General features: G+C 38.0%; 1 protein-coding gene across 2 annotated transcripts; it reads right to left on the reverse strand.

The window, feature by feature from the left end:
- Positions 1 to 32,911: 32,911 nt before the first annotated feature.
- ripor3 (RIPOR family member 3) lies at positions 32,912 to 121,298 on the reverse strand. Of its 2 annotated transcripts, XR_003935498.1 has the most exons (26): positions 120,453 to 121,298; positions 84,855 to 84,953; positions 81,933 to 82,088; positions 80,077 to 80,155; positions 79,971 to 79,994; positions 79,085 to 79,138; positions 76,201 to 76,350; positions 67,380 to 67,443; positions 67,255 to 67,298; positions 62,668 to 62,793; positions 61,855 to 62,000; positions 58,906 to 59,032; positions 57,477 to 57,625; positions 53,790 to 54,014; positions 53,434 to 53,533; positions 49,769 to 50,026; positions 46,356 to 46,501; positions 46,094 to 46,259; positions 44,822 to 44,951; positions 44,533 to 44,697; positions 43,619 to 43,783; positions 40,901 to 41,103; positions 39,330 to 39,413; positions 39,159 to 39,249; positions 37,106 to 37,573; positions 32,912 to 33,796 (listed from the first exon to the last, which is right to left on the reverse strand). XR_003935498.1 is itself a non-coding variant. In XM_030135314.1 (25 exons), the coding sequence occupies exons 2-25, from the start codon at positions 84,950 to 84,952 to the stop codon at positions 37,473 to 37,475; spliced, it is 3,051 nt and encodes a 1,016-aa protein (XP_029991174.1). In that variant the 5' UTR covers position 84,953; positions 120,453 to 121,298; the 3' UTR covers positions 35,915 to 37,472. The 2 variants fall into 2 exon arrangements, 1 of the variants encoding a protein (XP_029991174.1); XM_030135314.1 differs by lacking the exon at positions 32,912 to 33,796 and having other exon boundaries at positions 35,915 to 37,573.
- Positions 121,299 to 139,822: the final 18,524 nt, after the last annotated feature.

Consider the following 139,822-nt stretch of genomic DNA (forward strand, 5'->3'; position numbering starts at 1 on the left):
CTTCACAAGACTTGACTGGAGAAAGAAACAGGCAAAATGGCATCTCTAACACTTCATTACATGATGTCTTCAGTCCCCGGACATCTTTAGAAAATCTGGCTTTTTAATTTACATACAGTAGATTACTTTATGTCAGTATCAATTCATGTCAGATTATTTGGGCCTGCACCAGTGGCGATTTCTCATAGACTGCAAGGGAAGCCCGGCTTCCCCTAAAATTACGAAAATTAAATGGTTAAATCTGTACAGTTGTGTTGACATTTTATTGACTACAAATGTGTTAGAACATGTTCATCTCACAGACGAGTTCGTTCAGAATCAGCTTTATCACAAATCAACGGACTAGATGTTGTTCACTTCTCATACATTCCCATTGCACTGTTTTCTCATTCGATCTCTGCTCAGTGCATTTTTTCCGTAGACTGCGGGCGTCCATGCACTTCAATGGGACTGAGTGGAACAGTTTTTTTCATTGCCTCAAAACTGGACGGTAATTGGATAATTGCCACGATGTTGTCCCGCCCCCAGACGCCGGGCGTCTCTGGGGGTGAATGGAGCTGTGGGCGGAGCTCGGCCGGGCTGGATGCCAGGATCCTACGTGCTGACTGGAGGATCAGTCAAAAGGCTGAATCCCGTTTGATTGACAGCTATTTTGAGATCTGCTCCTTCACTGACACAGTTCAGTTTAATACCGTCTAGCATTCCGCTGTGAAATCAGAGAAACCACTATGAAATTACTCGTTCATTTCTTGCACTGTAAATAAAACACACTCATTGTACTTCCTTGTTTCAATTTATCATAATTTCAGTGTTTTCTTGTTTCAGTTTACATAATTTAATCATTTCTTGTTCGAGTTTAATACCATTTTGTAGATAGTTTAAAATCAATCAAACTGTCGGCTAGGTCGGAGTGAAAGGAGCATCTCTAGTTTAAAAAGGCTGAAGTCTTACACCCACAACACAATGGGCCAAGGCAATCTAAGCAGCCTAGCTCTGCTGGACATTCAGAGGACACTGGTCCAGTCCCTGGAAAAGACGCCTACTTGGTATGATAAGGTCACTGACTATTTTCTTAAAAAGGAAAGGGGGGCCGAATGTATGTTTAAATAACTTGACAATTTTTTTTATTTTATTTTTATTTTTTATGTAAGCCCACAATGAGCTTCCCCTGTCTGAAAGACGAGCAGCCGCCACTGGCCTGCACCAAGTGCTAATTTGCAAATTTGGTACAAATTAACAATGCTTATACTGTACATTACTCAAAGATGAATTGTTCAAAAACTGAATATGTTCACATTTATTAAGTAACTCTCATTTAGGATGACTGTGTCCATCAATATGTGGATGGTGTTTTCAAAGAGTTAGCATTAGCTTGATTAGTTTCACTCCACATTCTTCCCCAGATCCACTCTTATATGAGCAAATATAAGCATTGGTTTCCAAAAAAAAAAAAAAAAAACAGGATGGCAACCATCTCAAGACTTCAAAACAGCAGCCCACAAACCACTGGCTGAAGTCACATAGGCTGTGTCCCCCATTCATACACAGTCTATGATTTTCTCTATCCTGATCTTTGTAATTTACTTTCCTCTCATTCAGCATTTGTTTCTTTTTCAATTCAGTTAAATTTGACATGCAAGACAGAGAGAACGCAAAACAGTAGCATAAACATTAACAGTTTTCTGTCCCTGAGTGTTTATGCCTCTTGGCCCAGGTGAATGGTAGTCTGTGGCTAATGCTTGTATTCGGGGTAATATCCGTCAGAGTTTTAGGCGGTGGCCAATCCCATTGCAGGTGGGATTAAACAGGGATTAAGCATGTTTCTCCGTGAAAGCAGTCAGACAGACTAGCACTAATCTGACTTTAGCCCGGTACCAAAAAATGCCAGGCTTGAGCAATCCCACTCTTCCATGACTGCCTTGTGTGTGTTTGTGGGGGTGTGTGCGTCTACATTTATGGGAAATAAATGCCTTTCAAAGAACAAAAAGATGATGGGCACAAAGACACAACTCTTTTCAGCGTCCTAACATCAACACAGGGTTAGTTTAGGATTAGATTTTAAACCAACTGTCGGGACTTGAACAATCATGGCTAAAATGCTTACTAGTGCTCGTCTCCACCAGATGTTCAACACACCAATGGATAGCATTGGACAGCTCCATAACCAGTGACACGTTTGGCAAGGAAATAGTCCTTCACATGTTTAATTGTAGTAGTTGGATGTTTCACAAAATTTTTGCAGTGGCCAGATGGTTTACAACAAGAATAGAAAAGCAACAGAATTGAAAAAGCTACAACATGAACGCAAAAGCTACACTATGAATGAAAAATCAACAAAACAAATGGAGAAGCTACAGCCCAAGTGAAACAGAAAACCTACAAACAAAAATTCTAGGTACATCATGGAAGGAAACATCTTTCTTTTCCATGTGGCTAAACTACACAGCTAAAGTGCAGCCCTGCCCCTACCCATAATTCATGTATGGCATGTGTAAAGCGGTTATGTGCACTGAATTATGTTAATGTGGTCTTACAAGATGAATGTACGAACAAGTGTGAAAGATTTACACAGTAGTGCTACCAAAACTGGACAGTTGCTATAGTGATATAACCTGAGTATATGAACAATATACATATGCATGTAAGTATATACATTTGTATACAAGTACTGCATATGTAAACACAAAAGCAGGATGATGTTTAGACTGGTGAAAAAGAGGAGGAGCCAGTGTTTTTCAAAGCCTATAAATAAGGACAAAAAACGCCCAGTGAAATGAAATACTGCTGCAGTCAGCTACTATGGCTAGGTGAGTGACTTGAAAGTTATACAATCTGACCAGATAGCATTAAACTTTAGCCATAAAGCAGTAGTTTCACAGTTTAATAATGTTGCAGTATTCTTTACAGTTCTATGAATGTCACATTATTCCTGAATTTCCAGTACACCAATACATTTCTGCCTGGCTGTGTTAACCAATTCTATGTGTTGTATGTGAACAGGGTACACCACAGTGGAACCTCGCAGTGCAAGTACACCGTAGTATCAGACATTTTTGTCTGGAAATACAAATGTAAATTTGCAGTAAGAGCAGGTGTTCCTCCAACAGGTGCAGCCTCCACAGGCTCACTTCATGTTCAGAAATAACCCCACCTCCTCCTTCCTCACACACAGGTCATCTCATGTTAAAGGTAAAAAAAAAAAAGTTTAACAAATCCACTTTATTTGTTTTTCAAATAATTTCTGTTTTTATAACACTTTAAAAAAGGATTTTTTGGTGGTTTTTTGGGGAAACTGAATCATAAAACGAATAAATCACAAAAGTAATTTGTACTGTAAGGTTCTACTGTATATACAAGTACGATTTTGCACTCTGCTTCAAATCAAGGGCATATGTGACTTGTATCAGCGCAATGTGTTCATTTTAAATATTTAACTTTTTTTCTGATCACTACCTATTTCATCTAACAGTAACTAAACACCTTTACTTATATTTTGCATTTTACATTCACAATATCATTACATGCACTCCTTTACTCCCCAACAGTAGCTGTACAAGGTCTTGTGATGCACCAGATAAATACTTCCACAGTTCAGTGACATTAGTTAAGGTGCAGTAGGGTCAATGTAACCAGTGAAATAGAGCAAAAAACTGAAACAGAGCCAGAACTCAACTGAGCCCCCTTTGGGAAGAACTGAAGAGTCTGATAGCTTGTGGGACATAAAAGATCTCCTGAGTCTGTCCACTGAGTAGCAATCTGTCACTGAATAAACTCTACTTCAAACTCTCATAACTGGGCTGATGACTTCATGGGCTCTGATTTTAAATAACTCTAATGTAGGTTAAAACATGCAACACCTGTGCTGAACAATGTACTGTAAAATAGCTGCAGGAGCCAAAGTCAGCAGATGACTTGGCATCATTTCATGCTGCTGTAGAAAAGATAGATAAGTGACCTTTCCAACATCGTGTGTTGAACCATGGAGTGGAGCAGCTGAATCAGTGGAATGTCTGGTAATTACAGCTGTCAATCATGTATTGACCCCATTACATATCTGACAACACCTTTGAGGGGCAAACCCCCCCCCCATCATGGCGTACACTTTCCACAGCCACAGAATAGGACAGACTTTCTGTCTTCTCAGATCACTTGAATCATGGAGGAATGTAATTACTCAATTCTCAAAACACAACTTTAATAGATATAGTCATACATACAATTGTATGCATGGCTATTCAGACCCCTTAAATTGTTCTGTTATATTGCAGCCATTTTCTAAAATTATTTATGTTTGTTTTTTCCTCAATGTACTCACAACACCCCATTTTGACAGAAAAAAAAAAAAACAGAATTATAGACATTTTTGGAGATTTATTAAAAAAGAAAAACTGAAATATCACATGGTCACAAGTTTTCAGACCCTTTGGTCAGTATTGAGTAGATGCACCCTTTTGTGCTAATACAGCCATGAGTCTTCTTGGGAATGATGCAACAAGTTTTTCACACCTGGATTTGGGGATCCTCTGCCATTCCTCCTTGCAGATCCATCAGGTTTAATCAGGACTCTGGCTGAGCCATTCCAGAACATTCACTGAGTTGTTCCGAAGCCACTCCTTGGTTATTTTAGCTGTGTGCTTAGGTTCATTGTGTTGTTGGAAGGTGAACCTTCAGCCCAGTCTGAGGTCCAGAGCACTCTGGAAAGTTTTCATCCAGGATATCTCTGCACTTGGCCACATTCGTCTTTCCCTCAATTGCAACCAGTCGTCCTGTCCCTGCAGCTGAAAAACACCCCCACAGCATGATGCTGCCCCCACCATGCTTCACTGTTGGGATTGTACTGGGCAGACAATGAGCAGTGCCTGGTTTTCTCCACACATACCACTTAGATTTAAGACCGAAAAGTTCAGTCTTGGCCTCATCAGAACAGAGAATCTTCTTCCTCATAGTCTGGGAGTCCTTCGTGTGTGTTTTGGCCAACTCTATGTGGGCTTTAATGTGTCTTTCACTGAGGAGAGGCTTCCATTGAGCTACTCTTCCATAAAGAACCAATTGGTGGAGGGCTGCAGTGATGGTTGACTTTCTACAACTGTTTCCCATCTTCCCGCTCATCTCTGGGGCCCAGCCACAGTGATCTTTGAGCTCTTCTTAACCTCTCTCACCAAGGCTCTTCTCCACTGATTGCTCAGTTTGGCCAGATGGCCAGCTTTAGGAAGCGTTCTGGTCGTCCCAAACGTCTTCCTTTTAAGGATTCTGGAGGCCACTGTGCTGTTAGGAACCTGAAGTGCAACAAATTCTTTTGCAGCCTTGTCCAGATCTGTGCCTCGCCACACTTTGACCTCATGATTCTCATTTGCTCTGACATGCACTGTGAGCTGGAAGGTCTTCTATAGACAGATGTGTGCCTTTCCTAATCAAGTCCAATCAATTTAATTAAACACGGCTGGACTCGAATGAAGGTGTAGAACCATTTCAAGAATGATCAGAACAAATGGAACACACCTGAGTTAAATATACCAGTGTCACAGCAAAGGGTCTGAATATTTCTGACCATGATATTTCAGTTTTTCTTCTTTTTTTTTTTTTTTTTTTTTTTAATAAATTGGCAAAATGTTTACAATTCAGTTTTTTCTGTCAAAATGAGGTGCTGTGTGTACACTAATGAGGAAAAAAAATGACGTTAAATGATTTTAGCAAATGGCTGCAATATAACCTTCACAACTAAAGGTGCTGTTTAAACCCTCAGCTTCATAAAAACTGCCAACTGATGTTTGTATGACATTGATAAAGGACGTACACTGATGCTTCTGTACTCATTGACACTGGCAGTCTTCTGCTGGGGGAAACCTTTAAGGTCAAAAAATAATGCTGATGTTCTTGGGTCGCACAAAGATCACAGTAAGATGGTTTAGTTAATAAAATGAAGTTAATGAAATTAGCAGTCTGAAGCATACAGTATATACACCCATTACAAATACGGGACACTTCATATCCAGAAATGCAAAATGAGAAATGAGTCAAGTGATTGGTTTCATTTGAAGCAGAATTTATAACAAATCACAGAAATGATGTCAACTAAATATCAGCTAATGCATAAGGTAATTGCAGCTGTGAAAGACATGTCTGAAATTGACAAACAACCTGTCCTTTATTCCAGAAACAGCTGAAACAACAACCATAAAAAATATAAAAGTAAAAGAACATATAAAAAATACATCTATAGAAACAACAACAACAATAATAACAGTCTAAAAATATATATAAAAATATCTATATATTTGACAAAAAACAAATCAAATGACATCTACAAACGATATGTGACCTGTCTTCAACACATTTGGATCCAAATTATCAACGACTTAAGATGGAACTAATATACAACTGAAAAAAATAAAGACAAATATTTGCAATGTTTGTGTGAAAACTTCAAAGTTTAAAAGAGTAAGTGATGATTCCAATACAGGGTGTATCAGAACAAAGTAGACTCATAAACATAAACATCATAAAACCGAAATGCAAAGACATTTTGAAAATCTGGTCATATGTGTTTATTGACCATGTAATTCTCCCTTGATTAACACCAGTGTCCTGGGTCAGTTTTCATGCTTCAGTGAACAACGCTAATTTGAATTGTGCAAAATAAATCTTTTGCGCACGGAAGTGTAAGGGTTAATATGAGATCTGTCGCCATGGATGACAAGTTCCATTGGTCTTTTACTTGCATACATAAAACAGGAAAAAAATAATAACATGTTAACCCCCTACCATCGAATCAGATATTTCAGACATCGGTTAGAAACTGAAAATTAATTGCAATATTTGCTCAGTGAGTGAGCCACGATTTGGGTTTTCACTTCAGGATTTTATTTGAAGGCACACACTTCTGTTAGTCGAAGGATTCCAGTATGTTTAGTCTTCCAGATGGGCCCGTTCCTTGCCACGCAAATTTGTGCCCTCCTCAACATATCTGTGACGGCACGCCTAATCATGCCCCTGTCCTGCCTCAGAAGTTCCATTTCAGCTGTGATGATGCAATGAATTACGTATTCTGACTGAAATGTTTCAAATTTCAAATGGTCAGCTCAAAACAAGTTTAAAGAATTCTCACTAACAGCATTAACCCCTTGCATTTGTCATGACAGACTCAAACCGCTGTTAATGTGAAATCTTTGTATCGATGGTAGGAGGTTAACATGTTTTTTCTTTTTTCCTGTTTTATGTATGTAAGTAAAAGACCAATGGAACTTGTCATCCATGGTGACAGATCTCATATTAACCCTTACACTTCCCATGCACAAAAAAACTTTTATTTTGCACAATTCAAATAGCGTTGTTCACTGAAGCATGAAAACTGACCCAGGACACTGGTGTCAATCAAGGGAGAATTACATGGTTAATAAACATATATGACCAGATTTTCAAAATGTCATCGCATTTTGGTTTTATGTTGTTTTTTCTGAGAGTCTACTATTTTTTGACACACCCTGTATAGAAAGTGAATATAGACATTTTCTGCCTTTTTGTTACACTCTATGTTGTTTGTGTTGATCGACAGAGAAATTAACGAAATGAAGCTTTTGTTTAGGAAAATTGTAATCAAATGATTTTCTAATCAGTTTGAGACAATTAATCGATTAATTCTTTCATCTCCACTGTGACACTGGTCTGGGCATTGCTAGTATTGGATCTGAAGGGACGTCATTGGTATCACTAAGAAAAAAGAAGAGCAGCAATGTAAACTGAAATTTCCTAGTGGTTTTAAGCTCTGTAAAGGAACTCTCTCCGATAAAGGCCTGGCGTTTGACTAAAATTTGCGCTTCAGGATATTACAAACAAGGATCACGCTTGGCTGCACACACACACATACACACACACACACACGCACACTGTCACCCTCTCCTCACTGCAGCAGCTGTGTGAGGTAATGTCTGTCTGCGTCTGTGTCTGTGCAACACCCTGCAAGAATAACAAATCCACCTCTCTCTCTCAGCCTCTCATCCCTCCTCTATCTCATTATCTCACCCTGTGTCTGTCTATCTGTCTGCCACCTCCCACCTTTACCTCCCTCTACCCCCCCCCCGTCTGTCTACACTCATACTTCCCCCACTTGCCCCCTCCCAGCCCATGCTTCTGTTTGAGACTAGACGCAGTAGACTATTAAAAATGTCCTCTGTCGAGAAGAGATTGTGTTGTAAACAAAGGGAGAAGGAGACGATGGGAGGAAACGAATGTGGGGTTGGGAGGATACACAGGATGAAAAAGTAACAGAAAAAGCAAACACAACAAAGGACAAGACAAAGAGGAATCACAGATTTTACATTTTGCATCATGAATGTTTTCCACTGAACACTGAACTCTCCACTCCTGCTGCTTGGATGTGCACAGGTGGCATTCAAAGTTTTTGGAGAGACCAGAATTCAGTTCATCATACAAATGGTGTTGTGTCTGCGCCTGTAAGCTGCTTTATCTTATCTGTGCTGTATCTGAATAAACACAACACTGAACCTCCTCAATGCACTGGGTGACATGTTTCTTCTTTGTGAAAAAAGGAGAAACTAGCTTTTATCAAAACTCGGAAGTGTAATCACAAAAGTCACTTTTTTTCAGGGGACAGAAATTCCACCAGTTTGCATGTTCTACTTGTGTTTGTGTGGGTTCTCTCCGGGTTCTCTGGCTTCCTCCCACCATCCAAAGACATGCACTGACAGGTTAATTGGTCAACCTAAAATTGCCCATAGGTGTGAATGTGACAGAGATTGGTTGTTCATTTCTATATGTCAGCCCTGTGATGAACTGGTGACTCGTTCAGTGTGGACCCCACCTTTACCCACAGGTAGCTGGGATAGGCTCCACTCCCATGACCCTCTCAAGGATAAAGCAGTTCAGAAGACTGACTGACAAATTCTACCGGTGGAACTGTTGTTATTAGAAATGACAATGGATCTTTGAACAGGACAACAATCCTCAAACCAACATGGCTTAACATTGGGTTCAGACAACATTATACTTACTCTGCCCCTGCTTGTGTGTGTGTAATGATTAGCTTGGCAGATAGACAACAGGTTTCCCAAGAAAAGGGTTAGGGTTTGAGGGTTAGGGGTTAGGGGTTAGGGGTTAGGGATAGAGGGTTAGGGTTAGGGGTTAGGGTTAGGGTTAGGGGTTAGGGTTAGGGGTTAGGGGTTAGGGTTAGAGGGTTAGGGGTTAGGGTTAGGGTTAGAGGGTTAGGGTTAGGGTTAGAGGGTTAGGGTTAGGCGATGCCGCAAACTTTGTTCCAAAGCTTTACTTGAGTCTCCTGTAAAACTGCAAACATACAGACAGAATATGTCTCAGTTATGTGAATTGCCTTTGTACATTTACATGGCATTATACTAGGGCATTAGTGACTCCAGATTTTTTCAGATCGACTTATTTGTCAATAAAGTCGAAGTCAAGTCGACTTGTCGTGTGATGACATCATCACATTGACAGCAGAGGAACAACAGACACACAGCTGTTCAACAATAAGCAACTTGTACTAACGTTCACTGTAATATTAACAATGTCCAGTAAAGAACAGAATAAAAAACTGGAAAGACACAAGCATCAACAGTCCTTCTCAGACATTTAACCAAAACAAAACATAGGTTAACACCTTGAATTCTTTTAAATTTAAGTGAACAACATAAAGTGGGAAAAGGTTAAGACAGCAGCAGAAAAGATGTACAGCATGTTAGAGAAAAGAGTGCATTGTCTTCATGAAATAAATGAACAGAATAATCCAAACACACTGGCTGTCCAAATTATTATTCAATGTTGGTGGTGCTTCCATGGTTCACAGAACATTACTGAGACCAGAGTTTTTCTAGATCACAGTCAGTTTAATAATCCTACTCTGATTCCTCTTCTTCCTTCAGTCTTGGCTTTGTGCTAGTGATGTGCGGGTGTGTTTTTTTTTTTTTTTAACCCGCTTTGTGGAATTTTTTGACCCGCCCCGCAAATAAAGTGACATTTTTTGGACCCGCACCGACCCGACCTGGGTCCGCTGATCCACGCATCACTACTGCTCACTGCGCTCCATGTTTTCATGTATAAAGATGAGAGTGTCAACATGCGCTGAATGATGGCTCGCACGCTGTTGGGTGATGGAAGGGAGAAAGAGAATAACACACAACTAGTCGACTCCTCCAAAGTAACATCGACTTGTGCCGCAGACGTCGACGCGTCGACAAGCTGACTTTTCAGTTAATGCCCTACATTATACCTTTAAATGAATAGGAAATAGATCATTAGCTCGATGCTAACTTGAATGGGAAAATCCACAGACACGTTAACGATTAGCATTTACTGATTAATTCAAGATTTATAACGTCTTTTTATCCAGCAACAAAGGTTCACATCCAAGATATTTTTTACTGTTCATTACTACAACAAATGAACATAAAATACTCACAGGCAAATGTTTTCCTGGCCATACAACGAGAGTGAGACACGTGTCTTTTATGTCTGAACTGGCTACGGGAACACCGAAAGTACAAAATATATGTTACTGCGATTTATTCTGACAACCAGAGGGCCCCCTTTGCTTGCTTTTAACAACAGAACATCACAATACTCTATTCATTTTAAGCCCGTAATGTTGAATGGCAGTCTGAAGAAGTCATAGACACTCTGATGCTAACAAAAATCACAAGTTCACTCAAATGCCTCAGCTGTCCATAATCTATCCAAACAGTATTATCAATTACTTGCAGTTTGAAAATAACTGCTATTGTTAGCAGTGTTTCCAACTCCTCTGTAGTGAAAGGATCTATTTTCTGTCCTAAAAGTTGCTAGAAGTTGCTAGATGACATCATCTTCTGATGTGCATGTAATTGTGATAAACAATGTTGGAGAGAGAGATAACATTGTGTTAGAGACAAAAAGTGAGTGTAAAAACACAAATGCAAATGAACTTGTTTTTTCAATGTCCCAATGCCAACCCTCCTCCTTTATCTGGTCTTATGGACCAGGGGCAGACTGGGGCAACCAAGTATCCCGGGAATTTGTACCTGACCGGCCCACTCACCAGGGGGGCGTGGATGGAGTGGTAGCAGTCAATGTCAAGTCCCATAAAACACTGATATTATTTAAGTTTATGTAAGACAAATCAGCCCACAACAAAATAATTACAGTGTATGTTTGACACACAAACCCTATTTAGCCTATACGCATGAGTAATTCTAACAGATGTGAACAGAACACCAAGTTACACCAAAGGCAATAATATTTGACCAAAACACATATGTATGTCTCTGGAAAACCCTTGTATGCATGCATGTACACATTATTGAAGGGATAATAACACATCCTTTCACCCTAGGTCTTAATTATAACAAATGTTTAATATTTTTAATGTGGTAGTATTTACAAGATGAATAAGTCACACAATAATAAATATTACACATAATAATACTAATAATAATAATAACAATTCTGAGAATGGTGGGACCTATGGTCAGTGTCCCAGTGGGGATTTAAGGGGGCAAAGAGAAGCAAAATTAACATTATAAATGCTCAAAATTAAATAAAACTTGGTTTTTTTTTATTTTTTTTATCATACACTAATAAAATTAATAAAATTTAATCTCACTAATGCGAACACTTCTGGAACCAGAGCAAAGAGTTCACTTTAATAAGGCTGTCCTCAGTTATGGCATTGAATTCCATTGCATTCCCAATGATCTAAAATTAGAACCAACAGGATACAGTAGAAGTATAGGCCTATGTTTGACAGCTTTGTGTGATTCACTCAATCACTGTCTGTGTTGAAACATATTTAATATTCAGTCCATGCAGTTCTATAGTTCCACTGTATAATCATACATTCCAGACCTTCTGTGGCTGCCCGTGTGTTTTTCTTGCAGACCCAAATACTGCTTGAATAGACAGTTGTCTCTTCATGATTAGACTTCAGTCCAGTTTAGACTGAACTCCCTTTACCATATAGACTCTGGTCATAAATGGCATGTGCACAGTAGAACCCCCCTCCAATACAACAGATAGAAGAGCCTTGGGCTGCATATATTGGCAAGTTTCAGCAATGTGAACAGATAGCTCAGTAAGTAACGTAGCAGTCTACAATGGAGGATACCGGGGTTCAAGTTGCAGCAGAAGTACTTATATCATTTTCAACATTTTACAAATGGGGGCACAGCGTTGAGGGCACTGGTACGTAAGTCTGCCATTACAGTGCATGTAGAAAGTATACACAGCACTGCATTACATGTAGCGCTTTTTACATTTACTTGTGCTACAGTGATTGAAGAAAATGGCTGTGCACTGACACTCCCTACCCAACCTGTGGGAGCTTCAGAGGTTCTGCAAGAAGAAATAGAAGAAACTGCCCATAAATACGTGTGTCAAGCTTATAGCATCATACTCAAACAGACTTGAGGGTGTAAGTGCTGCCAAAGGTGAGTCAACACCATTATACTGTATTTTTGATATATTTGCAAAAGTTTCAATCAAACTTTTTTCACTTTGACATTATGAGGTAGAATTTTGAGTTTAAAAAAGTAATCCTTTTTGGTATAAGGTTGTAACACAAGAAAATGTAAAAAAAAAAAAAAAACAAAACCCAAAAAAACAGTGTAGCGTTGTGAATGCTTTACGGGTGCACTGTATGAGGATTTGAGCTACTGTTAAATTCTGTATAAACAATCTAATTTTGATATAAATGTAAGCAAAATATCAAGACACATTTTTGTTTTTGGATAGCTGTTAATGTATCTAACATAATATAAATAATAATGTAAATAAGATGCTACAGATCAGTATTATCATAGCATTTGGCAAGTTTGCAAATGTGTCGCATAAAGCATGTGTGGGTGTTAACATGTGAATGTATCAGTGGGTGGCAGGACTTAAAAGTATTATTACCCAGAAAACACCCCTGCCTCATACAATGTAGACATGGACTCAATCCAGTTTGGACAGAGTTAAAGCAGTATTTTCCCCCTTGTACATCATAATGATAGTTTGTAGTGGATTTAAGGTTTTATAGCAGAAAAGCAAAGTGAGCAGAGACAGAGTGAGTGAGCAGGCGAGACAAATTAGAAAGATGAAAAGAGGCAGTGAGGCTGCACACAAACACCTACACACACATTATGTATGCTTTATTGCATTCCAGAAAATTAAAAAACAGCAGGCAAGTGAATAAAACACACTCACATTTAGATTCATGCACTTGCAGATCAAATTTTGGAGACAAAATGACACACACACACAGTCTGGCAGGTTATTTTCACTTCAGTGCAGCTCTAACGTCAGTGTGTCTGTGTGTGTAGTCGATTTAATGAGGTCATTGTATAATCAGACTAATCTGATTACAGTGTGACAGATTTGATGCCTTTCAATTTCCTGTCTGTCTGCCTGTCTGTCTTGACTGCCTGTTTCACATATTAAGACTTTGTGCCTTACAGTTTCACTAAATCACTGCCTCGGTATGACCTGACGTATTGCTTGCATCTTAATTAACAACCTGCTTATCTGCTAGTCCTTCTGTCTGTCCGTCCGTCCGTCCGGCTGTCTGTCTGTCTGCCTCTTGAAATAACTAATCTCCTGACATCCTGCCTGTCGTGCTTGCATCACCACTCTCTTCCCATCATTTCATCCCATCATCAGTGTTATAAATGTTAAATTTAACAGTCATGAGCAAAATTATTGGCTATGCTAAGCTAGCCATTTATCCATTTGGAAGCTAATTGATCTTTACTCCACATCTACCAGAAATGACCACCATTTTGGACTCAAAGCCGTTCTAAAAAAGCAAGGCAGTTGTGCTTTTTTCCTCCAGCGTCTTTATCTAGACCACAGGTGTCAAACATGCGACCTGGGGGCCAAATCCAGCCCGCTAAAGGGTCCAATTTGTGAAATGAATTTGTGAAATGCAAAAATTAAAAAAAGCTGAAGATATTAACAACCAATGATTTCAAAATGGGTTTAATTCAGGTTCCACATACAGACATATACAGACCAATTAGATCTCAAATGGGTCAGACAAGTAAAATATGATCATAATAACTTAGAAATAATGTTTTTTGGGTTTTTTTTTTTGGTGTAAAAAAGTAAAATTACATGAAAAGTTTACATTAACAAACTATCCTTTTACAAAAAATATGAACAACCTGAAATGTCTTAAGGGAAGTAAATGCGATTTTACCAATATGCTGCCTGTTACTAAATGTTTTGTGTATTTGCAATTGTAATGTAAGTTGTAATGCACATGTGTAAATCATAAACTGAAAAACTGAGGCATAATATTGTTAAAATGGCACTAGTTTTTCTTAAGACATTTCAAGCTGTTCATGTTATTCATATTTAAAGGAAACTTTGTCGATATAAACATTATCATGATATAATTTTACTTTTTTTGTTATTATTTTACTGGTCTGGTCCGCTTCAGATCATATTGGGGTGAATGTGGCCCCTGAACTAAAATGAGTTCGACACCCCTGATCTTAACCTTCTTAAATATGCACGAGGGGGCTTTCAAAAAGTTTATGAAAAAAGAACATCAGTTTTGACATGGTTTAAATCACATGGCCTTCAGTTCTACACAGATAAACTTAAAGGCTGGTGTCAGCACTTGCAGAAATGTATTTACCAAGATGGACCATATGTTGAAAAATAAGCATCATGACTTCAGCCCTTTTTTTAACTGTCCTTGTTCCACAAACTTTTTGAAGCCCCTTCGTATATTGATAAAAAGTGAAACTACACTTTTTGTTCCATGGGAGTGTGTAGCAGCAGAGATACACCTGTGCTATGTCAGGTCATAGCAACAACCAGAATTTTGCATCTGTGGTTTTATACACATATATTAATTATGTTACATGACATTATGTGAAAAGCGCATGTCACAAAGCATGACCTTTTTAGTCTTCTTTTGTTTAATGGTGGGTTGCAAACTAGTGCCGTTAGTGTGTTAGCCAGTAAAACCTTTGGTTTGAAAACTGTAATGAAATAAAACTATAAATGTCAGTAGGTGCAACTACTTTCACTATTTATTTGCATTTTTCTATTTCTATATTTTATAATTCCCACTCTTTGTCTGTCCAGGACACTGGAGGCTGTTGTAACAAGTACAATGAAATTAAAAAAGTGCCTACTTTAAAAATACAAACGCATATTAACCCCCCTACCCTATTTGTATTTGCATTTTTATTGTACATTTTATATGATGGACAGATTTGGCACATACTTAATTTCATTGTACTTCTTTTTACAATGGCAATAAAGATATTCTATTCTATTCTATTCTATTCTATTCTATTCTATTCTATTCTATTCTATTCTATTCTTCATTCATTCATTTTCTGAACACGCTTTATCCTCCCTAGGGTCATGGGGGTCACTTGGAGCCTGTCATAGCTACTTAAGGGCAAAGGCGGGGTACACCCTGGACATGTCACCAGTTCATCGCAGGGCATTGTATTCCATTTATTACTTGTGTCTTAGAAATTGTTAAGTCACCATGTTTGTGTTGTTTACATTATGAAGCGCTTGTGTTTTGAACTTAAATATTGAATATAATATAACATACAGTCGCGGAAAAAAATATTACACCATCAAAAGTTATCAAAAACAATGGTTATGCAATCAAGTACTAACTCCTGTGTGTATCATGTGACTGAAACAGACAGAAAAGAAAACATGGAATGCCTAAAATTGTTTTTGGCAGAACAATGCCATAGCTATTGATGTAAGAACTGAAGTGATTTTGGTTATTATTAAAAAAACATGGAAAATGTCTAGATATCAGCTGTTAAATTAAACTCTTATGAGCTATTTTTGTTGTTATTATTATAGTTGTCCAAACAAATGCACCTTTAGTTGTACCAGGCATTAAAATGAACAAGAAATTGAAGAGGGTGGTCGAATAATTTTTTCCGTAACTATATATAAGTAGTTATGGAGTAGAAATATGGCAGATGAAGCATGCACTTGCTGTCTCAGTCATTAGATCAGTTGGAATGTAATCTACTTTCATTTAAAAAGGGTATTTATTATTGTCTTGTTATCTTTTGTACAGTTCTCAGTTTATTCACAGTCAGATGTAAAAGTATTTTGACATAATTTTGAAATGTTTCCTCTGTACACCACCACCACAGTGGACGTGAAATTAAACAATCAAGATGTGACTGAAGTATGGATTTTCATTTTTAATTCAAGGAGTTTAACAAAAATATTGCATCAACCAATGTCAGAGGCTGAAATGGAAATGGACAAGTGACTGAGTAACAGTTCCATGTCCAGATGTGACCTGTCCCCTGGTTTTTCTGTGACAAATGAAGCAGATAAATGGTCTGGAGTTGATTCCAAGTCATCAGCCACAATCCAGAACCATGTCCTGATGCCAGGCCTGAAGTGGGTAATTGGCAGATTGGGGAGGATTCCCGATGGGGCGGCTCATGTCAATCTGGAGTTTGGACCGGTATTTGGACACTTATCTGTCACTTATCTAATCTTCTTCCATTCCTTCTCCATTCATCTGACAGTGCAGCCCCTACATCTCAGTAGATTAGATGGGTTCCACCATCTGAGGGAGTTCTTCCCTCTCAAATGTTCAACTTGGTTGGGCCCATGAGTCGTCTTTTCTGGAGCAGTAAAACTAAAAATAGCAACAGAATAGTGTGAAGCCTCAGTGGGTGGTGATGGAGGGCAGGAAGAGGCCAGGTGGAGCCCAAAAGGCCAGGTTAAAGAAAAGAGAGGCATTGGAAGAAGATGCTGCCAAATGTGTGAAATGGATAGACTTGTTTTCCAGAGGACAAACCCCAGCTGCAGCCGCTTAAGACAGATATGGAAATAATTTGGTATTGTCAGTGTATAAGACTATTGCACAACGTTTGCATTGTCATGTTAGCGTAGTTTATTTTATAGAGCCCAATACACACCATTATTCACAAATATCCAGTTTCAAGCTGAGAATAATAAACATAATTTAGAAGTGTAATATATTAAATGAGTGTAAACCTAACTCTGTTGGGAAGAAAATGCTGTTTTTATTTCAAATTATTTTAATTTCAACTTATTGCTCCTGTACAAAGGTAAATATGTTTTCATCTTTATCATATTGTTTACTTTATAAATCTCTGATTTAAATTTGAATTAAACATATTGTTAAAGTCAAGTGTTTTCTGTTAACTTACCGACATGTACCTGAACTTATACCCAATAAAAAGGCACTGGAAGAGCTAGCTGATGTTTCATTTATTCAAATTCCTTCTCCATGGAAAACATGGGCCGGTTTGGGCATGAAACTCCTGGGCTGAAAAAGGGGCCCACTCCAGCCCTGCCAGACACCCTCTCCTTGTGTTTGTGTTGAAGCTAATGAGCAAACTAACACCAGGTAGCAACCAACACTAGCAATTAATGAAGTTGAAACAAGCAATAACAAAGAGTTTTCTTTGTAAAAATACTACATAACATAACCTTGTGCAAATGTCTGCCAAATGCTGCCAGGTATACTAATCCATAGTGATTTATCCTGGTGGTTCTATGACCACTATCGCCAGTTTTCACATGGCGGCATCATATCTCTAATATGTGTGCAGTATGTATCATCCAGCATGTGATCCCTGTGTGCAGCCTTTGTCTCCTGCAGGGACCCCTGCTGCTTCAGTTTCACATTTCTACTGAGGCTGTGGTTGTTTTATTCTTTGGATTAGGCAGACAAGTTGTTTCTTGGCTCTGATTTTTGTCTTTTTTTTTGATCTTCTTGCTGATGATAATCCAATCTCCACCCCCATGTTATGCAGACCATAACCAGTGAAGTGCTGGTGCTGCTCTGGAACCATCCTCCAGTTTTAGGTCTTTAACTATCAAAACAAAATGGCCAGGTTTGAGAACACGTGCCGGTATTTCATACGACCAAACCACAAACATTCAGCAGGACGGTAATGAAAGTGTTTCAAGAAAGGAATGTAGCTATATTGTTTTGGGCTGTTCTTTGATTAAAACATTTAATTCATAATTTTTTTTCATTCAGTTATGTGTTGATACGTGAAAATGTCATGTGTATGTTTTTATGTTTAAAATAATTTCAATTTCAATTTTTTTTTTTTAATTTAGATGTTTCATGCTTATTTTTCTTTGTGGAGTGCTTGGTGTTAGGGTTAAAGAAAATGAGAAATTAAAGAATAAATTGTATGGTTTTTTTTTTTTTTTTTCGGAAGTGATGAATTGCAGCAGAATGTGATGGCAGATATTGGATAAAGTGGCAGATTTCACAATTCTGTTTGGAATTACTACTGTACACACATAAATATTTTGTTAAATAGGCAGAAAATTTAAGATTGCTCTTCTTTCTGCTCCCTTTCATTCATGATGACAGTTTGCACATTTTCTTTCATGTTATCTTATCTTATCTTATCTTATCTTATCTTATCTTATCTTATCTTATCTTATCTTATCTTATCTATATTATAAAAGCCAAGTGGCCTCTAATAATAATAATAATAATAATAATAATAATGGATTAGATTTCTATAGCACTTTTCAAGGCATGTAATTGATCCATTATTCATTCACTCTCACTCTGGTGGTGGTAAACTACATTTGTAGCCGGAAGTGTGGCTGCCAATTAGCACCAAACGGCCCCTCCAACCACCGCTGAGCATTCCTATGCTTTCATACACACTGAAGGTAAAGTGGATGATACAGACCTGATCAAAATCTTAAGACCAGTTGAAAAATAGCTAGAATTTACCTTTTGCACATTTGGATCTTAATGAGGTTTTAATTAGAGCTACAATATACAAAAGCAAGAAGGGGGAGTGAGACAAAAAGCACTTTGAAAAAGCAATTTATTGAAAACAACAAGTAAACTGAAATAGGCTGTTTATCAGCTGATCAGAAGTTTAAGACCATCGCTCAAAAAATTACAAAAAACTCTCCAAACCAGAACAAAAAATTTTCTCAGTAGGACTCAGTAATGAGTAGCTCCACCGTTCTTGTTAATCACTTCAAAAATTCGTTTGAGCATGCTTGATGCGAGTGTTTCCAGGAGGCTGGTGGGAACATTGCTCCAAGTGGTGAAGATGGCTTCACGAAGGACATCAACTGTCTGGAACTGATGGCCATTTTTATAAACTTCCCTTGCCATCCATCCCCAGATGTTCTCTATGGGATTTAAATCAGGGGAACATGTGGGATGGTCCAAAAGAGTGATGTTATTCTCCCTGAAGAAGTCCTTTGTCAAGCGAGCATTGTGAACTGCAGCGTTGTCCTGTTTTTAAACCCAGCTGTTACCACACAGACGAGGGCCCTCAGTCATGAGGGATGCCCGCTGCAACATCTGCACGTAACCAGCCGCCGTTTGACGACCCTGCACCACCTGAAGCTGCAGTGTTCCACTGAATGAAAAAGCACCCCAGATCATGATGGACCCCCCTCCACTGTGCCGGGTAGAAAACATCTCAGGTGGGATCTCCTTGTCATGCCAGTAACGTTGGAAGCCATCTGGACCGTCAAGGTTAAATTTTTTCTCATCAGAGAATAAAACTTTTTTCCACCTTTCAGTGTCCCATGTTTGATGCTCCCTGGCAAAGTCTAAACGGGCAGTTTTGTGGCGTTGTAGGAGACGAGGTCTTTGAATTCGTTTTTTGTTTTTGAAACCCTTTTCCCGCAGATGCCGTCTGATGGTTATTGCGCTGCAGTCGGCACCAGTAAGGGCCTTAATTTGGGTCGAGGACCGCCCTGTGTCTTGCCGGACAGTCAATCGGATCCTCCGGCTCAGCGCAGGTGTAATTTTTTTGGGTCTACCACTTGACTTTTTTGTTCCATAATGCTCAGGATCTGTCAAAAAAATTTCGAATGACTGTCTTACTGCGTCCAACCTCAGCAGCAATGGCACGCTGTGAGAGGCCTTGCTTATGCAGCTCGACGATCCGACTACGTTCAAGAAGAGAAAGCTTCTTAGCTTTAGCCATCAGGAGGGCATGACCGTGTGAATGCCCGACAGAAAATGAGAATTTTGAGCAGATTTTGGCATTTATAGCCTGCGGTCTTAACCTTTGATCAGCTGATAAACAGCCTATTTCAGTTTACTTGTTGTTTTCAATAAATTACTTTTTCAAAGTGCTTTTTGTCTCACTCCCCCTTCTTGCTTTTGTATATTGTAGCTCAACTTAAAACCTCATTAAGATCCAAATGTGCAAAAGGTAAATTCTAGCTATTTTTCAACTGGTCTTAAGATTTTGATCGGGTCTGTACGTCTTGCTTTGCAACAGCACATGACTAGGACAGAGCAGGATTCAAACTGCCAACCCTACAGTTATTGGATGTCCCGCTCTACCTCCTGAGCCGTGGCCTCAGTCTCAGGCATCACACAAAATCTGGAAAGAGCTGACTGCTGCAGTTTGGCATACTTTTGTATTTGTTGTCAAGGAAGACAGTAGTGAAAACAGCAGGTTGAAAGGGCCAATATTTTGGGAGATATTAGTGATTTTGGAATACAATAGCCTTACAATCACGTTGCTATGCCCAGAACGCTTTGGTGGGGACTGCTGGACAAACGCAGTACAGCATGCGCGAATACACAGCATAAAAACTACGACATCTAGAAGCTGTGGATCCCCACGGGTCAACATGCAAGTGAATAGCATAAACTAAATAAACTATACATGTGCACATTTCCTGGATGAAAATATTCTAACTATAGTAAACATTGATCTTTAGGCAGGGTTTTTTTTAAGCGGTCAAACCAAAACAAAACCTCTAATCCTTCCAGAGCCTCATATGTTTCTGCAGATGTATCTTGTGATTCTCTGTCTGAACTACTCCTGTCGAACATCCCACCTGGACTGGATCAGGTACTGATTACCTCCATCACAGCCTCTGAAAGACTGTGGAATCATTTTCAGAATCACTCAGTGGGTGGAGTGAAGTTACGTTCTAATGTGTTGAATGCATAATTCATATGCATAACAGAGTATTTTCTCTGTGTGTGATTACTAGCAGGAACTAAATCTTCTTCCACTAATGTTTTGTTTGGTTTTGATAAAGTATCTGAGCCAGTCCTCCAGTATCTGCTGGCATCGTTATGTGCAGCCTGGCAGTGCCTCCTGGTCACGAACCCCTGCACACATACATGGATGGTGAATGGATGTCCTGGCTCCACATCTCTGCTGCACAGATTTGCAAAATGTGTCAAAAGATGGCAACTCTGCTTGGTGTGATATTTTGGCTTTTTTTGGTTCCAGTCTATGGCTTCTCTTAGGGTAATTGTAAGTCTGTCCTTCTAAGGTTGGAATAATGTCTGTGTGTCTGTCTGCATGTCTCACTGCCTGACTGCGTGGGAAGGTTTCTTTAGAAGTCAGTGTTGTTTTAGCTGATAGAAAATATTCTTTCATTCTCAACCGAAAAGAAAAAAGTCCCGGTTTAAAGACTAAAAACTGCAGTGCTGGATAAGCCTATTACTCTGTGTGTGTGTGTGTGTGTGTGTGTGTGTGTGTGTGTGTTAGCATGGTGATGAGTAATCAACGTGTCCAAAAACCTCCCAGACACACACATCCACACAGTGAGTAAAGCCTGTGTGACTGATAGGGTTTCCTAACACAGCGTCTGTGTTCTGGCTCAGTGCTGTTCCGTCTGTGTGTGTCTGTTTCCATTCATCCTATCTGCGCATTCAGTCATGTCTCTTTCCAAAATTTTATTTCCTTTTATCCTTTTTTCACCCTCTGCTTCCTTGTTTCTCTGTAGTTTAACCTTTTATTTTTCATGTTCCCTCTCCTTGTATAAGTGCTTCTCTGTCTCATTTGTCTTTTCCTTTTCACTTTTCAAACAACTTCTTCATTCCTTTTGTTTATTTTCTTTTCTTGTTTTTTTTTTTTCAAAGTGGCTATTGTCACAGTACTGTGGAACTACCTTTCTCATTTGTCTATTACCTCAGAGCCAATCAGTGCCCTCGTTCTATCCCGTATAGACTGGTAACCCGTCACCCTGCTGCCACAGTACTGTGGCAATAAGCATCACACACGTCATGTGTCTATCTGCTTACAGGAAAATGCTAGGGTACCAGTTACCGAGGCTACGTCCACATGAAAATGCTCGTGGTATTTTTGTTTGCAGATTCTAAAAGTATCGCATTCATACACGGATAGTTTAAAAAATATCTATTTTCAGGTGGAAAGTGGAAAACTGGATTAAAACAGTGTAATACATATGTCACACCTATATGTGGCGCTGTACATGAACACAGACAGAGCCACAGGACACTCTAAAATCACAGAAGAATGCTGTGAGCATGTACATGATGTTATGTTTAGGTTTAGGTTTTCTTCCTCTGGTCATGTGGTTCTATGGTATCATCGTTTCCAAAAAGTGGTGTTTTGCCTATCCATACAGCAACAAGAGGGCAGTGTTGAGAGATTTTTCCACTCTGGGACCCATTCTCCAAAAATACCATTACAGGGCACCGACAACACCAGTGTCAGGTGGACGAAAGGCTGAAATGATATTGAACTTTTGCAGATTGACATGATTTGGGTGTGGTGTGTACAGCATAAATCACCACAGTACTGTGGCAACAAGAGGCTAATGAGTTCATGGAACAGGGTCCATGACTGGTCCTGTGGCAACAAAATGTCCTTACTGCTTATTGTCACAGTACAAATGCTAACATTTGATTGGCTCTGTGGCAGTAAACAAACCTATATTTCATGCCACAGCACTGTGGCAGTGGCTGTTGTCTATTTTTCCCCCTTCAAACCAAAACTACTGCCATTACATATTTATGGAAACCAGTATATGTATCATGTCAGTGTAAGCATTTCTAATCTTTTTTTGTGCCTTATCTGCTCTGCCATGACCCTTTGGCCTTTTCTGAACTGGTCAGAGGTGGTAGATGGTGGATAAGCAAAACAACTTTGGAATCAGAGACTGGATTTTCCCTGACTCCTGCAGGTTTTAGACGTTAAGCTGTAAAAGTACCGAGGCCGGTGGTAGGCATGGGCAGGGGTGGGCTCAGCCCATCCTATTGTCTGTCTTGCCCACCCGATCAAAAGTTAAGGTAAAACACTTATCCAATAGACTACACTACTATTAGGTCTTGTTTGCAATTGGGTGGGCAGCCTACAGCCCATCCTATTCCATCAGTGATTGGTTGTCATCGTTGTTTTGCATTCCCTGAGTGCTTCATTCGCTCATACAGCAGCTGACTGTCTGTCGTCCGTTTCTGAGCTGCAGGGAAATAAATGACTCTCCTCGGTCACTGCCACACCTGTCGAGGTCACTGCTGCACCTGTGGGGGGTTTCTGTTTAATACCACGATTCTCTCTATCAGAATTTCACTGTATCTGTGACTTTTTGACGTGGTCTTGGGTTGAGCACCGTCTCTGGGTTCCTGCAGAGCAGCCGGCCCAGTGCACACACACTGACTAAAGCAACACTAATGAAACACACACACTGGGCAACACAATGCCAGTAAAACAAAAAAACATACACTCACCAGTAAAACAAAAAAACATACCAGTAAAACAAAAAAACACACACTTGCCAGTAAAACAAAAAAATATACACACACCAGTAAAACACACACAGGGTCTGTCAATCGTTGCCCAGGGATGGGACAAAAACCAAGTGAGGGGCAAATGATCTCTGTCACTGAATTATATTAATTATTTTAATAACTTTGTCCTGTTGGTTTATATTTATATAGTTCAACTGACATTTGAGTCCAAAGTTCTGGGTTTTAGAAAGAAAAGAAAGATTTGTTGTTTTCTTTGTCATTTGTCACTTTTCAGATTGAATTTGAATAAGACTTTTTTTGTTTGTGAAATATGAAAAAATATAATTTAGTTTTTTTTATTTTTACTATAGTCAAGTTTCAGTTGTTTGTGTTTTATTGTGCCACCTTTCAGTTGGAGTTTGAACAAGAGTAGACAACCTTCTTTTTGTATAAATTCTGGCCACAATGAGAATAATCTATTTTTTTAGTATTTAGTATTCATTCTTTTATTTTTCAACATCATGCAATGAAAAGAAATATGCATGAAGAACTTTTAAAATCATTTGTATTTTATATTAAAGAGTAAATGAACACAGATGAGCTGCCTGACAATTGAATTTCTCTTTGGGGATCAATACAGGGATTCTTATTCTTAAATAAACCCCCACACCACTTCTTTTCAGTGCCGTCAGGACTGCAATTCTACTTATCAGCCTTCAGACCACTATTCGACTTTACTGTCTTACTGTACATACTAACCAAGTAGCCCACCTGTTATTTCAACCAGCCCACCCTAATATGACCAGCTAGAACCAGCCCTGAAAAGTACAAGGACTCAGGTTAGAAAATGATTGTGGTTTGGTTTAAAAAATTAATGAATTTGTGTACCAGTTTTGCATTTTTACCACCTTTAGCTTTGATTTGCTGTGGTTTTGCTTCTATGAGTTTATGCAATGTCCTAACTTTTATTTGTCTTTACTGAACACTAACTTTACTGAACCTAGACCTGAGAAAATAAAGCAACCCCAGATCATAACACTGGCACTATGCCTGATGGGTACTCACTTCATCTACCTCTAAAAAAAGAAAAAAAGAAAGTATAAGAAAAAGATCTGATCAGTGACTTAAACTTAAGGTACGTCATGTGTTTCCATTCTCTCTATATGTATTTACTCTTATGTAGAGGAAAGAAAGTGAATAAAAACACTTCACCATGAAATTTCGGGGAATTTTTATTTATTATTATTTCCCATTTCCATGAACATTTTCCCAACTTCCAAATGGAACACTGAATACTTTTATGGAAATGTACATATGGAGTCTTCATTCAAACAATACAGCTTTGGCGAGATAGTTTGCAGAACCAAATCATAATTATTTCAGTTTAGTGGAGCTGAAAGGGTTGATTGATTAATCATCTTGAATCGATTCAAAAAAATTATTTGATTAAAATTTTCCTGAATCGAAGCTTTGTTTCCTTACATTTTTTGCAGCTACATAATGGTTCCGCTGTTGTGTTTTACACGGACACTTATTGTGACGTGAACACCAGGATCAACACACAGTTGGATGTTAGTTCCATGTTCCACTGGTATAAGTTAGTGAGGTGGACACGAATGTGTTGAAGACTGCAGAGCACATATTGTCTGTAGATGTCATTTGTTGTTGTTTTTATGTGTAGATATTTTTTATACTGTTGTTATTGATATAGATTTTTTTCTGTACAGGGTGGGGAAGCAAAATTTACAATATTTTGAGGCAGGGATTGAAAGACAGTGTATGACCATTTAGTTTATTGAAAGTCATGAGAATTTATTTGCCACAAGAAAATTTACATAATAGAAAATGTTTTTATTCTATGTGTCCTCCTTCTTTCTCAATAACTGCCTTCACATGCTTCCTGAAACTTGCGCAAGTGTTCCTCAAATATTCGGGTGACAACTTCTCCCATTCTTCTTTAATATTATCTTTAAGAAAGTCGACATTGCTGTGTGATGTTCTATTGGTAGCATGTTCTAAAACACCCCAAATAGCAGAATCCAGAGGGTTTAGATCTGGGCTAGAAGGCGGCCATAAACATGATTCCCAAAAATTGCTAAAGTTGGATTTGTTGCTGTTGTCAACAAGTGTTTTGGTGTTCGTGTGTAAGATTTTAATTTCAAATCATATTTTACTGCATTTCTAACGGTCTTGTTGTCTACCTCAAGTTCAATTGCCATTTTTCTCATGGATTTGGTTGGATCCTTTAGGATTTTGGATTTGAGAGCTTTAATAAAAGCTTTGGTACGTTTTTTGTTGCTTCCTCCACTTTCAGACTTTCTCGTAATAGTTTTGCTCATAGTCATTCTCTTCTTTCCATTATAAACAGTCTTTATGGACACTCCAACTATTTTTGAAATCTCCTTTGGTATGACGAGTGCATTCAGCAAATCACACACTCTTTGACGTTTGCTTTCCTGATTACTCATATGGGCAAAAGTTTCTGAAAAGGTATGGATAATAGTGTTAGGTATGATTATGACATCAATATATGTTTAGTTTCAAAACAACTGACGTAGTGCCTGCTGAGAAAAAACAACTAAATGTTCATTGTAAATTTTGCTTCCCCACCCTGTATATTCTTTTATTTTTATACATTTTGTGGATGTTGTTTCAGCTGGTTCTGGAATAAAGGACAAGATGTTTGTCATTTTCAGACATGTCTGTTTCACATTTTTAAATTTTTCTCTCACCTATTCAAATAATCACTTAATGAAACTGAATCAAAGAAAATAATCAATAAATAAATCGATTACAAAATAAATGGTAGCTGCAGTTCTTATCATGTGCTTTTTGCCTTGTCATTTCCCTTCTTCCTGTATGTCTCCTTCATTGCTGTACTCATCTCATCCCTAATCCCTTTACCTCCTTCTCTTCCTTTACACCATTTTCTCCCCTCTGTCTGACACTATCCACTCACATCCTCCTCCTCCTCCTCTCCTTTCCTTTTTCATACTCCACCCCCACCCCACCCCGCCCCCATCCTCTGCCTCATTATTCGGTATAATCGGTTGTCTAGACATAGACTCCCCACACAGATCACACCTGAGAGGCGAAAGAGGATGGAGGGATGGAAGAGAGAGAAAGATGAGAGGAAAATATAAATTACAGAGAGGGAGGAGAAAGCGATCTGTTTTTTTTCCCCCCCTCTGAAACACTGGGGTGATTTCAAAGCTGAGAGCTGTCTGAGATATAAAAAACTCTGAGTGAGACAGAGAGGGAGGTGAGGAGGCAAGAAAAGTGGGAGGAGAACGAAGAGAAAGATGAAAGAAAAAGACAGACCAAAGTGTCTGATACTCACAGGTCGGTGAACAAAGTGCAGCTTGACAATATGAAACACATTGATTAGCTTGGAAAGTCTAGACTGGTTGATTTTCTGGAAATGAGTGTAAATGTGCAGTTCTATTTCTGCAAAGACTAATTTGCTTTATGTCAAGATCAGACCATATAATTTGTCTTAGGCTGATTTCTAGGCTGATGTCAGATCACAAGTAGCAGGAAAGGCTATCGTTTTAAGGCTATGTTCATATTTTACAAATCTCTCCAACCTGAATGATCAAATATCTTCATCTTCACATATGACCTATATCAGCAGGTGAAGATTTAACCCTTAGGAGTCTGTAACATAAAGGTCTGGTTTTGCCATACCTGTTTATAATCACCTTTTTAACCTGAACCCCCTTGTGCTGCATATCAAAATGTGCAGAACATTCTCAGCTATCAGTAGAATAAAGATGAATCTGTACTGTAACATTATGATGAAAATTTTGAGCCCTGAACCTGAAAAATTAGAATTCCAATTTTGAAAAAAGTAAAATAACTTGTGAAAATACAACTTTCCTATGTGTAAATGGAAATTTGCAGAATACAGATTGATTTAGAAATGTATTCCCTTCACTAAAGTAGTGTAACATATGAAAAACACCCAAATGAATAGATAAACAATGCCTAAAATAAAATAAAAACATCTTTTAAGTAAATCTGTCAAGCCAAAAACATGGCTCAGAATTAATTCAATTATTTGTCATTGTGCATGTGTTTGAGAGTGAGGCTCAGAGTAAGGTTATTATCGTCGACGAAAACTAACGAAATGACGAAAACTAGAATTGTAAAAACATTTTCATTAACTGAAAAAAATAGAAACTATAATTAAAAGAAAAAAACAATAACTAACTGAAACTGTATTGTATGTTTACAAAACTAACGAAAATATATAAAAATTATTGATAAAATTCCCTTCGTTTTTGTCTTTGTCAATGTCAGATTGATATGCAATCGATTTATTTCGCTTGAGCAATTTTAGCTAGTGGCACCATATGATGTTTAACAGTCCGTCACTTGTCGTCACTTACGGTTTAGAGTCGTCTTCTGGTCCCCACTCTACCTGGAAACATGGAGACTAAAGTTGGGAAAAAGCAGCAGAGTCCTGTCTGGGATTTATTTGAATATGACGGAGAAGAAGAGAAAAGATATAAAAAAAAAACAACAACCTAAAACTAAACTAAAACTAAGCATTTAGAAAATAACAAAAACTAATAAAAACTAGCAAACCTGCTCTAAAAACAAATTAAAACTAACTGAATTAGAGGGAAAAAAAAAGTCAAAACTAAATGAAACTAAACTATGATGAAAAATCCAAAACTATTAGAACCTTGGCTCAGAGTGGAGCACATTTAATTTTAACACCAGGGGGGCAGCGGGACTACAGAGTAAAGTTTAGTTTCAGGCGGTCTTCTGGGTATGTATTCATTTAAGCAGAAAGCAGGTCGGTTAGTCTTTTGTTAGAAGAGCTGTAGTGTTTGTTCCCTCGTTTGTGAGAAGACCAGAAAACACCATTGGTATGTAAAGCACAATTTGTTTAATTATTTTATTATTTTACAAGTGAGGGGCAGGTGAAGCCTCATGAGGCACTGAAGCTTTCCTCACAAATGTGCCTAAAAAGATCCAAAACTTCAGGGCTGCAGTGACAGTGACATCTGGTGGGCAACTGAAGTCATGGCAACCTCTGAAGAGCACAACTGAAGCACTGACATGGTTTCAATCCCATGTCAGCAATAAAAGCTCAGAAAAGACTTTGTGGTCATTCATGTGTTTTGTTCATTTACACTAAATAATGATTACATCATCAGTACACATTACAATAAATTATGCTCGTTAGATATTTAGAGGTACAACTAAGTTTTTTGTTAAAAGGCGTAAAATATTCACTCAAAAAAGTGAATCAGGGCAGTGGTTGACTTTCTGTTTTTTATTTATTTTTATTTTATATATGTATTTATTAGGGACAGTGCATATTAATGAGCATCTATAACAACTGCAGCTGTAAATAGGACAGACTGTAGCAGCAGAGCTAATTTCCATCTGTAGTCCCCATGTTCACAATTCATTTTCTGTTAACACATAAAAAATGTGTTTGTTGGGTTAAATTAATATTTTTTTTTTATAGTTAACTATATGTAATTATGTCTGATGTTATCCCTGCTGAATATTTGTGTTTTGTTTGAACACAAACCATTTTATTTCAGTGGTTTAGCACTGGGATACCACTCCTGTCCAGTAGGAGGCAGAATGAGCAAGGCCACACTGACTCATGATGTTCCAAAATGGCCGCTTCACGAACAGGTGTTGTGGCTGATTCCACCTCCAACCTTATGGAAGAGCTTAAACACACCTGTGGAGCCTGATGGATCTGGGAAACTAAAAGTAACGAACTGCAAAAAAAATAAAAAATAAAAAATAAAGTAAAGAAAGAAAAAGTAAAGAACCGAGACAGAAGGAAAGGGTTGAGAATGTTTAAGAATCTAAGAACAAAACAAGACATCAGCAGTAAATATGTCCTGGAGACTGTACAGGAGTGTAAAACACAGGCTCACATAGCTGATAGAAGAGTTTGGAATAGTCTAAAAGGCAGTGGGAGTGCACGGAGCTCTTGTGCAGAATTCTACTCCCTGCTGAAAACTGCATCCCTAGCTGTGGGTGGTGTAGTATTTGGCAGTATCTGTTTTTATTGTTATGAAATTAGTGTATCTAAGATTTAACATTTGAAAGTTTTGTATACCTTACAGTTTGCACATTCTTTAATATTAAACAGTTAAAAAATATAACTGCAGTATCTTACAATATTATTACTGAATTGCTACGCAGCTATGATGGTGTTAAGAGGTTGAATAATTCACAATGAATTTCATAAACCCTACAGTCAGAGAGGAGAAAAATGACTGAGCCAGGGTGAGCAGGGAGCATTTCTCAGCAAATCGTGACAGGGTGAATTTGGTGCACACTGTCCTCTTCATGGCTGACTTATGAAGGGGGAGCAGTTTTCGGCAGGGAGTAGAATTCAGCACGACAGCTCAGACCGTACACAGCCCAAAGGGGCATGGAAGGCTGATCCCATTTACCTTAATGGGTGACTCTTTGGGCTGGGGGTGGGAGCATAGGGTCTGTAAATGTTAAACAGACCAGGGAGTCTGGGAATGTCAGAGAGACAGTGGGGAGTTGAATGAACAAACTTAATCAATCGACTAAATGACTATTTTAGTTGTTGCAGTAACATCATTTGTTTATGCTGAGTGAAAAAATAAGTAAGCTGAACATATTTTGATTTTGTCAAACTAACATAAATAAGTAAAGTTACTTAAGCTAATATCCCTTTTGTCCACCAGAAGTGATTTGAAGTAGCTGAATCTGAAGTAGCACTAATTATATGTTAGTTAAGTATAAGGTCATAGAGTAAGGTTACCATACATTTTTTTGCTTTCAACTTACAAAATACAATAATGTGGAACCTGTTGAAAAGAAACAAATATGTTAAGTCAATTATGAGTGTTGTTTGTTTAAAAAAACAAACAAATGAAGACACACACACACTCAACCACACTCTAAAAGATATTCCAGAACAAACCAAAGAATAAATCTAAATGAAAGACTATGAAGGGTTAAAATTTGATTCAGGTTCATTCAGAATTTTAAGCTTTATTTAACACTCCCTCAGTCCTCATATGTCAAATTTTGTAGGGTACACTGAAAAAAAAAGAATATATTTACAAAATAAATATTCAGAATATATGAGCATATACTTAAAAAAAAGACTGAGTACAGATTGGTATATTGTTGATTGAATCAAATATCAATTATTTATTGTTTGGATTTTACTCAGTTTAGTTTGAATAATGTAATCTCAAAATCAGTGAGTAGAATTTAATTATACATTATTAGTAAAGTCAACAATGTTGAAAAATTTGTAAATTCAGTTCATTGGTTTTATTCTCTGTACACTTCTGCCCGAGGCATTTGTGCCAAACAGACGTTAATGTCTGCCACCCTCCTCGAACCACCATTTTCTGTCAAGGTAAAATGTTTCAATAACCAACAAACCGAACAAGTTTACCGGGCGGGCAGTATATTAACTTTAATCTCTTGATTCCTGGTGCCACATTTTTGCATCCACGTCATTCAAACGACCATAACTCCTGAACTGTTTATGCTGTTAACGTCCCCCCATTGCAAATTTGTTTTCACACATTTTTTTTTTTTAGCTGCAGATGTTTTCAAGTCTAGTCTGTCGCGAGTTAAAGAACTTCATTGGATCTCATTAAATGAATACTTAACATCAGATCACATATGTGGTAAAATTCATGGGTTACGTAGGTGCGTTGTGCTGAAAACAATGGTATTCCATCCTTTAATATGATCACCATAGTAGAAAAACCCAGTTCATGCTCCAAAGGTAGCCTACCACAGGACCGGTTTTGTTCGTGATGAGACCTGAATACAATCAACTATGATTTTACATGGTTAGAGAGGTGAGGGAGGGGGCCCCGGTTACTTTATGGGGCCCTACGAAACGTGTGTAGTGTGCATATTGGGAGAACCAGTGCTGTATTTAGTGTTTAAACCTGAACTCATCTGAATTTAAGAAACAATCGTCAAGTCAGTTTCCTGAGGCTGAGCGATCACACAATCACATAGCATGACTCCATACAGTGCATTTGTAACTGTGCTGTCCAAACTTTCCTACTCAATTCAACAATTCATTCTAAGTGAACGAAGGTGGTGGCCATGAAGGATGTATGCAGAGTGATGGATTGTGTCATTTTGCTGCTGCTGAAGAAATGACACCAGTAACTCTGCGATCTGCTGCTCCAGGTTCACAACTGCAACATGCACTAAATCGGATTTATGCAGATGTTTGGCCAAAGCAGTAATGGGAAACATGTTGAAGAATAACAAGATTTTTGGTAAAGTTACAACTTTGTTGAGACAAAGTTTATTTCATAAATAAATTGATTTACTTCGCATTATTTATGCTCATTATTGTCAAAATATTATAATAATGTTCATTCAAAATGATGTAAAATCCATGACATATAGCACCAGCCTTCTGAAACCAGAGAAAACTAGAAGAAAACTGGTTATAGTTTGGGTTTGAAGACAAAATATTTAGAGATAAAATGTGATTTGCATTGTGGTTGTACCTCAGAAAATCACCATATACAGGGTGGGGAAGCAAAATTTACAATATTTTGAGGCAGGGATTGAAAGACAGTGTATGACCAATTAGTTTATTGAAAGTCATGAGAATTTATTTGCCACAAGAAAACTGACATAATAGAAAATGTTTTTATTCTATGTGTCCTCCTTCTTTCTCAATAACTGCCTTCACATGCTTCCTGAAACTTGCGCAAGTGTTCCTCAAATATTCGGGTGACAACTTCTCCCATTCTTCTTTAATAGTATCTTCCAGACTTTCTCCTAATAGTTTTGCTCATAGTCATTCTCTTCTTTACATTATAAACAGTCTTTATGGACACTCCAACTATTTTTGAAATCTCCTTTGGTGTGACGAGTGCATTCAGCAAATCACACACTCTTTGACGTTTGCTTTCCTGATTACTCATATGGGCAAAAGTTTCTGAAAAGGTATGGATAATAGTGTTAGGTATGATTATGACATCAATATATGTTTGGTTTCAAAACAATTGACGTAGTGCCTGCTGAGAAAAAACAATTAAATGTTCACTGTAAATTCTGCTTCCCCACCCTGTATTTGTTTGATCCAAAGATGATTTTTTTTCCCATTTCCTATTGTGATCAGATGACCCTGCGCTACAATAGTTTATTATGTAGTCCACAATGTTTCATGTCAAATGGAAAAACAAACAACTGTCTGAATCTGAGCCTGCTGATTACACATATCCTGCTTTTGGAACAGCAATAATTTACCATAGAGTCCACACAAGACTTTAAACATCTACTTCACAACACTGCAGAGGAATATATCTTCATCCCTCTCTGCTGCACCATTATACCTGTTTTTTACGCAGCGTCATTCAGACATGAACAGTCCAATCCAAGTTTCAAGGTGGGATGTGATGGACTAATGGAAAGTGAGACCACAAAGACACATGGTCTGTAGAGAAGGTAAAGGCTTTAATCTCTTTTCCCACAATGATCATTGATTAGTACATCCATGAACATCTCAAGAACAATTCAAATATTCCCTTTCAGTTGCGATGTAAGGTTACTAACACCAAAATGATGTCATACTGAAAATACTCAACTACAGATAAAGGTTCTGTATTTGAAACTTTACTTAAGTAAAAATACTGGACTGTTTGAAAACTCTCTTGGATTAAACTGAAAACCCATAGCTGAAAACACAAGATACTACAGATAGATAGATAGATAGATAGATAGATAGATAGATAGATAGATAGATAGATAGATAGATAGATAGATAGATAGATAGATAGATAGATAGATAGATAGATAGATAGATAGATAGATAGATAGATAGATAGATAGATAGATAGTCAATGCTTGCTCATTCTTAAACACGTACAGCAGCAAAATGTATCATACACATGAATGCAGCAGCAAAATGCATCCAGATCATCACATCTAATTGAAACAGGGACCTTTTTCCTGCACATTGAACACATTGATTATTCATACTTAAAGTGTGTTTTGTTGATAAAACTTATTTCTGTCAGGTTTTGAATGCATACATTTTACTTGTATTATTTTTTACAGTGTGCAGATGACCATTTTATTGAGGTAAAGGATCTGAAGACTTCTTTCACCACTTATTTATCTTTTCTAAAAATATGCAGAATCGACCTCCTGCTCTTCATTATCTTCTCTCGTTTAAGATGGAAAATCTGCCAGATGTGTTCTTCTCATGACGGTTACTGACCTGAACAGCCTTTACATATCATGGTCATGAATGTAATGGGTGTCATGGGTCCCAGCAGGGGGAAGCATTTCCCTGTTTCAGCAGAGACATTTTCAACACTGCCCAAATACATGGAGGGGAAAAAAAAATCTATTGTCAACATTATGTAGCCAGTTTTCTAATAATACTAATAGTTAACATGACATATCTGTGTAGCTGCAGGATTGACTTTCCATAAAGCTGATATGTAAGTCATATGACAGGAACATATTTAGGACAGAAGGATGAAACCTGCGGACTGTTCTCCAGCTGTTTGTCACAGCGGTGTGTATTGTAATCCTTTGGTGAGCCTGAATGGCACAGACTTGCTACTGCTTACATTAAAAATAAAACAAAAAAGTCAAAAGAAAGTAGCATTCATTTTACATTCCTTCAACTGAGAATGAAGGCATGTGAAAGTAACTCAGAGGACAAAGTAACCTGACACAGGTTGTATGACTCCAACACCTGCCTTTGATAAAAAACAAACCAGGAAAAATTGTGACCATATGGAAATGCAACAAGAACAGAAAGCAGTGACTTGGAAATGCACTTGGATTCATACTTGATTGTAGACAATATGAAGACCATATAGTAAGATTATATAATGTAATAGTTAATTTATAAATACACAACAAAAATATAAACACACCACTTTTGTTTTTGCTCCCATTTGTCATGAGCTGAACTCAAAGATCTAAAACTTTTTCTGTGTACACACAAGGTTTATTTCTCTCAAATATTGTTCACAAATCTGTCTAAATTTGTGTTAGTGAACACTTCTTCTTGGCTGAGATAATCCATCCACCTCACAGGTGTGGCATATCAAGATGCTGATTAGACAGCATGATTTTTGCACAGGTGTGCCTTAGGCTGGCCACAATAAAAGGCCACTCCAAAATGTGCAGTTTTATCACACAGCACAATACCACAGATGTCACAAGTTTTGAGGGAATATGCAATTGGCATGCTGACTTCAGGAATCTCCACCAGAGCTTTTGCCTGTGAATTGAATGTTCATTTCTCTACCATAAGCCATCTCCAAAGCTGTTTCACAGAATTCATGAAGAAGACTGTGCGAGGAAAATGGTGGTCACACCAAATACTGACTGGTTTTCTGACCCCCCTGGACCACCCAATACAGTAAAAGTGCACATTTTAGAGTGGCCTTTTATTGTGGCCAGCCTAAGTCACACCTGTGCAATAATCCTGCTGTCTAATCAGCATCTTGATATGCCACACCTGTGAGGTGGATGGATTATCTCAGCAAAGGACAAAGGAGAAGTGCTCACTAACACAGATTTAGACAAATTTATGAACAATATTTGAGAGGAATAGGCCTTTTGTGTACATAGAAAAAGTTTTAGATCTTTGAGTTCAGCTCATGAAAAATGGGAGCAAAAACAAAAGTGGTGCGTTTATATTTTTGTTGAGTGTATATAGCCATTAGTGGTAGTCAGGCTACAACCAGAATTGAGAAAAAAAATCACTAAATTTGACTTTAATAAACAATTTTTTTCTTTTGTTATTATTTCAGTTAATTAAGCGTAGAAGTTTTTTTTTGATAACTTTAATTTCTTCTAAGTTTTCCATGGTGTTATGAGGAAAGGCTTGAATTGTAGAAGCTGGAACAGGTCTAATAGTAGAAAGCACATCAAATGGTTACGAAAGGCATTTCGGGGTGCTTTCACATTGGCATCATTTTGTGTGTTTTGTACTTTATTAAGTAATACTTCAACTCAGAACCTTTCTGTGAAACCTGCCTTGACCACCACTTGGACCATCATCCAACAGCGTACTCCTTCATATGCGTCTGTCTTGCTTTTCCTAAAACATAGGCTATGTTCACACAGCAGGTCTAATGCTTAAGTCAGATTTTTGGGTGAAATCTGATTCTTTGTGTGTTCGTTCATATTATGCATTAAGTGCGACTTCTATCACTATTGAGTATGAACCGAATGCGACCCTGAAGCATGCGCAAAAGAGGTCCTGATGTAATATGTGACCAATGAGGCATGCACTGTGTTTACGGAAGTAAGGATGCTTTTCCCCAATGCTCCTCCTCCTGGGATGCAGAGTTGTGACGTTTGTCGCATTTCAATAACGTAAAGGTCAGATAAATGCGACCTGAAGTTGCATTGCAAAATATCAGATACGTATCAGATTTAGGACCACATATGAAAGTGGTCTGGGTCGGATTTTTAAAATCGGATTTGTGCTGTTCAAACTGTAACAGATCAGATACAGGTCACATATGGGCAAAAAATCGAATTTGGGCCACATTTACCTGCAGTGTGAACGTAGCCTAAGTCTGTGATCCAACTGCCACCAAGCACTGGGTTTTCATGAGCCGACTCCTGCACATTCATTTCTCCACTGGTGTGGCACATACGTATGTAAGCGATCACAGCAGCTGGAAGTCAGTCACAGTCAGAGGTGCTGAACTTTCTGGTCTAATCTGTATTTGTAATGTGGTAAAGCTGTACCTTTATGAGTTGTATTCTCACAGAGAAAATAGATATATAATCTATGCATGATTTGACTTGGATGAAAGTTTACAAAATTTGTGTTTATGTTAAAATATAGATTAACATGCACACATTTTAATGCGTGTGTGATTTTTTTTTGTGTACAGACACAAATCTGTTGAAAGTAACCTCATCTCACATGTACAGGTCTTTAATGCTGTCGTCTTGTCCATCTTCTTTACAACCTACAGAATGTAACACTCCCATGATTCCATTTCCAGTCATTTCAATGATTTCAATCATTTGTCACATTTTTGCTTTCAGATTAAACAGCACATATTTACACACAGACATCCAGATTCTTTGGCACTTCTCTTCATCCCTGAGCCTGTTTACATGCACAACAACACTGCGATCATTATCTGATTTCTTTAGTTGTCAGATTAGTCAGTGACCATGTATACAGGTTAATGTGATTTATTTAGATCTTTTATGTCTACAATTCAAATTGTAGAGAACAGAAGTTACGTAAGACAACAACAGGAAGTTTGAGTCTACCATCACTATGTGTGTACAAACTGAAAGAATTCCAAAAATAGACCGGAGCGTCCAAACCAGGGTTTCGGATTATCACATTTCTTAAGTGCATGTAAACACATTAGATCTGATTATTACAATTATGTAAACAGGCTCATTGAGGGTGAATACTTGTTATAACATTTCTTGTGTTGCCACCGTGTCTTCACTCTGTCTACAATGACATACAAGTTGATTCCCTTCTGTTCTCAGGTGCATTTTCCATACTGTCCCATTTCTTTCTGATTTTTGATAGTATAATGTCCTTCGGGGTTAATATATTCCTTAGCTTTTCACATGAAATTCTTTGAAATGGCACATTTGTCTTAAATATGCATAACTGACCTCCTTCTTGTATTTAGTTGCAGCACCGGGAATGCCAGACTTTAAAGCTTCAAAATTCCTCTCGATGACGCTGCATGGTGTAACAGCCTGTAGACAGACCGTACATATTTGCACTTTGTAAGTTCCCATTCGCTGAGTCAGTGCTCCATCCACAGAAAGCTTCACTCCTCCCTTTGGTCTCATTTGTTCAGGTTTCTTCATCTAAAAGTCCAAACTGAGCCATCTGATCATCAGACGGGTCCTCTTCAGTGCATGTTCAGGGTTATAAACTCACACACTTCCTCAGTTTAAATGGAGTCTCTCACCCGAAGGATCATTGAAACATGCTGTAAAGACCCCATCCCTGTCAAAAGTCCACATTTGATTCCTATAAAATGGTAATCTCAGTCTCTAGGTTCCGGTAGGCTTCCTCCTGCAACTCACTGTCTATTTGGTCCATCTTCTGGAAGGCCAGGTATCCTTTTTTACCTGTAAAGGGACAGAAGTGATGTGGAATAGGTTTGAGTGAATAAGTACTGTCCTGTAATTCTAAGTGAACAGATGTTTCTATAAACATATGTGATGCACATGTTGAAGTTCATGGAAATGGCAACGTTACAAAAACGTTTTGCAAGGTTCTTTACCTATATATAGAATTCTCACAAGATTGACCCCCAGAATACATTGATATACACTGATATAGATGTACACTGATATATACCGATACTGATATATATTGATATATACTGATATACACACATATACTGATATGCGCTGACATTGACATAAAATGCCAAAACATTGCAAACATGCAACAGGTAGCATGCACTGATGAAGAGACCAAATTATTCTTCTGTCTCACCCATATAATCTACATTTCATTTTCTTTGGAAAACAAAAACAGAATGCTCTGCTAATTACTTTGTTTATTGTGGGTATGTGTAATGTAGCCTACAGTGCCACCTTATGACAACTTTATTCATTTAATTGCAGAAACACATCCAATTTGCATTTTTTGTGACTTTTCAGAAGTTAGCTTCAAATTTGCTTGACATTTTATGGAGACCTGGCTAATGTGTCTGACTCCTGCCACCTCCTTTATTTAACCAATCAGCAGCCAGACTGACATATGAATGAGCTGTGGATGGACAGACTTATTAACCAATCACTGATGCCAGAGAGCTCATTCTTCTTTGCTTTTCTTCTAAATTATTTAAGATGTTTTAGTGAGACGGTGGCATTCTCGACATGGAAATGAGTGCATGATGTAATCTACCTACTTTTCGAGCAAATGCTTGTCATGCTCCACTGAAGAAAGTTAGTGATGCTGAGAGGAGACTGAGGAATCAATTCACTACAGTGATCCAGCTGCTTTCACCTGTGCACTTATCTTGGTCTAATCTGATATTGTGCATTTAAGAAAATGTGCAAATAGTGTTTACTTTTTCATACTGTGACACAGTGCGGGGTAGTATAGATGAACTGGTATACCAGTATTAACTTCCTGTAGCATATGAGTATTTCATATACCATCAACCTGTAGAAGACACAACTGAACTGTGTGTAGCCGCCTTACCACGTTCATTTAGCAGCACAACATTATTACATTTTACCGTCTAGTTTGGCCTCTAAAATCATTTCTGTTCATTCATTCATAGTGAGTACTTATACTGTTGGGGGGGCGTTTGGAAGGGGAAAGCTGAGAGGGGGGCGCTGAGATTGTAATATCAAGCAGCATCGTCACGGCACTTTTTAAGTCTTTGGTGATAACATCCGTCGTGTCCACAACTCCCCCCCCCCAGTTATGAAGGGGAACCTAGTGACAAGGAGGGTAATGATGAGGTAAGGGGGCCGTTACCTATGGAGCACTGTAACCCCTCTTGGAGGGGGGGGCTCATGATGACGTAAAGGAGTGTTCGTGCAAAAAAAGGTTGAGAGCCACTGTTACAGAGAGTCTCCGTAGATCTAAAATCCAAAATATACCACTTAATCCCTGCAGAAAACCAGAGCAAAACACTTGATAAAGTTTGTTAATTCTAAAAAGATCATCTTGTGAACTGGTGGAAAATGTTACCAAATGAGAGAACAGTTTCTCTGGCTGCGCTGCGAAGATCGTCATCTGCAGATCTCCACAAATCTGCGATGTGGTCCACGCTCTCTGTTGCCTGGCAAACACACAAACACTGCTGCGTCAAAACTCACTGAAAAGTGTTTGTTCTGCAGTTGTGTTCCGTACGATGCTCACCCTTAGGCATTTGAGAGCCAGACAGGAGCCCTGCTGGATGTGAACGTCAGTGCTTTTCAGACTCTCTGTGTAGTAAACTATCGCCTGAAGAAAAAGAAGAGAACACAAAGGCAGATATTACTCGTACTGCTGCAATGATTGCATCATTGTGAGGTAACACCTGATGGAAACATATTTTTTCTGAAAGTGTTTTGTTTTTAAACAACAATGACAAAAATATAGAAAAAAAATGCTGTTTCACTAGTGATATTTAATAGGTGGACAAATGACAAATGACATGTACAGCTTTGGAAAAAATAGAAGACAAACAGATCCAAAGTCTCTGACAGGGCCATATTTACCACTAACATCCCCTCACAAAAACGCAAGAGCAAGATCATATAAATTGGGGTACAGTAATTTTTGTCCCTCCCAGTACCCCAGATAAGCAAACCTTATGCGTCTTAAGTAATGTTAGATTTAGCTGACCTTATTAGGAGTTATCAAATCCAAATGTTCTCACACAAGGCAAATCCTCCTCTTCCTAGCTGGCTCCATCCTCTTACCTATCCTTCCCTCCTCACTCTCATAAATCTTCAAATGATGTCTCTCTCTCTCTCTTTCTAAACTCTCTAAACTATATAAAAGCTATCCAAACTCTAGTATCCAAACTATCAAAGCTATCTGAACTCTGCACTGACCACAACTCTCCATCAAAAACCCACATTTCGAATGGAACCTGAGGAGTTTATATTGCTGTTAAACCTCGCGGCAAAATCTGAACCACTTCCCGAAGCAGTCACATGGTACAGTAGGGCAGCGAGGCTTCGGACGTCATCATTTTTCGGCTCCTCCCTTAAATGAAGCAAGCCTTGATACGCGCTTCGTGGCAACACCCCCCTCCATTACTTGACACACGCTACGTACCCTCGGCACATCTCATAACACCACCAATAAAAAGTATTTAAATGTCCTGTTCCCTTTACTTCCTTTTCTACCTCTGTTCTTGACTAACTGCATAAAATTACCCATGTACTGCTTACATGTATGTGTTGCTGTTATAAAATTCTGTTTGAATAAAAAATAACCAAGCTAACTAATCATTCTTCGTTGTGCTTTCTTCAGTTGTTTAAGTTGCTTACACTTAGAAAGATCAATTTCATTATACTTGATATTTTTAAGTAAATTAAATAAACTTAACTCGCAGATATAAAGTAAAGTAAACTTAGGACTAATGATCATGTTTACTTGCATTTTTTGAGTGCAACTGGTTTTCTAGATTTGATTAAGATCAACTTGTCATATTTTTCAGTGTAGTTTGATGTTTTCTTTGTCCTTGTATCTTAATTTATTTTTTTAATATATTTTTATCTGAGTCCAGATCAGTGCACCTCTATGAGTACTTGCCCATGCTTATTTGTATTGTCCTCTGTGTCTGTGTTTTGCTCTGTTTTAACACTGTATAATGCAGATGCCCTCTCCTGTTACTGCAGACCAATCTACCCATGGGTGTAAATAAAGTTACCTTGACCTTATTTAAAAGCCTTTGGCATACACGTCTCCTGCTCTTGCTTTACTTGGACATACAGTACCTTGCTCCTGAAGGTCTTGCAGCCTGCAGCTCTGCACAGGCAGTTGGTGGCAGCTTTGCAGACTTTGTGGTGGGAGTCGATCTGCAGAGCGGCCAGAGTCTGCAGCGTGCAGCCCAGTGGGAGGAGCTCTGTGATGTGCCGCGGCCTCAGCTTATTCAAAGCCCTCCTGCGTTTGGGGGTTTTTAGAGATGATAGGATGTACTCTGAAACACAGCAAGACAGCAGGCTTCCATTTAGCTTTCACTCTAATCACAAGATTGTGACAGGACTGTACTATACTGAAGATAACGTTTTAATCAGACATTTAGACTTTTCATACATATGTAGTTGAAGGTGAAACACAATTTTTTTGCTCCACAATATTAGCAAGAAAGTGAAATTCAATGAATGGTACAAATTGATTTCAGGCTGTCGGGGGTACAATGTACATTTTAACTCAAAAAACATAAGGTCAAGATGACTAGAGTCAACATTACAGACCCTTATAATGTCCCTGAGGAGCTTTTAACTACTACTGGAACCTGCAGTGTAATTGTTGTAAATCTTATTTACTCTGGAGAAATTTAAAACAAGTTTTGAGATGAATATTCAGTTTTGGAGTCTGGACATCTGAATTTCTTTCAACATTCACCTGGATCAAATCCTTCCTCTCCAACTGACAACAATTCATCCACATAAATAACCACTCCTCCTCCATTGCTCCCCTGTCACAAGGTGTCCCCCAAGGTTCGGTGCTTGGCCCCCTGCTTTTCATCCTCTACATCCTCACCCTTGGCATTATCATCCATCGTCAAAGTCTCCAATTTCATTGTTATACCAATGACGTTCAGCTTTACATATCGTCAGCTTCCTGATAAAACCTGCTATGTGACTTTTGGCAAATTTTACAGGAGAAACAAAAAACTGTTTATATAACAGGAAACTGTAAAATATGACGAAAAAATATCTGCTCCTTTAATGTTTGCACTTATGATGAAATGTAAACAACTTTCACAGGAGACTGAAATTTGAAGCTATAGTAAGGGAGATAGCAGGTTTTTATTCCCAACCAAAAATGTCACTTAGCAGATTTTATCAGGAAGTCGACAGTATCCTCTGAATCCATCACCTCCTTCACCCTCTCAAACTGCCTCTCTGAAATAAAAACCTGGATGCAAACCAACAACCTTAAACTCAACTGTGATAAATCTGACCTCCTAATCATCAGCCCCAGATCCATTACCCAATCCGTCCCCCACTTATGTCTCACTGTTGACAGTTCATCCCTGACTCCCTCTTCCCACACCCACAACCTCGGAATCATCTTCGACACCAGCCTCACTTTTGAACAGCACATCAAACAGGTCACAAAAACGTCCTTCTTTCACCTTAAAAGCACAGCCCGTCTCTGTGCATCTCTCTCCCTCCCTGCAGCTGAAACACTTATTCACGCTTTTATCACCTCCAGACTCGACTATTGCAACAGCCTCCTCTATGGTCTACCCTCTAAACTCCTCAATAAATTCCAGCTCATTCAGAACTCTGCCGCTCGTCTCCTCACCCACACCCGATCACGTGATCACATCACCCCCATCCTCCAACACCTCCACTGGCACCCCGTCAAACACCGAATAACATTCAAGATCCTCCTCCTCACCTGCTTCAGCCCTCCATCACCAGGCCCCCCCCTACCTCATTGACCTACTTCAGCCCCATTCCCCCTCCCACACCCTCCAATCCTCCTCTGCTCACCTCCTCACCCCACCATTAAAAACCAAGTACCGAACCTGGGGGGGACAGAGCTTTTTCTATTGCTGCTCCAACCCTGTGGAACTCCCTTCCAGTTACCATCTGACACTGCTCCAACCTCAACACCTTCAAATCCCTTTTAAAAACTCACTTATTTAAGATTGCTTTCAATGTTTAATTGTTTTATATTCACATACCTCAGTCAATCTAAATTGCTCATAGGTGTGAATGTGAGAGTGAATATCTCTGTTTTTAATGTGTTTGGTTTCTATCTGCTTTATGTAAAGTGTCTTTGAGTTTCATGGAAAGCGCTATACAAATAAAATGTATTATTATTATTATTATTATTATTATTATTATTATTATTATTATTATTATTATTATTATTATATTATTATTATTATTATTATTATTTTGTCATCACAAATGTCATGTTTAGCCTCTTAAATTCCACTCCTTCATGGCGTTACCTACCTAACCCTTACCCTACAAGGGGTTCCCAGCGACCCAGAGGATGTTAAGAGGTTTGAACACTCAAAGCTTGTCTCATTTTCCAAGTAGGTGTTTTATAGGAATATAATATCCATCTTCACAATGAAAAGAGACCATAAAGGCTTAAATGTGAGTGTGAATTGATCATGTAGACATATCTTACTGTAGAGCTAAAAGTTTTGTATCCCATAAAGTGCAAGCATATGCATTTGGAATCACTGATAACAAAGTCTTAGCCAAGATTCAGTCAGAAAATCTGAACAAAAATTGAATGTTGGACGACATGGAGAAGCATTTGGACTATATTTGATAGCACTGACATGTCACTGATGAAAGTATTACTATATACTAAGGATGAGTAGGATACAGTGTTTTGTAGGAAAATTGTGTTGTTGGGTGTGCATGAGTTATGCTGAGAAATCTGCAAATGTTGAGGATAAACAAAAACAGTTACTGTGGAAGAATACTGAGTTAGAGTTCAGTTAACTATCACCATACCCTCTTTGGAGAGCTGTGAGATGTGTTCACCCACATCCTGGATGCCCCACCGTTTCAGATACACCGACAGCTGGAACAGAGTGACCCTCTCTGGACTGCACAGTAGCCGAGGGCTGGGCACCATCCGACAGGACGCCTGGACCTGCTGCAGGAGCTGTGAAAACACTGTAGAGCACAGGAAGAGCAGTCTGAGCTGTCAGCCAGTCAGGAGGGATTTACATACACAGACTGGGTTTGTGTGGAAGAGTCACAGCTATCAGCCAAAACAACTCAGATCAAATTAATGAACTCATTCATTCATTCATTCATTCATTCATTTATTCATAATCTGAACCTGCTTTACCCTCACTAGGGTTGCTGGAGCCTATCCCAGCTACTTATGGGCGAAAGTGGGGTACACTCTGGACATATCGCCAAGTCATCACAGCTGAAGGATCAAATTCAATCTAGGTTTATTCATTTCCTCTTAGTGGTTCTCAGTTCAACTGGACTTGTTTAGCTCTTTTGAAAATGTTTCATTTCTCATCCAAGAGACTTCTTCACTTCCAATAGCAGGTGGGAGTGGTCTGTGTACATTTCAAAAAAGGGAAATTGACTTATTTTGGGGATATTAATCTGTTTGTTTTGTTTTTTTGGTTTTAAGTGCCGATAGAAAAAATATCTTGGCAATGCAGAATGTCAACCTTGTTTTTTTTTTTTGTTTATTTAAGCATTTTTAGTATTTTAGTATTTTATTTATTTAGTATTTTTTAGTATTAAAGTCTTGTTAAATCCCCAAATAACACACTAAGGTTGAAATTTGGAATTTCAGAGTATTTCTATGAGTGCCCTATAAAGGGTTAAACCAAAAAATACATTTCTCGACATGACTCTTCCATCCATAATATCTGTGATAAATAGATATGCTGCTGTACCTTTTTCTGATTGGCCGGGCTCCTTGGCTTTCACTTTATGTGTATAGCGCTTCTTTAGCGTCCTGGAAAAGCTGTCGGCATGGCAACAGAAAGGAGCGCCACTGTCATTCACGCATTCCTGCCAGAACAGCAGCAGGTCCCTTGTTCTCTGTGTCTTAGGGAGGACTGAGGAGAAGAAGAGGAGGAGCGTACAGCCCTTAGCTTCACCTTTTCTCAAACCGCCAGTGCATGACTAACTTACTTGTAATGTGTTTTCATTTGCAGAGGACATGGTCGCCCTTCTACTCACTGTCATTAACAGAGATGTTGTCGTTCTTCTCCAGCAGCAGACAGCTGACTCTTTCCAGGACTTCAGATTGTAGAATAATTTCCTCCAGAAGATCACGCCGAGATGGACTAAAGTCTGTCGTTCCCAGCACCTAATCAAACACAAAATTCAGCTTCCTTTTTCTTCTGATCACCAACAGCTCTGTCACATTGACTGCGAGATTTGGATATTATTATTTTTAAAGACATTGCTGATCCTGGAGCAGTTACTATAATTTGAAGTCTTTTAATCACTGCATCCACCTTCTGCTGTGCACATGAGTCTGATGGATGCCGAGGTGTTCCCCAACCCAGCTGAGGATTATAGACATTGTTTTTAATTCTGTTGCTTTGGTTTTTTTATCCCAGTATATTTCGAGTTAGTTTTACATGAGTACTTTCATGGGGAATTGACTAGTTTTAGTCAAGTTTTTCTTTAGTTAGTTATGATTACCTAGCGTGTTGACCTGTGGGGATCAAGGGTTCTAAATGTGGTAGTTTTTATGCTGGGGAGAACTGACTTCTGGGAAAAGATGTTAGTCTATATTTTACAAGTACAGACATAAAAATTGTTTGGTAAATCATTCTTTAAAATTTGAATGACAATTAATATATTAATATCAATATCTATGGACTGAAGTTAGTGAACATGTTCCTGTTTTTAACTTCATTTCCCATCATGCAGTGTGGTATTGCGCTTCCCATCAACCATCATGGACATAGCAATGTGACTGTAAGGCTATTGTATTCCAAAATTACCAATATTTCCCAATATATTGGTCCTATCAATTTGTTGTTTCGACTAGCCTCTTCCTTGACCAAAAATACATAAGTATGCCAAACTGCAGCAGTCAGCTCTTTTCAGAGTTTGTGTGATGAAGTCTGGACTTCATCATTGTCAATACCAAGGGTGGGATGTGAAAAGGGGGAGTGTTTTTAAAATCCACATCCCGACTCTGAGGGGCAACATCCTGGTCCCCCAGTGCAGATATGTGTTGTGTATTTGTGCATGCTGCACCACATTTGTCCATACCACATACCTATAATGTGTCTGTATAATGCATCTACAGTGCTGGCTCATCGTAGTTATGAGCACTAAAGACCCTTAAGAGTTGTGCGTATGAATATTTACCAATTCTATAAACAACTTTATGCACACCATAAGTATGATCATAATGTGTTAAGATATTTCTATTCTAGGAAACAGGCTTAAATGTCAGGAAAACTTCCGGCCCGCTGCAGTAACACACTATACCTGTAGCAGGATACAACAGATGTCCAGGTGAGTCTCCAGAGCCTGGTCAAGACCCCAGTTCCCAGAAGTCAGAGGGGAAATTGTCAGCTCTTCCTCAGAAGCTGATTGGCTCTCCTGGGAGACCAGACCGAGACTCCTCAGTGTACTCTGCTGAAATGAACTGATGCTGAAGGATGAAAATGAAGAAGTGGTGAGTCATTTTACATTTGACCATAGATGAAATGTTAAAGGAGAATTTATTCTAGTTTATTTGTGAACTCGCCCGCTGTCTTTAAGTCTCAGGCTACCCAAACAGGAGGCGTCATCATCCACATTGAGGTCATGTGATAAAAAGTCGAAGCTTCCCAGGACTTCCTCGACAGCCAGAGTCTCCTCTGATGGCGAACTTCTCATAAGGGAGAGGTCATTCTGAGAAACAAGTGAGACAGGTCAGACACACAAGAACACACACATGCAAGATCTTAACCTATGTAAGGTACTGTATATGTTACACCAATAGATGGCGCTATTACACCACGGTTTCATGTTGAACTCCCGTTTCGGTAGTGCTTTTTTGGTCTTTCTGTTGCCCCGTAGAGTTGGTACCAGTAGTTTAGGGCGCCATGTTGTCTTTAGTGCACTGTATCACCTGCAGGTAAGCCATGTTATTTTTGCACTGACTGTTTCGAACATAACATTGTCAAAGGTTTAGCTTTTACTTGTACCTGTGTTTTTTATGTAAAAACACTGAAGTAGTGCACTGTATCACCCTGCAGATGACTATTGGGCAAAATAAACGGTCCCGCCACAATTCTGAACTCCTCTCAGTCTCGTTTCCTACAGACTACCCCCGCTAGCATCCCTGAAACACACACAACGCAGAGCCACGAAGCTGCAGAGGTGTTTGAAACCCAGGCCGTGGGACAGGGAGAGAGATAGGGCTACACCTACACTATAAAAAGTGTTTCAGAAGCATTGTCCATACAACTTAAAATTTTACAGAAATTTAAAGAAAAATTTCCCAATAACTTAAATTTGATTTTATTACTTATTTGAATTTTAAGTAATTAAAAATTGCAATTGTTTACGTAACTTAATATTTTTCCCCAAGAAACTAAGTTGATAAAACTTCACAATAAAATAGATTTCATAGTTGGCCTGTTAATTACTTTTATGGAAAGTAAAAGGTCATAACTAGCCCACAGAGGTCAGCCATCTTGTTTATTCTCCTGCAGCCGCATGTAAGATACACATGGAGGAAAAACTGGATCATCATTGAGCAGACTTGCACACGACACAGTAACACAAGTAATGATTTTCATTTGTTAAAGTTTGTTTTTACCTAAATTACCATGATTTTGCTGTAATACCCAAGGCACAAGTTGTTTGTTTTCTACCACTCCTATCCAGAAGCAGGCAGAATGAGCAAGGTCACATGGACTGTTTCTCAATACCAAGAACTCAGAGTAGAGTCGTGCGAACTCGGTGAGTACGGTCTTGGAAAGAACGGTCCCAGAGAACGTACTCCCCAAGAACCCAAGTCTATCTGGAACTGGAACGGCTGTGTAATTGTGAACTTTCCTCCCTGTCTCTGCTGTGTTTACACCATCTGCTCCATAATGTATTTCCCTCAAATCACCACAATGTCACTCAATTTGATTTCAATACATTTGTACTAGTATTTACATGTCATTTACACATTTTGTTTATTTTCAAAACTGTAACATATGTCATTGGTTTAGCCGGGCACAGCCACCTGGGTCCCACTCAAGCCGGCACGAACTGCATCTTGGGAATTATTTTCCAGCCAAGTCTACATAAGTCACCAACCAGTGCATTCTTGGTTTAAGCTAGCTGACAAGAACAACATCCAGGTATTCCATGCGTTCTTGGTTTATGCGAACTTGCAATTGGAACAGTACTTGGGGCGCAACTGATGACGTTTCACGAGAAAGTGAGAACGGAACAGACAAGAACACATGTTGACAAACAGCATTGAGTCATGATGTTTCAAAATGGCTGCTTGAAGGACAGGTGTTCTGACTGATTACACTTCAGCACACCTGTGGAGCCTGAGTGCTCTGGGAAACTTAAAGTAAGGAATCATGACAGAACGGAAGGGTTGAGATTCTGTAAGGATCTAAGAACAGAGTTTTAGATTATCATTAAATACTTTCTGGTATGGTGCGGGTGTATGTACACAGGAAGAGTAAGCAGGCATAACTATGATAATGTGAAACATGTTAAAAAAAAACAAAAAAAATCATTAAATCAATGATCCATTTTTTTGAGTGTTTATAAAAATGTATTAAATTTATTTAAGTTTAATTAACGTTAAATTTGCCGGAACACAATTTTTAAAGTAATGTATTGTAGGTGCTGCATATTTTTTACTTACAATTGAAATTAAATTAAATTGTCTCAGCTTGAAATTTCAAGAAACTGGTTGAACTTCAAAAAAGTAGTTGGCAAATGTTGGCAAAAGCAAAAACAATGCGTCAGTTTTTACGGTGTACACAGTATCATTTACCTTGGAAACTAATGGTTGATTGTACATCTACATGTACACTGAACAAAAATATAAACACACCACTTTTGTTTTTGCTCCCATTTTTCATGAGCTGAAATCAAAGATCTAAAACTTTTTCTATGTACACAAAAGGCCTATTTCTCTCAAATATTGTTCATAAATTTGTCTAAATCTGTGTTAGTGAGCACTTCTCCTTTGTCCTTTGCTGAGATAATCCATCCACCTCACAGGTGTGGCTTATCAAGATGCTGATTAGACAGCAGGATTCTTGCACAGGTGTGACTTAGGCTGGCCACAATAAAAGGCCACTCTAAAATGTGCACTTTTACTGTATTGGGTGGTCCAGGGGGGTCAGAAAACCAGTCAGTATTTGGTGTGACCACCATTTTCCTCGCACAGTCTTCTTCATGAATTCTGTGAAACAGCTTTGGAGATGGCTTATGGTAGAGAAATGAACATTCAATTCACAGGCAAAAGCTCTGGTGGAGATTCCTGAAGTCAGCATGCCAATTGCATATTCCCTCAAAACTTGTGACATCTGTGGTATTGTGCTGTGTGATAAAACTGCACATTTTGGAGTGGCCTTTTATTGTGGCCAGCCTAAGGCACACTTGTGCAAAAATCCTGCTGTCTAATCAGCATCTTGATATGCCACACCTGTGAGGTGGATGGATTATCTCAGCAAAGAAGAAGTGTTCACTAACACAAATTTAGACAGATTTGTGAACAATATTTGAGAGAAATAAACCTTGTGTGTACACAGAAAAAGTTTTAGATCTTTAAGTTCAGCTCATGACAAATGGGAGCAAAAACAAAAGTGGTACGTTTATATTTTTGTTCAGTGTATACATTTGGCAGACGCTATTTTCCAAAGTGACTTACAGAGGAAGATTAACAATTAAGCTCTCTCTCTCTACTTCTTTTGTAAAGCACCTTAAAACAACCACAGTGGACCAAAGTGCTGTACAGAAGAACAAATAGAAACCAAAATAAAAAGTATAAAATACAAGAATAGATTGAAGACATAAAGACATATTTGATATGATATAATATTTGATAAATTTTGTCCCCTGCACTTTTTAGAAGAGACTAGGTTTTATTTATTTGGTGTGTCCCCTTTTCTACACAAAGGGACCACCTTATGTGTGTGTTCAGATCACAGGTACCTTCAGGATGGTGGACAGGTGGTGGACCTGGTGCTCCAGGCCTCTCAGCTCCTTCTCAGAGTAGCTCTGGCTCTGTAATGTTTTCTCCAGCTCTGCTACCAGAGCTCCCAGTCTGAGGGCCAGAGCCCTGCGTTGGGCTCCACTCACTGCGAGTGTCCCCAGGGGTGGAGCAGTGGGGACGGACAAGGACGGAGCTATCGGTGGAGACGGAGAAGGAGGCAGGGCAGTGGGGGAATCTGACTGACAGGCTGAGGTGTCCTGGAAGAAATGGGACAATGGCAGAGGTAATAAAGACAGAGTAGATCAACATTTGCATATTGTTAGCCTCGTAGCATAATTGCCTAAGTTATACACTATATGGACAAAAGTATTGGGACACGTTAAATTCCGTTTTTTCTTTTCTAACAGGGGTCTGGGATACAAAACAATAACAAATTTCATAATATAGTTTTATATTGGGATAAATATCATATTGATTATTAATAGCCATGATGTGTTTCAATATTTTTGTCTATATAGTTTATAAACATCAATATTTATAAAATCTTAATGGGAGATTTTTCTTGAGTGAGATGCAAAGAAAGTAGTGAGTTGTGATAGAAAATTATTAGTTACATTCAGAACACTAAAAATATTTTACAAACTTAGAGGGAGAACATTTAAAATCATAGTCATGGATAAAAAAATAATAAAATAATAATAAAAAAAATATATAAAGAAAACAATGAAATCAGTGTTGAGAGAAATTAAATCAAAACCATCTCTGTGGCATTTTGGAAGCAAAGATAACAATTAAACCCAAACTCACCAACACAATGATATTTATCCCAATATAACACTATATTATGATATTTGTCATCATTGTCAGAAAAGAAACACCTGAACACCTAAACGAAAAGGCTCCGAAGAGACTCGGGATGGGTAACGAGTGGATCAGGGAACAATGAGAATTTGGTCAGAAGTACGAAAGAAGCTGAAACTGTCAAATCATGTAGGCAGGGCTGCTACAATAGCAAAGAACCCAGACTTTCTACCATCTATCATGGATTCAGGATTTAAGAAATGAGCTAAAGGGTGGTAATATATATATATTGATCAAATGTTTAAGGGACAAACCATGGCGTCATTCACACAACTTCAAAAAGAATTTAACTTACCAGCTCATGACTTGACAGCTAAGAGATTGTCGACAGAAACACCAACGGAATGGGACAATATTTGTAAGACACCATCTAAACTAGAGGGAGTGTTATTGTTACTCTCAGAGGACGAGTCAAAAAAGGGGTTATATCATAAATCTACAGTATAAAGAACTACAACATGAATCCAATGATAACAGTATGGATATTAAAAAAATGGGAGTGGGACATAAACTAATAGTCCAGTGTGGAGGGAATTTGTTGGAAGGTGAAAATGTGTTATTTCAACACTCCATTTATTACGGTGAAGCACAGTACTACATCTGAACTATGCTGGAGGGACTGTGGAACGGTGGGTGACTTCACTCATATATTCTGGGACTGCCCAAAAATACAGGATTTCTGGAAGAACGTGCAAAGGGAGATTAAACAGATTTTGGGTATTATTTTCCTTTGGAACCAGCATGTTACATTCTGGGTATAATTGCAGATAATACAACAGATAAATATTCAAAATCTTTACTGAGAATCCTGCTTCTGATAGCGAAAAAGATAACAGCTTCCTGGTTAAAACCACAGCCTCCCAACATAAAACCATGGAGAGACCAAGGTTATTATCGTTAACGAGAACTAACGAAATGACGAAAACTAGAATTGGAAAAACATTTTCGTTAACTGAAATAAATAAAAACTATCATTAAAAGAAAAAAATGATAACTAACTGAAACTGTACTGTGCGCTTACAAAACTAACTAAAACGGATAAAATTACAGATAAAATTCCCTTCGTTTTAATCTTTGTCAATGTCGGATTGATACGAAATCGATTTATTTCGCTCTAGCAATTTTAGCTAACAGCACCATATGGTCTGTCACTTCTCGTCACTTGTCATTTAGAGTCATCTTCTTGTCCCCATTTTACCTGGAAACATGGAGACTAAAGTTGGGAGAAAGCAGAGTCCTGTCTGGGATTTATATGACTATGACGGCAAAGAAGATAAAAGATACGACAAAACTAAAATTAATACTAGAACTAAACAAAAACTAAGCATTTACAAAAAAAATTAAAACTAATAAAAACTAGCAAACCTGCTCTAAAAATGAATTAAAACTAACTGAATTAGAGAGAAAAAAAGTCAAAACTAAATAAAACTAAACTATAATGAAAAATCCAAAACTATTATAACCTTGGGAGAGACAGGGTAAAAAATGTGTTTATCATGGAGAAAATCACAGTAAGGCTAAAGCTGAAAACAGACTGGTTTGTTAAAAGACAGTCATTATTAATACAGGTAATGCCAAAGCTCTAGTCACTCCCCCTCTTTTTTTTTTTTGTTTTTCACTTGTAAAGTACTTTTGCTAATGTTGAATGCAGGTTGAAGTTTAACTCTATAAAACCTGACGTGTCATTGCTGACACAGCCTGCGCATATGCAGTTGGATGGCTGTAACTCTTTCACTGTTTGTGCAATTGGGAAAAATTCCAACAGTTTCTGAAACCTGAGATGCTGTGCTTTATAGGCCTTTTTGGGTCATTACGGTAATTTCAATGTACGCCTGTACTAGATGGTAGAGAAGAAGGTGTTTTAGCAGAATTATAACATGCAGTAAATTGTGAATGACTGTTAGATTTTGAAAGTTGTAAGTGCTTTGGAAAAATGGGCAAAAGGACTCACTCACAGCATATTTTCAAAAGATTTTACTTTAATGAAGAAAAGGTGATTAATGAAGAAAAGGTGAGGAATGGACTATGAGAAATATGTTGTACAAATATAAGACACTGACTGATATTTACAAAGAAAAGAAAAGACTTTAAAATAACATGAAACAAATGTAACTGTATATATTATAAATCTCCTTGGTGTTTCTTGGGTTTGTGTTTATGTCAAATAACAAGGTACTGGACAATAGAAAGACAGACATGCTGTGTAGCCAATCAGAGAGCAGGAATCAAAAAGGACCTGGAAAAAGGTTGTATGACTGTACACTGTAAACAAGACTGTTCACCTGCAAGTTCATAAAAAGTGTTGGTACAAATAAGCTGAATTGGCCACAGTTTATTTCACATCACATAAAAAATCAGTTCCAAAAAAGAAAGAAACACCTGAATTCAACAGGTCCCACTACTTTTGTCCATACAGTGTATGACTTACTCAATTATGCTATGAGGCTAACAGTATACAACTATACAGCCTGTTGAATTTGCTGGAAAAGCCTCTGTTCCAAAGCTGAAAACAGGCTTGTTTTCCTGAACTCATGATAAGTGAACTTTTGACAGATTCATGGTTCTCACAGGACAATGATGCGACAAACAAATGACAATTATTGTATCAGTACTTTCACTTTAGTAAAGAATTTGAATCTTCAAACAATGAGAAAATATTGTATATTTAGCATCAGATACAAAAGTTTGATGAAATCTCACGTTGTTCAACCACAAAACAGAGACAGCTCATAGTTATCACTGCGAATGGGTTGTTCCGAATGCTAAGCTCTGAAGGGCACTAAGGGGGTGCGGTCCCTCCTACCTGTACAGTGACAGAGTTGTCCTCTTCCAGGACCAGACTGTGCATCTCTGGATCTGAATCTCCAGTTGTGTTCTTCCTCAGGATGTCTGGGGTACTGGATCTGATGCAGGAGCAAATATTTGATCTTTTTTAATACAAAATAAAAAAAAAAATCTCAATGCAAACAAAATAAATTATGTAAATATATTTCAAGCTCTACTACAAATGTGATTTTTCTAAACCTGCATTCAGGAGCAGGTTTGGTATTTTATATCTGTCATTAACTGAGGGTCTGTTTCTGAATTCTGTATTTAACACATGCTTTTAGTAACTCTGTATGAATACTGAAACCAGAGAAATGACATCAAAGGGCTCACCTCTCTAACAGCAACAAGGAGCCTGTCTTACTCCCTGCCGGTGTCACCAACATCCCTCCCCACTCCTCCTCTTCTTCATCCTTCTCATCCATCATCTTCTTCCTCTCTGTCTCAGAGCTGACCTTCAATGACTCGTCCTCCTCCTCCAAGGACAGCTGAGTTTGGCTTCCTCCCACACTGGTGCCTGGACTGGGACTGGAGGGATAGCTATGCATCCGTGTGAGGCTGAAAAAAAAAAAAGATAATCGCTACTTTTATATGGGATTGATGGGAAATTCAGTTCTTTTAAGTGTTAATTATTTACTTGCTCAAATCTGTTTGCTCGCAGTTTCAGCTGTTCAAACTTTAAACTGAGTGCTTGGCCGAAATTATCTTTTATAGTTTTTAAGATACTAGGCATATTATAACTGTAAAATTCAGTAGAAAAGCCTAATCCAGGGGTGTCGAACTCATTTTCTTTCAGGGGCCATATTCAGCCCAGTTTGATCTCCAGTGGGCTGGACCCGTCAAATAATAGCATAACAGCCTATAAATAATGACAACTCCAAATTTTTTAGTGCAAAAAATAACATTAAATGATGAAACTATTTCTATCCAAAAAAAAAAAAAAAAGATGTGAATAACTGGAAAAAACTGACATTTCTGAAGAAAAAGAAGTACAATTTGATCAATATTCTGCCTCAATTTATCATTTCTACATGTGCATTACAGATCAGACCTACAAAGACACAAAACAGGCAGAATATTGTTAAAATTGCATTTATTTTTCTTTAAACATTTCAGGTTGTTCATATTTGTTCAGGTTATTGACATTTTATTGTTAAAGGATATCACAATTTAATGTTCTTTGCAATAAATCAAAGAGAAAAAAATGGTGTTGCCAGTATTTGCAGGCATGATTTCATATTATTTTTCTCACATTAAACCAAGAAGAAAATTTGGCGTCACTATTTTTAGGTTATTATGCTGTTATTTTTGAGTTTGATGCCCTTGACTGTTAATATCCTCTGGGTGATTTTTGCATTTTGCACTTTGTAAATTCATCTCGTGGGCCGGATTGAAACCTTTGGCGGGCTGGTTTTGTCCCCCGGGCCGCATGTTTGACTCCTATAGCCTAATCAGTATAGTAGCTTTTTTTTTTTTTTTTTTTTAAACTTTATTTATAGAACTTTTCAACATTTATAAAACTTTTCATTTCACAAGTATGACATTTATAATTTCAAGCAATGTATTTATAATACATAAAGACAGTCAAGACAGTGCATTCTGGTACCATTAAAGGAGGAGAGAAAATAAATAAACAAAACAGGTCAATAATAATATAAACACCTAAAATGTTTTTAAAGTTCCAGGCCAGGCAACAAATTCACGCAGTGTAAAAGAGGCTCCCATATTTTGTAAAATTTATTGATAGAGTTATTTTGCACCTAATTTTTTCTAACTTTATATTAAGCATGACGTCTCTAATCCAGTGATCGTGTGTTGGAGGTGATGAGTCCTTCCATTTGAAGAGAATGGTACGTCTAGCTAGTAAAGATGCAAAGGCCACAACTTTTTGTAGGTTAACTGAAGGAACTGAGTCGTCCGTGCATGAAATGAGACCGAAAATAGCAGTAAGAGGAGATGGCTGAATACGGCACCCATATGCCTTAGAAATAAAATCAAAAAAAGAGTTCCAGAAAGGGGTCAGTTTGGAGCAGGACCATAGCATGTGGTATACTGTTGCTGGGGCTTACTTGCATCTGTCGCAGATAGGGTTAATGTCAGGGAATGTTTTTGCAAGTTTGACTTTAGAGAAGCGCAATCTATGTAAAATCTTGAATTGAATTAATGAATGTCGTGAACAAATGGAGGAGGAATGGACCCTAAGAAGTGCCATGTCCCACTCCTTGTCTGAGAGTGGCATCCCTATGTCACTTTCCCACTGTTCACGGAGGTGAGATACGGACGGACTCAGAGTCTCCAAAATCCGAGCATAAATCACTGACACTCTGCCCTTGTCCATTGTATTGACCTCTAGGACATTATCCAAACTGGAAAGAGGGGGTAGATTTGGAAAATTTCTTTCGTACAAAGTCCCTGATTTGTAAATAGCGATAAAAATGAGAATTACTTAAACAATATTTTTTAGAAAGCTGTTCAAAACTAGCAAATGTATGATCTATGTACAGGTCTTTGATTCTGTGAATGCCCTTATCATGCCAGGTCTGGAAGCCTTTATCCACCCAGGATGGTTGAAAAAGGTGGTTATTCATAATAGGGGAATGAATAGACGCGGTCTGGATACCAAGATCTTTTTTAAATTGTTTTAAAATACGTAGTGACTGGGTTAGTATAGTAGCTTTTAATGCAGTCTTTCTCAAATAGGGGTATGCATTCCCCCAGGGGTACTTGGAAGAAGCCTGGGTGGTACTTGACATTTTTGGGGAAAAATACATTAAACTAGCGCGTTGACCCATGGGGACCCACAGGTTCTAGATGTGGTAGTTTTTATGCTGTTGTGTATTTGTGCATGCTGTACCATATTTATCCAGCAGTCACCGCCAAAGTGTTCTGGTGATTATAAGGCTATTGTATTCCAAAATTACTAATATCTCCCAAAATATTGGTCCTATCAATTTGCCATTTTTGCTAGTGTCTTTCTTAACCAAAAATACATAAGTATGCCAAACTACAGCACTCAGCTCTTTCTGGACTTTGTGTGAATCCCCAGACACACACACACACAAACACAGAGGCCACTTGGCTTTTATAACATGGATAAGTCATCATGTACTGAACACAAAATAAATAATGAGAATTAATGCTGAAATATAAAAGACAATAAATACATTCCTATAATAAAATTGACACTACTGACCTTATTCCATTTCAGCATTTTTACAAACTCTGAGGCCCCCTTACCCCCGAGGTCAGAATAGTTTGACTCAATGTGACTTGTCAAGCGAGTGTCCGGTAAAACTATGGATTTGTTGTTAAAGTGAGGCAGCGATAATGCGAACAACACACATTTTAAGAACATTTCTATTTCATATTATTCAAGATTAGTTTGTCTGAGAAATTCAATAATTATTTTTTGTTGATAAAATGTTCCTTTATTCATTAATGACCAATTTATTTATTTTTCTCATCAGTAAAAGAGGGCACATTCCAGTTTATATTTTGCACACAAAATTTACTAAGAAAGATTTGTTATTTTTAATATATTAAGTTAAATATATGTTGTTTAAAAAGTTTTGAAAATTAAAAACAGACACCTTTGGCACAGGAACAAATTTTGCTTCATTTTTTCAAAAATGCCGAAGCAAGAGTTGGGGGTACTTGGTTAAAAAATATGTATTTCAGGGGGTACTCCACTGTAAAAAGTTTGAGAACCACTGTTTTAATGTCTAGGGCAGGCCTAGAGCTTGGCATTTTGGGTGTTAACATGTTGTTAAATTACAGCTTTCAAAAACCCATTATTTGTTCCTAATCCATATCTACGCACAATTTAGACTTGTCACACTTAACTTTTTGCAGTGTTTTCTGGCCTGAACTCATTGTTTTACTTTAACACATGTAGCCCTTGTTTAGGACAACTCAGCAGCATTTCATCTCTCAGCACTCAAAGTTTTTAAGCTCATAGTTTTCATTATAAACCTATTGTCATTCATTTTCTTTCTTGAATGTCCAGCTGTAACTACACACATGGGAGTATTGATGCTCTGCTGGCTGACGGAGGTGTGTGAAGGGTCAGACAGGTAGCTGAGGAGAGATACACCTCCTCTGTTGGGACGACTCTTAGACACTAGTGATGGGAGGGAGCCCTCTCGATCCTGCAGCTCATGCACCATGGACTGAAAGTAGAGAGGACAATAGATAACATGAAACACAGAGGAAAAAGAAAAGGAGACTATTATTATATACTACATAATCTAGAGCAGGGGTGTCGAACTCATTTTGGTTCAGGGGCCATATTTAGCCCAATTTGATCTCAAGCAGGCCAGACCAGTCAAATAATGACTTAATAACCTATAAATAATGACAAATCCAAGTTGTTTCTTTTTGTTTTAGTGCAAAAAAAACCAAAACAATTAAATTATGAAAATATTTACATTTTACAAAAAAGACGTGAATAACCTGAAAAAACAGAAATTTAATTTGAAAAATTGTGCAATTTTAACAATATTATGCCTTGACTTATTATTTCTACATGTACATTTACACAGAGTGTTACATAAACATTTGGTAAAAGGCAGAATATTGTTAAAATTTTGGAGTTTGGAACTAAAATTTGAACAATTTCTACAATATTACATCTCTTATTATTAACAACTACAGATCACAGTGGATCCATAAATGCACAAAACATTTAGTAACAGGCAGAATATTATTAAAATTGCACATTTTGTGTTGTTCACCTTTGTTTTTATTTATTTGCATTTTATTGTGAAAGAATAGTTTTGTAAATGTAAATATTTTCACAGTGGAATGTTATTTCTTTCACTTAAATTTTTTCCACATAATTTTTCACAAAGAAAATTTGTCGTTGTCATTATTTATGGGTTATTGTGTGGTTATTTTTTACTGTAGATCACATTGGTCTGTATGTGGAACCAGAACCAAAATGATTTGGACAACCTTGACTGTTCAGGTTAATTTTTGCACTTTCATCCCATGGGCCAGAATGGACCCTTTGACGGGTCATTTTTGGCCCCCGGGCCGCATGTTTGACACCTGTGATCTAAAGGTAGGCAGTAAATATAGGTATACAAATAAATGTTCCATAGACTAATAAAAGGGGGTTTAGCAAAATATGACCCCTTTAAATACTGCACATAGTTGCTGTATTTTCTTGTTGTATCTGAAGAAAGACTAATAAATGAATACTATGCTGCTCATTGCAGCCCTGGAAAAACAGCAAAGATAAAGGTGTCCTAAGACTCTTGAACAGTCACTGACAACCATGAAAAATGTACCAGTAAAGCTGAAAAACTATAACTATGTGTGTTTCAAATATTGATATTATGAAGCATCATTTACAAAGATATCGAAACATTGTGATGATTGTGTTTTTTACAGTCAAGGTACACAGAGCTAGTTCATTAAAAAAAAAAAAAAAGTCAAGTCTACTCACTATAAAGTATTTTTCAGTGAAGGAGGGGCTGCTGGTGGCTGTCCAGCTGTAGACTGAACCCTTTCTGCTCGACACCGACTGTTTGCTGACGGACAGGGGCTTCATCTTCTCAGTGCTGTCAAACGGACTACAGGACAAAAATACACATTCACATTAGATACGACTTACATTACATAGAAGTAAACTAGCTGATAAACTCAAACACTAACTCAGGTATGTTAATATATGAAATACTACATCTAACTGACACATTTTAAACCATAAAGACCCATAAAGAATTTTTCTCTATATTTAACCTTTCTTAAGTGATGTATCATCATTGATTGTAATATTATCCTCCTTATTTTGTGTTTTTTTCAGTGTAAATCATGTACTTTCCTATATTTAATTTACTAACCATGTAGGTGATCATAAAAGCTCAGATTAAAGTTGAGGGTTATTATATCAGAAACAGAGAAAACTGAACAAAAAGTAACTTTTTCAACAAAATATAGCATTAATTGAGCATAAACCAAGCTTCTCCATCCACTGTCATTGCTCCAACTCCATGGGTTTTATTGGTGAATCAATAAGATGACTGTGTTTCCATGGTAACTTTGGAGCCTCTGAATGTCCAAATGGGTCAGATCTGATAACCATAGAAAGACAATAAACTGTATTTTACACCAGTTATTTAGATGGATTGATAGGATTAGCGGATCAACAGGTATTAAACAGTTTAGATCAGTCGATGCTTTTAGTCTCCAGTGGCTGTTTGGGTCTTTATGGGTTAAACCATGAAAATTATGATGAACCAGGTCAAAATATTTATGAAGGGAACTGGGTAAAACATTTTTCTCCTAAATAATTTGCCTCATTAAGGTCTAGTATTGAAATGTTGCAATAATATATCATTGCAAGTAAGTTCGACAGTTCAGGGGAGTCTTTCTGGTTAATGACTGAAAGAAATGATCCGTGATTCCATTGAATCAAATGTATTTTATTGCTTTTTAACGTGCATCCGTGCTGGGGTTACAGTACTGTTATTCCCATTTTCTACCTTCAGAGTGAGCTTCCAGCCAACACACATCAGATTGTAGGTATACCTGAAGTTCAAATGAGGCAGCACAGCAGTGGCACGTGTTTCCACTGTTCCACATGTGACTCACTGCCTGTCAGTGTGGGATTCTCAGGGAGAACAGTTTTTTGTTGTGTGCTTTTCATCTCTCCAGAGAACATCCATGAAATGTCCTCCACCTGGCTTGTCTAAACTCTGAAATGGGATCTGTCATGGTGTAAGGGCACAGCAGAGAGTGTGTGTTTGTGTTTGAGTTCAGTCAGCTGCTTCACAACAGCTGGTTAGGATGGAAATACAGCAGGGCCAACACAGAGGAGGCAGGATGTGTGAACAGTAGAGGTTTTACAAGAAAAGTAAGTTAAAGAGTAACTTGGAAAGATAAAATATCTCATAGAACTTTGTTAAAGGAATTTTTCAACTTTTACATTAATGTGGTGTCCACTTATGATGTGGATGAAACCTATGAAATTGTTGATATTGTTTTTGTTGGTTACTCACAGGTGGGGTCATATCTTCATTCTACCTTCTCTTGAAATGATGGCAGTATTTTAGAACCACTGCAGTGGGTTAATGGAGCAGCTGCACATGTCATTCATGTGAAACATCACATTCTAGTGTTTCCACAGGCAGGTGGAGGGGCTACATGTCATCAGGGCCTCTGCTTTTCAACACCTAATGTCACGTGGAAGTACTCATATTTCACAATAAAGTACATTCATTCATCCTTTTCATTCCCATGCCATGGAAATGAAATGACATGAAATTTAATTAAGTTATCCACACCTGTTCTCTCATTAGATCTTTGTTTCTTTCTTTTAAAGAAATATTACTATTTTCTATCCTGTCATGAACAAAATGTGAATTATTTTAAAACCCTTTCATGCATGAATTATGAAAACAAGCATTTAAATTTCATTGAGATTGATTTTATTACTCAAAATTAGGCTAAAGTTGAATTGCATTTTGATTTTTTTTTTTTAAAGTATGGTTTTATTAAGAAGATATTTAAGTGTCCACATATGTGGACACCATGCAACAAAGGGGTAAAAACGTTAAAAATCAATAAATAGCCTTGGACAAAAAAAAATGCAACATTACGAGATTTTAATGTTTTTATGGGATGTACAAACACATAAAGGAGATAAAAAACTGATTTGACATGTTTAGAGGGAGAATCCTCCTGGTGGTCTGAATACTTGATGCATCAGAGGAGTCCAACAGCATAAAGCTGTGCTGATATGACACCTGCTAGTTTGAGTTGAGCTGTTGAAGGATTATTGCTTTATACCCAAAGATATTAACAGTTATGTGACATATAAAGATGCCTGAAACTTATCAATGAGTCATTTAGTATATCATTCCATTTAATTGTTGGGTTAAGGTTAATTGTTGGGTTATTTGTTATATATTTATAGTAGTCCTTTGATGCATGGCATACACGTGTGGACAGTTGGTTTCAGGGTGTACAAGCTATATTTTACATCATATTGCATTTTTTAAAGCAGATATTTGTTCAACACACTTTCCTCTACACACTAATATTTTTTTCACCTGGCTCAGCCTTCTTGAGTAGAAGTTTTTTACAGATATTCCTGAAGCATTTAGGACATGACCATCACCGGCAACCATATTGACTTTATGAGATCCCAGACCAGTCCAGATTCTAAAACTAAGATGATACTGTCTTCACTGTTTTGCTTAGGGTTTAATGAGACTGCCCCCATGTGGTTTGGAGAATATTGCCTTTATAATCCTTTGGAGAGTGAGTTTAAACTGTGTCACAAATGTGGACGTCATGCATGAACTCATGACTTCTGTGTAAGGAGTCATTCAGTGGGTGTTTCAGCTGTGTTGTACACTATATATGTTTATTAGTGTTGTGTTGCTCTTACTTCCAGGTGACTTCGAGTTGCAGTTTGATGGTTCCCAGTTCAGTGATGTCCACCAACATCAGCTGAGGCCTTGCTACAAAGAAGTCTGCACTTGCACATGTTACCATACCAACCAGCAGCCAGCCCAAGCCCTTTGCCTCCGTTACCTGAGAGAAGGTAGTCAGTGTTGAAATGTGTGTGTTTTGGTGTAATGGGGTAATCTCAGGTGGTCCATCTGCTTCTTGGTGTGTGTGTGTGTGTGTGTGTGTGCGCGTGTGTGTGTATCACTATGGTTAACATTACAAGAGAACATCTGTTGGTGTTAAAGGGTAACTTTATACCTCAGTGTGTAACGACTCACTGACTACACTGTCAATTTACATTTTTGCCTGCAAAATATGAGCTGTTTTTTTTTTTCAAAGTTTTACAAAGCTGAACTTCTCCAGATGTCTCTCAAGGGCCAATTTCCTAATCTCCCACTCATTTGTAGTTTGTACAGATATGCTTTCAGAGTTTCCCTTACACTGCTTAACACTAATAAAGACCCACCTGCCTGTTGTTACTCATAGTTTTGTTTATTTTAACAATAATATAAAACATAAATAGACATGTAGACATGTAAAAAAAAGGTACCTGTCAGCATTTTATTATGATGTTTTTGGATATTTAGTGCAGCATTAATGAGTATGATGCATTTTACTGATTTACATGTTAAAGATCATTCGTCCAGAAATATAAATGAAAGATCATTGGTATGATGGTACATTTCCACATCTGTAATAAGATTCACACATAACACACACATTCTGTTGGTATTTAAATGTTTTTTCTAACCTTGATCTCAAAGTTGTGGTGTATATGGGGGAGGAAGACCATGTCCTCTACATCCCAGGACTGTGTGTCATCTGATTCAATCTTCCCTCTGATCCTCCAACGCTGGCGGCCCAAACGCACCACCACCTGGCCGCATCATAATCCAGACATCACCAACAACACAGTCAATAATTACCCCAGAAGTTTGAAAACATTGTGGTACAAAGTCTAATAAAAGATTTATAAAAACATGTTCACACTGTATGTAACTAAAATTCATATATGATTCTGAAAATGCAGAATTTAAAAAATACAGCTTTGGAAATAATAATATATAATAATAATAGACTGGAATCCTTTCCAATCTATTCTATCTCTGACCACTACCAAACATTCACACACATTCATACACCAGTGTGAGTGACACTGGTGAAATGTCTTGCCCAAGGACACAACAGCACATGACTTAGACTACATTCAGACAGCAGGTCTCAATGCACAGTTCAGATTTTTTGGTGAAATCCCATTTTTTTGTGTGCTCGTTCATATTACACATCAAATGCGACTTCTATCAGTTTTGAGAATGAAATGAATGCAACCCTAAAGTGACCCGCATGCACAAAAGAAGTCCTGATGGAATACATGAACATGCAGGCATGCACTGTTTTTTTTTTTTTTTGTTTTTTTTTAGATTTTTATTTAGAAATATTGAGAGGATTTCAGCATACATTGAAATTAAATTGTGGTCACGCAACAAGTATGTGAGCAATGACCAAGCTTTCCATTCTCAACATTTCAGTTTTTCTTTTTTTTTGTTAATAATAAACAAAACAATTGAACAGTGAACAATGGATGCATTGTTACATAAAGAAAACACACACGAAAGACCAAGAGACTTTGACCTCCTCTCTCAAAAGAAAAACAAAAAACAAGACGATTCCAGATACATTGTCATTATTTTGTCATTTCTTGTACATTTAGGGTTCCAACAGATTGTGTTTGGTAAGTGTAAACAAAAAATATCCACTTTGACCATAGATTTGAAAATTTGTTCATTTGTAACCGAAGGGAGAAGGTTAGTCTTTCCATCTGGTAAATTTCATTCACAATATCTACCCGTTTTTCCAGATTAGGCGGTTCAGGTTGGAGCCAGTGCCTGGTCACAGCCTTTTTGCTTGCAGTTATTAAAATTTTACATAAGTAGGCATTGTTCACTAAAATTTCAGTTTTTCCCATAATAAAGGTGGCAAATTCAAAAGGTAAAGTGACATTAAGTATATATTCTATATTTTGGTGTATATCCTTCCAAAATTGTTTTATTAGGCATGCACTGTTTTTATGGAGGGAAATACAGTGGAACACAGAATTGTGACATTTGTCACATTTCAATGATGTAAAGGTCAGATAAATGCGACCTGGCCGTTCAGACTGAAGTCGCATTACAAAATATTAGATATGTAGCAGATTTAGGACCACATATGAAAGTGGCCTGGTCGGATTTGTACTGTTCAAACTGTCTTTAACGGATTGGATACAGGTCACATATGGGCAGAAAAATTGGATTTGGGCCACATCTGCACGAAGCCTTTGATGGAGCAACATTCGAACCACTAACCCTCTGGTTACTGGACGACCCAAACACACAGCTGCCCTGTGATGTACGTTAATAAGTGTTTTCTGGGTTTTGGTGAAGCTAGTCTGTGTTTTCTCCTGGTAGACTGGCTGATTCCAAGTGTCTTTGACTCTTCATCACCAAAATGTCCATAAGTCTTTTCTCTTGCTTGAATTATAAATGACTCTGCATTTTTAAAATCTTATATATATATATATCATGTAGCTGATGTGCACTATAAAAGAGCTTGAAAAAATGTTGATGATGATTTGTAAAATTAGCAAAAAGTTTCCCTTCATCATTTCCATTCGTACCCCTTGGCCAACTTCTGGCCGAAGGGGTATTGTAATCGCTTTGTCGTCTGTCTGTCTGTCCATCTGTCTGTCCATTCAACAACATAATCACATTATCTGAAGAACACATTGAGATATCTGCACCAAATTTATACTGAGGATGCATCTTGGCATTAAGCAGAAGCCTACTGAAAATAGGTGACCTTGACCTACTTTTTCAAAGTCAAATGACCTTGTGCAGTTATAATATCGGAGTACTTTCAAACATAAACATGTATGTAATACATTTTACACAAAGACAATCTAATCTAAATTATAGGGCAGTAACTCTCAACAGAATTTTACACTATATTTAACATTTACATTATGTTTATATGTACAGTTGAGTCCATGTCTTCTGCTGTTACCAGACAGATCATACCTGTTCTAAATTGCTGTAACCATTAAACCACAAATTCCAATGAAAATGATTAATGCTAGATCAGGAGTGTCAAACTCATTTTAGTTCAGGGGCCACATTAAGCCAAATTTGATGTGAAGTGGGCCGTACTAGCCTCTGGCTTCAGCTTCTTCCTTTTCCAGTTACAAATTGTGTTAATTTTATGTTTGTTTGTTTTTTTTAAATATGTATGTGTTTTGTATTTAACTGAAATAAACATTCATTCATTCATTAACTGAAATAAACTAGTGAAATAATAGCATAATAATATATAAAAAATGCCAACTCCAAACTTTCCTCTATGTTTTAGAGCAAAAAAAGTAAAATTATGCGATGAAAAGGTTTACATTTACCAACTATCCTTTAAAACAATGTGAATTACATGAAAAAACTGAAATTTCTTAAGAAAACTAAGTGCAATTTTAACAATATTCTGTCTCAGTTTATCATTTACACATGTACATTAGAACATACAGATCACAGTGGATTTACAAATACACTAAACATTTAATAACAGGCACAATATTGTTAAAATTACACTTTAGACATTTCAAAATGTTCATATTTGTTGAGGTTATTCATGTTTTTGTGAAATGTTAGTTTGTTTTAGTGTAAATACAGTAAAATGGCATGAAAATGTTTACATTTACAAAGGGGAAAAATTTGGAGTTATGAGTATTTATATGTTGTTATGATCGTATTTGACTGATCCGACCCATTGGAGATTAAATTGGTCTGAATGTGGAACCTGAACTAAAATAATTAATATCTTCAGTGTAATTTTTGCATTTCACAAATTCATCCCAGGGGCCAGACTGGACCCTTTGGCGGGCTGGATTTGGCCCCTGGGCCGCATGTTTGACACCTGTGCGCTAGATAAGTACTGGAGTAATAAGTCTCAGAGGACCGGCAAAAAGTCTCTGAAGACATGGTTCACTGGGTGGAAGTTAAAGAACTGGTAACGGCACATGGACCAAAACAGCCTGGCAACAGACTCATTCATGTACAAATGAAGTGGAAGTGCATTTATAATGATCAATCCACGTAAAGTCTTCATTTGAGGAGTGTCCCATGGTCTGCCCCCTATGGAAGGATGTCCTCAAGTGTATGAGTAGATGGTTGAAATGTGAACTACCCAGGTCTCCAAGATTATGTCTACTGGGGGACAGAAGTGCCACATGTAGATACATTTTTATTTAGAATTATTCAAACCGGCATGATGACCTGTGCCAGAAGGATTTTGAGGTGATGGAAGGAATGTGACACTCCCACACTGAATATGTGAAAGATTCAAATGACAGAAACAGCTGCATACGAGAAGATCCTGGGGAAACTGAGCGGACAAGTGACACAGTTAACAAACACTGGGATGGTTTCAGGACATGTATATCTGGGGAATTTGACCCAACCCTGTCAAGATTAAGGATGGTACTGCAATATACATAGATGCCTGCTTTTCTCATGTAAAGGTCTATTAATATCTGCCAAATAGCCTGTCCCTATATTTGGGTTTGTTTTGTCTTGTTCTGTTTTGTCTATCAGTTGGATGAGCATTGCTGTAGTAATGTTAAAAATGTAAAGAAAAATGCAATAAAAATTTTGAATTATAAAAAAAAGTGTTCATTTTAAAACTTTACATATCCAAGCCTGATGCTGCTATGAAACAATGTTCTTCAAATGAAAAATTGCAGAAATATAATTGCACCAACAAAACTGCTCTCATGAAGTAGGGGATGCTCTGTAATGATGGGATGGAAATAAATAAATAATGGGATGGAAAGAAAGTCAGATCAGAGAGGACAGTTTGACACTTTCCACAGGATTCCTTTTCAAAGATTAAAAAAAAAAAAAAAAAAACACTGTGTCTGTGAGTTACGTAGGTCTAAATACAAAGACTGTCCCACTTTTAATATCAAACTGGAGATACTGTGAATTTCCTCATACAACATGTATGTAGCAACATAACAATGTACTAAAATATCTCTAACAACCTCCACTAGAGCCTCCTTGTAAACATGTGAGTTGTCTGTGCCCACACATTCTGTAGTTTTTCTGGAAGAGGGAAACATCTAAACATGTAGGATAGTGGCTCTCCAGGACCAGGGCTGGCCACCCCTGTTGTCGACAAAAACCTCAGACTGACGGACAACATTCCTGGTATACACTTATAGCCCCCCCCCCCATAGGGTTTATAAAGGATGACATCACACAGAAGCAATGGCATAATAAAAGAGGTTTTCATAAGTGATTTAAAGAAGACTCACCTCATACTGGTCTCCTGGGCAGAGACGAGCGAAGCCGATCAGTCCTGCAAGGGAAAACACATGTTAAACATGAGGGGAGAGTTGTGGGCTGAGAAGCACTGTGGGACAGTTTTATATGTGTGAACCTTTCATTTTGATGTGTAGCTCTCCAAGGAGGATTTCCAGCTCTCCTTCCATAACGGCCATGTCCTGCAGAGAGTAGAAGTTTGGTTTGAGTGAAAGTTCAGACAGATTACACAAATCTGTTGTGAGTGCTCCGCTGGTTCTAATTTTCCTTAACCAGTTGTGATACTGACTGATAGAAGCCTATTTTCTGGCCAGAGAAAGGTTCATTATCACATTGGTATTAAAGCTGTTGGGCATTTAATGTAAGAAAAGCAAATACTGTACACTTGTCACAAAATAAACTTGTGATGTATTCAACAGAATGAAACAGGTGGCCTTAATTATTGGCATTTCTCATTCAAAGCAGCTCTCACAATGAGCCACACATCATGAAGGAGTGCCAGCAGTATTTTCCCTGCAGTGATTTGGGCTTCAGTCTCTGGCAGCTCAGGTGGCACCAGGAGAGAAGACTTGGAATTTCTGAAAGTTTGTGGCCCATCATTTGAGCCATTTATTAAATATGAATTCTCTGAGTCACTCGCTGTACATATTTCCAATATCCTATAGGTTTAAAGGTGAAAGATTGGGAAAGACAGTTTAACCCTTTATTTGGGCAAGTGACCATTTTTGGTAATTTCCACAAACATTAAATATGAGTCCAATCCCATGCCTCAGTGAGGTCCAGAGGCATGTTGGTTTTTATAACATTATACAGTGATTCAGACAGATTTTATAGACATTTGAAACTGTAAATAGTGAATATGAGTCCTTTTTGTCAGTTTATGACCTTATAACAGGTGTTTTATTGCATGTTTACTTTTTGGGAAGTGCTGCTGGGATGTTTTGTGGCAAGAGGAGGGAGACTGTTGTCACAGCAACCAACGAAGAGGTAGATGATGATGTCCAATAACACATGAAGGTTAAAATATTTAATTTTGGAGTATTTCAGTGAGTGTCCTACAAAGGGTTAAAGCTGAATTCTGACATTATGATACTGACCAGTCCTCCAACCGAAAACCACATTTCCACCCAAAGTACCTGGAATGTTTAGTCTCAGAACTCTAGTACCAGCTTCCTTTAGATAGTTGCATGTCTGCTTTTCCTACAGTCCATCTACAGTTCTTGCCCCGCATGTGCATCCTATCACTAAGCTCCTTAGTGCAGTGAGTGTGTGTTGGAGGAAGTGAGTGTCAGTGTTGACATCAGTGGTTCCCAACCTTTTTTGGCTCGTGACCCCATTTTAACATCACAAATTTCTGGCAACCCCAGACATTCAAAACGAAGATTTTTTTTGCTAAAAGTAATTTGTTTTTGATCATGTAATAGTTTGCTGTACTATGTTGCAAATAAACATTAATTTTAGACGACATTTAGTCTATGTAATGTATATTATTATGGACGGAGGCAGAAAAGCCAGGTGTAGATTACTGCACAAAGTGAGAATTTGATTTTCCTTGGTCAGGATATGTACAGTCAGTCCAGCTTGGATTTACAAGGCTGACAATGAATACTGAACCAACAATAACTCAAACTATGAATTATGAAAGAGCTGCAGCATCTGAAACCGACCAGAATGAACATTTGACAGAAACAGTACCACAGTGCTGCAGTTTCAGCTTCAGAGATTGTCATGTCTTTTATGGATGGGGATTGTCTCTCTCAACTCATCATATATTTTTTATTAGTAAGTTGTTTGGTTTTTTTTATCGATTACTCGAAATTTCAGGCGACCCCATTTGAATTCCAGGCGACCCCACATGAGGTCCCGACCCCAAGGTTGAAAAACACAGGTTTACATAGTTCCCAAGTGCTCATTTTTATTGACCGGATTATCCCTATTGAAAGGTTTCTCAACCTGATCAATCAGTTAATTGAAGTGGTATTTTTTTCTGTGACTGGACAACTATTTGCATTATTAATGAATAATAAGGTCCATGGGAACACACGTAATGTTGAGGCCAGATGTGCTGACTCTTGTGTGAGCATGTGTTGGAACACAATCTGCTGGGTTTGAGAAGACGAGTGTAAATGTTGTAGTTCAGCAGACAGACAGGAGACAGAAGGAAAGACAGTATGAAAGAGTCCTCTGTTGGCCTTTAATGACCCTTATCCAGTGGCTACAGACACTAAAACTCCTCAGAAAACATCACTCACTGCAGATTCCAGCCCTCCTACTGATTTACATTCTGATAATTTACAACCAAAAGTCTAGTTTTAATATGTTGATAACAGCCAGGCATTTGAGAACATTTGACATTCTCTGTAATACCATCAACTGGGTTTTCTGTGACCACAGACACTTTCAATCCAGAGTCTGAGTTAAGTGTTTTGTTGGATTTTCTTCTGCCAAAACTGTATCTGCTAATGATACATGTATCTTTTTGTGACTAGTTTTGAACACATCGGGAATTTTAATGCTGCTGTAACAGTTTGACTGGCCAGGGATAACATGCACACTGTGAACTGCAGCCAAATCCCAATTACACACAATTACAATTTAACTTACCCAAAACACCAAAAATTCTAGAAACATTATCACCATGAAGTTTAATTAACCCATAAAAACCCAGTACTATTTTTGCGGCAGTTCCCAAATGAATTTTTCTCTAGGTTGAACCATTCTTAAGGGATTTATCACCATTTATCACAATATTATCCTCTCTATTTTGCATTTTTTCCAGTGGAAATCAGGTATTTTCTGACATTTCATTCATTGATCATGTACTTTAATCATCATGCTGAGATTACATTTGAGGGCTATTAAATTAAAAACAGAGACAACTTAAAGTGGCGTTTTCAGTAAAATATATCATTAACTGAAACATAAACAAAATGTCTCCATCTACTGCCATTGATCCAACTCCATAGGTTTTACTGGTGAATCAATGTTGTAGAAGATGACGGTGTTTCCAAGTTTACTACGGAGCCTCTGAACATCCAAATGGATCATATCTGATGACCATGACAAGATGAAAAACTGTTTTTTACATTGATTATTTACATGTATTGATAGGATTAATGGATCAACAGGTATTAAACAGTTTAGATAGGTAGATGCTTTTGGATGCTGGTGGATATTTGGGTCCTTATGGGTTAAACATACTATGTATTCTAACCTCAAAACTAAATGTTACTTCATCAGAGGCAGTAAAAGTCCTCACATTATTGGTTTCGGTAGAGGTACACATACTTGTGTAATAACAGTTGCAGTAGTGATTCAGCTTCTTTACTGCAGTAAGTGCAGGCTCTGAAATATCCTCCAGGTCTGCCTTTGAAGGACAGTCTAGTGAGTGTTTGTGTTCAAAGGGAACTGAGGTGAGAGAGAGACAGACAGACAGACAGACAGACAGATAGACAGATAGACAGACAGACAGACAGACAGACAGACAGACAGACAGATAGATAGATAGATAGATAGATAGATAGATAGATAGATAGATAGATAGATAGATAGATAGATAGATAGATAGATAGATAGATAGACAGACAGACAGACAGACAGACAGACAGACAGACAGACAGATAGATAGATAGATAGATAGATAGATAGATAGATAGATATCAATTCCGCCCCCCCCCCCCCCCCCCCGATCACCACCAAAATTTAATCATTTGTTCCTTGTGCCAGTATCAACTTTTTCTTAAAATTTCATCAAAATCCTTCCATAACATTTTGAGTTATCTTGCTAACAGACAAACAAACAAACAAACAAACAAACAGACAAACCCTGATGAAAACATAACCTCTGCTGTTCCTTGGTGGAGGTAAAAATATGAATTTAAAAGTTGATGTGTGAAACAAAACAGCCTATGTATGAGAGCACTGGAGTTGTTTTTAGCAGAAAAGGATGTACACTGACTCATCCATCACACGTGACATGATGTCATGTGTGACGGTGTTTAGTTGTGTTTCAGCCTTGTGTGACCTCTGTCTGCTGTGCACATGCTCACCTCTGAACACTGGCAGTTGGTGAAACATGACGCTGTTTCACAACATTTATATAACCTCACCAGGAAGTGATGTGAATTAAAACATAAGAGCATTCAACAAAAATAACAGAGAAAATACTCCAATTCAAATAAATGTTCTTTATTCAAACCCCTACAGACTGTACCACTTGAGAAGCATTATTAGCAAATTGTAGATATGAAAACTAAAACTAGTCATTGTACATTGCTGGTTTGAACCCTTAAATGTTACAGTCGTCATATCTTTGTTCTTTATTAAAAATAATCAAAATCAGTCTGTATTTTTCTAGGTTTTATATTGGTATGCTGTGCTGAATTGCCTGTGCCCTGTTGTACAATGGATCAGGGAAATTAAAGAAAAACAAATCACTGATGAAACTAAACATATTTTTTCCGCAAAACTAAAATTGACTGCAGATAAATTCATATGTAATCCTAAAATCACAGTTTTTTTCTGCATCATGCTTAGGTTTTTTGTATCTATTTAAATACTGAATTAGACACCAGCACCAACGGTTGCATGTGTACACTGCATCAAGTACAATTCAGGATCAGTTTGAGTAAGAAACTCATGCATTTGAGGTTAATAATACTGATATATGACATTTTGAAATGAGAACCAATAACAGCCACACCTGCTGCTACTTTCTGAATGGGAAGGGAGAAACTGACAGTGGAATGTCACCTGCTGAAAGGTGTGATGCACAGTAGAAGTACAGTAGAGGACTGTAAGGAAAACACAAACATACTCATATAAAAAAGGTCAACAGACATGCACTGACTCATCTTTATAGAACAAAAGTAGGGCCAAGGGTCCTGTAGTCCAACAGCATATATAAAGACATTAATTGACATTTGTTTGACCTTTCAAGGTCACTGAAGGTCAAAGGTCATGGCACCAAATGAAAGCCCATATGTGAATTCTATATATCTATTGGCAATAGTAATTATATTCATATCTTCAACTGTTTTGAAGTTATAGCACTACAGATTACCAAAGTCCATCTGACCTTTGAACTGTTGGACTAAAAAGCTTCTTTTCTTTTACTGTGGTGTGAAAATGAGCTTTGTTATCTTGAGATACTGAACCCATTTTCACACAAAAAGGTGTGTCACAGAAAGGTTGTCTCCTCATATCCTCCTTATGTTTGAGATCAGGGTGGCCTCTGTAGTATACACAGGTAACACCTTGACATCTTATGCTAATGATCTTGAGAAATCAATGTTACATTTCTTCCACCAATCAGGAAGGTTTTCAGGGAGTTTTGAAGCTGTCGGAATTCCAGGGATTTCCTCAAATATTTTCCAAAAAGATTAAGGAACATAAGTGAGGGGATTAGGGGTCCTCCTTTAAGAATAGTTTTAATTTTTCAATAAAAAAAAAACTTACAACTGGACAATATTTTCACCATAGCTGTATACAAAAGTTGGTTAAGATAGAGCATATAAAAAGTAACATCCAAGATTCATTGGGGACACACGATTAGATTTGGGAAATGTTATTTAGTTAGTTTTAACCCATAAAAACCCAAACACCCACCGGTGACAAAAATCAATCACAGGTATAAAATGTTTATTACCTGTTGTTCCATTAATCCTATCAATCCATGTAAATAATTGGTGTAAAATGTAGTTTTTCATCTTTTCATGGTCATCAGATATGACCCAATTGGACGTTCAGAGGCTCTGTAGTGAACGTGGAAACACCGTCATCTTCTACAACATTGATTCACCAGAGAAATCCATGGAGTTGGATCAATGACAGTGGATGGACACACTTATTTTATGTTTAGTTATTAATATATTTTGCAGAAAAAATAATCTTTTTCTTCAGTTTTCTGTTTTTGGATATAATAACCCTCAACTTTAATCTGAGCTTTAATGAACATCTACATAATCTTAACATTAAATATAGGAAAATACCTGATTTTCATTTAAAAATGCAAAATACAGAGCATAATATAAGAGTAAATGGTGATAAATCACTTAAGAAAGGTTAAAAATAGAGAAAAATGTATTTGGGACTGCCACAAAAGCAGCACTGGGGCTTTATGGATTAATGTTTCCACATTGATTTAATAGTAACTTAGGTGGTGTCTAAAAGTGCTGCACTGAAGGCATAGAAAGGAGGGTGGAATCTTGAGATAACAAGATGAATTTTCTTTTTCCCAAACATCTGAGCCTTATAATCTAAGATAACATACTAATTATCCTGTGCAGTTATTAATTAACAGAATCTGCAAATGCTTTCTCTTGAGTTGTGATAACAGTGAGGTAAATGTGTTGCACTCTGATAACACAGCTGGTCTGAATGAAGACGCAGATTCTGAATGCTGAGCTTCCGTATTTCACACAGAGACCGGACTGGAATTTGGTTTATGCTACTAGACACATTCACTGCACAGGAGAAAACAAAGGCTATGTTCAGACTGCAGGCAAATTTGGCCCAAATCCAATGTTTTTGCCCATATGTGACCTGTGTCTGATCTCTTACAGACAGCTTGAACAGTACGAATCCGATTTTTTCAAATCCAACCCAGGCCACTTTCATATGTGGTCCTAAATCAGATAGGTATCTGATAGTTTGCTATGAGGCTTCAGTCTGAACAGCCAGGTTGCATTTATCTGACCTTAATGTCACTGAAATGTGACACGTCACAATTCTGCGTCCCTCCATATTTACTTCCGGGTATGATCAAGCAGTAACATGTGGACACATTTCGAGTAGGTATTTATAAGCACTTTAACATTACGTAGAACAACATTTGGGGAGATAAAATTTTTAGGTGAAAAATGTCAAATTACTGCTCGGTAACATGTGGACTTGAAAGGGACATCAGTTTTTTAAGCTTTACAAAAAACATTCAAAACATGTGGTCCTCAACAGAAATTGATATCAAGTACGACAAAACCTTTTAGAGATTATGTTCAGCTATGCTGAAAAAACATTTGGAGTAAAATATTGAAAAGTCTGTGTTTTATTGACATGAGAATGTGGTAACACGTGGACAGGTTGCCATAGTAACACATGGACGACTCTTTACCATTGTATGCATCACCTAAAATGTATCAAAAGATCACTACTTTCTGAAAGTTTGGCTGAAATATCTGAATTATAAGTAACTTGAAAATTAAAAATTGGTATTTTTGTGGTAACACAAAAATTTTCAAACTCATAAATACCAATAATATTTACAAAATAATGAAAATCTAATATTTGAAACTTAAGAATCATCTATATAATCATCAGATTGAAAACATTTTCAAATTTTTTTACATATAATTTTTAGCGTTAAATTCAAGCTATGGTTATTGTGTAAAAAGTACAATCGATAAAATCAGTAGTAACTTTTTTTCTATTAAGCTTTTTTTTTAAAAAGGATAACAGTTCCATAAAACAGAGATATTTAGCTAAAAAAAATCAGCCCACTTGATAAATGATGTGTGGAAATGTACTTTTTCATGTTGATGTTCACTTTCCTTTGATTGGACCCGTCTGTAAACACACTGCGTGCCTGCGTGGTCCCTTCAGGGTCGCATTCAGTTCAGACTCAAAACTGGTAGAAGTTGCACTTAATGTGTAATATAAACAAGAATACAAAAAAATTGGATTTCACCCAAAAATTCGGATTGTGCATGGTGTCTGAACGTAGCCAAAGTGTGTCCAGTGTCACGTCAGACATGCATGTGATGTTCAGTAAGGTGAGTAGAAGACTTGTGAGTGACACACACACACACACACACACACACACACTAGGTACGGTTACATGATGTTTTTTTAAATCCGATTTATTTTTCCAGAAGAAATTAATCCGGAACTAAAGTACTTTCTCTTCTGTTTACATGGAAATGTTAAACCCAAATAAAGGTTTACATGAGAAACGTTTATTCGGTTCTCACAGCCCTTCTGTTAGCTTAGCTTAGCATAGTCACTGCATTTCCATGGTCACACATAGCCAGTTTTTTTTAAAGGTGATTTGTTGTCTTTTGTAAGTGATTTTGTGGAGTCTGATTCTCCCTAATTATTTCTTTAGATCCATGACTTACTGCACTCATACAATCTTGGGACTGTTGTGTTGACGGAAATTGGAAAAACTTTTTGTTGGAAGGGATGCATGCGCTAAATTAGCTTTGCTTTACCGTTTTAGCTTTGCATTGGTTTTTATTTCCCAAGATTTTATTAGTGCAGTAAGTCACATCGCCATGATTTGAGCCTCAATTTGTGATCATATTGATCACAGCGGACTAAAGTAATGATTAGGGAGAACTGAATTTCACTCATAAAATACTACGAATCACCTATAAAAGCCTGGCTACGTCTGACCATAGGAATGAAGTGATTATGCTAAGCTAGGCTAAGCTAAACTAATGGAAGGGCTGCGAGAACAAGTCAGTCGGTGCACTGCAGTGCAAACTGTTTTGCCCACTTATCGAACTCATTAGTGCATGACAAATGAATTAATAAAAAAACAGGTGGTGAACTCTTCCTTCAGGGTTTTCCAGGCTGGTAGATCCCATCAGAATAGTCCACTGGAACGGTTTGGGTTGACTAGAGTGCATTGCATATTCTTCTGCCAGCGCAGAATGTGTGCATCTTCACGACAGGACAAGACAACGAGCATGTGCAGAATGGAAGGAATAAAGTCCAAACAAAATAAAGGGTTTACATGTCCGAGGAATAATTTAGTTCGGAATTAAAAGGGGATTAAACCAGTGACTTTAATCGGGTTTAAATTTAATCCGAACTTTTCTTTTTCATCTGGAATAAGGTGTTTACATGGGCATCGTAAATAGGATCTAACCTTTAATCAGTTTAAATCAGGAATAAAAGTTGTGGTGTAAACACATGGACTGTGGCTGCTGCTGCTGTACCTGCAGGCTGTGTCGGTGGTTGTGGTTGAGCTGCAGTAGGCTGTCTCTGGACGCCCTGGTGGACGGGGAGAGGGAGAAGGCTCTCTTCATGTTCACCGCTCCCTGACACAGCCTCCACTGGACACAGTAGGTCTCATACAGCTCCTCCACCTGACAACACAACAAAGACATTTAACAAACATCCTCCAACGGTTCAAAGAACAACTGCTGTTTCCCAAAACTACAATTGTCCATGTTTCCCCATTTGGCAGATAATGTAACATCTGTGAAAGTTTTTAACTGAAAACAGATGAGAAGCTGCCTTACAATTGTGCTAAAACATTTGTGAGCCTTTTCAGATTTTTTTTTCTTTTTATGCATAAATATGACCTAAAAGACGATCAGACTTTCACATCCTTAACCCATAAAGACCCAAACAGCCACTGGCAACCAAAACCATCTACTGATCTAAACGGTTTAATACCTGTTGATCCAATAATCCTATCAGTACATGTAAATAATTGGTGGAAAATGCTGTTTGGCCTCTTTTCATGGTCATCAGATATGACCCATTTGGACGTTCAGAAGCTCCATAGTGAACGTGGAAACAGCAGATTCACTAGTAAAACCCATGGAGTTGTATCAATGACAGTAGATGGAGACACTTGGTTTATGTTCAGTTAATGATAAAAAAAAATTGCAATGCAAAATACAGAGGGTAATATTATGATAAATGGTGATATATCACTTAAAAAAGGTTAAATAGAGAGAAAAATTAATTTGGGAGCTACCACAAAAGTAGCACTGGGTCTTTATGGGTTAAACTATGAGAAGTCCCACTCACACTGGACTATATTACCTGTGAGCCTCAGGTAATTTGTAATAATTGTGGAAGTCAACTATGATCTTAATCATCTGCAATCTTAATCCTGTACCAATTATCCATGCCTCCAGTTTGCAAAGTAAAAATTCCACTCAAAATTGCCGACCCTATTTCAACAAACACAGATGTCACATGATAATATCAATCTCAAATCACCAACTATAGAATTCAATGAGGTATGCAATATTTTGGTTTCTACACACATTTATTCAGTCTATTTGCCGGTTGAGGACAATACATTCTGGTGATTATGAATAAAAGTTTTTAAAAATGCTTTTCATGAAATTTCGGGAGTCTTATTTTTTGATATAGCACAGATATTAACAGAATGAGCAAACTGAAATCCTTCAGAACAGCAACATTTCAGAAGCTGATGAGATGGTATGAATGAAAGCTACAGAAGGAATGTTTTTCTATCTACCAACAATTATCTGGAAGTCACAAGCCAGAGCCACGGAATAATGTCAGTAAATTGAAGGAAAAACAGCCATTGCTTATCCTATGCAAATGCGTCACATGAGACACAGACATGGCAAAGGTAATGTCCACATAACCAGAGATCTACAGTCTCCACTAGTCCCATGCAAATACAGTTTAACCCTTTCATGCATGACGTCCACATTTGTGGGGCACATAAATTAAGCTCACTTTCCAAAGAGTTATAAAGGCAATATTCTCCAAACCACATGGGGGCAGTCTCTATAGACCTTAAGCAATAACAATAAAAAAAAAAAAAATCATCTTAGTTTTAGAATTTGGACTGCTCTGTGATTTCATAATGTTAATCTCCTAAGACCCAGCTGTGGGTTTTCTGTCCACGTTTGTGGACAAGAGTTTCACAGCTTTTTACAAAAAAGAAGCAAAAAACTGTGCACCGCAAAGGGCATTCCATAAAATGTTTTTAAAAATGCATCTGAAAAAACTGTTTCATCATGATGTTTCCAATAGAGGCAATTATTTAATTGAAAAATACCAAAAACTTGTACCTTCCTGGGTCTCAGGAGGTTAACTCTTTCGGTGCCAGACAGTTAAGGGGCTAATAAGCCTTAAAAGTGCCACAGAATTTGGCCGTTTTTCAGTATTTTGCGTCGTTTTTATAATCGAAGTCTGAATCGTCATCAGAACTCATTTTCTAGCAGATGGGACTGTTTTGACAGATCGCTGTGTTTACGATATTACTACAAAATGGCCATCTAATTTGCATATGATTTCATTCATAAATTCATTCATAAAATTTCCCAAGCAGAAAACGAAACGCGAGCTCTTCCTTGGTCAAAAACCGCTCGGTAACATCCGACCGATTGCTACTTAGATTCAAAACGCACCGGACACAGCCGATTCATTATTAATCATAATTTGCAAGAAGATTTGAAAGAACGTCATCGAAATGTGAGAAAGAAATGGGGGTGGATGGTTTGTTTGTACACAAATATGGCGTGTTCTCCAAAGCCGATTTAATCGGCCCATGGCACTGAAAGAGTTAAATATCTTTTTAATAAAACCATATTTAAAATAAAATAATAATAATAATAATAATAATAATAATAACAACAATTTAAAAAGCATTTCAACTTTAGCTTTATTTTGAGTAATAAAATCAGTCCAAAAAAGTCTAGATAAGTTTCAATCATTTTGTTACTGCAGTTGTATAAAAGTCTGATTGTGTTTAAAGGTAATTTTTGTGGCAATGTCACCATAGTACCCTGACTCAATGTTATGTTATATTTTAGATAAAAGATTACCACAACTGACGTATACAGTATGTTCTACAAGCTATATATGGTCTACAAGAGCAGTTTAGGACAGAATCATCACCACAGCATCATGGAGTTTCATTAATATTTTTTGTCTGTTTGTTTTAACAAAATTTCGTTACACCCCATTTGAAATGGTCAGTTTAGAGAAATTTCAGTCATTTCTAAATGTTTCACATAATGTATGCTCACATAGGGTGAATCTTCCATTTGATTTATCTGTGTACTTGCTATAAATATAGTATTAGGTCAAATCTCATTATTTTACCTTGCTCAGCTGAAATTCTAATCTCCGAATGTATCTTTCCAGGGCTCTGATCTCCTGTGATAGAGAAAAAAGGGTTTGATTATTGAATTGAAAACAATGGTACAAAAGCCAACCAACATTTTGGAAAAAATAATAAGTTTTATGTGTGAATTTGTTTTAAGAGAAAGGTCCTTGGTGCAAACCATTAGCCTCATAGCATAACTCATACACTATATGGACAAAAGTATTGGGACACGTTGAATTCAGGTGTTTCTTTTCCAACAGGGGTCTGGGAAACAAAACAATAATGACAAATGTCTAAATATAGTTTTATACTAGGATAAATATCATTGCATTGCATTGCATTGGTTAGTTTAAATTGTTATCTTTCCTACCAAAACACCTCAGAGATGGTTTTTACTTCATTTCTCTCAACGTTGATTTGTTTCTTTGTTTTTAATCCATGACTCTAATCTTAAATGTTCTACTTCTAAATTTCTAAAATATTTTTCGTGCTCTGACTGTAAATAATAATGTTCTTCCACAACTAACCATCTACTTTCTTCACGTCACTAAGGAAGAAAAATCTCCCATTAAACTTCAAGGAAATATTGATTTTAATAAACTACATAAATGAAATGATTGGGACACATCATGTCTACAGCGCTAAGATGTCCTGTTCATGATGGTTTGACATAGAAACATCAATATTAATAATCAATATGATATTTATCACAATATAAAACTATATTATGACATTTGTCGTTATTGTTTTCTATCCGTTAGAAAAGAAACACCTGAATTCAACATGTCCACATACTTTTGTCCATATAGTGTATGAGGGCATTTATCCTATGATGCTAACGAAATGTAAATGTGCAGAGGAAACTACCGTTACAAAGCTCACCTTCTCCAGATCATAGAGAAAGGCCTGAAACAGAGAAAACAAAATGACCATCATGCTCCAACCCATTCCAGACCTTCCACCTGACTGAGCTGCTGAGTGTCCTCACCAGCCTGGAGTTCCTCTTGGTTTCTCTCTGCCGTGAAGACAGGAAGTCCATCTCTGACTGGTGACCCTCCAGATAATCTCTGCAAGCAGTCGCATCAGAACGTCATCACCGTGTGAAATGAAGGATGCAAAGACTTTTTAAAGGCAGTTTAAATTACTATAAAACCTGGGCAGGAGGTGAGCAGGAGTTCTGTACTGATGTCAAAACCCAGAGAGATGACTGGGATTATTGTTAAGTACTGCTTTAAAGTAGTCCCATGACAAATGTAATCCTAAACTACACTCAACAAAGAAACCATTACACTGCACATAAAATGGATGATAGTGAGCAGACTTGGAACTAATTACTTGCCTTTTGTTATTATTTAAAGAAGTTACTCAGCTCCAGCTGATAAGGAGGCTCTGCAGTGGAATTCATGGCCCAACAGGTGCATTTAAAATGACATGACTTATTCACATGAAGGGCCTGATCTACTAAAGGTTTGCGTGTGTAAAAATGTGCGCAAACTTGACTGTGCACGCAAAAACACATCGAAGCTTCTCTACTGAAAGGACGCACTGAGGGTTGCATCTCTCAAATGGGCAAAATAGCGTAACCCATTTAGCATGTTTGCCTTGATGAATATGCAATATGGGTGTTTCTGCCAGAACGTGCAAAATTATTGGGAAGAGTAGATGCAAATATTGATTTAGCACGGAATGTGATTTACCAAACCTGAAACTGATTATGGTGGCTGATTTTGCATCTATATTTATCACGTCTGAAAGGCAGGTTTTAACTGGAACAGCTTCACACAAATCTGGCTGCAGTTGTTGTGGCGAAGAGGAGGCATAGACACAACCAAAGGCAACGCAGAAAACTAAACTGTTCTGATCATGTCAACATTTTTGGTATGAGACAAGAAAAAATAATTGAGACGTGTGGCCTACCCAGCAATGCCATTTTAGAACTTCTAGATCAGGGGTGTCCAATCCTGGTCCTGGAGAGCTACTATCCTGCATGTTTTAGATGTTTCCCTCTTCTGGCACACCTGACGGTCATTATCAGGCTTCTGCAGAGCTGGATGATAGGCTTATCATTTGAATCAGGTGTGTTGGAAGAGGGACACATCTAAAACATGCAGGATAGTAGCTCTCCAGGACCAGGATTGGACACCCCTGATCTAGATGAACTAGGGGGTGATTTAGGACCAGTCACAAGGAGGAGTCATGTAATACCTTCTATGATAAAACTCATCACAATGTTACATGTCCGTGCATCTGGATCATTCCAGCACACTGTTGCCATTAGTGATGGCATATATCAGAGCAGTTTTTCCAGCGTACTGTCTCTATGACGACAACCAGTAGTGCACACAAAATCCTCATTTATCTGTATGTTCTTCATGTTTCTGGATAAAGTCACAGAGATACTGAAGCAAGGCTGATGAGTCCCATCTGGTTCAGGAGTCAGAGGTTGCAGACCCCTGGTCTATACCAGCTGTTCATACATGATTCATCTTTAACTATTTTTTTTTAAATTTTGAAATGAGGCCAAATTTGATCTGACCAGAGCTTAGTCCAGTTTTTCAAATGTAAGTGTTTTAAAATACTAGTCACTTACAATCTAGCACTAAAGCTTCAGAAAGTATTATACATGATAACACTAGTGGAATATTAGCTTAAAAATGCAAGTTGGATGACAAGATATATCCAAGACATTCTGCTATTTTTGTACATTGCACACACGCACACACACACACCATTTTATCATATAACTGTAACTGAAGCTAGCAGTCTCTATTTCTTCCACACAAGTTGATAGCCAACTATATTTATGTACTTCATTAAGCATGAGGATGACATATATTTACATACTTGAGTCCTGTTCGTAGTGCTTGGAAGACCTGGTCCACCTGTTCTGGCTGCAGAGACCACATAACCCCACCCCCTCTGCTGGGAGACAGGTGCGTCCTGGAAATTTTGTTTCCCAACATGGCCTTGGAGCGAAGTGAGTTACGAACAGAGGAAGATCTACAGGCAGTAAAAGAGAAAAACCTTCTATTGGATCACAGAATTTCAGATTCAAAGCAGGTAGAAATGTGTGTTTTTATCAATCTGCAAATCAGCTTTTCTGCACTAACAGACACACTCTTATCCCCAAAATAACCTCAATTCACACCAAATGTGTAAATGAAAATACTAGTTGTTTATTGTCCAGTGTTGTGTTTTTCCCATTACTACCATCCCCGACATAATTTCTACAATCTTACAATCTGCTACTCCAGTTACTGCCAGTTTTATATGTAAACAGATGAACTATTATATCTGGTGTTTAGCCTCCTCAGACCCAGCTATGGGTTTACTGTCCACATTTGTGGACAAGAGTTTAACAACTTTATACAAAAAAAGAGAAAAGAAAATTGTCACCACAAAGGACATTCCATAAAAATTTTAAAAACTGTATCTGAAAAAACTGTTGCATCATAACGTTTCCAGTATAGCCACTTATTTAACCCTTTCATGCATAGTGGTCACTACAGTGGACAGTTATTCTCCAGTTGTTCTCTTGTATATTCACAGGTTTTGTTGTTTTAGTTCCATATCAGCCGACACAGTGGACACTTTAGCACCATCCCGTACACTGACATTCAGACCATTACTGTAACTTTGCTGTTCTAGATAAACCTGATCTGCACTAACATGTTTGAGTGTAAATCAATTGTTATTTGTGAGACAAAAAGTTTTTTTTTTTTTTTTTTGCATATTATCTACATGAAGTGAGTAATAACTAGCATTAGAATAAGTTAAAATGTGAGAAAACATCAGATTAGCAGGATTAAAATGTTTTTATTTCATTGTTTTTATCTCACTTTCTGATATTGGGTTTTAAACACATTTCTTTACTTCAGAAATTAAATGCACGGACATTTTTGTAACTACATGAAAAAAAAACCTCAATCATAATTTTTTTTCATGCCTAAGGAGGAATAAAAACACTCAAGAAAAAAATCTTGACAAAGGTTCTCATAATTAATGCATGAAAGGGTTAAAAAAAAAAAAAAAAAAAAAAAAGCTTGTACTTTGCTGACATTTCCTGGGTCTCAGGAGGTTGGTGGGCGTCACAAATAAACTAATGCTGCTAATTACAAACAATCAGCCACAACCGTTCCCTTTACAATCAAGTGACATTCAACAGTTGGCACAGCTGGGTAAGAGCAGATTTGAACGGTAACAATGTTTGGTGCATCTGGAGTTGAATCCTCAGATGATTCCTTCTGATTCCTAAGACAAAATAAAAGAGAAATTTAAGAGAATGTTTCTACATGAGGCCCATTAGGTGTGTTTCTACTGCAGGAACTTTGGGGTAATCTTATGGGGCTGGGACCATTGGTGTGTGTCTCATTTTTAACACCCTGCAGAAGACAGGCAGTAAATAGTAAAATTTGGGAGTACTGACAGACTTTGCAATCCAAAGAATAATGTATGATAAGTGGACTGATGCAGATGTGCAGGCACTGCTTGCATTCTACGGCCAAATCAGTCACAAGTGATTATGACGGTGGTGGGTCCGACTGCAGAGGAGACACAACAGCTGAGAGGGACAAAGGAGAAGACCTCCTCCTCCTCAAGTTACAGCCGTGGAAATGTGCCTATTGAGTCTTTCCACTTTCCACCAGGATGCCACTACTTGGAGGAGCCACTAGGAGGATCCTGATGTCTCTTGAATGTAAAGTGATGCTTGAGATGAGCCTTGGTGACCTTACAGACTGTACACACACTTCCACATCTGTACGCTGGGTTTTGATCAGTCAAAGTGTAATTATGGACCATTCTGTAGAAGCGGTTTCATGAAGTGAGAGATTTGTCGTCTCTTGTGTATGTGTGGTGTGTATATATCATGTTTACAGCATGGCGTGTTCCGGTCACCCTCAAAGCTCCATAATAAAAGAATCATGGTATACCACCAAAAGACAGGGTTACACTGTGACAGGACAGGACACACTGGAGACACTCGAGCACAAACGAAAAAGACACAAAGTATGTGTCTGTCCTTGCATGTGGGTGTGTGTGTGTGTGTGTGTGTGTGTGGGTGCGTGCGTGCGTGCGTGCGTGCGTGCGTGTGTGTGTTTCTCTCACAGGAAGTACATTCCAGCTGTGTTTTTTATGTTTGGGTCTCTCCTTCAGTCATGGGACCAGCACTTGTGTTTGATTCTGGTTCATCCTTCATGTTTATCTCATTTTGTTGATCAACTTTTAAAACATTCCTGATGATTTTATTGTTCTTGTTCATTTTGTTTTAGGTTAGTCTTTTTTGACTCATATTTAATTGAAGAGTTTTTTGTTTATACAGCTAGTGTGTAATGATTGCTTTTTGTGCTCATTCTAATGATGGACTGGACATAATATATTAATACCAAACCACAAGAGTAAGAGTTTGACAAAGTTAAGAAAAGACATGGTGTGAAATTTTGTAGTTGGTGTGCCGATAGTTTAGTTTCAAATATAGTACCAAACATTACAAAAACAGCATTTTAATATTTGCACAGGTAGAGAATTCTGTAGAGACAGATATGTTATGAGTCTAAAAACAGCAACAAAAATGTTGAAATGAAACTGCTTCACTTTAGTTTACAGCAAGGGTGCCCATGAGCCAAAACCACTTTCTTTAGTGTCCAGTAAACAGTGATGGTGGAATTTCTAATCAAAATTATTTCAGTGGGGTTGACTACAGATAATGAATTTTGTCCTTTCTGAATCAGGTGGAAGTCTATTCTTCCTTTTGGCTGTACCACTCACCGTGTGCGACTTGTCAGAGAGCTGAACCCAGTGAAGGAACGGCTTCTGTGGATCAAACCTCCATCAGAGGGAGAGTCGAACCTAAGCTTCACCGACATCCTGTAGAGAAAGGAGAATATTACAGAAACAGTGAGCAACAAGTGGTGCCAGGTACAACAAACCCTGCCCCTCACACATATTGTAGCTTATTTTGGCATCGATCCAGCTGATGTCATTATGTCTATGTGTGTGCTGATTTCAGCATATCATCTGCCTCTATATATGTGCCAAGTTTGAAGCAAATTTAAACAAAACTCATGTTTTCATAGACTTGTGAAATTTTGCCCATTATAAGTATCTATCTATCTATACAACCTATAAACCACATTTGGTATGAATTCAACCAATAGTTTTGCTGCTACAGACTTTTGAAATTCCACCCATTATAAGTAAATGGGGGAAAAAAAATAATTAAAAAATTCATTAAAAAAATGTGAACTTTGACCTACTGTTCCCAAAATGTAATGAGATGTATTCTGGGTCACTGGCAATCTATAAACCCAATTTGGTATGAATTCAACCAGTGGTTTTGCTGCTAGAGTGTTAACAAAGAAACAAACAAAGAAACAAATCAAACCAAAAACAATACCCCTTGCCACCCCTTTGGGGGGCGGGGTAAAAAATGGAGCCACATGTGCCAGACGTTACAATGAAACAAGTAATGCCCACTCTTATATTAAACATTCCCATATTCTTATTATCAATACAACTGCTCTACAGACAAGCTTCATAAGATAGAGTAAATATTCATCCCAGCTAAGCAACTCTGTGACTGTCTTGTTTAAACACAAATAAAGCCTGTGTCAGTCAGACGTACTACAAACCAGCATTTCCTGAGCAGTCAGACTTGCTGCTGTTGCAAAATCACACTTTTTCTAAATTGTTTACATATGTTTTGTGAAAGCATTGTCTTAAAACCCAAGAGGAAAATACAAAAAGTTACACACAAACCTCAAAACAACACAAATCTCTAACAAAACCAAACACTACATTTAAAACAATACAATAACTCAGAGGTGTCAAACATACGGCCCGCAGGCCACAGCCGGCCCGCCAAAGGGTCCAATCCAGCCCCCTGGGATAAATGTGTGAAAAGCAAAAATTACACTGAAGATATTAAAAATCATTTTAATTCAGGTTCCACATTCAGCCTAATTCAATCTCAAGTGAGTAAAATACTATCATAATAACCCATAAATACTGACACTTTCAATTTTTCTCTTTGTTTTAGCGTAAAAAGTGAAATTACATGAAAATATTTACACTTACAAACTATCCTTTCACAAAAAATGTGAATAACTTGAAAAAATATGAACAACCTGAAATGTCTTAAGAGAAATAAGTGGAATTTTAACTATATTAAATTATTAAACTATCAAATATCCTGTATAACATATATGTTGTTTTTGTTTCGTAATTGTGATGAATAGTTTTTAGTTGGTGTTTGTGTTGTTTTGTGTGTGGGTGTTTTTGGTAATTTGTGTATTGCAGTGTAAAGACAATTGTGTTGGGTGTGGACTCCAGGAAGAATAATAACGGCCTAAGCCAAAGCTAATGGAGATCCAAATAAATGAAATGAAATGAAATCTTAAACTGGCCACAATGAACATCTGTAAGATAAACAGTACCACAGTGCTTTAGTTTCAGCTTCAGAGTTTGTCATGTTTTTTATGGATTGTGATTATCTCTGTCAACTCACCATATATTTTTTATTAGTAAGGTTTGTTTTTTACTTTTATCAATTACTCGAAATTTCAGGCGACCCCATTTGAATTCCAGGCGACCCCACATGGGGTCCCAACCCCAAGGTTGAAAAACACTGAGCTATTAATTGCAGAAGGTTGATAACTTGAGCACACTGTGCACCTCTGTAAGTGTTGAGCCCACTCTATGATTTCACATGGACCTACCACTTCATGGCTAAGGGCACTTTCACATCATATCCAAGACTATACCATACTTGGGCACGTTCACACCTTTCCTGCAGATGTTGTGTTCACAAGCGTGTACCATGGCCTGTGCCCATGTACGAGTGGGTGTTACAGGGCCTAAACAGTAGGTGGCGGTGTGGAAGGAATTCTGTCCAGCAAACGTGGAAGTCAGAAGAAGACAATCCCTAACGTCATCAACCGAGCGACTGTTCTGTTCACAGGCAATACTTTTCTATCTGTTAGCCTGTCTGAGGCAAAGTGAAGAAGGGTGACCTTCATTGTCCCTGATATCACAGAGTGGTTCGGTCGGTGAGGCGAGCCCATGCTTCACAGATCCGAGGCTTTTTCAGGAGACAACAGGAGCGCTGTCTATGGTCTCATGTTGATTAACTCACTTCTGTTGTCAGAATGGTGATTAGGTCACTTCCGGTCTTGGGAATGGATCACATTCACACGGCAACGTACCTACCTTCTACCTACCTTCTTAGCTGGACTCGGGTACGGTACTTCAGCACAGAATGGTTGCATTCACATGGATAAAATTAAGCGGACTTTGGGGTCCAGCATACTTGGATACGGACTTGACTGCACTGTGTGAAAACACCCTGAGTTACTGTTGTTCCAAACTGCTTCCACTTTGTTGTAATACCACTAACACTGGACCATGGAAAATTTAGCCGCAAGGAAATTTCATGATTCTTTCTCATTACACAGGTGGCATCCAATCACATTACCACACCTGAACTGACTGAGCTCCTAAGAGTTGACACATTCTTTCACAAATGTTTGCATGAAGTTAGCAAATATGTGAAGCAGCCTGCATGCCTATGCCATGGAAGTGATTGGAACACCTTTATTAAGTCATTTAGAGAGGTGTCCCAATACTTTTGACAGAATAGTGTATATGAGCTGCATAGCTTTACATGTCCTACCTTTCAGTCTCTTAATAGTTTATCATGATCTAAACTGTAATTTCATCACTACAAATTGTCACCACATGACCTCAGTCATGCACTAACTGCAACCACATATGCTAGGTAAATTACGTGTTAAATTAAGTGTAGCTCACCAAGTTAAGTGTAGCTGGAAAGCAACTGAAACTATACACTGTGCATGGGAAATTCATATACTGTTTATAGCTAATAAAATTTGTTAGATGAGTGGTGAGATGTTGAATGAGGCAGATGTGAAAAGCTGAAGGAAGCTTTTTTTTTTTTTTTGCATCTCACAATGCATAGGAAATTTTGAGGCACAGAAATATTTTTCTGCAAGACCTTTAAGGATCATCAAAGACTAATAAGGATGTTAAGTCCTTAATGATTGATGCTACATGCTACGAAAAAGGAAAAATGGAATGAAGATTTCCATGAAACTACTGAAAAATGACATTCCAATTCTGTAATTGGATCCCACAAAACTTTCTTAAGTCTCACACATCTAACAATTTGGATCTTTAATGTGAAAACAAGGAAAAACTGTGACAAGAGTGAATCTGAAATCAGACTAAAAAACCACAGGAATTTCAACATCATAAAAATGTCCATCCTGGTTACTTTCACATGTATACAAACTCAGGAGTACTGTGGGAATGAGCATAATGTAACACACACACACACACACAAAAACACAAACACAGAGTCTGGATACCATCTGCTCTGTCTCTTTTATGTGGTTACCATGAATGCTGACTTTGGTTGGTACTGAAACAACAACATTGCTGTATTTTTACATTTTTAATGACAGTCATCAGTTGTTTCCCTTTGAATCAGTTCAGATTGAGTTGTTATTTAAGTCTTTGTACTTGTAATTTACAGTTCCTGTTGAGTATAGAACAGAGATCCTGTCTAATGTCTTCATTCAGTGAATCAGTTTGTTAATCAGACTAATGCTGTGGCACAGAACATCATTCATGTGTAGTTTGATTGTTTTGCATTGTCCTGTGTTTTCTGTTTTGGCAAGTCGATGTGTTTAATGATCATGGTGACCTGTTTTTTTATCCTCACCAGGAACCACCATTTAGATGAAAGAAAAGAAATACCGTACTTTCTGGGCTAAAAGGTGCACCTGACTATAAGCCATGGCTGGCTTTAAGTCACACCTGACTAGAAGCCGCAAGTGTCCACGTTGTGACATGAGATATTTACACAGAAAGATGGTAAACAGAAAGATTATTTAAATATTTATTTTCATACCTTAACTGCTTTTTTCCAAACAGTGCCTGTAACACGGCAGTAAAACAGCAGGAACACGGCTGGTTAAAAAAAACAGAAAAGTCATTGATCTGTATCTTCATCTTCCTTCTGCTCATTGAAACCACTGCAGTCGTTTTCTTCAGTGTTGGAGTTGAACAGCCTCAAAGGCTCTGTCACACACCTTCTACGTCTCTCCTCCATTGTTGCTCAATGGCACTTCCGTGCTGCAGCTCTATTTCCTTCTCAGACAGACACATCGATTGCTTTTAACTTAAAAGCTGCAAAATATGCATTTCTTCGTGTGTTTTCCATGATGAGGGTTTGTGCATGACACGCAAAATGATTGGTAAAAGTTAAGATTAAAACTTCTCTTCATCACCTCTTCCACCTGTCTGTCTCACTTTTACGCTTCCTGCTAGAGCGCCTCCTGGTGGCTGTTAGCCCGTATAAATCTATACTCGAGCTGCATCGCTGTATAAGCCGCAGGGTTCAAAACAAGAAAAAAGTAGCGGCTTATAGTCCAGAAAGTACAGTATATACACGGGTGAAGTGTCTTGCCCAAGGACACAACAGCACACTAGGACAGGGAGTCTAACCGCCAACCCTTCAGTTATTGGATGACCCACTCTACCTCCTGAGCCATGGCAGTCTCATATGTTTCTATTTACAACACCTTACTTGTGAACATCAGAGGACATTGCTGACACCATCTCACCACCTTTCTGACATTCTGTGACTTACTTGTGGGTCTGACTTGTCCCAACTGTGGACTAGGCAGTAGTAAGTGCTTCATTCCAACTTCCATGGATGAGTTAATGTGAGCTCTCAAGTTAAAAAGATTTTGCTTTAATGACTTTCACCTCATCATATTCACTTCTTGTGCACATTTTAGATTCCTTTGTCAATTATTTAATGACACATTTTGCAGGATCCTGCTTTTTTTTCCCCTCCGCCATGGAACAGCGGAGGTTATGTTTTCATCGGGGTTTGTCTGTTTGTTTGTCTGTCTGTTAGCAAGATAACTCAAAAAGTTACAGAAGGATTTTGATGAAATTTACAGGAAATGTTGATACTAGCTTTAGGAACAAATGATTAAATTTTGGTGGTGATCGAGTGCTTTTCTAGTTATTCATGTTATGACAATACCTGTTGATTTCAGTGAGGATTAATTAGCTGCAGTCTGGAGATGGATGTTGTCTGGTAGCTTCATGTTTAAAACTGAGAGCTGGGAACCATGTGAGTAAATGGAACTGAATTATATCCATCTGTGGAGAAGATACACTAATTACATGTTCTATTCATATGCAATAAAAATAAATTAAATCATGTTCAAATGTGAGATGAGGGAGGCACATTCTTCAAGTACTGAAGAATTTGGGGGGCGGGGGGGGGATAAGAACTATGTGTGTGTCAGTGTGTGTGTTTAAGTATTTTGACAAGGGTTGTCTGGAGAAATGCCGTGGTGAGACCCGCTCTTGTCCTGTAAGTGATTTAGTGAGTCCCATGTGGAGAGGGGGTGGGAGGTTGGGGCCTTGGTGTGTATATACATATATGTGATGTGTGTGTGTGGGTCCTGAAGTTGTAAGCATGCAGCAGATTCTTACAAGGGGCCCCCAACATCATCATCATCATCTCATGTTCACAAGGAAAAGAGGCAGAAAAACAACGTTGTCAGTGTAAATGTCACACAGATAGTACTAAGTGTCTGTGGGACTTTCTTGGTGCGTCTGGGTCCGGTGTTGTCCTCCCTGTCTGGGTGTGGTGGGACAGTATGGTTTCAGTGTGGTTTCAGTGGTCTCATTGGTAATCACTCTCCTTCAGTGCAGTGTAATTAGCCTCTTTTCCGTCTTCCACTTGGCTTGGTTTTCTTTTGTAAAATGACCACTTCTGTGCCACAGTCGCTGTAGGGTCGACGCCACATTGTAAATGTTTCAGACTAAAATCCCGACCAAGCCTGTGAAACCCTGACCTCTACAGTACAGATCAGCTGTAGGAGCGTCTCTACCTGCACTGGGCAGCTTCCACGATTTATGTTCCGCTACTGACATGAGTTATAGCGTAGTGTGATATGACCATAATTGAAAACAAGCTATGAGCCTCAGCATGCCGCAGTTAGGGTCACATGTTCACACGTTAGGGTCACATGTCACATGTTTTTGCCCAATATTGGCAAAATAGCTCCTTGGATGGTGACTGCCTCTTTGACAGTTAAAAAACTTAACTTAACTTGACTGGTTAACTTGAAATGTTTAATTGCGTTCTACTGGTGACACATCCCAGGTGTAGCTTGGCTTTGCCTGTTGGTTGTCATATCAGTCCCTGGACTCCAGCCTGTTTTGTCTGTCTTGTCCTTCGTTTTCTGTTTTATTTTGTTAAGTTTCCCTCTTGTGTCATGTCTGGTGTCTGTACTTCCCTTCCCTGATTATCTCCACCTGTGTCTGATTACCTGTCCCCGCCCTGATTTGTTCCACCTGTGTCTCATTGTCTTCCCTCCCTCTTGTGTATATAAGCCCTGTGTCTTTGTTTGTTCAGTGCCAGTTCGTATTCGCCTAGTATGTCTACTTACCAGTGCTTCTTTGGATCCTGTTTGTCTGCCTGTCTGTTCTTTGACCTGGATAGTTTCTTCGACGCCTGAGTTTTTCGCCTGAGCCCTGTCTGTTCCTCCGCCTCAGTTTCCACTCCTGTGTTCAACCTTAAGCCTGGATTAACGGTACGTGAGTTTGCCTTTCCCTAATGTCCTGTTGCCTGTCTGCTTGTCCTCCTGTGTATGACCTGATCCGTCTCCTGACTCTCGTTTGTTTCCCCATAGTCGGGTTCACCTCGTGTGCTCCCGACCCGGGCCGTGGGGCTTTTCATTCGGATTCAGAATCCGTGACGAATCTGCAGAGCAGCTTCACTGAAGACTCATCCATTATCTCTTTGTGTGAACTGTATTTCCTGACTGTGTCTAATAAACACACTTGCATTGTATTTTTGTCTGAGGGTCTTACATTTGGGTTCAGATTTCGTATTACCAGTCTTAACATTGGTAGCTGGGATAGGCTCTGGCACCTGACAATTTATATTGTCTATATGTACAGAATGTACATTCTGGTGTTTTATTCACTGAGTTTGGCTAAACGCAACTTTAACCCTGCAAAGCCTGAAGCATTAAATTATTGACAGAAAATTCCAGCTCTTTGAAACTAGAGCCTTTATTGGTCCTTCTGAATAACCAAAGTTTTTTTTTTTTTGTTTTTTTTTGTTTTTTTTCCAAATATCAATTTCCATGTATGAGTTTCAATTTTGTATCATATTTGATACATCAGGTCTCAATGCTAAAATATTATTATTTTTGAACAAACAAAAACATAATATAATACAAACATGTCTAACAAATTGGTAATTCCTTTTCAAAATTGGCAAAGTTTTGCCTCTTTCCTCATTAATGACAATCTTGTAGTGTCACTGGTAAGGCCTCAGGTGAATGAATTCCTCCCCCTGGTGGATTATTTGTGTATTGCATGTATCTAATTGTATAAATCGGGTTTTTCAAGGAAAAAAAAAATCACACTGATCATGTAGAGGGCTTCAAAACTCATCCATCAAATATGATGTTTGGCGTTATAGGGTTAAATAAAAGAGCTGAATAATGTTCCCTATAGGATTAGGTCGGAGTTGGGTGAAGGTTTGTGTATGTCAGTAATTCTCAAACTGTGGGGTGGGCCTTTTGGGGGGGTCCGAAGGTTTGCCTCAGGGGTCATGGGATCACTCCTGGTGTTTTTTTTCATCAGGTTAGAACATGTAGCAGGTGGAACTAGTGTTTTAGCGTTGGAGCACCCAGGGACTCATTTTAGGGACGTACAACAAACCAATCTACTGCCATGGTGATCTGTCACTAGACTAGACAAAGAGTTTAGGTTTGGAGACTGGACAAGGATTGGACTGGAAAAGAAAAAGTGCAATGTTTCTGTTTTTGCACAGTTTTTACAGTTTGCATTAATGCTCTGAGATGTGCACTGGAAACGGGCTCATTGCAGCCACTGTTGTGAAAATGTTCATCTTTGTTACCAAAATTTGTTTGTTCTAAAAAAAAAAAAAAGTAGCTTTATTGTCATAGTTGTAAGATAATTGTGTATTTCCTAGTTTTATTTGGAAAATATTGCCTCAATGGGCAGTCTGGTTAAGATTATTTGTATTGTTCAAGCAACAAATCTAAGTTATTTTTAATTTGAACAAAAAATGATTCAAGGAAAAGCAAAAAGTTGTGTTACAATAATGATGTTTCTTTCAATAAAAGTTATAACTGCACCACTGTTACAATGTTGTTGGGGCTGAGGGGGCCCTGGAGATTTTTCATCCTCCAAAGGGGGGTCCCACAGAAAAAGATTGAGAACCACTGGTGTATGATGTTAATTTGGTTAGGTTAGAATAAAGGTAGCTCTCTTTTTCTGCTCATGATCCCATTTTAACATCACACATTTCTGGCGAACCCAGACATTCAAAACAGAGACTTTTTTTTTTTTTTTTTTGGCTAAAATTAATTTGTTTTTGATCATGTAATAGTTTGCTATACTACGTTGTAAATAAAGGTTAATTCTAGACTACATTTAGTCTATATAATGTATATTATTATTATTATTATCATTATTATTATTATTATTATTATTATTATTATGGACGGAGGCAGAAAAGCCAGGTGTAAATTACTGCACAAAGTGAGAATTTTATTTTCCTTGGTCAGGATATGTACAGTCAGTCCAGCTTGGATTTACAAGGCTGACAATTAATACTGAACAAACAAGAACTCAAGCTATGAATTATGAAAGAGCTGCAGCATCTGAAACTGACCACAATGAACATTTGAAAGATAAACAGTACCACAGTGTTTCAGTTTCAGAGTTTGTCATGTCTTTTATGGATTGTGATTGTCTCTCTCAACTCACCATATATTTTTTATTAGAAAGTTTTTATATTTATTTTTATCAATTACTAGAAATTTCAGGTGACCCCATTTGAATTCCAGGTGACCCTATGTGGGGTCCCGACCCCAAGGTTGAAAAACACTGGTGTAAGGTCTTCTCTGTTGTCTCTATTTCAGTAAAACATGCTTTCTGTTATCCTTCTATCATGGTTTCTTGTCCTCCTATGTGTTTGAATGTTCATCTTTCTCTCTTCTCTCTATGTCCCAGTGTCTCCAACTCCTAGATCCTCTTTAATTATTAGACGGCTGCTTCAAATTACTTTAAATGCTCTGCAGGGAATGTGCCCAAGATTCATGTGAACAAAAGTCACTAAACATCTTTCAACATATTAGCAACAGCAAATGAACAAATCTGTCTCTGTTGTGCCAGTACAGTTTATGTCATAAATCTTATCAAAGAGATTCTTCAGTCAGACACAAACACAAAGTGTATGTGTTTGTGAAGAAGAGAGCAAGACTTTTTTTTCCTTCGATGGAATTAAACAACTGTATTAATCTAGTGTTTTGTGTGCTTTTGCCCAGTGTTCACATCATTGCTGACTAGCTCATCACGTTTGGCTCATTGCCAGCAGAAACATGATTGGCTCATTCTGTTGAGGTCAGAGGTCAAAGATGACTCATGTCCCCTAGAGTAAAGAACTATGCTTTTCTGGGCAGAAGAACTCAAAACACACACTGTGGATCATAGACTCTTTAAATAGCAGCTTCAGCCATAGATGTGATGTAGAAATGAAATCAGCCCATGTTTTCTTGCAGCTACACATTTGGTCGGTGTTATTAAACTGCTTCAAACTGATAAAGTCAAACAATTGAATGGAATTATTCGTTCTGTGCAAGCATGAGTTAACATATTAATTCATATTGTAGGTTTTTACTGTTCTGCTCTTTATCTTCCTCATTATGGTGTGTAATTCATCCTGCAGCTTAAAGCACAGGCAAACAGAACACACATCAGAACATGTGAAAAATTGAATGTTGTAAAGTGGAGCTGGGATTTTTGTTAGAAAATCAACTAACCAACAGAAATAAAAACTAATCCCCACTCATTTCCAAAAAAAGAGCACCTTCTTTAGAGCCACATTACTTCAGTTTTCTACTTCACCATAGAAACGTGATTGAAACCTTGAACAGGCCACAGTACTTCAAACTTAATGCACTCAGTCAGTACCTCTATAGGTGTATCGAATTTGAGTTTCATTTTTTTGGTCTTGATTTTGCACAGAATGTTCAAACAACGGATGCTCACAAAGAGAAGTGAAGGGAAGTGTCTCTCATTCCTTCAACCACCTTGAAAAGGTTGCCATTGTGGTATTTCCTCATATGCAAAAAGCAGTTATAGTTTCAAAGTAGGCGTGTTTCTTCTTCTACAAATGTAGGCTTTTTGTATGACCATGCAAAACTACTCTAATTACTTCATGTGGGACTGCACAGTATTTTTATTTTCTATCCTATACTAAGACATCTTAACCAACTGTTTATACATGGCACTTTATAAAGCAGTGTAAAATATTGATTTGCAAGCTAGAAACACAATAATGTAAAAGACACCATTCATCACAAAAATAAAAGAGGTGCAGAACATAAATGCTGTAAACATCATAAAATATTTAATATTTATGGTGAATATTAAAAGTGTAATGACTGTTAATGTACAACAGTCAGTCCAGACACAAACAGCAAGACAGCACAATTATTTAACCCAGTATTTTTCAACTTTGGGGTCGGGACCCCACGTAGTGTCACCTGGAATTCAAATGGGGTCACTTGAAATTTCTAGTAATTGATTAAAAAAAAAAAAAAAAAAAAAAAAAAAAAACAACTTACTAATAAAAAAATATATGGTGAGCTGAGAGAGACAATCACAATCCATAAAAGACATGACAAACTCTGAAGCTGAAACTGAAACACTGTGGTACTGTTTATCTTTCAAATGTTCATTGTGGTCAGTTTCAGATGCTGCAGCTCTTTCATAATTCATAGTTTGAGTTCTTGTTTGTTCAGTATTAATTGTCAGCCTTGTAAATCCAAGCTGGACTGACTGTACATATCCTGACCAAGGAAAATCAAATTCTCACTTTGTACAGTAATCTACACCTGGCTTTTCTGCCTCCGTCCATAATAATATACATTATATAGACTAAATGTCATCTAAAATTAACATTTATTTGCAACATAGTATAGCAAACTATTACATGATCAAAAACAAATTCATTTTAGCAAAAAAATGTCTCCATTTCTAATGTCTGGAATCGCCAGAAATTTGTGATGTTAAAATGGGGTCACGAGACAAAAGGTTGGGAACCACTGATTTAAATATTAAATACAAACCATAATCTTAAAAACAACATTGTATCAAAGTGAAACCTCTAATAATGTCAACTTACTCTAATTTTTTATGAAACATGAACAGAAAAGATGCAGTTTCATTACATTTCAATTAGAGTTCTGTATACATTTGAAATGTTTGTTGATGGAGAACCGTAACAATTATGTAATGTAATTTGTTTTCAATTATGCGTTTTATCTGTAATTAATAAAATTTAATAATCAGTGTGGTATTTGTCATGAAGAGCCTCCAGAACTGCAGTGATATGCTCTAACTTGAGCTGCATTCTCTGGTGTTAGAGTCACCCAACATCACCTCGCCCATGCTACTTTATTGTGTCATATCGTGCAACAAATGAGTTGGTTATTAACACTAAGGGTGTGGACAGGCATCTTTTGTCTTTGGATCACTTTGTTGTTGCTTTTTACAAAGCATTATGGGTATACCTCAGTGTCAAGTCTGACACGGAAGGGCTCGTGAGTCCACAAGGAGAAGATTTAGAAAAGCATGCTTCAGGCTCAGACCTACAAAAACAACTAGTGTCAAAAGTCAGGGATGAAAAGGGGAAAGAAATGTCTAAATACATTAAGTGTCAAGTCCAGAGTAAAAGGTTTATTACCCCTCCCACCGAAGGGGAGGCAGAGGGGGTTGTTTTTGGTTCGGTTTGTTTGTTTGTTAACACTCTAGCAGTCAAACTATTGGTTGAATTCATACCAAATTGGGTTTATAGATTGCCAGTGATCCAGAATAGATCTGATTACATTTTGGGAAAAGGAAGTCAAAGTTCAAATTTTTTATGAATTTTTAAAATCTTTTTTTCCCCATTTACCTAAAATGGGCAAAATATCAAATGTATGTAGCAGCAAAACGACTTGTTGAATTCATACCAAATTGGGTTTATAAATTTCCAGTGACCCAGAAAAGATGTGGTTACATTTTGGGAAAAGTAGGTCAAAGTTAAAATTTTTTATGAATTTTTTAAAAAAATTTTCCCCTCTTACTTATAATGGGCGAAATTTCAAATGTCTATAAAAACATCAATTTAGTTTCAATTCACTTCAAACTTGGCACATATATAGAGGCAGTTTATATACTGACATCAGTACATGCATAGACATGATGACATCAGCTGGATCAATGCCAAAAGAAGCTACAATTCGTGTGAGGGGCGGGGTTTGTTGTGCCTGGCACCACTTGCTTATAGAAGAGGTGAACCTCTTTAACTGCAACTGAGGTTTTGTATTCAAGTCATCTGAGCAATTGTTGTTTTGAATAAACTAATTAGCACTGAACATAATGTCTGTTAATAACAAGCTTAACAGTCCACTCTGTCAAAATGTTCACATATTCTTCAGGGGATGTTAAGAAATCATGCTAATTTATTTTAGTATGGTTTATAATTTATACTTAGTGCCATTAAACATGCACAGGTCAGAATAATATGTATATTTGGAGATATATTCAATTAATTGGTTTGGGATTACCTTCATATGAAAGACGGAAGCATTGGTCATTAGAGAATGAATTGTGGACAAATTGTGATCAACTTAACACATTTATTCAGTCACTGAATATAGGTACTCAGAAATTCAAAGTGTCATCAGTCAGTATCAGGTGTGTCCACCTCTGGCTTCCAAACAAGCAGCGACAACACATCGAACTAAGTCTCATGATCCTGTCCTGAGGGATTCCATCCGATCTGATCTGCCACTCAGATGACTGATTGTACTGTGATGACAGCGCAGATGGCGAGTGACTTCACCACGGCTCAGACCTGCTCGTAACATACCAAAGGCACGTTCTCACTGTTGTATCGTATGTCGTAGCATGTTGACCTGGCAAAAACATTTTGGCATTTTCTTTCCTGTCTATGTATCGGCTACTGACCACACCTGAAGTTACCAGTCGAGCGTGATTCTGTACAAGAGATTCAATTCAATATCCGACATTAAGGAATTAGTCCAAACGCCGATGTTGCTGCGTCAGGATTGAAAAAAAATCCAGCTGTTAACTGTTACTCATCTCATGAGCAACATCTACAAAATAAACACCTGAGCAAATCATTTTCTGGAAATCACACCACATGTTTGAGCCATGTGTTTTTAATGCCATTAAGTATATTAACCATTAATTTTTATGTCCAAAAAGCACTACACACTGTGTTCAATGCATAAATATTAGTGGTAGATTTATTCACATCCTTCAGATCACTGTGGACCAGTTTGAGGTTTGTCATACGTACCTTTTGCTGATCACAAAGACATTGTTTTTGTGCAATACTTAACTCCAGGTTATGTCATAGGTTGTTTATAAAGATGGACAAAAATGAGTCAAAAATCCTAATGTCACAGAGCTTTGATGGTATTAATATGTTTATAGTTTGGGACAAAAAACTTGGGAAAACTTGGAAGCTCATTGTTGGCTTACATAAAAAAAAAAAAGTCAAGTTATTTAAACATAAATTCGACCCTCCATTCCTTTTTAAGAAAATGGTCAGTGACCTTATCGTACCAACTAAACAAGAAAACATTGAAGTTATGTTAAATTGAAACAACGAAGTACAATGACTGTGTTTTATTTACAGTGCAAGAAATGAACAAGTAATTTCGTAGTGGTTTCTCTCTCGATTTCACAGCAGAATGCGCGACGGTGTTAAACTGAACTGTGTCAGTGAAGGAGTAGATCTCAAAATAGCTGTCAATCAAACAGGATTCAGCCTTTCGAGTGATCCTCCAATCAGCATGTGGAAGCCCAGCGTCCAGCCCAGCGTCCAGCCCAGCCGAGCTCCACCCACAGCTCCATTCACCCCCAGAGATGCCGAGCGTCCGGGGGCGGGACAACATCGTGGCATTTATCCAATTACCATCCAGTTTTGAGGCAATGAAAAAAACTGTTCCACTCAGTCCCATTGAAGTGCATGGACGCGGAGCGTCTACGGGCAAATGCACTGAGCAGAGATCGAATGAGAAAACAGCGCAACGGGAATGTTTGAGAAGTGAACAACATCAAGTCTGTTGATTTGTGATAAAGCTGATTCTGAACGAACTCGTCTGTGAGATGAACGTCTTCTAACACATTTGTTGTCAATGAAATGTCAACACAACTGTACATATTTAACCATTTAATTTTCGTAATTTTAGGGGAAGCCGAGCTTCCTTTGCAGTCTATGAGAAATCGCCTCTGCCTCAGACTAAACTCAGTCCATGTCATTGGCTGAAAATGTTTCAGTTGCTGTCATGATGACAAATAAAATGGACGAGGCAAAGGAAGAATGTATAAGATGAGACGACCTTCTGTGCAGTTGTCGTTTCTCTGGCTTCATGTTTCAGCTGCCCATCACTCACATGGCTGGTATGTCTCCTCTCTACTCCTTTTTCCTATTCTTCCAGTTTGTTTTTTCTTTTTACCTCAGCCTGACTGCCTGGCTTCCAACCTCTTTTCTCTATCACTACATTCATCTGCATCTCCTTTCTCCTTCTCAGACCTCCCCTCTTTCTCCCAGCCTGCCCGTCTCTCCCTTTCACCTCCTCGTCATCCTTCTTCTCCTTCTACTATGTGTTGTGTCATTTAGTTGGGATATCCAGGGTTCTTGTGTGTTTAGGCCGAGCCAGAGCAAAGATTAAACGACTTTAAAGTAACCTAATCCCTTAAATTTATTGACATAAACTCTTTTACACACAGCGCACATCTCTGTTTTCCTAAGGAGATACAAACATCTGTACTCTTCACACACAGACACATGCCGGCCCCCTCTCCAGTGCCTCAGAAGATACAAACATCTGTACTCTCCAACGCACACACACACACACACACACACACACACACACACGCACAACCCTGCACAAACACTCATGTGTTTTGTATGCATATAGACATCTGGTCGCAGCGACACAGCCTCACACTGCACATGAGAACACTCACATTCACAGACAGCCCACATCCTGTCAGTTAACAAACATATCTGATAATATTCATCAGTAAACAGCCCAGTGTAGAAGTGGGTGTGTGATGCCCAGGATAACTTGGCATCCAGATGTGGATTACATTTCAAAGCTGTTTGAGTTTATCAGACCAACTGTCACAGGTTTTCATCAGAACAACAGCAACAGAGAGAAGAACCATTTACTGCAAACTCCCCAGCCATCCTGTCACAACAACAGCAGGAACATGTGGCAGGGGATCAAGAATCTCACCAGCTACAAGGACCAGCAGAGTCCAGACAGGACCCTGCCAGACACCCCACTTCGACCAACGCATCAGCCTGCCCCTGTCCTGCTCAGGGGGGATGACACCCCCCTCCAATTTGAGCAGCATCAGGTCAGAGCCACCCTGAGTCAACAGAGACCAGCTAACGGGGGTTTCACCACCACCTTGAACCTCTTCATTCAGATGTCTACAGGCCTCTTTTCACCTGGGTGACTCCTTTACTTTAGTTGAGCAGAAAAAAGGGAAGCTCCATGTAACCCTGTTTCTACTATTTCATGAGTCTGTCTCTACAGATAAATAAAATAACAGATAAAAGGATAATACTTTCTCTGTACATTTCCTTCTCTCCTGATCCTGTACACTCTAAAAGGTCATATTTGTAGTTGCTTAAATCATATTATCATACTTTACTTATTTCTCACTATCTTGTCAGTTTAACTCATGTACTTTGAGTATTTACTCATTTTCTCCAACAGACGTATAAAATTAAGTTCATCTGAGAAAACTGGACTTGAAACTTTATGTTCATGTATTGAACACCACCTGGAGTCCCACTCCAGTCCAGCTGGTGGAGTTAATTTACTTCTTTAAGCACCTTTAAGGAGGTTTGCCAACTGTCAAAAATGCCACAGAAGCAGAAGACACGAGGTGCTTAGTTAGTGACTGTCGATGAGCAGGAGAGGAGCACTGAAGTTTTCTGAGGCAACATAGAAGGTCATTTTAGACGGAAAGAAGTGTTTGGATTCTCTGAAACCCCAGAAGTAAACAGACACAGGCTACAGTGTTGTGCTGTAACATGCACAAACACACTGATTTGAACCACTGCTTACATGTCAAGGTTCCTTCCTTTCAGTTTCCCAGAGCAGTCAGGCTCCACAGGTGTGTTTAAGCTCTTCCACCAATGTGGTTGAAGGTGGAATCAGCCAGAACACCTGTTCTTGGAGCGGCCATTTTGAAACACCATGAGTCAATGTGATCTTGGTCATTCTAGTTTGGAGATCCAACTTATTCTTGCTCTTTTTGGCCTCTCCTTTGGGGAAGGTCTTCCTCTCTCATCTCTCATGATGAGAGCCTCTTGTGAAAAAGACAAACTCAAAACTGAATACAGATCAGAGTGCCTGAGGAAATTAAGGATGCTCCATGTTGAATCATCAATAAAAGAATCAGGTGCCAGTTATGGGCACATCAAATAGCTAACATACTTACAGGCTCCCACAGTTGGATTTCAGAGTCTCAGAAGTTTCTCAGCCAGTTACGCACAATTAAAGATGTGAGAATTAAGTTCAGTCTACTCATGCTGTTTACCAATGACACAAGAGTTGCAAAAAAAAAAAATGAAGTTAAGCAAATGATCATCCTGTTAGAATAGTGATATATATGAGAATGAAATGGAATCCAGATCAAGGGGAAAATAAAGGCAGAGAATGTGGCAAACTAGGATGATAATTATGCAAAGAAAACTTGAGGTTAGTAGTTTGAGCCACATAAACACAGCTGTTACATTGACCACAGTGCCATTTCACGCTATGTTTTGTCATCTTTTGTCCAGAACAGGTCAATATTCCATAGTGCATTCAAAACAGATTTGCCCTGTGGACACAGTCTGATGGCTTCAGCAGAAGACGAGGAAGGACGCATTTTGTTTATGATGGTACCAGTGGGTTTACAGCTGTTACTGTAGTTTGGGATTCACATTCATCAGTTCAACAGTAAATAAATCAACAGTTACACTCAGGCAAGTCTTTTTTCATTCAGTCTTATGCTGCTCTTTCAATTAGGTTTAAACACAACATTTAAGTTTTAACATAACATGTAACATAAACCTGTGGTGTGGACCAGTGGCGGCTGCTCGCCTTTCAGAGAGGGGAAGTTCATTGTCTGCTTATATCAAAAAAATATTGTCAAGTTATTTAGACATAAATTCGGCCCTCCATTCCTTTTTAAGAAAATGGTCGATGACCTTATCGTGCCAAGTAGGTGTCTTTTCCAGGGACTGGACCAGTGTCCTCCCAATGTCCAGCAGAGCTAGGCTGCTCAGACGGCCTTGGCCCATTGTGTTGAGGGTGTAGGACTTGAGCCTTTTTAAACAAGAGATGCTCCTTTCTACACCTGCTGATGTAGCTCCAATTGTTGCCACTAGTGACAACAGTATGATTGATTTAACTATCTACAAAACAATATTAAATTTGAACAAGTATTGGTGAAATTATGTAACTGAAACAAGAAAATGTTGAAGTTATGTTAAATTGAAACAACGAAGTACAATGAGTGTGTTTTATTTACAGTGCAAGAAATGAACAAGTAATTTCATAGTGGTTTCTCTCTAGATTTCATAAGCAGAATGCGTGACGGTATTAAACTGAACTGTGTCAGTGAAGGAGTAGATCTCAAAATAGCTGTCAATCAAACAGGATTCAGCCTTTCAAGTGATCCTCCAATCAGCACATGGAAGCCTGGCGTCCAGCCCAGCTGAGCTCCGCCCACAGCTCCATTCACCCCCAGAGATGCTGAGCATCCGGGGGTGGGACAACATCGTGGCATTTATCCAATTACTGTCCAGTTTTGAGGCAATGAAAAAAACTGTTCCACTCAGTCCCATTGAAGTGCATGGACGCTGAGCGTCTACGGGCAAATGCACTGAGCAGAGATTGAATGAGAAAACAGCGCAACGGGAATGTATGAGAAATGAACAACATCGAGTCCGTTGATTTGTGATAAAGCTGATTCTGAACGAACTCGTCTGTGAGATGAACATGTTGTAACACATTTGTAGTCAAAGAAATGTCAACACAACCGAACATATTTGACCATTTAATTTTCATCATTTTAGGGGAAGCCGAGCTTCCCTTGCAGTCTATGAGAAATGGCCTCTGGTGTGGACTTTCTGTTGCTGACAGTTGTCATGTGTTTTGAATGTCTATGTGACATTAAACCCTTTCATGCATGACGTCCACATTTGTGAACACATAAGCGCTATTCGGACTGGATTAGATATTGATGTAAAGCAATGGTCAGCACTAAATTTGTCTCTGTGGGGAAAAGTTAACACTATTTAATTGAACTGCGTTCCAAGAATTTATTACCTACTCCTCTCTTTACCATTAAAAATCCAGGAGACTGACTTTAAATGAATTAATAATATATTTAAAGAGTTTTTATGGGATAAGAAGAGACCACGGATAGCTATGAGAAAACTACAGTGGCCAGTTAACAGTGGTGGTCTGGGTCTCCCAAACATACTGTATTACTATTATGCATTTAATTATCAGACATTGGCACATTGAGCTCCACCCCAAGAGCGAGCACCCCCGTGGTGCAGCATAGAACAATCTATCTTAGGCCTTCTCTCCCTCCTGCAATGTTTATCCTCTACAGCAACTAAAGAAATGAAAAATCACCCAGTCATATCTCATTTTCGAGATATATGGAGAAACATCTTGAGGCTGATAAAGTTTGATCCATACCTAAACAAGTCAGCCAGTATTTGGTTAAACCCCAAGTTAAATATGAATAAAAATGTTTTCATTTGGAAGGAGTGGGTGGAAAGGAATATTTTGGTCCAAGGAAATTTGTTCAACGGACACACATTTAAAACTTTTAATGACCTAAAACAGGAATATGACTTACCTCAATCTCAGTTTTGGAGATACTGTATCTTCATCTGCACCATACAGTGCAAAAGCTCTATGGGTCAGGCTCAGAATGACCAAAGTCAGCAGATACACTGTACACAATTCTTAAGGTATTTGGCAAAGGTCATGAAGTGGTAAAATATTATACGATGTTTATGGAAGGTGAGGGGGAGGAGGGAATCACAGCTTTGAGACTCTCATGGGAGAGAGACCTGGGGGTAGTATATGAAGAACAGGGTTGGATTAAGGTGTGTGGCACCTTTAAAATAATGCCGAGGGACCAGAGAGTCAGACTTATTCAGTTTAAGATCCTGCATAGGTTTTACTGGACTCCAAGTAGGCTGTAAAGACTGGGCTTAAAGGAAGCAGATACCTGTTGGAACTGGTATATTATTAATGTTATAAAAAGACAATTTATGTTATGCCCCAAGTTATTTATATTAGGAGATCCTCAAGTGTTGTCTGCATTTCCCAAAACGCTCAAAGACTGGATACAGACTGTTCTAATGACTGGACAACAAATTATAATGAGGAACTGGAAGAAATATGGGGAACCTCCATTCCAGGAATGGATGACGGAAATTGGAAAAGTAGCGGCATATGAAAGAATGTCATATAGGATTCAAGACAAGACAGAAACACATCATTTGAAAAGGAGCAAATACCTGGAATCTTTACATCTCAAAGACTAAAGGCTAAGAGGATTCACACTGAAAGACTGTCAGGATCTGTGCCTGTGTGACTCTCAGCTCCTCCTTCTCCTTATCATCCTCATCTGACTCACCTGCTGGCGCTGCGTGGCTGCAGCCAATTACCTCTTGCCTATTTAAGGATTAGGTTTGCAGCCATGCAGTGCTGGTTCATTTCTTTCCATTCCACTCTATAACCCGGACATTTATTCATCTTACCTACGGACTCTGACCCAGGTTTTGTATGTTTTTTTTTATGGACTCTGTCTTAGCTTTTGTGTTAGGTTTTCTGTTGTTTGGTTTTCATTTTTTGTTAAATAAACTTGTATTTTTTTCTCTTCAGTACCGTGCATTTGAGTCCTCTCTTTTCCCCCCCGTTGTGACAAAGACAATGATCACATACCTTATGTATGCATGTTTGTATATTATGATTAGACACTTCTGTGCAGATATTTATGGTGTATGCATCTATTATATACATGGCTACTTAAAGTTGATGTGTGTGGGATAAAAGCCACATTATCGAAATGAAGACCCTCTCTGGTTATGGTTATGGGTGGGCGGGAGACTGGGTAATCCACCAGTGCTCTAATGTTAGTATTTGATGTGTGATGTGATATGTTTGGAAAAAGTTAATAAAAAATGCAAGACATAAAAATGAATGAAAGTATTAACCATTCATTCATTTTCTGAACCGGCTTTATCCTCACTAGGGTCACGGGGGTCACTTGGAGCCTATCCCAGCTACATAGGGGTGAAGGTGGGGTACACCCTGGACAAGTCGCCAGTTCATCGCAGGGCAGTATTAACCATGAAAGTCAAAAAATATATTCTCAGTATTAAACAAACAAAAAAGTAAAAAAAAAAAAAAAACAATTAGCAAAAATAGTAAATTAGTAAACAAAAAAGTACATTAACTTCGAACAAAAAAACTAAATAGACAAATAGCTCCTACAGTATTGTTTGTTTGACCGGCCTCTATCTCCTGATTTTGCACCATGTTGCTTTAATTTTTGCTTCTTTTGTCCAGCAGCCAAGATTTTGCTTTGCGTCAAGTGAAGCTAACAAGGAAACGCAGGAAAAATGATCTCTGCATATGAAGAGAATGCATATCTACATGTGGTGCTGCATGCAGAGCTTCACAAGGAAAAAGGCTCACAGTGGCTCAGCAGGTTCAGGTTTGGAAAATGTGGCCCATAACCGGCCCTACTGCCAGAGCCACAGGTGTCCACGTTTAAAATGTATGTAGTCATGATCCATCTGCCAAATGTCATGGTAATAAATCCTTTAAAAGAGTTGAATCTTTGCAGAATTTTGTAACTTCTTATCAGGCTATTTGGAAGAGGACTATGGTGATGTACTGTTGTGCTTCTACTCCCTAAAACTCACTGTGATTGGAAAAGGTGGCCCTTTGCCTAAAATAGAAATGTGAAGATACACATATTGGAGCTTTTTGCTGATGTTTTTTCTCTCAAATGATTTACTTGGAATAATGTAGGCTAATGTTGAATAGGTCGAATGGTGTGAGTTCAGCCAATCTGGAATTTCACCCAAGTGTGAAATGGAAATTCTTGTCTAACCTCCTGAGGCTGTGAGCCTTTTACTCAAACAACGGACACTTAATGGGGGGTGTCCCAGCTCAGCCCCATGACCTGAAAATCTGCACTCAAACAGAGCACTTGTAACTCATTTAACCTGAGAGAGATCACTTATGATTTTAAGATCCTTAAGTGCACTGTAAAAAAGTGTTTCAGAAGCATTGTCCATATAACTTAAAATTTTACAGACTACTTTTGCCCAATAAATTAATTACATTTCATTTTCTTATTTATTTGAGTTTTAGGTAATTATTAAAAATTGCAATTGTTAAAATAACTTATTATTTTTCACCAAGAAACTAATTTGATAAAACTTAACAATAGAAATAAATTCTAGTTTATAGTTCATAGATTAAATCATAGTAGGCCTGTTAATTACTTTTATGGAAAGTAAAAGGTCATAACTAGCCCACAGAGGTCAGTCATCCAGTTCATTCTCCTGCAACCACATGTAAGATACACATGGAGGAAAAACCGGATCATCATTGAGCAGACTTGCACACGACACAGTAACCTAAGTAATGATTTTCATTACTTAAAGTTTGATTTGACCTAAATTACCATGATTTTGTTGTAATATCCAAGGCACAAGTTGCTTGTTTTCTAGCATCACCAGGCCTATCTTATGCTTATGCTAGCATTAGACACATCCAGATCTATTGTAAGTCTTTCTTAATTACCTCCACCAAGGAGGTTATGTTTTTGCTGGTGTCGGTCTGTCTGTCTGTTTGTCTGTCTGTCCATGTGCAAGATAACTCAAAAGTTATAGACAGATTTGGATGAAAATTTCAGGAAATGTTGATACTGGCACAAGGAACAAATTATTACATTTTGGTGGTGATGGGGGGGGGGGGGGGGGGGGGGGGGCAGGGGGGTACACTGATCTGCCTTGGCGGAGGTCTGCATTCTCCGAGTGCTTTTCTAGTTTTTCCTGTTTTTAATTTACCGCATATGTTCATAACTGGTTTTTCCCCTTTTTTGACACCAGGACCCAAGTGCTTCAGTGATAAAGAAAACAGAGATGACCCTCAGAAGCCTCATGCCTGTATGAGGTTTTTACAAATTCAACTGCTATATGTAAGCACGTTCAAAACTTGCACTTAATAACTGAGGTCTGACATTTATTTTTATGTTAAAATATTTAAAGCTTCTCACAAATAGCCACACTATACAGCTATTTTAACACAAGTACAGATATTTTACATAGGAAACAATATTTTCATGTAATATTTTAGCATTTAAATAAATTGAAGGAACTTTCAGTGTTACAATGCTAAATTCACAATGTGCACATGTTCCTGTTAAACTTGTGATATGACATGGCAATTATTCCTTATTCAGTAAATGTCTGTAACAGGTACCTCTTTGTTGGGGGTTTGTAAACCTGTTCTATCAATAAAATTTCATAATATATGCAGCCAATTAAGAATTAAATGCATCCTGATCAATTTTTAAATGCAGCCTTAAAAATATACTCAGTTTAATCAAAGTTAGTTAACATGTTAACTACCTTAAAACATTTTTTAAGCAATGCATTGTGGATTATTTATATTGTTTTTTACTTACAATTAAAGTTATATTATTAAGTTGTCAACTTGAAATTTCAAGAAGTTGGTTGAACTTCAAAAAAGTGGTTGGAAAATGTTGCCTTATTTTTCAAAAGTAAAAACAATGCAACACTTTTTACAGTGATAATGGAAAAAGATAATTGAGTGTTCACCAGATTCTTCTCTTTCCTCAGATGGAGTGAAATGCATCAAAATGCTATAGTGATTTAGTACAGGAGGTACCTTCCAGTGTACATTTGTATGGTAACACTGGCTGTTTTCTGTGTTCATAGGGTCTGTGGTAGGGCTGTACAGATTCACTGGCACAAACTGGAAACCCTGGACCTGAACTAATCAGGTGGCTACATTTTATGTCCCACTGAAAATGGAATTAGCATCATAACATCCATCTTTATTTTCAATATATGAGGTACACAGCAAATCTGTCAATGGTGGTACATTGTACAGTGTACAGTTAAATCAAAATACTGTTAATAAAATATAAAATTAAAATTTTGAATAAATAAATAAACAAAATAGAAAAAAAAAAAAAAAAAAATACTGTTTGTAAATTTAGAGATTAAGTCCAGTGGAAGAACAACAGATTTTAACTTTCACCAGGTGAGTTGGCATGGTTAAACTAATGACAATGACAAATACTTTGAGGATGCTACAGTCAGAAAAAGCAGGAATACACAAGACAAAAACCCAAATAAAACTTTTCCAGGTAAAATATGGCCACAACTCAACAGCATCTAAAGTCTACACAGCATTTATTGGCTGGTTTATTGCTGAGGATGACAAACTCCTCAGTGGAGCTGAGAGTGAGGACTTTATGACCTGGTAAATACTTTGGATCCCAGGTACGAGACACCAAGAGTAAATAAATAAGTTCATCATTTTATTTCAGTCTGCCCCAGGGCAGCTGTGGCTACAGATGTAGTTTACCACCACCAGTGTGTGACTGTGAGCATGAATGAATAATGGATCAATAATGCAAAACAAAATAGAAATCAAATCATTATCATTATTATTATTATTATTATTATTGTTGTTGTTGTTGTTGTTGTTGTTGTTTCAGTTTCTTAAATCAGTAGTGATAAAGGGATAAAATGAAGTCAAGGGCTTATTTTTGGGAATTAATTAATTCTTACATTTAAATCATTTTACATCATAATCCTTGAGTATATTACATTTACATGCTTTTTTTAACTGAACAGAAAGCTATGTAATACTCCCACTAGTGTGAGTTTATTCCATACTGTCACTTCCAAACTGTACTATATCGTAGCCTCATGTATCTGGATGATTATCTTACAATGGAGAGATTCATAGTGTCTCCAGGTTTGAAATAGTTACTTGATGGAAAAAAAAGATGCTTTTAAGACCATTATGAGTGTGATTTAAGCACTGCAGATCGAAAACATAAAATATGTATTTCTTGCCCATACTGGCAAAATACAATATGAAAGTAAATCCCTTCTTACTTGTAAAGTGAGTTAATTTACTTGCATTCAGCATGAACTTGGCTTATACTGGTGTCTGGCACTTATGTTTGCACAGTTTTGTCTTGCAGTTGCTAAATGTTCAGATGTCTCCTTCTGGAAGCATTGAGTTAAACATATTCCAAAACTAAATCCTTCAAGGTACCGTCTGAGGCCCAGAGGGCTGTAAAGAAAAAAAGTGAAAGATGCCAGTATCTTGTATCAGTGTATGGCTCACATGGGGAGTGAAGGCATGTGCAAGTAAATGATAAATGACATCATCTAAATTTATGGACACACATTCAGACTTTTGAAAATAAATCCCCACCAGTGTGAGGTTGTGGTATTTCATTCCATAAAATTCCTAAAAAATACTAAATAAATAAGAGAGACAAGTTGTGTTGATTTCATTGTTGTGTGGTGTTCGTGTATTGTATGGTTTTAATTATGAATTAATATGTATGTATAACCAATCTAACCAATTACATTAATCGTATCTAAAATTTTACACAGATATTACATATATTTAGCTGAAGTTGGAGGATTTCCACATACACCTTTTCAAAACTTTATGGTTCATTAATTGGGAAGATTTATGTAAAAACAATACCAAAAATATTTAATTTTAAGTTTTCATCTAGCATCAGTGTCACTCTCTTGCATACACTGAGCTGTAGTTTTAATTCAATCTCACCTTTAGTTAAGTCGTCACATTAACCTACACATCAGGATCAGAATATGAATTTGACCTTTGACCCCAAGAGGTAGTAAGTGTTTAAGGCGGTGTAGTGTTACAGCATTAGTGTGTTGTTTCAGATTGGACCCATGGGGGCTGTAGATCACTGTGGATCCTGGATGAACTCTCTACAGTGTGGACTGACATGTGCCTTCCATCACATAGTCCACTGTGTCTGTCAGGCCTGCATATGCATGTAGTTCTGACATGTCTGTGTGTTTGAGATCATGTGAGAACAGTCTCCAAACCAGTACACTATAATGCTTTTTTTTTATTTATTTATTTTTTTAAATCTCTCTTAAATCATGCACCAATAATAAACTCTGCACTCTGCACTGCCACAGGGGCTGCTTTGTTCAGCGCTGTACTCACAATCACAAAAAACCCTTGTGGACTCCTATGTCCCTGTGGATTATATACACAGTTTTCTTTAAATTAGTGCAACTGTAGAGCCATAAAAGGTGGGAAAGCAAGAGGATTGATAACACATGTGGTTTGAAATCAAGCAGTCATTTCCTCTTAAACAAGGGTGAAATTGTCTTAACAACATCTGCTTCAACACCAATGGCATAAGGCAAAGTACTTGTACTCTGTTTTGCACATTATATTTCCACTTTACTATATTCCAGAGGCAAATATACTTTTTACACCGATCCATATGACTGACAGCTTCAGTTCCTTTTCAGATGTAGATGTGACACAGTAGATGTTGGTAGATGCATTGGCTTTTTATACAGTGTTTCTCTTCCTTATTGGTGCTTATAATGGAATATAATGGATTAGATTTCTATGGCACTTTTCTAGGCACCCAAAGCGCTTTACATTATTGACCCATTATTCATTCGCTCTCACAGTCCCCCTCTGGTGGTGGTAAACTACATATGTATCCACAGCTGCCCTGGGGCAGACTGACAGAAGTGTGGCTGCCAATTTGCCATTGCGCCTACAGCCCCTCCAACCACCACCAAACATTCATACACATTCATACACCAGTATGAGTGGCACTGGACCCTTCAGTTATTGGACGACCCACTCTACCACCTGAGCCATGGCCGCCCCACGAACCTTAGAGGCTTAGAAATACTTATATGTATTTGCACACACAAGAACACACAAACCCCTGACAAAGCCTATGGGTTCACATCACAAGTGAGTAGAGACTGGCCCAGAAACATGTTTTTGGTTCTTTTTACAATGAGACAATAAATCCAGTTGACAAGCCTCATACAGCCATCAGCTACAGTCAGAATAAGTTTCATTTGTAATCTGATCATTTGTAAAATTTCCCATCTGATTCATCTGTCCATCTCTAATATAAGGTTCTTTTAACCTTTAACATGCACAGCAGTAAAGTCCAGCAGACACAAAAATGAAATACACAGTACACTAAAAGGAAAGATTTTACTCCACAATGAACACTTTTTAAGTACATGTACACAGTCTGCTCTCAGTATTTTTACCAAAGTAAAGGCTCTGATGACCTTTACCACCAGAGATGTCAGAACTGTGTCACCAGCCTAGCTTAAATATTAATGATGTTATTTATGTTCTCCAAATGAATCTGGCTGTAGGCCTTAGGAATATACGACGGTTTATTAGGGACACATAAGAAAATGACAACACTTGTCACTACAAGAGTAAAGCTGTAAAATATCGAGACAAAACCTGTAATTTTATGAGAATAAAGCCGAACACAAAAAGAGTTATAATTTTACAAAAATGAAGTCATACTATGATGAGAATAATGTTGTCACATTTTAGAAATAAAGCCATAATATTACAAAAACAATGTCATAATTTAAAAACAGGCGGGAAAAATATCATAATTTATGCAAATAAAGTCGTACTTGTTGCATAATGGGGAACCTGGAACAAATCTTTTTATTTCTTACGACGAAAACAAACCCAAACATGTGCAAACTGGCTTCAAAGTCCTTGGACTAATGTGTTGAGGGGCGGGGCTAATAGGCTCAGTATTTCGCTGTGTGTAAACCCCAAATGAAAGTAGAACCTCACAAAATGTTCCAAGTTCTCCATTATGCAATGAGTGGGTATGACTTTATTCTCACAAATTATGATATTTTTCCCACCTGTTTTTAAATTACGACATTATTCTCAAATATCATGGCTTTATTCTCAAAATATGACAAAATTATTCTCATAATATTACGACTTCATTGTCATAAAATTATAACTGTTTTTGTATTCAACTTTATTCTCATACAATTACAGGTTTTATCTCAATATTTTATAGCTTTATTCTCGTAGTGCCAAGTGTTTTTATTACCTCCACCAGGAGATATTGTGATCTCTTTGCTTTGTTTGTTTGTTTGTTTGCATGTTTGTTTGTTAGCAAGATACTCAAAAAGTTATGGACGGATTTTCACGAAATTTTCAGGAAATGTTGATACTGGCACAAGGAAGAAATGATAAAATTTTGGTGGTGATCGGGGGGGGGGGGGGGGCAGATCTGTCTTGGCGGAGGTCTGCGCTCTGCTAGTGCTTTTCTAGTTTTCTTATGTGACACTAATACGCCGTCGTAGGAATAAAACAGTGAAATGTGTTGACTGTCCTGTTAAACGCCTCAGAGGTCGATGAGGCTGCTGCCTCTAAATGTTATTAGACTGGAGCTCTGGGGACAATGATCCACAGCGTGAGCTGTCAGGTCCACTTGATGCGTGTGTTAAAACAATATTTTCTTTCTCTGAGCTGTGGCAAAACATCACAAAGTCAGAATTCAAAGAAGAGCAATGAGAGTGGGACAGAAACGCATATGAAACATCTTTATCACAGGATTTCTGGCTTGAAAACCAGGATAATTTTGGAATGCCCTGTTTTTGTTTGCTCATTGTTAACTACAACTATGCATGTAGGTCATAAATACGGAGCTTATTTGAAGCTCATTGAATTGTGACAGAAACTTGTTGGAGGGCAGACAAGATGAGGGGTGTTTAAGGGTTCACAGTGTGTTTAGTGTGTGCTCGACTGCTAGAGGAAACCCTAAACTTTAATATATGACATTCAAATGACTTTAGACTGGCTTCAGTTCAGGCTGATTTGTCTAAAACTTTTTAAGTGTGTTTCATTTCAAGAAGTAGTTTAGTTTAACAACATTGGATGAGACCGCCTCAAACATCAATTCTCGTACACAACTTCTCTGTGGGAAGCTGACATGGCTCTCAGAGTTAGAACTGATGTAAAAATAGTATCAGTGTATTTAGAACTGTAGTAAAAGTACATTAGTTTTCCTGATTTCTACCCTTGTATGTCTTGTCCATTTCTCCACTCTGCTTTTCCTTCTCTTACCTTCCTCTTACTCTTTAACACAAATATCTGTTCTTTCCAGTCCTTTTTTATTTGAGGGAGATTATCCATTATTTTCATTTTGCATCATTATGCACCTGCACTATATGTTTCTCCCTTTTCTTTCTTTTCCTTTGATAAAAGTAAAGACAACCTCTAGTTGGATACACCAAGGGATTACGTGTCAAAATGATGTCAGACAGAATCAGATGAAAATCATGTAAAAGATGTACAAACTTTTGACAATTTGAGGCTAAAAGAAGAAGGGCCAGATCAAGCAGTGACACAGGGACACATTTCATGTTCATTAGTCTCTGTGTTGAAAACTAAATAACTTATCTCCATGTTTAATACATGTATGAATAGGTCTCAGTAAGTACTTTCACATGGCACACGTTACAATTTACAAAAATAAAAGTTGGGGTAAAAATACTTAAATTACTGCTGCGTGACATGGGGACTCAAAATCAACTTTTTTTTTTTTTTCACTTTACGCAAATGTACGAAACATGCTGTTCTCATAAGAAATTGATACTAAATGAAACATAAGCCTTTAGCTCTGATGTTAAATTACAGTTGTGATCAATATTGGATAAAAATGTTTAAATGATAAGTTTTTATGAACACAAATATGTTGTGACACAGGGACAGCTGTTTGTCTCTTTGTTCAGTATCAGAATAAAAGACTTTCCTGGAACTAAAACACTACATATATGGTAATAAACTTTTATTTAACATATATATTACAACTGAAGTGATATATACAGCTAATAGCAGAGCATATTTGACAAATAATTGGATTGTACATAACCTTTATATATTCTTATACTGTTGAATAATTAGTTTCCACAGATTCACAGACAAACTATCACTTATACAAGCAAGAAGAAAATATTATTATTAAAGTTAATAGTGCATTTATATATTTTAGTCCTTTTTAGGTTTCATTTTACATTGATTATATTTTTTTTCTAAAAGTGACACTGAAATTTTGTAAACAGTTTCATAAAACAGAGTTCTTAAGCAAAAAAAAAAAAAAAGAATATTTGAGAAATAACAGGTGAAAGTTAAATTTTTGACACTGATGTTCACGCTTGCTTGATCTGGGCTAGTAGCAGATCCATCAACTGCCATAATGTGTTAGGGTGTAACAAAATCAAGACACTGATTTTATTTGTAGCACAATGTGATTTACTTTAATCTGAATATTATTAATACAAAAAAAAGGGGGAAAAAAATCACATTCAAAAACTACATTTTACTTCAAATGTAAAATCAGGTTTAACTGATGTAGCAGCACAAGGCTGAGTGAAAGAAGACCTGTGTAACTGCTGATTTATTTACTGTTGAACTGGTGAATGCGAATCCCAAACTGCAGTAACAGCTGTAATACCCACTTGTACCATCATAAACAACATGCATGCTTCCTCATTTTCTGCTGAACCCATCAGACTGTGTCTGCTTGGAGTTTCTTAGAGTCTAACAGATCAGATGTTCATGTTTGCTCAAAATTTTCCTCTGTGCAAGTTGAGATGTTCTGTAAATATCTGTATATAATGTGTTTTAAATAAAATGTGTAAAATGCTTTATATGTGATTGCTTCAACTACATTTCAACTAATAGTAGTTAAGTAATGCTTATTTACCACTGTTATGCATTTCCTAAGGGATTCATGTTTACACTTTACAATAAGGGTCCAAATAGCATTCACTAACGGTTACCTATGGTTAAGTAATGCTTATGAGGCATGCATTTAGTAAGGGTTAGGTCAGGTTACTAATGTTAAGTAATAACGTTCCTGTGTGGGGTAGGAACACCGTAGTTCTGGTACACCACAGCTCCACTGAGCTTCAGAGCCTGAGCTCAAACCCAGTCTCCCTGCTCCTCTCACCCACACACAAGCTCCCTGTGCTGGGCCGTACAGCTGACCAGCCGCTTTGTTCAGCACCAGTACCAGTGACGGCAACGGCAATAGCACCAGTACCATTGACGGCAATGGCGATAGCACCAGTACCAGTGACGACAACAGCGATAGCACCAATACCAGTGACGACAACGGCGATAGCACCAGTACCAGTGACGACAACGGCGATAGCACCAGTACCAGTGACAGCAACAATGACGCCAACTGGTACTGGTAATGGCACTGAGAATGAAGTAGCAGATAGTTGCCCATCTCAACCAGAGTACCAGTACCACAAATCCTACATAGTGTTGTTTTAATGCCCATCTGGGTAACATGTACACCATATAACAAATGATTAATGCTTTAGTTAGCTGTTCCTTACTGCTTATTCACTCCAAATAAACACCATTAGTGAATGATTACTATAGACATTATTAAGAGCTTACTAATATATAAACAATGTGTTAATTAATGCTGAGTAGTGCATACATAATGATAACTAATTACATTATTCAACATTTATTAATGCTTAATAATGTACTAACTTATGTTAATTAAGGGACCCTTATTGTAAAGTGTTACTGAGTTTATAAGTATAAATGTATGACCTGTGATGGTTATTAAAGGTATGTTCTTTGAAAAGAGAAGAGTGGGGAGAGAGCTCATGGAAAGTTCATGTTCGATCGCAAGTCATGAAAGGGTGGAGGTGGTAACTCTGTGCGGGTATGAACCTTACCAATATAGCATTGCTCTGTGGTTGGTACCCCAGTAGTTAAAGTGAAAGTTAGGCACGTTTAGTGGCTAATATTGTGGAGCTAAATGTGTTGTGTTTCCCTCTTAAATGCTGTGACAGAAAGTACTGATAGCATACACCAGTAGTGTGCCTTTTTCCAAAGTAATTCCTTATAAGATGGCATACACATTGAATGCTTAACATTGTGCACTATGCCAATTGTTTAAATACACTAATAAGCCTTAAATACAGTATTATGTAAGATTATTGTCATACGTACTGAAATAAAATGTGCCAGGAAATGAGCAGGACAGACCAGTTGAGCTGATTAAACCAGTACTGGGAGTACACAGCTCTGTCCCATTCAGGTGCTGTACTGGCCTGACACAAAAGTTCCTTTATGTATTTTAAAAACATTAACTGTCTTCTTTCCCTCCCACTTAAATACTTTGAAACATGTTTTTTTACTGCAGCAGTCAAAGAACAATGGAAAATGTGATATCCAGCATTTGAAAAAGATATCACGCCTACTCAACATTGCATTTCTCATTATTTCAAAGTATATTATGGTCATGAAAAGCTTTAGACAGATGATTATAAGTGCAGGTGGGCAGATATAGTTATATTTGGACCCAGTCTCTTACCCTTCAGTGCTAAGCTAACTCTACTGCCTGCAGCTTTATATTGACCTGAGAGATAAGAGTCTCATCTAACTCTGACTAGACTAGAAAGACATGTACCTCCTAAAATATTGAAGTGTTTCTCCTACAACAATTCCTAAATTAATGTTGGTGACGAACTAGTTACATGTAACTGTGCAATCATGAAGAAAAATATGTAATTAAATTACAGTTAGTAATCAAAATGTTTGTGATTACAAAGGGGTGACATCTGAATCAATATGCAGGATATACAATTGACTGTATTACTTAATATCTTTTCTCTGTGTAGAAATGGCTTCTGTTGTTGCCTTAATATTTTAGAACAAGTGAGGTAAATAGTGTTCTTAGTGTAAATGTTGAGTGCAACAACATCAGGCTCAATTCATTTGACAATATACACTCATATTTTATGTAACTTGTCTGCCAGTCAAACCATAAATTCCACATTGCGGTGAACAACATGAGTCTGCTATAACTGCAACCAGCTAACTACACTACAGAAAGTGGTGCAATTGGTAATTGGTAATTGGTTGAGACTTTTCAACAATAGTTTCATTAGCAGTGAGGATACTGACACATAATACATGACTGTGACCATTATGAGATTGTCTTTGTGGTGCAGTGAAGTGTGGAGATGTTTCTGTTGTGTTATCCTCTGTGTTATTGTCACTAAGACATACACACTATTGGCTGGGGTGTATGTGACTCTGCTCTGACACTCACTAGTCCTAGGCCTCATTCCTTTCGTGTACAGCATCCTGAGGCTGTACACAAAAGGAGAGATGCAAGTCATTGACATCAAGACAAGGAAGCCGCTTACCATGCATGGAGGGTTTCACCCTAAGTTCAGCATCCTGAGACTGTACATGAAGTGAAAGGAGGGAGACCAGGGCTAGTGCGCATCAGAGCTACTGTCCAGGAGGAAACAACAAGCCTCCAGGAATAAATCAAGAAGATGGCCCCCAGTGACCAACTGCTAAATGAATGCCTCAGGCAACAGAAGCCCAGTAAGGAGGAGGAGGAGCCAGAGGGGAAGGACAAACTGCAATTTATTGTTGACTAATGGAATAAATCTGTTCAAAATTTAAAAGTTTCCTAGTAATTGGCTGAGACTTCTCGGCAATAGTTTCATTGACAGTGAGGATGTTGGCACATTACACATGACTGTGACCATTAGGGGATTGTCTTTGTGATATAATGAAGCATGGAAATGTTTCTATTGTGTTATTCATGGTGCTATTATCACTAAGACATACACACTAATGGTTGGGGTGTATGTGATTTGAGACAACACAAAAAATAAAATAGGTGTCTTTAGATGAAGCGTCTGAGTGCTCTTGAAAGGGCAGGTGTGAAAATTAATTTTCATACATATATATATATATATATATATATATATATATATATATATATATATGTGTGTGTGTGTGTGTGTGTGTGTGTGTGTGTGTGTGTGTGTGTGTGTGTGTGTGTGTGTGTAATTACTTTAAATCATACATACATTTTGGCTGTTCTGTTCTTGTGTTCAGAGGATTGTAAAGGATTTCCCCTCTAATATGTACTTCTTGATGGTTATACTTTCCAAACAGCTCAGAGACAGGGTGTGGAAAGTGATGAATTAGAAGAAAAAGAAGCATCTATAGTTGCAGAGTTTTGTAAATGCAAACAAGTAATACATGCTGAAACTGACCCTCTGCATTGAATCCATCACTAGCTGAACGTGCAGGAACACACCACACTCTGCAGACTAGGAGCAGGGGGCTGCCATGTCAGGCACCCAGTGACCAAATGGGAGGTTGAGTGCCTTGCTCAAAGGGCCCATCAACCAGCAATTTTTCTGTCGTTCAGGGGAATTGATTTGGCGACCCTTCAGTCACAAACCACTTGGTCACCTACAAAAAATGTTTTCTGACTGGGAATCAAATCCTGAGAGCACTGAACCCTAACCACTAGACCACCAGGGAGAGGTAGTCCAAACATCAGCAGCTGGACAAAAGTCAACTTTACCAACAACTGAATGATGAGCACGACCTGTACTTGGGCTAGGAATGAATGAGAGTCACTATATCAATGTGAACATTTAATCATGATCTATTTATACATCCAGGCATACCTAACTAGGCATTTTTGGACCATAGTTGCAGTTATTAAATCATGATTAAATCAATTAACCCACAGAGACCCAAACAGCCATGACGATACAAACTATCCACAGATATGAACTGTTTAATACCTGTTGATCCACTAATCCTATCAATACATGGAAATAATTGGTGCGAAATACAGTTTGTCATCTTTTCATGGTCATCAGATATGACCCATTTGGACATTTAGAGGCTTTGTAATTACCGTGACAACACCGCCATCTTCTACAACATTGATTCACCAGTAAAACCCATGGAGTTGGATCATTGACAGTGGATGGACACACTTGTTTTTACATTCAGTTATTGATATCTTTGCTGAAAAAGTCGCTTTTTCTTCAGTTTTCTCTGTTTAAATATAATTACTTTTCATAAACATCTACAGGATCTGTGGATTAAATATAGGAAAATACATAATTTACACCAAAACAATGCAAAATACAGAGGATATTATTAAAAAAAAAAAAAAAATGGTGATAAGTCAGTTAAGCAGGGTAGAAATAGAGAAAAATTTATTTTGGAACTGCCACAAAAGTATCACTGGGTCTTTATGGGTTAAGGATCATTTCTTTGTTGACATACAACCCAGAGAGATTCTATTCTTTATGCAATGAAAGAATTTATACTTTTTTTAATTACTCAAAACAACCATTTACTTTCAGTTAATAATCAAGTAGCTGACTTTCTTCTGTATGGTTATGACTTTTTAAGGCGAAACTTTATTTTGCTTTTATAAATGGCAATACTCGAAAATGACAAGTAAAGGAAATTTAATCTGACTCATGATCTTTTCCACTCAGGGACTGTTCCATCTGCACTGTACACTCCTGTCTTTTATTTGTGCAGGTTTGAAGACAACGTTGCTGCTGTTTTTCCGTCCAGATGAAATGGAAGCTACAAACACACACTGTGACAGGCTTCACAGTGAAAACCCTCATATTCTTCAGCAGTAACAAGACATCAGGGCACATTTCACAGCATTACTGTCCCACAAAGACTGTGAAGTTGGAAACCAGAGTAACATCGTGCTATAAGAGAGGAAGCCTCCCCTCTCTGCTTTGCGTTAGTGTAACACTGAAAGTCTTTTGCTTCTACCAACTGGGTGGAAACAAACACAAACCCATGCTCACCTGTGTCTCCAAAACAGGCTCAAATAACATTTTTCCATTCTCCGCTAATAACATTACCCACACCCAGCTGTTCGCTCCTCCTAAACGCCATGGCAACCACTCAACCTGCTCACTTTGAGTTTGTTTCTCATGCTGTAAACTGCAACCTCAAACCAGCACTTTTATTATTTCATTATTCTAAACATTTAACTGACCCTTAAGAATGTTCCCAGAAATTAAACAAAAACAAACTCGACTGGTTTTGTAACAAATTAGTGAAATGCTTGAAATAATTTAAATATGTGATGCTAAAGCAATAAATAAGAGACAACACATAGGCTACCCATAATTCAACTCCAAATGACGCATTGCAGTCATTAAAAGCAGATTAGACCTACCTGACTGGATCTGGGGCCGGTTATTCCCAACTGTCACTCCAAACACACCACACCAAACTGCTCCAGCAGACCAGCCATGTCCAACCCTACTGGGGAGTTCTTCTGTGTGTGTTCACTGTTTATGAGAGTGTGTGTGCATGTGTGTGTGTGTGTGTGTGTGTGTGTGTGTGTGTGTGTGTGTGTGTGTGTGTCAGTGGGTTTGGCAGCTGTCTGTTCGCTCCTGATAGCGCTGAGTTCTGCAGAGGCTTTCAGGACGACATCAGACCGAGACCGGAAAAAGTCCCCCTCTTTCCTTCTTTTTCTTCTTCAGCTCTTCATTTATTCTCTCTCTCTGTTCTCTCTCACACACTTTCTTTTCCAGCCTCTTCTCTTGACTCTCCCCTCAGCTCTTCTCCACTCCCTCTTTTTGACTTTCTCTCCTCCTCTTTCAGCATTCATCCAATCTACTTTCCCCCCCTTTTTTGTCTCCTTAAATTTATAAGATTTTTTCTTTTCTTTGTTGCTCCTACTCCTTGTTTTCTCTCACTTTTTCCAACTTGTTCTTCAACTTTTGCATCTCTTTTCCTTTGTCATCCCTCTTCAAACACTTCTCATACTCATCTTTTTTCTCTGCATAAGTCTTTCCTTCATGTTCTGCTTCTACTTCATTCCCACAGTTTTCTCTCTCCCTCTCATCTTTGAGATGCCTCATTTCTTCATTCTGTCATTTGCTCATTTGTTATTTTTGCTCTGTTCTTACTAATGCTTTTCCTGCCCTTTATCTCAGTATAACTCCCCATGAACTTTCCTTTTCCTTGTTCCCTTTCCCCTCCTTTCCTTTTCTCTGCTTTCTTTACTCTCTTTATGTTATTGTGCCTTCTTTCTGTGCTGTTCACCGATGTATCCGAAGCCCACCTCCTCCTCCTACTCTTTTCCTATGCCCCTCCCCCCTCTGAACTCTGTGAGGATCATGTTTGGCAGAATGTTTTCAAACTAAAAGCATTTGGCTCCAGTGCAGACCATATACATCAGTAACACTGCGGCTTTAATGCCATATGGGTCTGTGAAAATAAACATACTGAAAGCAGACTCATCGTGTCTGTATGTTGGGATCTACACTGAGCCATTGGTGGAAGGGGGAACATGTTAGAGGGTTCACATCTATATCAAATGAACAGAAATGAAGAGAGGAAGTAGTGTTTGTACATTGAAAGCCTTCATCTGCCAATGCCATGGTTATAGTTAAGTACAGTTAAGGGTTATGGAGGAAAGGCAAAAATAAACACAGTATGAAACAGGATGTGACCCCTGGTCTCTTGTGTATAAGTCTGCAAACTTCGGTGTTCCAACATAACCACCACAACCACCACCTAAACAAAATGTTAAATACATCTGTGAACAAATTACTTTTACATTCACAATAAACCACTGCAAATACAGGTATGTGGTGATATGAACACAATTCCTTATAGCAGGGGTTGTTGTTATACTCTCAGTCCATTTCCTCAAAATACCAAACACTAGTTTATACACTAGTATATATCTATGTTCCTAAATGTTGCCTTGAGAGCATCTTATTCTTGTGACTGGCTTGAACTCTTTGGCTTTAATATTAACCCTTTGATGCACAAATTATGAGAACCTTAGTCAAGATTCTTTTTCCTAAGTGTTTTTATTCCTATTTAGGCATGAAAAAACAATGTGATTGAAATTTTTTTAATGAACCTATTTTTTATGGCGTTACAAATATGTCCAAGATGTGTTTAATTTCTGAAGCAAAGAAACATGTATTAAAATGCAATATCAGAAAGTGATATACTGTGTGAAAACTATGAGATAAAAACATTTTTAATGCATCTATTCTGATGTTTTCTCATATTTTATCATACTCTAATAACAAAACAAAAATTAACAAACAAGTCTTGTTAAACTTACAGAACAAATACTTCTTTAACAGTTAATTGTCGGTAATTTTATCTCATTTTATTATTTTTTTTAAGTATTAAACTTTAAATTAACAGTTTAATCTCATGAACAGAAAAGAAATATTTATGAAATTACAATAAATTTGCAAATGTATTTTAACTGTATTTTTCTGTGGAAAAAAGAAAAATTTTCTTTTAAAAAATGGAAACTTTCTGGTTATTCACAGTTACAGTTTTTTCATGTTATTTTACATTTGACATGTAAAATCACAGTCTATTTTTGTCATTTAATTGATATTTTCCTGTATCTTAAAAATACAAGAAAAATCTGAAAAATAAACAGTGAAAATTCTGTTAAATTACAGATTTTTTTTTTTACAGTGTGGGATGATGCATAAGTGTCCACTGTGTTGGCTTATATGGAACTAAAACAACAAAACCCATGAATATAGAAGAGAACAGCTGGAGAATAACTGTCCACCGGAGTGACCACTATGCATGAAAGGGTTAATAAACACAATTGAGGCAAACCAACCTTTAAAACAATGGTCATAAAATATAATACAGATTGAGATTTTGATATGTTTCACTCTGATATGTTTAAATATATTTGCTTCGTACAGAGCTAAAAGTAAAATGGCAGATTTTTTTAAAGGATTTGGATACCCTTCAGTTACTGTCCATAGAGATTAATAGTTTGTAAAAAAAAATTGTGTCAAACTGTTTTATCCTGTGTTAGTACATAAGAGCATTAAACACTTATCTGTAGCTTAATAGTCAAGATAAAATTTGAAACTAAATGTACATCTTAAGAGAAAAGCTGAAATGCAAAGATTCTAGAGTATGATATAGTTCAGTAGCTTGTCTTCCCAATGTGCATTTATGTGAATTGACCTGGAAGCTGTTGTGTTTGTGACATTGTCCAGATCACTCTGGGAGAAACTGGGATGAGGGGACATTGGGTTCAGTTCACTGTGAGACAGTTTAATTAACCTCTGACTTTGTTGTGGTTATGTTTGTTGGTGTTGTTATGATTGTTTCTTTAGTAAGTAGCAGAATCTTTTCAAAAGATGAAATATTTTGATGAGACTTGACAAGTGAGGAACAAAGATGGACTGAGTTAGCTGGAATCTACATTCAGGAGGTGTTTTTTTTTGTTTGTTTTTTTAGATTGGGGGTCATCAGCCTTTTTTTTACCTCTGAAAACTAATTTGATACAATGAGACAGTGAGAAGTGAGAAAGCTGAAAGTTGCCAAAAGCTACTTGGGTTTTATATGGTTAGTAACATTTATACACAGTTGATCTCTGTCTGTAACTTCCTTTCTCTGAACATTTACAAAATGTCAATATTCAATAAGTACATTTTGTATGAGATTTAAACTTCTTATGAAAAGCGTCTGTGGATTTTTGTTGATGTCACATCTTTTACTGACTGACAGCTGCAAAAAGTTCTTTAACCCATGCACTGAATAGCGTCTCACTTCTTAACCACTTAGCCAAAGAATAAACAGATGGGATAATGCCAGGATTTATGAGGCTCAAACTGTGTAAGGGAGCATGAGACATGGATTGGCCACCAGAGTCCAGACCTGAACCCCACGGAGAATCTTTGGAATACGATGGAAAAGACTTCACGTGGTGTTCGGACTCTCCCACCATTAGCTGGGTTTCCATTGCTCTCACAGATGTGCAAAATGTAAATTGCACTATAGAAAACTGGTAATGGAAACACAGACATGTCGCAAAAACTGTCAAAGATTGCAAAAAAAATGTATGGTCTTATGAGGTGCTTTTTGAGACATTTCGATATAGAAGTGTAGTGCAAAAGTGGAATGGAAATACATTTTGTGGACTTTCACACATCTGTCCATAGTGGTTTTGCTCAGGCCAAATGTCTCACCTATGACCCTGTACTCAGAACAGGTGGTTCTACTTTGTACATGGAAGTAGCCACTTGCTTTTGTGTAGGAACTCCTTCCCGAGGGCATGACAAGTCTGGTGCCATGAGAGTTTCAATAACATCACACAGTTTGTTAAACGTTGGCCGGGTCGTGCGGAAATTCTGGATCCACAACTCTTTGGTGAATGTACAGTTCTCTCCCACAAATCCATTCTGCATGGCCGCTGTCATAAATTAGGAAGATTATATGTTCCCTTCTTCTTGTGTTTAAGACAGTCACTGCAATAGCAGTAGATGAACCAACACTACAGTGGTAACACCATGGATGTTTTTCATGAAACTCAGGGCGTCCATCTTCCTTAAACCAACGTCTTGCGATAACTGTACAGAATTACGCATTAGAGGCCAAACACTCTTCAATGGAAGCACATGCAAGTTGTCAAAATTGTAGAAATATTGCTTTTATTTTGCGGAAAACTGTAATGTAAGGCCAGCTACTGATATAAGATCTTGACAAAAATGAATGCAACTTGGGGTGGAAAAAAAATTGGGACATTTATCGTGACATTACAAATGCACTGGTGATTTTGTGTCCTATTATCAAATCAAGAGACAATCTAATGGAATCCTGCATGTGGGACTCTTATTTGACAAGGCAAGTTATGTTAATAAATGCTGATAAACATCAATAAATGTTACAGCAGCAGAACTGACAGCTGAATGGCAATCAGTCATGTAGTGGGATTGATGACCCGTACACAAGACAATGAAATTATGTCAGTCCACAAATGTCTAATGAGCTCACTATCTACTGGTTAGCAGCTTCTGTTTAAGACAGTATTTAACATGTTGTTGATCATCTGCATACCAAAACTAGGTGGACATCCAGGGTTGTCATTGAAGGACCTTCTCTAATATTAACTTGGAAGCTCATTTCTGTTGACATTATGATAATATTGCACAATCTCACTCCCAGCTCATCATATACTGACACTTGGTCAGGGAGTTACATTTTGACACGCAGGTTAGCCTTACAAGAAAATTGTCAACATGAGGGCTTGTCTGAAAGACATCTAGACAATATTACAATCGCAGTATGATAATAAAAATTAGTTGGTTAGGGTTAGGAAAAAAAAAAAGGCAAAGAGAAAACACAAAAATAAGCATGAAATGGGACACAAATGCTGCATTTCCACTACATGGTACCGGCTCGGCTTGACTCAACTTGACTCGGCCTTTTTGCATTTCCATTATGAAAAAGGACCTGGAATCTGGTACCCGGTACTAGCTTTTTGGTATCACCTCCACCGAGGTTCCAAGACAGTCGACCAGATACTAAAATATGACATGTAAACATTGCAGACCACTGATTGGTCAGTGAGTTGTCTCTGTGACCCGCTGTTTTACAAAAAACAGATACGGAAGTTGACAGTAAATATAGCAGTAGGTTAATCTGCATGATAACAGCCCGCAAAACTACACCATTCAGTCAGGAGATTCAGTCTTTGGTGGCCAACGTAAAAATTCAGCATGAGTTTGACGAGACAACACGCAACAAGCAAGTTTATCATCATTTAAGTTTATCGAGCAGATGACACGGAAGTAACACGCTGCATGGCTATGACGTCCAGGTACTCTAAAGTCCGTAGTATCCTGTAATGGAAACGGTCTCCAGGAATAGTATCTGGTACCCGAGCTGAGTCGTGTCAAGTCGAGTTGAGCCGGTTCCATGTAGTGGAAACGCGGCAAAACACTGATGTCCACAAACTAACCTACAAAGGGCTTTACTACTAAACATCATCACTTGGCCTGTGTCATCTTAGATCACTCATCTGTTTTAGACATGTAGTGACATTGATTTCTCTCTGGTAGTGTTTGTGTCTAAAACTGATGCTACAGTTACCCTGGGTTTTGACAACAGTTGCCAAAAGTTCATGACCAAGCATCAGTATTTGATGACTTGGGCGTAACAACAAATTCCATATTTCACAGTCTTTTGTTTTCAGAAACTATTTTCTAACATCTATCATGTGTTAAGAAACAAATCTCTAAATTTCCTTTACACTGACTTTGACTGCTATCTGGGGAGTGCAGCAATTCAGTCGTTTTTTGGCAGCAAATTCAAATGGGTTGTTAAAAAAAAAGATCCATGCAGCTGACTGAAAGCACTATAAAAACATGACATGAGGAAAAGCCAAATGTTCACTGAGATGGAGGCATGTTGTTGTTGATCCCTTTGAAAGTGGATTTCTCAGAGTTTGAAGGATCTGCTGAGATGAACGCCTTAAAATATACATGCACATAGAGTTGCAAATACACTAATATCTGTCAAAGTCAAAAGATCTATCAAGTAACAAACACACGCTCCACAACTGAACATACCACACACGCCCACACATCGTCCGTCGACTGCTAACATAGACACATACTCCGATATTTACTGCAGCTGGCACATTCATTTCAGAAGCACAGCCAAGCACACACACAAACACATGGCAGGCAGAGATAAGGAGGAAGTGCCGCGTGCATACTGTGTGTCTGGAGGCCTCGGCTGCTCCACTCCCTCAGTACACACTCACCAGAACAGCTGACTGGGCACTTGTGTGTGCTCATTGAATCCAGTTCAAGTTGAGGACAGTTTTGGAAAGTTGGGAGATGTTTGTCAGTAGCATTAGTAATCTTTCAATACAGTGACACAGGTTTGGTCTCCACACTGGTTGGGAACACGCAGTCATTGTTCATGCAGTGTCACAACATTGATTACTAGACCTGACGAAAAGAAGCAACTCCAGATCATAACTGGAAAGAAGGTCAATTTAGACCCATCCGACCACATGACCATTTTCCATCCCTCCACAGCCCAATCTCTCTATAAAATGACGGTAATTTAATAAATGAGAAGCCACTCACTGCATCAATTAGGGTTATAGAACCTGTTATAGATACAGTAACTATCCAATGGAAGGATCTGAACTATTTGCTGAGTTAATCCATAAAGACCCAGTGCTACTTTTGTCTCACTTCCCAAATGGATTTTTCTTTATATCTAACATTTCTTAAAGGATTTATCACCATATATTGAAAAATTATCCTCTGTATTTTACATTTTTCACTGTAAAATCATGTATTTTCCTATATTTACATTTACATTTATGTATTTGGCAGATGCTTTTCTCCAAAGCGACTTACAGGGGAAAACCAATCAAATCAATCAATCAATCAATCAAATTTTATTTATATAGCGCCAAATCATAACAAAAGTTATCTCATGACACTTTACATATACAGTTGGTCAAAACCTATATTTCATTTCCTATATTTAATTTCAATGTTCATGAAAACTCAGAGTAAATCCAAAGTAAATCCTCTTTACATCCCAGTTCTCACAGGTTGATGTGGGATGAAATAAACCCTATATTTGGCCACAACCTTATGCCTCCTGCCTCTCCCAGAGGGTACTACACTGCTCATTTGGGCTGTATTGGCCACACAGCTTAGACCTATTTTTCCTTTGGTCTTTCCGTTTGTTTCTCACCTGGCTAGGTGTCGTAGTTGGTTTGGTTTCTCTTCCTTTCACACACATCCCACACATACACATATGCAATTCCATCCATGCAATACGTTGCATCCACACTCATAATACAGATGGATCACTCACACCTTTTATTGACTTGCTGCTTTCTTTCTGATTTTGGTAATTTAAAATCAAATTTGGCTGATCGTTCTTAGTGTGTTCGGTCTCATGTTATGGTCTTGAACCAGGCCATGGCACTGCTGCTGGGAAATGTGTTAATGGTGAATCTTTATTGTTAAGACTTAATGCTCATCATATTAACAGAAACTTAGACCTGAATTATGAGCATTGCACAATCTTGTCATTGGAAGTGGCAAAGTCTTTTCATTTACTCTAACACAATATATTATTTATGAAACAAACTGCATTTGATAATGTAATATAATGTTAATGCTTTACAGTAAAATGTAAGATGGTGCTGGTTGAGTGGCCATGAGTTGCAGTTGCTCTCTCTTCCAATTTCCTTTCTTTTGTATCTTTTAGTATTTATTTGTTCCCCTAGGAGTTGCACAACTAGGGATAAATGTTTTGTAATGTTTGAGCTACTTTAATTACTGGGTTTTTTGTGGACTCTTTGAGACCACCTTGAGAGACCCATTCAGCCACTCTATTGTTTACATCCAGGATGAGCTGTTAGCTGTTAGCTAGAAGCTGACGGTGCTCTCACTGTTCGTTTTCACCCTCTACACTTTATGACTTTATGCACAATTCCACACATTGTCACCTGCAGAAGCTTTCTGACAACACCGCCACCGCCACTCTTGGCTGTGTGTCGGAAGAGAACAAACCAGAACATGGGGGTGTGGGTGGAACCTGCTCCTGAACACCAGCAAAAACCAAAGAGACTGTGAATGACTTCCACAGTTCTCCCCTACGATTATTAGTTGTCCTGTTCTGTCACACATAAAAACAACTTCACACTGTACACTAAGGGTATAATGATGCACTCGTTTTTCCTGAACTGTTTTGGTTCTAGGCCTTCTATACAATATGGAGGCAGAGCCGTTGGGATGACGTAGGCAAGGTAGGCAGCTGCCTAGGGCCCCCTCGCTGAAGAGGGCCCCCAGTGGCCACATGGTCATTTATCTGTACAACTTATTAAAAACCATCCATTGTAAACACACCACCACAGTGAGGCAGCGCTAACCCTCTCCTGTACTGTTTTGTGACTGGGCCCCCCCAAACTAGGGGGATTCCTGCCATGCAATGACAAACGCTATGAGGGTCATGTAGAAGTGACCTCCGCCCTCGCGCACCCCCCATCACACCCCCCACTTGCTGTCAGTGGAGGAACAAACGGTCTGTCCACACTGAGCATGGCGGCGGCCATTTTAAAAGAACATCAGTGATGAAGCGCTCCTACCCTTCAGGGTTTGCAAAAAGACAAAACAGAAAGAAGAAGAGGAAAAACGCCAACGACACAGCGGTAAGTATTAAGTAAACCATTGTTTTCTCCAAATAGGCTACAACTGTGTGATATGTTTGAAAGTGTGTGAACAAAAGCCCTCACATCAGTGACCAAACACACAGATAGATGTTAGCATGAGAGGGGGAGGATTCAGTTCAACAACTACTCATATACACACAACACAACTGTGTTCTGTTGGAAGAATTTAAGGAGAGAAGAAACACAACTTCTCCATCGCCCTTTTCTACTGTTGTACAGCATTCCAAAACTTCTTTTCAGCTAAATAATTTGGATGTGGAGGACCAAAGTACGACAGCATTAACAGTATTTAGTCATGAAAAGCCAAAGCTAAACCTACTGAAGTGTTTTCACTTACTCTGGACTGTTGTCTGCTCCTGCTGCGGTCACCCACACAACTTTATTCCAAACAAAATTGTCTGCTCCTATGAATCCCATCCAGTTTGGACAAATAACCCATCCAGTTCAGTGGACATTTTCGGTTAGCTAGCAATTTCCGTTGGTGATCTCTCCATCCCATTAGGAGAAAAATGTCCCTTTTCCATTGCGTTTGTCCGTCTCATCCATACATATGTTCCTTGTGTGTCAGCTGGTTTAGGCACAGAAGAGGACTAGAGTAGGACTGCAGCAAAAGTTTGTATTTTCAAGCCAACATTAGTTCAGTCCCTCACATCAGCTCCGAGCCCTCCCTGCGGAACTGAGTTCTGTTCACGTTCAAGGAGGCACATGTAAACTATACATGAGGCGTTCAGGAACAATTAGAATAATTAGGAAATTACAACACTTTTCAAAATCGTCAAATATTCAGAATATTCAAATACAACATCAAAAAAATGAATGGCGGTGCCTGTGAACCATGTCTGTGAACCATGTAATCACAATCCTACATTTTAAACTCTGTAATTATCTATATTTCCCACACTTGCCTATCAACACATCACAACACTTTGCACCATGTGCTCAGGTAGTTTTGCCAATGAGGTCTGGCGTTACATTTTGGTGCATTATGGGAAGTGAAGTTCTTCTCCTGCAAAGTTACTATCAAATCCTCCGCACTTTAATCATATACTTCTAGAATAAGGGCAAAAGTAAGCCTTCTCACCAAATGCCTTTTTTTTTTTTTTTTTCTTTTTTTGGCGCTTTGCTTAAATTTCTGTCAGCGCCAATTGATAGTGACAATTTGTGTCATTCCCCTCAACAATGCCTAATTGAAGACACTGTGTCCTTTACTAAACTCTAGTGGATACTCTGTGTTGTGTAATACAGAGTAATTCATGACTCATTAAATGCACCAGAAAACAGGAAATCGCATATGGATTTAATTTTTTCTTCTTCGGTGATTCGACCACCACATCTTCATGTATTAGGGGCCTCGCTTTACTTTCTTGCCTAGGGCCCTCAGATATCTTGCAACCGCCCTGTATGGAGGTGTACCAGACGAATACATGTTGCCTATGTGAAGAACGCCATCACTTGGGAAGCAGAGTGGCCAAAGGCAGAACCCATGTGCAGGTTTACAAAACACTTTATTCTGAAGCTGGGGCGCCGATAAGGGAGCATAAACATGACAACAGAGAGTATAACAGAGGCACAGAAGCCAGGTTGGACATTCAAACCGTGTTAAGTTTCACTTTCGGTTTTCTGTAGTTACAGAATGCACCCGGTATACCGCCCCCCCAACTGGTGTCCTTCACTGTACCGAAAACATATAGAACCAAAATTGTTCTGTACCATTACACCCCTACTGTACACTGTACACACAGAGTATAAATAAAATATGTGGCTTGTGCTTGTTCCGTATGCAGAGCATGTTGTCTTTTATCTCTATGTAATTAACATACCCACACAGAGGTAACCAGGTATGCAAAGTATGGCATGTGTTTCAAACAGATTACCAGAAAAATGATTTATTTCTCCAAATATTCAATCATTCAACAACAATGTGCAGTTGGACAAAAAAAAAGAGTCATAAACAGAAAAAAGGAATCTAAACAAATGATTGGTTGTTTTGTGGGGAGAGAATGTGCCTTCCATTCTTACACCTGGTAAAAGCATAGCCTCCCTAAGTGTTTGTGGTCTCAGAGATAGAGCTTCAAGAATCACTGTTAAAGTGTTCAGAAAAAGCTGTCACCTTTTCATCTGGCTGGTCTGGGGTGAAGCCAGCAAACAGGATGATGGTACTGCAGTACGTTGATGCCCTCTACTGTTAATCTGGGTGAAAACCAACCTACCCCTTTCTTTACCATGACAACAAGGACAGAATCTTCACATAGTGGACAAAGCAGTCATGGAAAACTACTGTTCATCAGCTTTTAAAGAGAAAATACAAATAAAATAACCATGTTCTGAAGACAAAACCCATGAGCTGCTTGAATGACCTGACACATCAGAGGACATTAAAATTAACAAACACCTGATTTTATAAAACTATTAAGAGCTGATTTTACTGGATAAGAGTAATGTGCATATAGATCCATGTAAACCCTGGGGTCGTGCTACACTTTAAATGTTCAATGTTCATCTTATACAGGGGAAAAGAATGGAATGTGAAATATATGTGTTATTTCCCTTTAACTATATTTTGGGTTGCTTTGTATATTTTTACTATTCCTGTCAATGCTCCCCAGTTTGAGAATGTTTTGTGTTTTTGTTTTTTTTGTTTTATTTTATTTTTTCTCTTTCTCTTTACATACATAGAAGTCATGTAAATGATGTAAAATGCTAAGATGATGCTGACTGAAAAATAATAAAAAAAGATAATTACAAAAAAAAAAAAAAAATTAACAAACTCCACTCCCCTTCACCTGCTGCAAAAGTGTAACAGAGCAACAGTTACTTCCACTGACAATTTTCTCATTTAATCAATTAGTTGTTTGGTTTGTCAGAAAATTAATAAGAAATTATGATCAAGACAAAACCTTCAGAAATGACATCAAAGATATAGTGTAAAGAAGAAAAAAATAGTTATGGACAAAAATTAACAAAATAATCAACAAAATCAACACAAAAGGTTTTCAAAATGCTGGACAAGATAAGCACTGAATCAAAAAAGAAAACAAGAAAAGCACTCAGAGAGCACAGACCTTCCTTCCTTGTGCCAGTATCAACATTTTCTGAAAATTTCAAGAAAATCCATCCATAACTTTTTGAGTTATCTTGCTAACAAACAAACAAACACGTACGCACACAAAGCAAAGTGATCACAATACCTCTTGGCAGAGGTAATGAACAAACAAAATTTCAGACATAACAAACACCATAGGTAAGGGCAGGGTGGAGCATATTCATTGTCAGATACTGTATGTCAGTTGGTTTCATTCTGCAACTTCACCATTTGAAGTCCATAAATATTACACACTGAACCTTGAAATTCAATAAAACCCTCTTGGGAAATGCAGCCTCACAAAGCTGAAAACAGAATTTTTCTGAGTTCAAAAAAATGTCTAATATAAAATTAGATTATGTACAGCAGTGACACACTACTGACATACACACTTGAACTGTGTTTTATATAAGGTGTGAATGCAGCGATTTTGATTGCAATGAAGTGTTTTCACCTGATGCTAATGTAACCGGTACATTCCCTCTGTGTTGTGTTTTATTGTTGGTTGCTTATAAACCCAGTACACAGTGATTCATGCAGAGGCAGTCTCCATTAATTTAGCCTGGATCAAGGTTATAATAGGTTTGGATTTTTAATTATAGTTTAGTTTTATTTAGTTTACACTTTTTTTCTCTAATTCAGTTAGTTTTAATTAGTTTTTAGAGCAGGTTTGCTAGTTTTTATCAGCTGTCATTTTTTTCTGAATGCTTAGTTTTAGTTTAGTTTAGTTTTAGTATTAGTTTTAGTTATTTCATATATTTTATCTTCCTCGCCATCCTATTCAAAGAAATTAATGAGGTGCGGATCAGCGGGTTACCCTGGACACTTTATTTGGGGGTCGGGTTAGGGCGGCTCATTGACTGAACAGAGACACAATCATATGTACAGTACAATGTATAAATTCCCTATAGCAAGTTGGGGGAGGGGGGTAATGTAGGTGGGGGTGCGTTCCATACACAACGTCTCGTAGGTGAAAACGAAACTGAAACTTTACATACTTTCACTGTTTGCCTCCTGACTTCTATACCTCTCTTATACCACTGATCTTTGACGAAATTTTGCTGTTCTATCCTTTATCCACTGGGCCCCATCCACTGCTTTATGGACCCCCACAAATACTGGGCCCCATGAATTTGTCATGTTTACACCCCCTTATCGACACCCCAGCAGACTCCCATCACATCCACCTGCTGCCCATACAGCCTTTTTCATAAAACAGTTAGCAGGGATGCTAATTCGTGCCCTGTACCCTGATCTATAGTGAAACAAAAATATCATGTCAACACTGTGCAGGATGGACAACAAAACCAACATTCAATGACAATAGAAGAAATAATAAAGTTCAGTATAAAAATGAATACAATTTAATAAACATGGATGATATAAATAATAAGAAGTATTAGCAAATAGATGTACAAACACAGAGGATGTGATAATATGGACACTGGTCTCTCCCCAGAGACAATATTCAAAAGGGAAGAGCCACAGACACACAGGGGATTTATACATGGACACTACTAGGACACACGAAGAAGAGGTGGGTGTGGCTGGAGGACTAACACCCCAAACAGACTGTACAATAAGCAACACACAAGGCATGTGTAAGCTATGAATGGAAAATGACAATTTAACCCAATTTTGTGTAATTATATAATGATATATTATTGAACAGGTTACACTAATTCTTCTACTGGATTAAATCATTTCAACACTTCTTCTGCCACTTGTGTCAAGTCTGTTGTGCTCCATTGTTTTTGGCTCTAAAACTTTTCTCATGGCCTACACTGTAACATACTTCCTGTAGAATTTATAGAAAATACCAAGCAAAAAATGTGCCAATGAAGTGCTGCAAAAATTGTTTGCTAATTATTGTAAAACTAATTACATTATAGTACTGGATACTTTTTTACAGGTTTTTGCTGTATATAAATTACAGCAATGTATTGTTGTTTTATGTTAGAAACAACCATTAATTGTATTTTAGTTTTTTTAGTTTTGACTGCTCCAGTTCGACTGTAGTCGTGCCAGCGGCACAAACGGAACCTGGACTGTCAGAGGCATTTCCGAACAGGGCTAAAGCATGCAGCTAGCATTAGCTTAATTTATCCAGTTTTTCGCTAGCTAACATTTGCAAAAATGTGCATTCTGAGTCCCACACCCTGTATATTCCGTAAGAAACACGACTAAGATAAATAAAATAATGTGAAATACAGTCACTCACACACATAAAGAAACATTTTTCTTACTAAAATGCTGGTTTTGATATGTCTATATTACATGCTGAGTTGAAACAGACGTCTACACAGTCAAGGTATATTGCATGAAGTTACTACTTGAATCATATTTTAATTTTGTGGGCTAATAATGTCTTACTTCCACATTATTGAGTGGATGGATGTGGGGTTCACTCCCCCATGTCCGCCTTCATGTCCTCTTTTGCGCTTTCTAATACTAACAGTGTGTAATTGTATTATGTATCGTTTACAGTCAGGACCAGGTGAAAACTCAACCATCCTGTAATTTTATAATGTGATACTGTGAACAAATGTTCAAAGTTACGTAAATATTTTTTTACCCATAATGCATTGCAATATACAGTTACACCTTGTAAACTGTTAGAACAAGAAGCAACTGTAAATTTTTACTGTAGAAATTACAGAAATTTGTTACATTGCTGATCTCAGCATGACTGTAAAATCTAAGAGAATTAAATGTTGCATAAATAAAAACAGCTTTTCCAATCTCTGTGAACCATGCAGCAGATGAAATCAATGACAGAGGCTTACTTTGAAGATATCTGAGGAAAAGCAGCTGGTCTTTAATCTATTTGTTCTGCTCCTGATGCAAATATGTTAGCATGTCCTCCTTTGCCTCACCAGGGCAAGATGCCCAACACGCAGTAGATCAGCATCAGTTACTATAGCAACAGCTGTGGACCAGACATGGCTGCCAAAGAGGGGTTGCAGCAGCCAGGCAGTGTGTGTCTGTCTGCATGGAGCTTCACACATGAGTGAAAAAGCACAGCATCCTGACGCAGTGGTTCACAATGTGCCTGTGTTCTAAGAAAACCCTCTTTAGACAATGCTCCTCAATTCCTTTTTCCTGTACATCATGCTGAAGGGACATACACTCTAATCTGTCCATAGGGTTAGATCAAATGAGGTCTCATATAATCAGTCTGATATGGTCATGCTTGTCATTAATGACAATAATGGATTAGATTTATACAGCACTTCTCTATAACACATACTCAAAGTGCGTACAGTGGATCCATTACTCACTCATACATTCACACTGTGGTGGTGGTCAACCACATATGTATCCACAGCTGCCCTGGGGTAGACTGACGGAAGCATGGCAGCCAATTCACGCCTACAGCCCCTCCGACTTCCACCAAGCATTGATACGCATCGATACACCAGTATGAGTAGCAGGACTGGAGGCAAGGTGGATGAAGTGTCTTGCCTAAGGACACAAAGGCACATGACTAGGACAGAGCTTTGTGGGGAACATCACAGCATTCCCTGTCCCCACTCAGTCCCTCATGTTAAGACAATGCCCCACATTTACATGGATTTTGAACAGAATGAGTTTAAGATATGAGTTTCAGCAGATTCAGGCTTGGTTAGCACACAAATGTGTCACAAATTTTACTGAAATTTTAGAAAATTTTTAAAGAAGAACAGTGAATTTGTGCTTGTTATTTTGTATAACAAGAACAACATTTTTTTGTTAATTTTGTTTAATTATTTTAACTGTTCATTTTTTTCATCCAGTGACTATATCATTGACTTTGATCACTTCATTCATTTTTAAGCATTTTATTGTTTAAAGTGGCAGGGAAAAGCATGTAAACTTTTTTTCATGGTTTTCTGCATTAATTTGTCATAAAATGTAATCAGATCTTCATCTAAGTCAAGGATATTAACAAATATAATGTGCCTAAAATAATAACACAAAACAGTTCTGATCTTTCTTGACTTTAGTGAGAACAATAAAAACCTCATAGTGCCAGAGGAAAGGGTATGTGAACCCTTGAGTTAACATCAAAAAAGCTAACTGGAGACATGCCTGGAGTCTTGTTAAGAAAATGAGTTTCAAAGTGTGGAATAGAGCCACTGTGACCAAAAAAATCCACTCAAACCTTTTGAGTTCTGCACAAGAAAAATATGCTTACATAAGCCATGCCTCATCAATAAGAACAGATCTCATTTTATGACAAATTAATTCAAAAAAGTGGCCTGGGAGCGAAAGACCAGGAACACCAACCTGTGCACTGCCTGGACTGACTACAAGAAAGCCTATGACTCAGTGCCACACACATGGATACTGGAGTCCCTAAAGTTGTATAACATCAGCAGGACACTAAGAGCCTACATCCATTCAAGGCAATGGAAGACAACTCAGGAGGCCACCTCAAAGCCAATTGCACAGGTGAGCATCAAATGCAGCATATACCAAGGAGATGCTCTGCCCCCCCTCACTGTTCTGCATAGGTCTAAACCCCCTCAGCCAGATCATCGCAAAGAGTGGCTTTGGGTACCAGTTCCAAGGTGAAACAACCATCAGCCACCTCCTCTACATGGATGATATCAAGTTGTATGCCAAGAATGAGCGTGAAATTGACTCCCTGATCCACCTCACCCACCTCACATCAGGATGTCATTCGAACTAGATAAATGTGCACAGATGGTATCTAGAAGAGGGAAGGTGATCCCAAATGAAGGGCTTGAACTAACTGAAGGGAACATAGTGGATGAGTAGGACAGTTACAAATTCATGGGGATCCCACAGTCAAATGGGAACCTCCAGGCAACTTAGAGGTCAGCCACAGCCAAATACTTACAGAGGGTAAGGCAGGTCCTGAAAAGTCAGCTGAATGGCAAGATAAAGATCCAGGCCATTAACACGTATGCCCTGCCAGTAATCAGATACCCTATCTATTTTAGCTTCTCTCTGTTGGCTCCCTGTGTATGATAGAGTTGGCTTTAAAATCCTTTTGTTTACATATAAATGTCTTAATGCTCTTACTATACCCTACATCTCTGACCTGTTTCAGCCTTATGCTCCTGAGATCTGCTGACCAGCTCCTATTAATTGTCCCAAAAATGAGGTCAAAGCTCAGAGGGGATTGGGCTTTGTCAGTGGTAGTACCAAAACTCCGGAAGACACTGACTTTACAGATCAGGCATCTTCACCGTCTGTTTTTAGATCTTATTTAATATCCCACTTGTTCTCCATGGCCTTTGACACAGTGTGACTTGTTGCTGAGGCTGGTCTAGTTTTGCACTGAATAAACCATTTTTTGTATTTTACTCTTTTTTTATTACTTTGTAATTTTATAGTGATTTTATTGTGTCTTTGTGTTTAATTGGTCTGTGTACAGCAACTTTGGTCAAATCCATTGTTTTAAATATGCTTTATAAATAAATACGGAAAAGTAATTCCAGAAGCAAACACTATGTTTGCAGGCTCTCTTCAAGGGAAAAAACTAACCTGTGAAAATATGTAAAGTTATCATCAGTAAAAACAACTCATTCCACAATTCCTGCTCATTCCAGTTTAATTAAAAAGAGCCAACTCTGCAACATTTTTTTTTTTAAAAATCACAAAAATGTTTTAGGGTCTTAGTCTTAGGGATATTTCCTGACACGTTACGTGTATGGACACAAACCTTTCAGAATCCGCAAAAGAAAAATACCACGAGTGTTGTCGTCTGGAAGTAGCTGGTAACTGGTCCTCTAGCCCTTTCCTGTAACCAGATCGGCACATGGCATGTGCGATGCTTATTGCCACAGTACTGTGGCAGCAGGATGTCAGGTTACCAGACTACATATGATGGAAGGAGGACGCTGACTGGCTCTGTGGCAATAGACAAATGAGAAAGGTAGTCCCACAGTACTATGACAATAGCCACTTCATTTTTTCACTTCATTACTTAAAGACTAAACTCAGCATCTCTGTCACTTTAGTAGTGAGGTGTTTTCAATCCTGCCTCCATGTTTGTATTATAGTTGCATAATTTTACATGTGAAGTAATCTGCAACTGACAATAACCTGGGATAGGGTGTATAACATCTAACAGTATCTATTGGACTATCAGACCACATCTAGAGTATAACAGTTTTTCATTTTCATCCTATAAAGAGATTCATGATAAGTCTCTGTCCATTACTTTAAGCATGATGTAAATTCAGTCCTTCACTTTAGTTGTTTACTTCTAGCAGAGCAGAACTGTTGAATAAAAGATGTCAAAAGGACAGTGAATGTACAGGTGGGCTGAGGTCAGCTGCTATAAAATGGATAGCTAATGATGTGTGCATGGTGGACGCATACATCCATGTGGGAAGGGAGGCCAGTGAGTTCATAAGTCTCTCAGCAAACACAAAGACACACAACTGCCTATTTGTTTCCTCCAGTGTTCAACATTATACGTTAGCTTTAGGAGAAGAAAGAAACACCAAGGAAAATCAACACTTTGCATGTGGTGATGAAAACCTGCAAAATCTGAACCTTTTGGGGGGAAAGAAAAGAAAAAAAAAACAGTTCCTTCTTCCTGCTCTCTGTGGGTTTGAGGCCAAGTGAAGGGAGGAAGGAAGGAGGGGGATGAGGAGGAGAGGAGGGAGGAGAGGAGGGAGGGAGAAAGCAGGCAGGATCTGTGGGGATTGCAGGGGAGCATGGAACAGATGCAGAATAATTTAACTCTTCCTCAACCACAGTGTCCTGTCCTGCTCTGCACTGAGCTCTCTGGATTGGAATCATTTTTAAGAGCACTGTGCCAGACTGGGAGTGTCACTGTTATCATTCTCACCAGTCTGTCAGAGTCAGTTCTCCTTAACACAAGTAGTTTAGGTACTTGAATGACAATACATATTCAGTTCTATAAGTCAGCCTGTTCCAAAGTAAATATGTGCTTTACGATAGAAATGACTTTGTTTAGGATGTCTTGGTTACATAAGGGTGTATTCACATCTGGAAAGTCCTTTGGTTCGCTTATTTGATTCGGATCAAATGCAGACATTATTTTTTTCATTTGGGTCAGATTGCACTCTTGTTGCACTTTTTATTAGGGGACCAAAATTTGTAAACAGAAGCATGTGGTGAAGTGCACTGGCACTGGACAGAAATGTTGGGGGTGGAGTGAATCAGAGACAGTGGGTGTTGATGAAAATAAACATGGAGGTCCTAGATGCAGTTATCATTTTGGAATATATATTCTATTTTTACAGATACAATCTTACAAAAATAATAAGAATAGCTCATTTGGAGCCAGTTTCACCAAATGTCAATGAGACATTCAGTCTCCTCATAGCTCCACGTCTGTCCACGGCTCATGGCTGTTACTATTAGCTCTGGCTACCCTTGCGGCTCGGTTACTTCCAGTTTTGTTGATTACCCACAATGCCACACGGCTACGGTGGTTCGTCAAGCACAAAAAGGCGCATGGTTCCTTGGTTTGTTT

Source organism: Sphaeramia orbicularis, chromosome 5, assembly GCF_902148855.1.
Source record: "Sphaeramia orbicularis chromosome 5, fSphaOr1.1, whole genome shotgun sequence".
Classification (NCBI taxonomy): Eukaryota; Metazoa; Chordata; class Actinopteri; order Kurtiformes; family Apogonidae; genus Sphaeramia; species Sphaeramia orbicularis.

Bases quoted from the DNA above. Each gene is read 5' to 3' on its own strand.
- ripor3 (XM_030135314.1), bottom strand. From the start codon at position 84,952: ATGTCGGTGAAGCTTAGGTTCGACTCTCCCTCTGATGGAGGTTTGATC. The intron at 67,444-76,200 runs GTACAGCAGCAG...TACTCTCTGCAG, and splicing joins ACCACCGACACAGCCTGCAG to GACATGGCCGTTATGGAAGG. The intron at 43,784-44,532 runs GTACAGCAGCAT...TGTGCTCTACAG, and splicing joins GCCCGGCCAATCAGAAAAAG to TGTTTTCACAGCTCCTGCAG.